This window comes from Cryptomeria japonica, chromosome 3, assembly GCF_030272615.1.
Source record: "Cryptomeria japonica chromosome 3, Sugi_1.0, whole genome shotgun sequence".
Classification (NCBI taxonomy): domain Eukaryota; kingdom Viridiplantae; phylum Streptophyta; class Pinopsida; order Cupressales; family Cupressaceae; genus Cryptomeria; species Cryptomeria japonica.
In genome coordinates, this window is record NC_081407.1 from 244,698,122 (window position 1) to 244,842,300 (window position 144,179).

Here is a 144,179-nt window from a genome sequence, read left to right on the forward strand (position 1 = left end):
GAGATATCTTAGCTAGAGTAGCATGAATGTTATCAAAAACATCATAGTCTTCTCCAATGTGTTAGGTAAGATGACCTACGAAAGGAAGAATGGATTGGGAAGCATAAACAAATTGGGAAGAATTAGGTTTTTTATTATTTCTCTTGTTATAAATGTGAGCAATTGTGTGATAACTAGGTTGTTGTGAAACTTGTTGATTCATCCCATTTATTTGAGTGTTTTTTTTTGTAAACTTTAAGATGTAATTAGGAGGTCTAGTTCAACTCTTACTACATTTAACAATAATTGTTGATTTGTTTTTGTTGGAAGCATGAGCTTGTATGGTTGTCATTGATGATAAACTGCGTTATCCAAATAGATGTTGGTCTAGATATGCTTTTGGTTGTTGCATTTGTGCTTTGTGTTGTAGATTGAGTTTAGTACTTTTGGTGTTGGTAATATTTTGTTTTGGATAGTTTAATTTGCTCTCTAGTAGGGATTGTGTTTGTCAGAATGGTCCAGAAGTTTTGGTGCCCTAGAGATATGTTGTAGATTGTGTTGTAGTTTAGTGGAATATTTTTCATGGCATGTATAGTATTCTCCATATGTTTCTTAGATGGTTGCTTTGTTCTGCAAGAGAGCTTTCTTGATTTATGTTCAGGATATTCAGTTATGTTGTGACTCAATATGTTTAATTAAGTTATCTTAATTGGTTCATATTCTTTTGGTCCAAATATGAGTTGGAAGCTATATTGAGATGTTATTATGGGCATCACCTTGGATTATGGAGATCTACATGGAGTATTTTGCATTAGAAGATGTTTATGTGGCTGACTAATTGCTATATCTACATGTTATCTTTGGTAATGACTTTGGAGAATGTATTAGCATGTGCAAATCATTAGTTTAATATTAGAAGGATCTATTGTAATATGTTTTGGTTCTCTCTTTCTCCTTTAGTGAACCATTTTGAGTATTTTTGGTCTGGGTGTCTTATTTTGTATAATATTAATTATTCTACTTTTGACCAACCCTTTATTAGGTTTTCGTTGATTTATCTCATATTTAAGGAGTGTGGATAGATGAGTTGTGTGGTGATGAAAAAGTGAAGTGTATGTGAAGTGTATATAAATGATATGAAAGCAGATTTGAGATTATTAATGTGCAAAAGTTAGATTGAGAAGAGCATTGAAGGTGATATGTTAAGTGAGATAGTGTATTGTGACAAAAAAATTTATCAAAATTTTCTATGATGTTGGTCTCTTGATCCAATTGTTCAAGGATAATTTCACATTCAAGAGAATCAATCTAAGTTTCAATTTAGTGATTTCCTTTGTTGCTAATTGATAGTGAGTCCTTCGGTAGTAGTTTATATCTTCTCCTGAAGAAGTTATCTTCAAATATGCGAATCCTTATTTTGTATCTTTCCTAAGGTTGTGCACCTTAGTCTGCAAGTCTAGAGTAATGAGCTCTTTCGTAGGAAGCCATATTCACTGTAAATAGTTGATATATATAGTGAGTTAGATTCTCACTCTGATTTTTCTATATTTGGGTTTTCCACGTAAATCTAGTGTTCATGTGTTAATGGTTGGTGTTAAAATGTTGATGATTGTTATGTTGTGGTTAAGTAATCTTATTTTATTTATAATTAATCTAATTTGAAGTTCTAGAGAGGTTCACCCCCCTTCTAAGTCCTATTGTATGTTCAACAATTGATATCAAAAAATTGGTTAATCTTTGGAAAGCTTAACCACTTGAGGTAGATCTAGAAATAGTGTACTAACTTCATTATAGAATGGAATAAATTTTCCTTATTGGAAGGAAACAATGGAATGTTACTTGGAGACATTATAGAATGGAATCTAGGATATTATTTAAATCGGTTACCAATGACCTCAGTGTGGACCTTCAACTCTAGATGAAATTAAGGCTTGGGAGATAAATGCAAAAGTTAGAACAATACTTATTAGTTGTCTAAGTGACGAAATATTTGGTAAGGTTAAAGGATTAGAAAAAGTTAAGGAATCTTGGAACAAGTTATGTTATGCATATGAAGGTGATAAAAAGACTCAATAGGATAGACTCTTGAATTTGAAGTAGAAATTTGAAGGTTTCAGAATGGCCAATGATGAAAGTGTTGAGAACTACATACAAAAAGTGGATGATACTACTGAGGGTATCCAAGCTATTAGTGAAATCTTAGAAGAATGTGATGTTATCCAATAGATCTTGTTTACATTCACCAAACCCTACAAATAAAAAAAGTATTTTATTCAAGAATTTCATTATCTGAATAACTATTTTGGTTGATTAGCTTATCAGATCGTTGTCTGCCTATTAAATTGGAGAGATGGAAGATATAAAATCCTACCAAAAAGAAGTTGTATTTAATGTTTCAAGGATATCAGGAGATGAAATAGAAACAATTAAGAACCTAGATGAGATTAGGGCAAACTTTGTAAGAAGACTAAAGAGAGGAATTGGAAAGTACAAAGGTAAGTTGCCCTTAAAATGCTTTAGTTATGGATGAATTGGACATTATGCTTCTAAATGTATATATAACTTTAGAAGACTGTAGAAAATCTAATGATGATGAAAAGAAAATTATATATAGAAGACAAGATTTTAATAAAAGGACATAAGATAGAGATAAAGAAAAAAAGAGTTTTAGTATTATAGAGACACATTCATTAGAAGAAGAAGATGGTGAGGACTTGAATGAAGTATCTTTATTTTTGTCTATAGAGGAGAAGAATCAAGATGGTTTTGGAAGACATAAAGAGAAGATTGCATTGTATGTTATGGTAGAACCAAGATCTTGCATCATTGACTTTGGATGTTCAAATCACATGATAGGAGATAAAGACAGTTCATTAATTTCAAGAAGTTTGATGGTGGATCAATAAAGTTTGCAAGAGAGGAATTTGCATCGGTTTATGAAATATGAAGTATCTCGATTGATGATAAGTATAAAATTGATGATGTTTATCATGTATAAGGCTTGAGACATAGTTTGTGAATTATTAGTCAGATGTGCAATAAAGGTTATTAGTTCGTGTTCACCAATATTGGATGTATAATCAGAAAATGAAAAACTTGAAAGATGTTAGTTGAAGGTATTATGACAAGTGGGGATATTTATTACATAATAGAAAGAAGCGAAAATAGATTTTTTCTGACTCAGAGAATGAATGTTTGCTATGAGATAAAAGGCTGGGACAAATTAAATTTGATAACATGATAAATATCAGTAATACCAAAGTAGTAAAAGATTTATTGAGGATTGTCAAGCCTACTGATACTATGTGTAGGGAATGTTAGTTAGGAAATAAAATATAGATAAGTTTCAAGAATAGGGAGCATTGTACTTCACATCTCAATGACCGATTGACGAAGCATTGTGTAGGGAATGCTAGTTAGGAAAGAAAATATAGATAAGTTTCAAGAATAGGGAGCATTGTACTTCACATCAAGACTAGTACATTTGGGGCTAATTTCCAATGGCTAATTGTTGGAATTGTAACTACTTTTCGTCGGACTACAGACAAAACTAGCTGTCGAAAACTCATCGTCAAAATTTTTGATGATGCCTCTGACCGTTAGAAGTACGATGACCCCATGGACTCTGTCGACGGTGGACATGATCACTCTTCCAGTCAAAAAAGTCATCGGACATACGACATCCTCGTCGAAAGTTTGAAACTTTGCACCAACAGGAATCTTGTTTGTCTGATAGTTTTGTCATCAGTCCATTAATATGCATCAACAACCATTCGACAAGGAAGTGTCGTCGAACATATAGCATGCTCGCCGGATGTTTGTGTAGTTTGAGTCAAAATTTTGATAGATTCTAGAAACTTTGCATTGACGTGAATGTTGTTGGTCCAATGATTCCATCATCGGTGGAAAGTTTAGTCTCCATTGTAATTCCAACAAAAATTTATTTTAAAAAAATAAAATTATTATCTAGACATAAAGCACACCTCATTGATATGTACAGCGAATGATATTTTATCCCCATCAACTACCAATAGGGGGCATAGGTTTGAAGCTAATATGAGGCACACTAGTTTCAAGCTAATATGATCAGGCACACCATGGTTGAGATGGTCCAACTCCTAAGAGGACTGTATGAACCACTGAGTACTAGTAAACCTATTAAAAATGGTGCTGATAGGGAATTAGCTAACCCAAATACAAGAGCCTTTAAATCCAATCAAGGAGATGAAATGACTTTATCTACTTTATCTAAGTTAGTTGTTCTTGGGAGCTACCAAAACTTATCTACTATATATATATACATGAAATGAATTTATCTATTATATAGACACATATTTCTTATAAGTATGTCCCAAATTAATAATCTCATATAAAGTGTCATCCTATGTCAATATATGACATATACCTATTGAATGACATGTATATATCTCATACTAAGTAGTCACTCATTATTATATATTCAACATATATTCAAAGATGATAATCATGAATTCCAGACTACATGAATATCCTCTTTAATAAAATAAATCACATGTACAAGGCTATTGGGTTGATCGAGTCCAATAGAAAAGTACAAAAGGTAAAGATAGTACTAAAAATAATGTCATTGGCATCTTAAAAGAAAACATAAATGCATTATGACCACCCACAAAAAGCTTGATATAAAATAGTTCCAACCTTTCTTTTGTTTAACTAACCAGGGTATTTGAATTTAAATTTTGGTATAAAAAAATAAAATTTTAAAGGTCATCTCTCCCCCTGTATAGTTCAACATACCCACATGTTCACTCCTAAAAAATTTCAACTCATTTAGATATCTTATTTTCTGTTATTAAATTGATCTTGGGACCTATGGGTTATGGGCCCATAATATACTTAAATGAAGTTAGCATAAACCATATCAATTATGTTCAATTACATCAATCTCCACTTGGAGTGTTTAATATAAATATCATCAATGATTACAACGCTTATTTCAATATACAATTGAATTGCAACTTGCAAGAATAGATGAAAGAGAAATAACATGTGTTGAGGGAGGTGGAAGTACTCTCTGAGGTGATCACGAATTGATTCCATCGGTCCCCAATAGTGGTTTGTAATGCCACCTGACCATGTGGAACCGTTAGGTCCACCCCATCATTCTTGTGGAGATAGTTCCAAATAGTCAATCAAAGTATACAAGGGGGATGATAGGCTCACACATGACATACACGATGCATACATGACACAAGTAATGGAGCAATACAGTGCAACATCAATATAGAAGGATGATACCAACTCATGAATCCACATAGGGTCACTACTATAAAACTACACAAGGCATTAGATTCTAGAGTGCAGTGGAGGAAGTTCCATCGTATGTGCTCATGGGGACGCACCATATGGAACCAAGCATTCTCTCATATGGACAAGAAGGACGGTCGTGCAATCCTTGTGCTACATGAGAAGGCATGTCTCTTCTGACAAGTCCCAATGCTCCATGTACAAGAAATCCTTTCATTGTATGTGCTCATGGGGATGCACCATATGGAACCAAGCATTCTCTCATATAGACAAGAACAATGATCACACAATCCATGTGGTACATGAGTGGGAATGTCTCTTCGCACAAGTCCCAATGCTCCATGTGCGGACTTGCCTTTCATTGTATGTGCTCATGGGGATGCACCATATGGAACCAAGCATTCTCTCATATGGATGAGAACAAAAAACATGCAATCCCTATGCTACATGAGAGGGTATGTCTCTTTGCACAAGTCCCAATGCTCCATGTGCAAGCATGTCTTTCATCGTATGTGCTACATGGGGATGGGCCATATGGAACCAAGTATTCTCTCATGTGAATGAGAACAATGATCAAATAATCCTTGTGTGAGTGGGCATGCCTCTTCACACAATTCCCAACGCTCCATGTGCGAGCATGCCTTCCCAAAACACCCTTGGTGTTGTGATAGCCCTCAAGGCGTGCTCAAGGAACCAATTTTCTTGTTATTTATTTTAATCCGGGTCTATAATTATGTTATCACTTGATTACAAAACTCCCCAAACACGAATGCCAAGCATACCACTTTCAGATGAGGGACATGAGTGGGAGCCACTCCCTAGTCTCACTCTAGGACTAAGCTCATGCCATATCTAAATGCAAGACATCTCAAATACATCAAATTGTTTCAATTGCAAAATGCCATTTTTATACATAGGCAAGACATACTCAATTAGGCATAACACCAAGAGAACGGATCCCAATTGACCCCTTATCAAAATTCACATATATGCTATCATGATTCCATAATAGAATATCATCTCAAAATCATCAAATACCACTTTTCAATAATTCCCATGTTTGGACCAAAAACTAGTCATGAGGCCAATTACCATTGCTAAATGAATAAATGAAATATTTTAATGACATCCACTAGACTAAATAGTCTATGGGACCAAGACAAACACCCTTAATTGATGGACCTCAAAAACCCTGAAATTTCAAAGTGCATAAAATAAAAATGCAAGATTAGCCTTTTAATTCTAATCAACTCAACAATACAATACTCCCTCGATTTGTCATTTCAACCTCCCAAATAGAATTGAACAACATAACCTCATATAAACTCGTAATTTCCAAATTTGGTTCATACAAATCATATAATCATCCAAATCGAGAGATTTAAATTGGAAGAATACTTTAATTCACTTAACAATTCATTTGCAACAAACTAAAATCAATTCAATTGAAAAACAAAGGAGGAATTTGAGTTCCTACCTCAAACTTGACCAAATCTTCAAATTGACAATGTAATTGAACATAATTGAGATGAGACATGAGTTTCTTAAGTGAAGTTACCCATGAACTATGTACAATTGTTTGAATTCTTTTAGCATAAATCACAATGAATCTACACCTATAGTCCAAAGTAATCTAGTGAGGCATGCTATGTAAAATCCAAAATCATGAGTATTGGATCCAAGAGTATAGCACAAAAATTCGATTATAGAAATTTGTTATACATAATATATCAAAGCAGTTTGCAACCATATCTATTTAAGAACGGTTCAACATATAGACTCTTATCTTTCTTTTTTTGGTAAGCATTATCAGCTATAATAAATATATAATATTGTAAACAAGTCTTTATTGTTCATTATATAAATGAGGATATGTATAATATGGTATCGTTATATATATTTAATTATAATAGATAAGATTTGAAAAATATGTTTTATGTTTATATGTATTTATTCAAATAACTAATCTTTTGTCATTGAAATATAAGGATATATACCACTTTATTACTATTCAAAATTACTCACTGAGAATTAAAACAAAATAAATCTATGATATGGAACAAAATTTTCTTAAGATTTGACAATGGATGTATCCCTCAAATCAATCACAAAATTAACTATATAGATCAATATCTTACTTGAAATCACATAGAGAAAGCTTATTGATTGACTATGAACATGTTACCTTAGGATGAGCTTAGATATGAATTTGGAGTTATCAAATCAATGTTAATAGAATGTATTGGACATCTAGGATAGCAACATAGAGAAAGTGGAATATAAGATAGGTGAGAATGAAGTGCCTTGGATGGAATGTTGGAAGAGATGTGTGGGACCCCTGCACACCCCATAGAAGCATTTAGAAGCTATAAAAAAGTGCCATAGACCAAATATTAATGACTGTCCTAAGGGTACCAATTGTGATAATCACAAGCTTACCAATGATACTGCCTACTCAAACAAGTTGTGTTTTGGAAACCTCACTAGGTGTGTATATGTAATGGTAATAAAATTTCCTAAGAGTATCCCTTACACCAGTATGCACAAACCTTGGTGTCACAACGGTGTTGGTGTAGCCTTGGGCCAATTGTGTTTGATTGTTACAATTAGAACAATGATCTCAAACACAATTTATGGTGTTTATAACTCTAATGTCCCAGTCTACTTGTATATATTTTCAAAAAACAATTAACAACCCAACCATAGCTATTAATAAGATTTCCCCATAAAATGCATGCAAAACATATCATCATTGATAGGATAACTAACTTGCATTTAGTAAGAGACCTCAATGAGTGGAGTTTCATGCTGAAAAGCGTACTTGCAATAAAGATATTGAAATCAATGAGATATTATGCATTCAAAAATCCACAAGGAAGATCTAATACTTATGAATGAAATTGTAAATCAATCTAAGTTACATGTTTGATATCTTACTTATATCATGGCAACATAATATGTATATAAGCACTGAAAATACCTCTTTGCTTTTTTATTTGAGAATGTTGCTAGGAATTAATAGGTGAATGATACATTGATCTACACATGAATCACTTGTACTTTCCCGATACTTGTTTCCACCCTCATTATTACTTGAAGTCCATGCTCAAATCACACTAAATGACAATAGTTAGTACAAAATAGTGACCATAGCCAAGGAAGTCCAAATTTACTCATACTCAGCATAATAAGAAATAACTAAATCATCTGGACCATTATTCATAACATAACCTCTTTTTCACATCATGGAAGGCCAAAATTACAAGGAAGGTCAAAATTACAAGGATCACTCTTCTTTGAAGGAGCTATTGTTCAAAGCCACAAAACTATCAACAAGAGTAGAAGCTATTAGGCTCATACAATTTTAGGACATATAAAGAGTTGAATCAGAACCGAGATCATGAAGCATACAATAGAGAGGTATTCATGCAATAGGCATATGAAAACATCTCATTCATGAAGTAATAAAATACTAAAGAAAATGACAAGTAATAAAAAAACTTACAAGGATGAGGCATATTCATAAGTTTTACAGTCCCACCATGGATATCAACACTAGAAGCAACTCATATTGTTAGTGTACATACAAGACAATATGGGAGTTCATTATACCCAGCAACTTGTGGTGTTGTTGTTCGTGTTGGCTCTGTTGGACCCTGCAATTAAGATTCAATATACATTATTCAATAAGATTAATTGTGCAACATAATAAAATATTGAAAAGTGTGTTATCTTGTTGAGCTTCACTTGGTTTCGAGTAGTTTAATATTCTCTACTTAACATGGCCAACCACATGAAGGTGGAATCTCATTTGGCCCCTCCCCCCCCTAACATCACTCTAAATTGCTTGTTAACATCTTATAACATTCATTCATTCTTTCTTTCTACAATTAATAAAATATAACATTCATTCATTAATATCACATAACGTTCATTAACACATAACATTGATTAACATTAATTAACACACAACATTCATCAATATTAGATAACACATATCATCCATAATCATTAATTAGCACATAATTACATTCAATAACACATAAAAATCAATCCTTATGAAATAAGGTAGATTACAATCATTTCTTTTTTTGTTTTTTCTTTGAAGCTATGAAAAGACTAAGTGGAACATTGGTTTCTTCATCATTTCCCCCCTCTACAGTTGTTCTGCCCTCTGCTCATGATCTCAATGTATGCCTAGTCCTATACTGAGGACGAGGACACTGAAGCGAAGGGGGGTCCTCTGCAATAACAAAGAAATGGGTTAAATTCAAAACATTTTTTTATTATTGTTACAAGTATTTCATTAATTTAGATAACATAACTGTTGCACTCTTTACCTGATGGGGCCACATCATTTTGTCTAGCCTCAACCTCAACATGTTGAACACCCTCTAGATCATCTAGAGTTGAAGTACTAAAGGTTACATTAATGTTGAACACCAATTGCAATTATATTTGTTTATAGGAATAACAATGGTCCTCTTTACCTGAGTGGGGAACATCACATTCCTGATGTTGTGTACCCAGATCATGCTCCACTTGGTCACCACTGACTACATGCTCTAAAATATTAACAAAAAAGGTCACATTAATTACTACTCTAATTACAGATTAAGATATTTAATTGTATTAATAACTACATAAATAAATTTGAATAGAAAATGAATACCTCCACTACTGGGATGCACATCCATACCTTCATGTACAGGTGGTGTTTCACGCTTAGCAGGCTACATTCCAATGTCATGCACATTGTTATCATTGCTTGCTTATTGAAAACAAATATAGTCACTTTATGTTGGAACTCAACATCAATTAGATTATTGGTAAAGTATTCAATATGAAACAATTTCCATTTAGCATATTTACCTGTGTGACGGATGCACTTGAATATTGTGTATGCTCACTCAATTCTCATAGCCGATCAGCCATGGCTGTATAGCCTTGCTAGTAGGAAATTCTCTTGTCATCTTCTATGGGCAGTCTATTGAATTCAAAGCCCTTCATTTTTGCTTGGTATCGTTAATTTTGCTTGCATTGTTTGATAAAAAAAAAATCATTTGCAATTTATTAATACTTTGATGTAATATTTTGTTTACATGAGATACTTACAATTCGTGCAGCAAGTTTCATATAACTACCAGAGCCGAGTTTGTGTTGCCCGTGCTTTTCTTGTCTTCCCTTGGTTACCTTTGACGTGTCACTCAGTCTATAAAAAGTTTTAAATATATTAGATTATATAAATATAAAGAGTAATTAATTATTACATAATTACATTCTTAATAGTATCTCATACCTTCTTCTGGCGTCTAGTGGTGTATTTCCTTTTTTCCTTTCAATTCTCTCCTTGGCATCCAAAATAAGGTCCTCACACTCCCTCTCTAGAATCATGGGGGGACGCTCGTACTTTAGGTTCCTCTCTAAATGGGTCCTATATTGGTCCCTCACATACTTTAGATATGTGCTAGCTTTTTCAAGGAGCTTGGTTTTGTCAAAGGTGTCATTTCCAAACCACTCAACCAATTGGTTTATCAATTCATCTTTTAACCTTTTTTCTTGGTCATTCCACTTTTTAAAGCAAAAACAAACCTATTAGATTCATAAATGAACTGAAGCTACATTTATTACAGTTCAAGAAATGGATCGAAGGAAAACTATTCTAGCAATGATATGAAATCAAAATAGTGGATTAGGGTTAGTTCACATATGATGAATCACCTTTTATGTATGGTGCGCCCAAATATCTGCAATGCAATGTCACTAAGATGTTTATATAAAATATCATTTCCTGCAAAAAATTCATGGGATCATTAGTCCAAAATGAGTGATCATAAAGTAATTTACAATTAAAATATATATAATAATAATTTTAAAGTACCTGGAACCTTTTGTATCTTTAAGGGAATCATTTCTTCATCGCTCACCACCAATGCGGCCTGCAACGTTCCCGTACTAGCAATACGAGAAGATCTAGGAAATGATGGTATGTTATCAATAGTAGTCGCCTCTAGTGCATCCTCATGTGCATCTCCTCCTACAGAAAATGAATCCACTATGAAATGTCCCCAAGAAAGAACGCTTGAAGGGAAATAAACACATAACAGATAATAGAGAAAAAGAGGGATCTACCAATAGTGGGTGGGCCAATATGACGTGCAGTAGAGGATGTCTGCATGCTACGTGTTGCCAACATTGTAGTCGACAATACAAGTGGGGCTAACCTCTACTGAGGCGGCGGCGGCATTTGCACAGGAACATTGACAACACCTAAAGAATAATACATTAAATATATGAAAAGTGCAAGAATTGTAAACAAAGATGAACCTTTATTTTGAAGATTGACAGTATCAAGTATGATGTTCTGGGTACTCAAAGTGATAAGTCAAGCAAGCGATAATCTAAGAAAATCGTTATCACCTGAAGTACCTGCAACACCCTGATCATAGCAACAACTTTCATGAGGGCACATAAATTGTTGTAAAAACAACACGTACATATTTTAGTTAATGACATAAAAGAGAATAAAATATAAACCATTATTGAACTTTTGTTATAATTAAAGTTTTCATTACTTCTTACTTGCAATTTTTCTGTTGTCCAAATCAATAGTTGCACCCTCTCTCGTATCTCATCAGTCATAGGATGCACGACTACCAAAGCAACAATCTCTTTAGTAATTTTTCTAAGAGGTTTTTTTATGAATTCCATAGGGTGTGTGGAATTTTTAGGGTCATCATCGCTTAATCCTATTGAGTCCACATCCCTAGAGAGCTACTCAAGTACTGCAACTCCCTTTACATTTCCCCGATCATCCGTGTGTGTCAAGAATATCATTAACAATTACAAAATTAGTCTAAATCACTAGAAAAAAGAACATAATAATGTAATAGTTTGCTTCTACCTAATTTGAACAATTACAATGATATTTACCTACTCGATAGAAGTGTCGCGACCTACATCCTTGTCTATGATATGTGATGGATCCATGTCGCCCTGTTACAAAGAAAAAATATAAAAAAACGTTAGCGAAATTAAACCAATAGACTTAGCAAAAAACTTCATAATAAAATGGTATATTGGATTCATCAATTGGAGGTTGGTTAATTTAAATGGTATATAGTAAGTACCACCCCCATGATATTAACTTTATTTGTATGTATACGATTCAAACTATAATCTATTAGAAGCTCTTCACCTGCACTTATTGATTTTATCGCACATACGAATACATGATTTCCCTCGCATGCCTCAAATATGCAATTGGGTTGTTTATTAGTTGACCCAGGTCGCGTACTATTTATAAAACCTACAATATTCCTAGTTTCTTTTGGCTGACCATCAATGTATACAGCCACTCATTTACTTTCATCATTATCATTCTGTTGTATATAATTTGCTAACAGTGCATACCTACTCATACTTTTTATATTCAACAATCTGCATCCAATTATTGTAATTGTAACAAGGTCCGACAAACTCCATCAATTCAACAACTTTTTTGTAACAAACCTTTATGTCGTCCAAGGAAAATAAGCCGAAACCATGTAACGACAAAGGTGCTATGCGATATATCCTATTGTTAACACAAAAATTGGTGTTTATTGGAGGAAATCCCTCGTGCACCCATTATTTGTGTAGATGTTTGTACCTCAATGGCACCTCAATGTCCCCTTTGGTCTCATCATCATAAGAACATGACCCCCCTTGAGCAAGGAAAACATTCATGCATTTATTGAATGTTCTTCTAATCTTTTGACCTCTTTTTGATCTCCCTATTGTAGACCTACTATGTGTCTCATTTTCATTTTCTATTCTTGCATTTCCCTCACTCGATGAGGATAGATCTGACAAATACCTATTTGGGGGTACCTGTACTCCATCAAATTAGAGAGTTAATTGGTAATGAGAGAGAAATTTTGCAAATGAGGGTAATTTTGATGAAGTTGGCCCTAAAGTTGATTTTGGGATTAAACTTTGAATAATTCCAACTGGGGCCTCAAGTGTTGATAACTGTATTAGATTTGTTGCTAATGTCAAGGTTTGGAAAACTAAGGAAGTTTGTTTTATAAGTAATTTTAAAAAAATAAACTGTTTCTATAGGGTGTATTGACTAGTTATACATGTTCATCCATGAGAATGTGCAGGATCCTCGTCAAAGGGGTTCAGGTTCCTACACATGTAATTAAATTATCTTATGTTAGCTAAAAATTACATAAATTTTTTAATTCCTTACCTTTACTTTATGTAGACTATGCAAGATCCTTAACTAAATGATTGACAATGTCTGTAGTCAACGACCTATTCCCACCAAGGGTGACAGCATCACATAGGGACTATACATGAAATCAACACCATCAATTGAGCATCATAAGCATTAATACATTTGTAAATTGATAAACAATAAATACATACGTATCATAAGAATCACATGATATATCATAATATATGTAATTGAGCATCATAATTAGCATCACATATGTGTCATCATAAACATGTAACCCATCACATATGTATCATAAATCACCATCCATCACATAGGTAATAAACAATCCACATTCTATAGATAAACACAAATTCAAAAATGTCACATGTATCATCATAAACATGTAATCCATCACATATGTATTTTAAATCAACATCCATCACATAGCTAATAAACAATCCAAATTCCATAAATAAACACAAAGTTTAAAAAATGTCACATAAATAGGCACTCTCCCTATCTCTATCTCCATATTAAAAGGTGCATCATGAATTAATTATGTATCAAGAAATCAATATTAAATAGATAATATACTAATCGCATACCTCATACTCTTCTTCTTCTTCTTCTTCTTCTTCTCCTCCTCCTCCTCCTCCTCCTCCTCCTCCTCCTCCATTGAGAAACTGTCGATCATGATCATCATCTACTTCATCTTCTACTTCTTCGGTATCTTCACTCTCCCTATCTCTATCTCCATATTAAAAGGTGCATCTTCTTCGGTATCTTCACTCTCCCTATCTCTATCTCCATATTAAAAGGTGCATCATGAATTAATTATGTATCAAAAAATCTACTTCATCTTCTACTTCTTCGGTATCTTCACTCTCTCTATCTCCATATTAAAAGGTGCTTCTTCTTCTTCTTCTTCTTCTTCTTCTTCTTCTTCTTCTTCTTCTTCTTCTTCTTCTTCTTCTTCCTTCTTCACTCGATGAGGATAGATCTAACAAATACCTATTTGGGGGTACCTGCACTCCATCAAATTAGAGAGTTAATTGGTAATGAGAGAGAAATTCTGCACTCCATCAAATTAGAGAGTTAATTGGTAATGAGAGAGAAATTTTGCAAATGAGGGTAATTTTGATGAAGTTGGCCCTAAAGTTGATTTTGGGATTAAACTTTGAATAATTCCAACTGGGGCCTCAAGTGTTGATAACTGTATTAGATTTGTTGCTAATGTCAAGGTTTGGAAAACTAAGGAAGTTTGTTTTATAAGTAATTTTAAAAAAATAAACTGTTTCTATAGGGTGTATTGACTAGTTATACATGTTCATCCATGAGACTGTGCAGGATCCTCGTCAAAGGGGTTCAGGTTCCTACACATGTAATTCAATTATCTTATGTTAGCTAAAAATTACATAAATTTTTTAATTCCTTACCTTTACTTTATGTAGACTATGCAGGATCCTTAACTAAATGATTGACAATGTCTGTAGTCAACAACCTCAATGGCACCTCAATGTTTGTACGTCAATGGCACCTCAATGTCCCCTTTGGTCTCATCATCATAAGAACATGAACCCCCTTGAGCAAGGAAAACATTCATGCATTTATTGAATGTTCTTCTAATCTTTTGACCTCTTTTTGATCTCCCTATTGTAGACCTACTACGTGTCTCACTTTCATTTTTTATTCTTGCATTTCCCTCACTCGATGAGGATAGATCTGACAAATACCTATTTGGGGGTACCTGCACTCCATCAAATTAGAGAGTTAATTGGTAATGAGAGAGAAATTTTGCAAATTAGGGTAATTTTGATGAAGTTGGCCCTAAAGTTGATTTTGGGATTAAACTTTGAATAATTCCAACTGGGGCCTCAAGTGTTGATAACTATATTAGATTTGTTGCTAATGTCAAGGTTTGGAAAACTAAGGAAGTTTGTTTTATAAGTAATTTTAAAAAAATAAACTGTTTCTATAGGGTGTATTGACTAGTTATACATGTTCATCCATGAGACTGTGCAGGATCCTCGTCAAAGGGGTTCAGGTTCCTACACATGTAATTCAATTATCTTATGTTAGCTAAAAATTATAAAATTATCTTTTCATTTTTTTCTAACATAATACAATGAAAAGTAAACGTATGCGCAGTACTTAAATACATAGTAAAAACACAAGAACGTGAATTACCATAATGAAGGTATGCCAATCATGCGTTTTCATCCCTGGCCCAAATTCACTTTTCTTTGATATGAGATTGTTTATGTTCGCAACAAATCCTATGGGAAATCGAATTTTTCGTATGACTTCTTTTATAGCACTGCTTTGTTGGTTTGTTAATAACGAAGGAAGCTCACTTATATTAATCTGGTCTCCATGGCTATTTCATTGAATGACATTTATCATTGCATGATTGGAATCCTGAATGTCACTACAGATTTTGATGATTTTTTCTTTGTCATGCCTTTCATCCAATATTCTCCATAATATCTTTGTTATATTCTTTTCAATATGCATAGTATCAAACAAATGCACAATTTGTAACTACTCGTAGTAGGGCAACCTACTAAATTGTTGGGGATAAACTTTTAGTCCCTTAGGAAGGTGGTCATTTATGCCTTCAGGACCTTCACGATCATCAATCACATCATCAGTAAACAAAACAAAATAGACAAGATGTTTTATGACATAAACCATTAGATGGAATGGCATTACCTTGACGATTAATTCTATTATATTCTAACTTCCATAGGTGAGGTGTCATTCTTCGTGGCTTTGATGTATTCTCTTCTTTCCCATTGAAAAGATGTTTTTCAGTATTTGGATACTTATGATTTTTGTGGAGAAAGTGCCTATACTCATCAAACACCAGCTTTCCTAAACTTTTTGAATGACGAGATTTCATCTTTGGACCACAAACTGGACATGCAATTTTTCCCTTTGTTTGAAGATCTACAAGATAATGTATAATTGGATTAAATATGATAATTTTTTGAATTATAATGTTCATGCACAACTTAAACACTATAACATACCACAAAAATGTGTTAGCCCTGGGCATCGTGTATTGTCCATAGACGCATCGCATGGAATTGAAATTGTCTTTGTCCTATTGGTCTAGAGATGTCATACATAGTGACACCATTCCATAACTTCAGAAAATCATTGATAAGAGGCTCGATATATACATTCATATCTTTAACTTGGTACTTACTTAATCGAATGAACAAAAACATTACATAATTATTATGACCATTTTACTGCAATATTTATAATTAAATGTAGATGACTATTTTTAAATGATAAAATACCTGGAACAATCATTGCCAACATTATGTTCTCCCTCTTTATTGACATCCATGGAGGAATTTTATTGTTGATAACAAAAATAGGCCACACTGAGTAAATAGATCTCATCTCTCCAAATGGATTGACACCGTCCGCTGCCAATAAAAGGCTGAGATTCTGAGGTTCTTCTTTAAAGTGTGGCCACTTTTCCTCTATGTCCATAAATGTTGAACCATACACAAGCATTCGAATAATGTCATCTCAACTTTTATTGTGCACATGGTAATCCATAAATTGTGCCAAGCTAGTGCACTTGAATAATCGTTGCATACATGGAATAATGGGAATATAGCAAAGAACCTTGCGAGGAACCCTTTTTTTTATTTGATCTATTCGATATCTACTGATATGACATTCAGGGCATTTAGTTCAAAATTCATGTTGTTTTTGATATATAATATGATCATTGGGAAAAGCATCTATTGCTTGATACTCCATTCCAATATCTTTCATAATGGCAAATAATTCTCGGTATGAGCGAGGTAGAATATTTGATGGTGGTAACAAAAAATCACCTATCAATCTACAACAAAAAATAATAATTTGTTAATATAAAGAATATTAATGGTACAACGTGATTCACCATTTATTATGACATATATAACATACCTTAACATACATGAGATTGTTATGTCTGATAAACCATTCATAACCTTCAATTTCACCAACAACAATACAGTGGAGAGAAGAGTTGTTTGTGACCCTTCGTAAAGGGCCTCAAATACCTTCTCAAGTAGAGGGACATCATTAAAAACATCAAGATCATCTTCATCATCATGATCAGCTGCGTGAGTACTAAATGTGCCATGGATCAATGTATTTGTACCATCATCTTCAATTGTGTATTGTGGCTCATGATCGTCATCTTCCATGGGATCATTATCTTTATCTTCGATATTCACACCTCCATGTTCGTCCACTTTGAAAACCATGTTCTTCGGGTTGTGTTGATTCATATCATGTGCTCCGGGGTGCTTGACCTATATAAAATAGATAAAAATAAATAAACCATGATCATGATCTCATCATCAAGTGATTTATTATGTAATAAATAAACCATGATCATGATCTCATCATCAAGTGATTTATTATGTAATAAATAAACCATGATCATGATCTCATCATCAAGTGATTTATTATGTATATAAATTGTTTAAATGATATAATGAAAAACTTACCAATGGATGATAATCATGTCCATCTTTAATGTGACCATGTAGCCTACAATGTTTCTTAGTTGTTTTAATTAGAAGTCTTCTAGTCTTTAACCCCTTACAAATTTTGTAGGGACAATAATATTTTCCATCACCTTTTCTTTTCAAGTAAGACCACAATCTAGCAATTGTCTCCTTATTTTGTTGTTCACTAATATTGTCTGACATGGTCTTTCTTCACACAGAAAATTGGGTTATATTACTAGTTATATAGAAGTTGAAATGTTAGTTATGAAATCATGTTTCAGTATAATATACCAAATTAAATTACTTGAACATATAAATTATCATCATTGAACCAAAAACATTTAACTCTTCTTTTTCATCTCAAAACATATCTAATGGCTTTGTGGTATTCAATCCTTGTATCATATATTAAGTTGACTAATGTCTAATTGGGGTAATCCATGAGTGTCTAATGTAAATTCATTATCAATGTTGTGAATTCATCGAGAGTATGGTGATAGTCATTCCTTATAGGATCCTCACAATACTGTCCAAATTAGTCTAAAAGGAAAGCAAGTATCCATTCCCATGCTCATGCATACTTGCATGACTAATGATGCCCTTGTGTATCCTAAACACTGGAGAGACCTTATCTAACTTGCCTAATCAATGTGGTTGCTGTCCTATTATGAAATACTGAGTTCTACCCTTGCCTTTGCATCAAACTTCTCACATCATGTTTCTTCAACAAAATACACTAATATGAATTGAGCCAACACCATGAGGATAGGGTCAAGTATCATGGCAAGTAATCATAATACGTGAAGACAGGGTTCACACATAAGTGTTGGCTCTCAACAATGCCACACTTCCAAAGTTGTCAGTCTCAAGACTTCTCCTATTGGGTCAACACTCATTCATGCCCACAAGGCCAAATAAATGTATCTAGGCTTGGAGGACCCTACACAAGGTCTATGAACACTCACTTGGTATTACAATAGAAAGAGCCTTCCTCTAGAACTTTGTTTGCAATGCACACATCATTGGTAATAGTTGTTATGATGGATGGTCTATTAGGACGGTAAATAAAATGCTTATTCTTTTTCCACCCTTTGAAACTACAACAAGGTATTGGACTTGGTAGGGTCCCCATACATCACTTTAACAATAAACATTAGGCAATTCAACCTTAATCCTTCTCAATGCATTTTTTTTTGTCTTTCACTAGTTTTCTCAGTCTGATACATAGGGATAGCAGACCTTTCATGGCATCATCACACGTGCCTTCCAATATGTAGTCCTTTCATATTTTAGGTGCCTACACACTATGTTGTTGTAAGTATTGATGTAGTCTTAATCTACATCTCATGACTCCATTACATGTCCACACTTGGGTTTACAAACACAACTCTATCAAAACAAAAATAATATCACTAGTAAAACTATGACTGTGACAATCAATACCCTTAGGACAGTCATAGAAATTTAATCTATTTCTTTTGGTTTTGATCCAAAAACCCTTCCAAAGGTTGCATAGGGTCGCCTCACCCCTCTCTCCATTATCAACCACTTCAAAATACCAATCACTTAGTCTTCCCACCAAATTATTCACTCTTACTATCTTTTACTGTTTGATACATAGAGATATCAGATTGTCTTCATGCCCAAACACATACCAAATCTAATTTGGAGCCCTACACACAACATAATATGATACATAGCACTAAAATATCCCTCCCACACATTTGGGTGAATTTATATGCATGGGAGACCAAACTATACATTATTTACTCCTCTCGATAAACACTAGGCAAGGTTTTGACATTTATTTGGAAAAACTATGATATCTTCTTTAAAACACTATGAAATTCAATGCCACAAAAAGACAAAATGAAGTTAACTCTATAAAATGTAATCTTGTATTTATTTTTAATCGATGCTTTCCTACATTATTTGATTTTCCATCTTATTAGAAATCTCATCTCTATTATGCTTTGATGGATGTCGCATCCTGTTACAAACCTCACATTTTGGCACTAGCAGAAATGATTTTAGCAAAGGTTGTGGAATATGGCTTTTAAATATACCAATTATCATTCCATCTTGTGCATATGGCTTTTACATGTAGAAGAAATAAATTTGATAAATAGGCCATATGGTGGATGATAAGTGAAGGATGTAAGTACTAAAGGTGTCGCACTAGTGGCTTTGGTACATGAAAGTGACTAGAGGTTGTAGAAGGAGAAATGGTGTAAGTTAGATCTATGGTAGTGGAGTAGATGTTATTTACACATAAAAATGTTAATCTAATACTCATAAAATAGCTAGGAATCCAACTTAAGGCATTCTATTTGTTAATAAATTTCTCTATCATTGAGCTATTGCCCCCTTTCTTACCATTCCATTGTTGGCTTGAGTGTAGATTATTTTCAACACCCATTATAAGACACATTATAGGTTCCTGGGACTCCTAACCTAACCTAGCTTTGATAACATTTTGAGCTACTACTCATGGACTAGTTAGGTTACCAAGATATGATGTTCTATTTGTTGTTAGAATGTGATCTATGACTAAGTATTAGAGGATCTTACTAACTTGGGTATCATGCTTTTATGTATCTCTATCATGACTCCTAGTAACTATATAAGGATCTTACTAGTCCTAGATCTATGCAAACATTTTAGTCATCTTGTGACAGTCAAAGAAGGCAATAGTAATAAGTCTTCATGATGGAAGTCCATTAAAGGTGGTAGTCAACATAGTGAAAAAGCCTAATCATGTTTAGAGAAATTGGCAACCCTAAGAACAAGAAAAAATAGTAATGTGATAATGCATAGAACCTTAATGCCCAAGTTTAGAGAGCATATACAAGATGAATAATGATACTCTACAAGCAGGGATAAAGACAGGGGTAAGTTCAATGTCAGGTACGTATAAGAATGAATTTCCTGAGTTAGCATTAGAGTATATATCAGCCAATATGATATACATATTTAAATTGAAATTTGTGCATCATTGAATATAAATTAAGATGTTCTTAATCAAGTCAATGACAGTTAATATCATATTAAGTTAAGAAGGTAAATTTTATCTATTTATTCAAACAACATTAAAATAACATAACGTTACTGCCAGACATAACATATATATATATATATATGCACATAATCTCATGAATACATAATATAATCATATTCAGGTTATGCAAATTATGGTAATACTACAAACTCTTATAAGGAGTAACAAATTGAATATAATGAAATGACAATAACTAGTTAATGTTGATACAAAGTAACACTAACAGGAAACTTTGATAACAATCTAATACACATCACTATTGAACTTACCCCTGCCTCATATAACCCTATGTTGGCTAGGCCCCACCATAATTAGAAGATCCTAATTACTATTGTCCTAAACCTTGCATTGACTGTCACAATTTGACAGTGAGTTGAGTTAGTCCATTAGCGAGATTGGGAAAGAGTTTGGTATTGAGTTTGGTGTTGGTGGAAGGTTTAAGGAGGTACACTATGGCATGAAATGACTCTTCTTGTCCCTCATGTGAATGTGCTCCTCTTGAAGCACTATGACATGGATGACCCTTCCTTCCATTTCCTACACCCTATTTTCTAACCCACACCTCATAACCTTTACCTCACTTCCTATCATTATTACCTTCCATCTACCTTTCATATCCCCTCTCTTAACCTCCTTCACTTTCCTACATCCTATCCTAAACCTTAACCTCATACACATTTACTTTTACTTCACCTACCTAACCCCATTACATCATTCACATCCTTTTATCTCCCCCTGTTCACTTTCCTACTTTCTAAACCCCTAACATATCCTAACTTACTCTTTCACCATTACATCCTTCACCACTTACCTCCCTATCTTATCCTAACCCACACCTCATAACCTTATACCTCTTAGATTCCATTTTATACCACCTTCCTATCACGATACGCTTATCCTCCCTTCCAAAACACGGACAAAAAATGGCACTTGATCACTACACAATGGTCTGACGGTCCTGCAGCAGGGAGTTTCTATCACAGCCAGATATACCAGCATCCATACCCAAGGTAAGCTCCTCAGCTAGAGCCTACGTTCAAGCCACTTCCAACGAATGTCGGATACAAGAGTGGCACAATCTGTGTTCTTCCCTATTTGATCACGTAGGTTAGGTAATCCCGCTCATTAATTAGGGTCTGCCCTAAGAGGTTATGCCTATAAAGAGGATAATTGATCATTTAATTTGATCAACCATCCAAATCAATCTTATTTATCTCTTTTTCTACCAGACTGAATATGAGCTAGGGAAAAAAAAATTATGAGCAAGAAAATTCATTATAATAAAAATAAAACTTGATCATCAAACAACACAAATGCAACCTCCTATGTAAAATTCAAATAATTTCATCACTACATAAAGAAAATTCGAAACATTGTCACAAACATAATGATTTTTTCTTCAAGAAAACATCTTGTGAATGAATTGGTTGATTACCCTACCTTTTTTCTTTAACTAGATCTTGGCAGCACCGCAATCCAGAACTGTTTCCCTCCTTGTAATGTCCAATTCTTTTGTGAATATGGCAGAGGTCGACAGGATGAAGAGGTAGGATTAATGTTTATCAAATGACTTGTTTTTTTTGTTTTTTTTTTAAGTAATGCCCGCAGTCATCGAAATTTCGACGAACGTGAGCACTTTTTGAAAAAAACACAAATTTCATTGCCAATTCCTTCTCTGTCAAAACAAAATGTTGAATTATCATCGGAATTCCGATGAATGCGTGCATTTTTTTAAAAAAAATTCAAATTTGGTCACAACATGCCTTCTCCATCGGAAACCTTCATCAGAATTTTAGGCCAAATGTATTAGTGGTCGATGATGAAAGTGTTGAGAACTACATACAAAAAGTGGATGATACTACTGAGGGTATCCAAGCTATTAGTGGAATCTTAGAAGAAAGTGATGTTATCTGATAGATCTTGTTTACATTCACCAAACCCTACAAATTAAAAAAGTGTTTTATTGAATAATTTCAATATCTGAATAACTATTTTGATTGATTAGTTTATCAGATCATTGTCTGTCTATTAAATTGGAGAGATGGAAGATATAAAATCCTACCAAAAAGAAGTTGTATTTAATGTTTCAAGGATGTCAGGAGATGAACTAGAAACAATTAATAACCTAGATGAGATTGAGGTAAACTTTGTAAGAAGACTAAAGAGAGGAATTCGAAAGTACAAAGGTAAGTTGCCCTTAAAATGCTTTAGTTATGGATGAATTGGCCATTATGCTTCTAAATGTATATATAACTTTAGACGACTGTAGAAAATATAATGATGATGAAAAGAAAATTATATATAGAAGACAAGATTTTAATAAAAGGACATAAGATAGAGATAAAGAAAAAAAAGAGTTTTAGTATTATGGAGACACATTCATCAGAAGAAGAAGATGGTGAGAACTTGAATGAAGAATCTTTATTTTTGTCTATACAGGAGAAGAATCAAGATAGTTTTGGAAGACATAAAGAGAATATTGCACTGCATGTTTAGGTAGAACCAAGATCTTGCATCATTGACTTTGGATATTCAAATCACATGATAGGAGATAAAGATAGTTCATTAATTTCAAGAAGTTTTATGGTGGATCAATAAAGTTTTTAGGAGAGGAAGTTGCATCTGTTTATGGAATATGAAGTATCTCGATTGATGATAAGTATAAAATTGATGATGTTTATCATGTATAAGGCTTGAGACATAGTTTGTGAAGTATTAGTCAGATGTGCAATAAAGGTTATTAAATCATGTTCACCAATATTGGATGTATAATCAGAAAACGAAAAACTAGAAAGATGTTAGCAGAAGGTATTAGGACAAGTGGAGATATTTATTACATAATGAAAGAAATGAAAATAGATATTTTCTGACTAAAAGCAATGAATGTTTTCTATGACATAAAAGGCTGGGACAAATTAAATTTGATAACATGATAAATATCAGTAATACCAAAGCAGTAAAAGATTTATTGAGGATTGTCAAGCCTACTGATACTATGTGTAGGGAATGTTAGTTAGGACAGAAAATATAGATAAGTTTCAAGAATAGGGAGCATTGTTCTTCACATCTCTTGGAGATGATTCATACATATTTGTGCAGCCCTATAAGGATAAGTGGACTTTATGGAGAAACTTATTTCACATTATTTATTGAGGATTACTCTAGGAGGACATTAGTTATATTTTTGAGAGAAAATTCCAAAGATTTTGAAAGGTTTAATATTTTAAAATCAATGGTACAAAATCAAATTGATGCTAAAATCAAGTGTTTGAGATTTGATAAAGGTGGAGATTTTACTTTGAATGGATTTGAGAAATTTTGTGAGAAATGTGGTATTAGAAGATAGTTTTCTACTCTAAAAACTCCTCAACAGAAAGGAAGAATATGATTATTTTTGAGATAGCTAGAATTGTGATGAAGGGTGCTAACATGGCTAACATGTGTATTGGAAACAAGTTGTGCATATTTCTCTTTATATTCTTAACAGGGTAAAAATAAGAGTAAATCATACTAAGACACCTTATGAGCTATGGAGTGGAAGACCTCCTAATATGAAGTATTTCTGAATATCTGGGAGCAAGTGTTGTATCAAAAGAGATGAAAATGATCTTGGAATGTTTGATACCAACTTGTATATGACGAAATATTCTTGGGATATGCTACAAATAAAAAAAACTAGCACGGTTAAAATAATATATTGAGTAGGATAGTGGAGGATACAATTGTGAAAGTATGTGAGACATGGGATCGGACAGCCCCTGAACCCATTCAAGAGATTGGATTTGAGATTATTCTAGTCACTATAGAATGAAAGACAGATCCAAAAGATAACAATGTGGAAGAGATAGATAAAGCTGAAGAAGATAAGAAAGAACCAATGAAAGCAATCAAGACCTCGAAATATGTGCAAAGGAATCATTTAAAAGATCATATAATTGGAGACAAAGAAAAGGAGTTTAGACAAGAAGTGTTGTAAAGGTAAATGAGAAAGCTTATTATTGTTTTCTTTCACTTATTGAACCTAAATCATATGAAGAGGCATGAGAAGAACCTAAATCATATGAAGAGGCATGAGAAGAAAAAAGTTGTTTAAAAGTAATCGAAAGAAGAATTGAATCAGATATAGAAGAATTAGCTTTGACAAGAATGTGATAGGAACTAATTGGGTGTTCCAGAATAAACTGAATGAACAAGAATAGGTCACAATAAACAAGGTGAGATTGGTATGTAAAGTCTATTTTTACGTAGAAGGTATTGAATTTGAGGAAGAAAATTCTCTAGTAGCTACGTGGAAGCTATTAAATGTTTCTTTCTTTTTTATCTCCAATAGTTTCAAGGCTTATCAAATGAATGTTAATTTAGTATTTATGAATGGATAACTATAAGAAGAAGTGTATATTCAGCAACCAGTAGGATTTATATTGCCAGAGGATTTGGATTTGGTTTGCAGGTTAAAGGGGGCATTGTGTCGACTCAAACAAGAACCTAGAGCATGGTATGCAAGATTGGATAGATATTTGTTACAAAAAAGATTTAGGAAAGGTACTATAGATAAAAATATTTATTTTAAGGTTGAAGGTATTAAACTATTGATTGTTGTTGTTTATGTTGATGATCTTTCTTTGGAGGAAGCGATGGTTTGCGTAAAGAATTTGGAGAAGAGATGCAGAAATAATTTATGATGTCTATGTTTGGAGAAATGTAATTATTTCTTGGTCTACAAGTTATTTGGTTGGATGATGGGATCTTTATTTCACAAGCTAAATATATCAAAGAAATGTAAAAGAAGTTTCATATGGATAATTGTAATCAGGTTACTAAGTTCCTTTAGCTATTGGTTGCAAACTAGGTCAAGATGATTCATCTCCAAATGTTGATTAGAAGAAGTAAAAAATATGATTGGAGGGTTATTATATCTTACTACCTCTAGACTAGATATTATGCAGATTGTATGTTTAGTGGTGAGATTTCAGGCTAGTCCATAGTAGACTCATGATTAAGTAGTGAAGAGAATTTTCAGGTATCTGAAAGGTACTCAAGATTTTTTTATGGTATAAGAAGGATGGATATTTCATGTTAAAAGCATATACATATGCTAATTGGGCTAGAAGAATTGATAACAAGAAAAGTACCAGTGTTGGTGCATTTATTTTGGTAGATAGATTGGTTTCATGGATAAGTAAGAAGCAAAAATCAATGTCATTATTTACTAGAGAAGCATAATACATTACACCATCTTGTTGTACTCAAGTTATATGGATGAAGCATACCCTTAAGGATATCAGAGTGATATATGATGAAGTTATTCTTATTATGTGTGATAATACCAATGCTATAAACATTTTGAAGAATTTAGTTATGTATTCAAGAACAAAAAATATCTCAATCTGTTATCTTCTTAAGAGAGAAGGTTGCAGAGAAAGAATTCGGATTGGAATAAATTCCTACAAAAGATCAACTAGCATACATTTTTACTAAAGCATTTGCAAAGGATACTTTTGAGTGTCTCAGCGCGAACCTAGGGGTTAGTGCTCCTCCCTTTTCTAAATAGATGCATTTCAATGGTGCATCTTTCTCAGGGGAGATTCAACAGTTATCCTTTATCTCTTGGATTGATGTTGTTGCTACTCACAAAGGGAATAGTGGACTGTGTTGGTCAATGTGTTATGCAATGCCCTTTGTAATTGTTGTGAAAGGGGGAGAGAGTTGTTGTAAGTTTATTGGAGAGAGTTGTGAGATTTTCTAGATTTATTCAAGTGGTGTCATCAATGACAAAGGAGGATATTGTTGGAAATAAAATATTTTATGGTTGTCATTGATGTTAAACCAAGTTATCTAGATGGATGTTGGTTCGAATATGATTTTGGTTATTGCATTTGTGCTTTGTGTTATAGATTAAGTTCAATATTTCTGGTGTTGGTTGTGCAATTTTATTTTGGATAGTTATCTTTGTTCTTTGGCAAGGAGTGTGTCTATCACAATTGTCTAGAAGATTTTGGTGTCCTCTAGATATGTTGTAGATTGCATTGTGATTTAGTGGAAGTTGTTTCATGTTGTTTATAGTATCCTGAGTATGCTTCTCAGATGGTTTCTTTGTTCCACAAGAAAGATTTGTTGATTTATGTTCAAGATATTCAGTTATGTTGTGACTTGACATGTCCAATTAATTTATCTTAGTTGGACCATATTATTTTATCTAGATATGAGTTGGAAGCTACATTGGGATGTTTTTATGGATCCTTTGTGTGTGGAGATCCACATGTAGTATCTTGCATCAAAAGATGTTCTATGGCTAATTGATTGCTATATCTACATGTTATATTTGGAAATGAATTTGGAGAATGCATTAGCATGTGCAAACCATTAGATTAATATTGGAAAGATGTAATTATATTATTTTTCGTTTCTCTCTTCCTCTTGGAGTGGACCGTTTGCAGTATTTTTGGTCTAGGAGGCTTATTTTGTATAATATTGCTTATTCTATTTTTGATCAGCCCTCAATTAGGTTTTCATTGATTTATCTCATATTTAAGGAGTATAGATGGATAAGTTGTGTGATGATGGAAAATTTAATTGTATGTGAATCTTATGTGAATGATATGCAATCATATATGAGATTGTGAATGTGTAAAAGTTAGATTGAGAGCTTTGAAGGTGACAGATTTAGTGAGATAATGTGTTATGATAGCAGAAGTTATCAAAGATATTTTCCATGATGTTGGTCAATTGATCTAGTAGTTTAAGGATAATTTCATGTTCAAGAGAATCCTTCTCAGTTTCAATCCAGTCGTTTCCTTCATTACAAATTGATAGCAAGTCCTTTGACAATAGTTTGTATCTTTCCTTGAAGAAGTGATCTTTTGTTATGCAAGTACTTATTTTATATATGTCCTAAGATTGTGCACCTTCATCAACAAGTCTAGAGCAGTGAGCTCTTTGGCAGGAAGCCATATTCATTATAAATAGTTGATATATTGAAAGTTAGATTCTCATCATGGTCTTTCCCTATTTAGTTTTTCCATGTAAATCTGGTGTTCATGTGTTGATGATTGTTGTGTTGTTATTAAGTAAGTTGATGTTGTTTATAATTAATTTATTTTGAACTTCTAGATTGATTCATCCCCCTTCTCAACCTTGCCATGTGTTCAACAATTTTGATGTTAAGGGACAATATGATGAAAGTTTATGCTTATAAATAGTAACATCTATCATGTTGATTAACTTTTTGACAAAAGGTTGGTTTAGGAGATGTTGAGGATGACTCATAAGAGATGAAGTCATCAAGGGCTTCAACTAATGTACCAAAATCATCACCATGGAATGGACCATCAAAGGCTTGCAAATGTTGTAAAAAAAGATCCAACATGATTGGATATCTTACTTTATTAAAGATATGGATTGTTTTTATTTTTAAGGTTTTAGTTTTCTAATTTAAGAGAAGAAAAATTATTTAAATTAATGACTTTAAATGATCTATTTGAATGGAAGAAAGCATTAAAAATATTTGAAACAACTAAAAGGACATAAATGTTGAAGTTGAGAAAATACAACACCACAGGAGCCCAAATGATCTCTGCAAGCTGAAAAACCTGTTACAAGGAGAAGCAAGGAAGCAAATCACAGAAGAAAGAAATACATAGAAAATATGCTCAAAAAGAGAGAGGTAAATATTCACAAAATGTGTAATGTAAAAAACCTTCTTCTTCTTACAATGAAAAGAATGAACTCAGCCTTTAATAGGTCAAGAAACCCTAAAAAGGAAAACCTAGGTTTGCACATAATAATTAATAAAAGAATTAATTATTATGCACCTAAAGTTAGCTTAAGTGTAAAAAAGATAAAGGGAACTTAAATAATTAAACAAATATTGTTTAATTAATCAAGTAAATACCCGAATACTCTAACACCCCCCCTTAAGCTAGACTTAGGGAGAAGCTAAAACCTAGAACTGCTACTAAAAGCAGGAAAGATGGGTCCCGACAACAAGGCCTAATTAGGTACCCAAATACAATGAAATCTCTATGAACTGGAGAAATAGAGAAAACCACGTAGAAAAAAACTCTACTCCAAAAACAGATGGAAAAGAACACCACTGAAGCATGAAGAACCTGCAAACTCTGTCAAAGAACAACTACTGATCTGAAAAACCTCCACTGAAATAGAACATGACCAAGTAGAGAAGACTATAATCTATATGATTGCCCTCAAATGACACTACTCGAATCAGAAGGCAAATAAGGAAAACAACTAAAATCGAAGATACAGATGGCATGAGAAACCAAAGCCTGAAGAGTTGATCAATCGAACCATGGAAGCACTAGAACCAACAGGACAAACCTCCCCATAATGCTGAAGAGGGAGGAGGAACATCAATAGTGAAAAGAACGGCCAAGAAGAACTACATAACGAAGAACCAGGAACATCAAAGGTGCTGAGAAAAGTACATGGTGTCATGGAAGGAACACTCATAGGACAAAGGAAGATGGCAAACAATAGGCAAACATCAACCCCCTCATGGCACTTTATAAGTAGTGCATGTACAACAAGACACAAGATGTGTAAGATCTCAAGTAAATAATGCATGATGGCACTTTATCTCAATGCATTTGCATAAATACAATGCTACAATGATAAGAAGATAGGAAACATAAAGAACAGAAAAAATCAAGACATCCTACTCAGAGAAGAGATCCCAGGACCTGAAACAACCAAGATATCCACTATAGTGCTGAAAAACAAAAAATTGAATAAAATATGCATGGATCAGAATCTGGAAATAAAACTCATATGGATGGAAATTACACAGCACACGCTTTCCAAAAATATAAATTTTTCGAAAAACGGAGTTCGGATGCTCATTCTATGTCTCCTAGAGTGCAAAAAAGAGACCCCACTTGGACTGGAAAAAAACACAGTCAAACAGAAAAATTGAAAACAATTACCAACATGATGAGGTCTGGCTCGGAATCAGCTTTCCGACACCTATTTGTTTTCGAAGAAAAGACTGTGTATGCCCAAGATATGACCAAAAAACCAAACCCCCCTTCAAAACAAGAGGAAGGGGTAGTCTGGTGGCTCTGACGGGCGGAGGTGGCCAGTGGGTGGCACTCCGGTGGTGGCCTGGTGGAGATCCGGTGGCTGGCGGCTATACCCAGTGGCCAGACAGTGGTTTCTGGGTGGCGGCTGAAATGGGCGGCAGTTTCCGACAGCGGTGGCAGCCTGGGCGGCCGGTTGTAGGAGTCGGCAGAGCTGGCAGGTGGTCAAAGCAGCGGCGAGGCCGGCGGGGCCGACAAGGTCCGGCGGGGAGCAATGGGGGCGACGGCCAAGGAGTGGGATGGAGCGGCAGGTTGAAGGGCCACATGCAGGCTAGGTCAGGGTGGCTGCTGGAGGCGCCACTATAGGCTACTAGAGGCAGCACTGGCCGGGGCGGCAAACGGTCAGCAGGGAGTGGGGAGTGGGGAGCAGGGTTGTCGGGGGCCAAGGACCGGCGGGGGTCGGAGACCAAGGACGCTAGGGGCTGGGGCTGGGGCTAGCAAGGGGCTAGAGTCTGGTGGCAATGGGCCTAATCTAATAGGGTTGTGAAAGTTGCAGGGGTCCCACAATACCCTGCATATCGGTGGAACCCCCAAAAAAATTATTTTTTATTTTTTTGAACAAAAAAAACCTTTGCCTTTTTTGATTTTTTTTTTTTTTTTACAAAAAATCAAATTTCGGCCTGCATGCCGTAAAAAGACAAAAAAAAAATTGAAATTGTTTTTCTTGAACTGCGTGCTAGGGTTGTACGGCCTAGATCTGGAGAAAAATACTCCCCAAGGCTTAGAAACCAAAATAGGTCAAATTTTATATGACCATAGGGGTTTTCGGGTCTTCTGAGCACAATGGTGAGGTCCGTTTAGGCCCAAAGTTCTCAGAAAAAAATCCAATCCCTAAGTACATAAAAAAATTTCTGAAACCCCAGATCTGCTTCCAATGCAAAAATTCTCAAAACAAGAACAAGTATTTGTAGATCTGAAGCTCTGATACCATGGTGGAGTTGAGAAAATACAACACCACAGGAGCCCAAATGATCTCTGCAAGCTGAAAAACCTGTTACAAGGAGAAGCAAGGAAGCAAATCATAGAAGAAAGAAATACATAGAAAATATGCTCAAAAAGAGAGAGCTCAATATTCACAAAATGTGTAATGTAAAAAACCTTCTTCTTCTTACAATGAAAAGAATGAACTCAACCTTTAATAGGTCAAGAAACCCTAAAAAGGAAAACCTAGGTTTTCACATAATAGTTAATAAAAGAATTAATTATTATGCACCTAAAGTTAGCTTAAGTGTAAAAGAGACAAAGGGAACTTAAATAATTAAAGAAATATTGTTTAATTAATCAAGTAAATACTTGAATACTCTAACAATAAATAATGCATGAAAAATATATTTTTTTATTTGTTTCTTAGAATGAAAAGGAATGCAAAAGTTGTTGAGTTCACCAAAATGTTAAATTATGGTGGGAAAGAGATAGTTACCCTAGCTAGTTATTTAACTAGAACCAAACTCTCATCCATAAAATATTGGAATATAAACCACAAGGGAGTGTTATTTTAGACTAACTCTAGTCAAAGAGAGTTAAACAACCTAGTTCCTATTCTTTTTTGCATAGAAGATTAATTGATTGATTTTGATGTGAGATAATTAGATTTAAAACATGCATAAATGACAACATAATCTACTAAAATTGATTGATTATCAAACATAAACCTATAGGTAAATATAAAAATAAAACTAGGATGCAGAGGTGCACCTATGATAAAAAGAAAATCTTACAAAATTTAGACTATGGTGGTAGGAACCCTTGTCCAAAGGATGTCTAACTATCAAAATGTGTGCCTAGATTCAGTATTAGTGCCCGAACAATAGGTAGTCCTCAAAGTTTCAACTCAAAAATGTTAGACTAGATTATTGGTTGTGATAGTCAATGCCTTTTCTCCATATTTTGTAGTGATAGTCTATGTCTTAGTCTACTTAGTCTTCTTCTACCTAACAACTAGATCTAAAACCTATAGTTGATGTTTTATAAGCACAAACGGAGGGAAAAAAAGTTGGGGTTACATACCTGTTTCTCCTTTTTTCAAACTCTCATTTTGGTGTTTCCACCAACATGGATAGACAAATTGAAACTAAAATAAATATGTGCATTATGAATCTTAACTGTGTCTAATATAGTGGTGAGAAAATAAGCATATAAACATAAACAAGAACCCAACTCAAGTGTATTAGAGTGAACCTTGAATGATACAATGTAAAAGTTAAATGCAAACCAAGTCAAGAGTGCCTAAATAATGCAAATAACAATTGGCAAGTGATAAATATCAAATATAAATCTAAATTATAGAAATACAAGAATGACGGAAAATCATACTAATCCTTTGGAGAGAGCTACATGTTAATCAACAAGTAGTAATTCCATATCATACTTCAATATTCCTTAAATATTTTATCATGTTGATTCATAATTGGTGAAGACTTGATGAATAATTGATTTTACTAATCACTCTTTAAATTTGTAGACTTGTGCACTCAATTTGGTGAAGTTTCCTAATCATAAATATTTCATATCCAAAGGAGGAAATTTGCTAACTTATATATGAGCCACAAGGATAATTATTGATGAAAACCAAACATAAAATGGTCATATTCAAAAATCAAGACTAGACTTTGAAATGTCAAGCCAACACCCAAAATATTCAAAACTTTAAGGCATTTTGGCTAAACATTGGTTTTGAGTACCATAGTCTTGCCAAATTAGGGTTCCCAAATGGAGAATGCAATATTACAGGCCTTCAAACATAGATCTGTAGATCTAATTGTTTACTTTGATGATAATTGGATTTAAAATGAAATATTTAAGTTTTGAAATAGGGTAAGACATATAGTCTTGAGTTGGAGGTTAAGTTCAAGGCTAGAAGTGTTCCTAAAATATCTAGGGGAGTGGACATTAAAGCAAGTGCTAAAAAGGTTGTGAAATAGGATTTCACAATTAAATAAAAAATAATTTACAATAGTTCACATACAACCTTTTTCTAGGTAGACTATGGATTCATGCTATGCAAGTAGTTGCTTCTACTCTTCATCATATAATAAAATTCATAAAAAATAAATAATTATCCTTAAGGTTTAGAACCCAAAAAGACACCTAATTATCCTTTTCACAAAAATACTATAATAAATGTTTTTAATATAGTTTACAAATTTGACCTAAAATTGATTAAAGGCTTCTAAAAAATTAATAAACGGCATGAAGGGACAAAAAAATGAATTCGTCTATGAGAAATGACTTAATTTTTATCCTTTAATTTTTATCCTTCTACACAATATTCTTGATAATGCAATTTATATTTATTGATAATGACAATTTTGTAAGAACTTTACTAGTTATAATAGTGGACCTTTCCCTTGTATAGGATGTTCCACATACTTATTATAGTTGTTTGGACATTAATATTTGAGCTATTACTAGGAGATTATAGCAATTAAGAATACGGAACAAAGAATGTGAAACTTGTTTCCACTCTATAAATAGAATTTTAATCTTTCAATAATATGCTACTAATTATACTCCTTATCTAATAGTTTAGTTGTGATGTTCAAGCCTAAATAATTTTACTATTTATATATTTTTTAAGAATCAATTTTCTAATTTTATTTGTTTGAAAACTATAACTAACTACAAAATAAATAAGAATTGTATATGAGGTTATTGAATTTAGAATTTTTAGAACACATGACAATTGTAGTATAAAAATTGATAAAGCTAAATAATTTAACAGTAATCAATAGCTAATTAATAATATAAGACCTACATACCTTCATTCTTTAAGATTGGTATAATTTTTTTTAGAATTTAATGCAATTGATGCACTTTGGATTTCCAGCGTACTAATATTAAATCTATATAGACAATCTAAGTGCCAAGAATAAACTTAGTTTGAAAGGATGTTCTCAAAATTTCCTAACTCCTTTTCTTATTCTTGAAAATGAAAAATAATCCTTACTAAAGTGTGCAGTTCATCTACTTTCTATTTTCTTTCCAAGATTTTGGCTAATAAAATGTTGAAACTATACTTATACCTCCCAACATCAAAATTGATTCTTTCCTTATCAATACATATTTAGATGATATAAGCTAATGAAAAGAACTTATACTTTTATTCAATAAAAAAAATTATTATAACTAATTTAAAGTTCTAATAAGAAACAAATTCCATGTAAAATTGTTTTCTTACAATTTTTAATTGCATTTTTTGAACTTTTATTTGGTTAAGTTTTCAACAATATTTTTTATACAAAGAAAACCCCTGAATCATTCATTTCTCAATATCATCAATTCCATGCAGAAATATTTTTTCCTTTACAATCGATTCATATACATTGCAACCATGTTTCCAAGTTCTTCCATAATCAACTAGCAGATTTAATCCATTTTTAACCTTGATGAACTCTAAAACTTGCAATACAAATAAGGTTATCATTGGAGAAGGTTGTAAAAGATTAGTTATGCATTTTCAAAATTGTTTGATTTCAACATTAAAATTTGTTATTCCTTCCCCATCTTTTATTACCCTCCTTTTATTTTCTATAACAATTTCTAACATTTTGATATCTCCTTGAGCCAAATCTATCCTTACAACCGAAAAAATCAAACAGGGAACATATATTTTTAACAATTATATTCCTTTCCTCATTTTTAATCAACAGCTTCTCTTTTTTATTTCTTTGCTTTATCATCTTTAAGCAAAGTGGACATAACACTCAGATTAAGAGTTTGTGTTATCATTTTGCTTATTTTCTTGATTAAAAATATATGAATCCACTTGAAAGTACTTGCATCAAGCCGTACAATGTCTCTCTCTTTGGTTGCTACATAGTAGGAACAAGATGTACGAGGACAAAACCTATAAATTTTACTTTGAAAACATGAAAATACTGAGTGAAGACCTTTATGTTCCTACTTCTCCAAGTAAATTTGTTATGTAATGAAGGTTAAATGGACGCTGACACAGTTAACTAATACTACTGACATTAACACAATGTCAGCTAGAAAGAGATTTTATGGATACAAACAGCTGGTGATGAAGAATTGGTACCTTTGAAACAAAGTTTTTGGCAATGTCAACACAAATAGGGATGCTCAAATTAAGCTGAACCTCTGTCATCCATTTAAGATTCATGTCATCAATACTTCAAGGAAGACAATCCTACTCCTCGCCTTGTAGGGACCATTAAAAAGAGAGGTAAAGGAATGGTAACCATTTCAAAGTTTAAAGGAAGAACGCTGTTGAGGCACCTGGCACAGACACCTATCAATAAACAGAGATCTGTATGAAACTTAAAAGACAAAAGTTTTAATCTCTTTCCTCTTAAAATTTATGTTGCCTAAATAAATGATAACGGTCATGTACAGATTCCTAACAATAAAACTTACTAAGACCAGGACAAGTGATTACCTTAATATTCTGCAAAATTTTGTCATGCTGTCAGTGATGCGCTAGCACGTCAGAAAGAACACTAGCAAAGCAGAATTTTGCTTAAAAATTGGACGAACCGAAAAATAATCTCCTTCCAGCTCCTGCTTCAATGTATTTATAAATCTAAAAGTACTGGATTGTTGAGCTGGAGACAAAATGTTTGCAGCATTTTAAAAAAATAATGGTTTTTGATTTGATTCAGAGATCAGACTTGATCTGATTTGAACGTGTTCGACAAAATATTTGACCTGAACAAATTTCAATTTTCCTGTAGTATAATTTTGTATGTATTCATTTTCCCAGCTTGAATGGGCTATATAAGGAAGATTTGATTTTAATTATACAATAATTACATTCATGTTTATCTAAAGTGCAATTCAATTCTATATTCAATTAAATTTAAGAAATTTTTAATTTTATAAAATATATAAATTAAGCAATAATTGTAAACAATTTTATATTCAATAATATCATTCAAAGTAGAAATAAAATTTCAAAATCTTCAAAATAATAAACAAAAAAATTATTTTCATGAAAGACATGTTTCATAAAATAACTAATATTATACAATCTATATGTATCTCATTAAAAGTTTTGCCACTATCATAAATCAAAATTAAATTTAATATAATTTAAATAGAAAGAAGCTTTTAACCATACAACAATATTCACCATCACTAAAATTCAGATTCAATTTATAAATTATATTACTTTTACAAATAAATTTATATCTAATATTAAATTAAAATATCATTTTAAAATTAAATAATTATCACAATATTTAGTTATGTTCTGTAAAACTAGTAAATACTTTTTTATATTTTTACAAGAAGTATCTCATAAGATTGACTTTAATATAACGTTAAATAGGGGAGAGCACCGAGTAGTTGTGCACTAACTTCGTGCTTCTCAAAATCCTACGTGGAAATTTCAAATCACTCAGAATTTTTTACAACAGCTTACTTGGCAAGTCCCCTGCCTATAACTAACGTTTTAGGCCACATCAACAAATATGATGCCACATCAGCAACATCCCAAAAAAAGTGAGACTAGGTGTGCAAAATGGCCCCAATACTTAATTGGTCACTTTTCACAACAAATGGTATATTTAATTTACAACAATTGAAATGAGCTCAACTACTCAATCTTTTCCCCTAGAAAAAATATTTAAGTTACAAATAACATGACCTTTACTAAAATTAAATTTAATAATTGTTATTATTAATATATATTGTTCTTGAATTGTTACAATAATAATAAAACTAAACTAAATTCAATAGACGTGTGTAAATAGTTACTTGCGGATTCATGGCTTTCATTTTATTCCAATAGTATCCGCCTTCCCGTAACATATCCCATAAGTGAACCATCCCCCAGTTCGGACCTCCCCACCCTTCAAAATTGAAATTCTTCAGTCTTTTCAACCGCTCCAATCCCTCTCCCAATTTCCTCAGTTTGTTACAACGTGATAGACTGAACTCCTCAAGGCATGCCATCGCTCCCTCCTCCAACCCTGGGAACTCTTCCAATTGCGTAAAGTAATTAATTTTGAGGAAGCGGAGGCGTGGAAACCCTCCAGACTTTACAAAAGCTTTTGGCAATTCTCTGCACCCGTCGTTCCCAGCCAAAATCAAGCTCACTAGATTGGGCATTCTTTGAAACTCCGGAAAATCACTATAATAACACTTATATAAGTTCAATTCCCTCAGATTTACCAAATCACATATCCAACCTGGCACTGCAAATCTTTCCAAACTGAGAATTTCCAAATGTTTCATTGCTCTCATTTTATCCAGAAACTGTTGAAACTTCGTTCCATCACCAATCCAAGCTTTTGTTTCGAAACGAGACATCTTAACCAGCTGGGCAAGGATGCCTTCTTCCATCCTCCTCAACTGCATCTCATGGATAACTGATAACCATAGTTCCTGAAGTCGAGTCATTTTGGCCAAATCCTCTAACCTCAAGAATTCATCCTCTTCCATGGAGAGCGGCCAACATATCTGATCGCAGTACTCTCAAAGAGGCTAGCTTTGATATTCCCCTTGGCATGCGATAAACAAGTTGACATTCTAAATACTGAAGACATTTAAGTTCACCTATCCATACTGGTAGTGATCTGCATCCATTAGACATAGCAAGAAACAAGAGACTTTTCAGATGTCTTACACACTCTGGTACTTCCACTATCGCTGTACCCCTTAAATTTAAGACCTTAAGAAGTACCATCTTTCCAATGGACGCAGGCAATGCATAGATGCGTGTAGAGCTCAAATCCAGAACACGCAGTCCTCTAATAGCACTAAAAAAGTTTTCCGGAATGCTGCTAATCTCATTATTCTGAGATAGAGAGAGCGTTCGGAGATAAGCAGGACGACTCTCTGAAATGTCGTTAGGATTTATATCTTTCTTGGCTAGTAAAATCCGACACCAGCCAGAGGCAGCACTTGTATATGTAGCGGCTTCTTCAACAGAAAAAGCACATTTTTTTTCTCTGGATATGTGTATGGCCAGGTCATGCAATAAATCATGAATTTTACAATGTTTGGTTAACCTTTTATTATAACCAATAGAAGTAAATTTACTGAACTCTAGGCCTTCTGATAGTTGAAGCAGACACAGCTGGACAAGTTGATCTAACCAATCCCACGCTGTATCGCACTGCCCCTCTCCTGTTGGGATGAATCCCTCCCCAATCCATAGATATACCAGGTATTCAGGGTCTATCTCCTCATCCTCGGGGAAAAATGAAAGATAAGCAAAACAGGGTTTAAGATGTTGTGGCAAGGAATCGTAACTCAATTTTAATATATCCATCACAGGGTCATGGCCACCGAAGGGAACAGCTGGCTTTTTTAGCTGATCGCGCTTGGACTCCCACTTGCTGAGGCGTGCGGTGTTGACGAGAGATGCTGCTGTTGTTTTGATAGCCAGTGGCAAATTTCCACATTGCTTTACAATCTCACGACCCACCTCTTCTAAGTCCGGTGGCGCACTATTTTCTTCACAATCAGGAAATGCGTAGAAACAAAACAGCTTCCAACTGTCTTCATCTGACAAAATTTTCATCTCATAAACATGAGCTTTTGAATTTTGAGCAACCTCCTTATTCCTTGTGGTCACCACAACTTTACAGTCTTTATGAGCTGGCAGACCAAGTTTATACAAGATATCATCTTCTGTGGACAGCGTCCACAGATCATCGAGCACTATAAGAGATCTTTTCCCTTTCAGATGCTCATGGATCAATTCAGCCGCTCTCTCTTCAGTTATGGCGCCTCCCACAATTTTACTTTCTAAACCTATGTGTGAGGCTATATCATGTTGCAAATTCTTGACAGAAAAAGATCTGGAAATAGAGAGCCAAATAGAATATTCAAACCTTGATTTCCCCGTGTTGTAGACATGTTGGAGAAGAAACGTCTTCCCAGAACCGCCCATACCAACGACGGCTATAACTGGAATTTTCTGGTCTTGTAGCAACCTGAGCATGTCTTCAACTTTGGAATCTATCCCCACTGGATGTGAATCTCTGGGCAGAAGACACGATTTCTTCACCTGTGCTGATCTACTTGTTGATGCTGACGAGTCTGCACAAAGACATATCTGATCTTTTGCAGCTTCCACATATCTTGGGAAGCCCTTAGATGTCTTTCCAACTGCTTGTTGCACAGCCAAGGCAATCTTTGTACACAGCATCTCCACATTACTGCCAATTTTAAGCGAATGAAAATTCAGAAGTGTTCGAAGTCGATATAGAGAGGCTAAGAAGAAACAAAAATAAAAACAGAGAATCAAAACGGATTGAAAGCAAACAACCGAAACAAAATAGTAAAAATTAAATGACAAAAATAAGCAATGTCTTACTCATTAGATGTGCTCAATTCGTAGGCAGAGATGACTGAGGAAGACCGGAGGGCTGCTTTCCATTGGCGAAGCTTCTTCTTGCCGAATCTCTTCTTTTCTTCATGTTGAGCGAATGCAGGTGCATAAACAGAGTGTTGACCTTCAGGATAGCGAAGATCAGAAGGCTTGACATCACAAAATACAGGAATAAACACAGCCTTGGTTTTCAACATGTCAACCAGCTCATTTAGACACCAAGGGGAGTGCGCATATCCTGGTGAGAATATGGCGATTTGCACTTTGGAAGAGTAAATGGCATTTTGTATAGCAGGCTCAATTGAATCTCCCAATTGTAATTCTTGATCGTCAAGAAATGTTCAAAATCCCATTTCTTCTAGTGATTCGTAAAGTGCTAAAGCCAGAGTTTGTTTCACGTCAGGGCCTCGGTGGTTGATGAATGCATCATATAACTTTTTAGATGCAGTGACCCTTTCCCGTTCATAATCACTGAAAGAATGTTTGTGGGATGAAGAGGAAGACGCCATGAACTCAAGGGCCAGAGAAGGATGGAAATAGAGTCTGGACTGGATTTGATAAAACTACAGACCATTTGAAAGCTTAAAAGCTGGAGTGATGTGATGTGTAACGTGACTTACGCTCTACATATACACACTAACACTCTTTAATAGATTGCAAAGTGACTCAAGACTCTTTAATAGATTGCAAAGTGACTCAAAATATTCTGACTAGGGAAACACCTTTTCTAAATGAAAATTTCAAATTACTAGGGAAACATCTTTTCTAAATGAAAATTTCAAATCATTTCAATTTTTTTACAGCAGTTTATTTGGCAAATCCCCTGCTTATAACTAAGGTTTCAGGACTACATCATCAAATATGATGCCACATCGGCATGCTTTTTGTCAAGGTGTCCAAAACAACCCAAAAAAACAAAGAGACCAATAGGTATGCAAAAGGGTCCTAATAGTTGTGCAGCTGATGTGGCATCACATGATTGGTTACTTTTCACAACGAAGATATATTTCATTCAATTATTGGTATTTATCATACAACTATTGGTGCAATGTTATACAAAAGTTGAACATTAAATCAACAAGTATGGGGTATTAAATCATCAACTTCTATCACAAAAATTGGAACATGCTCAACTACTAGATCCTTTCCCCTATATTTCCGAATAATTTGACACAATATTTTTCGCACTATCCACATAGCTGTAAGTGTGTCTGTGCTACAGACTTACACTAGATTTTAGTGGGAATGTTTGCCTTGTGGTATGGCTAGTGGCTTTTCTCAAATAGATATTTGCACGTACATATTTATTTTGTATATAAAAGAAAAGGGATAGGACAATTACAATATTCATATTAGATGTATTAGATGTAGCCTTATGGTTTTTGAGAGTCTTTTGTTTGTTTAGTTTGATGTAATTTCTTTGCATTGATTTTAAAATTAAAAGAAAGAAAAAATGTATTAAAATTCAAACTAGATGTGGTATTTTATTTAGGATAGAGTATTATATCTTATTTTCCTAATTTTAAGGTTAAACAAGAAAGTGGAAATTGTTTTGAAAAGATTATCATAATTAAAATATTTATTTATTTATTGGAAATATGCATTTATATTAATAAAGAGTAATTTACAAAAAGAGATGTCTATCAAGAAACCTTGACAGAGCAATAGAATTGACTACAACTGAAAGTGAGCTTTACAAGGAGGAGCATAATAGCAAGAAATCATTAAGTGCGTATAGTTCAAATATATCATAATAAATGAATGTTTGAGTGAAAATTATTTACCATTGAAGTTCAATTAATGTTATAGCTATGATGATTAGGGGAAATTAATAGTTAAACTTCATTAAGATTTTATTTGGCTCTAGGTAATTCATGATATATATTTTTGAGTCCATCACAATACACCTTGTTTTCTTGGTCATGGTAGTTTCTTTTTAAAGTTGTTTAGAATAATCAAGTTCATTTGTTTTTTTCAATTATTTATCTTTGTTGAATAGATATTATTTTTTCTTCAATGAAAAAATAGCACAATCAAGATCCAAAAATAGCACACAACAAGTTTAATTTTTTTTTCAAAACAATTTCGAAGGACCTTGAAAATTTGAAACCTAAATTATCAAAAATCTTAAATATTTTTAAATCTTAAATTTTGTATTTTAAGTAGAATATGATACAAAATATTGTCTTGAATTCTCATATATATGACAAAGTTTATTACAAAGGTGAAAAGAATGAACAACAACCAAGCTTATAAAGCAAATCACTAGGAACTAGTAATATAATTATTAACACCTTACAACAACAATTGTTTAAAGATAGTAACAATAGTTAATAGTCCCAAAAGAAAAATAATAACAAATATTTTATTTGTATTAGCACATCAAAATGACATTGAAAATCTATAACAATAAAAAATACAACTCTTCTGTTGAAGTTGAAATTGCAAGCTACCCTGTATTGAGAGAATGGGAGGATTAGCAATGGCTAATACAATAACAAAGACAAGCATTTCTTGTTTAAATAGAGATCCTAAACATAATTAGGAAAATGAGAAAATGCTAACATAATAACAAATATTTTAGTTGTATTAGCACATCAAAATGACATTGAAAATCTATAACAATAAAAAATACAACTCTTGTGTTGAAGTTGAAATTGCAAGCTACCCTGTATTGAGAGAATGGGAGGATTAGCAATGGCTAATACAATAACAAAGACAACCATTTCTTGTTTAAATAGAGATCCTAAACATAATTAGGAAAATGAGAAAATGCTAGCATGTTAGTTGGAAATATAGAGCCACACTAAAATACTCTACACACAAATAACCAAATCTATCACAATTTGAAACAAAATGCAAGTAGAAGTATACTATAAAAAGTTGATCCCTACATTGAGAATACCTTCCTACAATTTATCAACTCTCATAACATGAAAAACCTTTTTAAGAGGCATACACATATCATCCTATATGAGTAGAACTCTTTATGATATTGTTGAAAAATATTAGTCCACCTATAGATTCTTCTTTGACACACACTATAGCTAAAAGAATGAGAAGAAATCTAGAAAAATATATGAGACTAAAGCCGTAAGAGTTATAGTAACAATTATGATTGGAATAAATTAGTATACATTTGATTTCCATTTTCCTTAAAATGACATGTCTATTTTCTATCAAATTATTATGTAAATCCTTACAAAATAAGTCTTCTTTCCTTATCACGTAATGTTAAAAACTAGCACTTGCACTCTAATGAGGTGCAATGTTTATGTGGATACTCAAATATAGTTTGGGTAATTGATTTGGAGGATCAAAAAATCATAGAAAATGGAATGTAGTGTAAAGATGACTCAATTTGAATTACTAGAACTTATTTTGAACTACAAAATTGTGCAAAATGTTTTTCTAATATGAAACTTTTTTACACTATATTACAACAATTAACTTAAGAGCTTGTCTGCATACAATGCATTTGTTGTTCACCCCTATTAAGTATTTATAGCATTGCTAGATTTATTTTAATTAAATATAATTGTCACAATTATAATTGAAATGTGAAATATTGAAGGAAATAGGCTTCACATCTTATAGTACTAATATATATGACATGTGTTTCAAAATTTAAAAATAATAGCTTACATATATGTATTTATAGGTGGACATTGAACATGTGTTTGAAATTTTTCTTTTAGCAATTTACATATATATACTTATAAACAAATGTTTACATTTTGTCACTCAAACAAAGCCAACTATTGTTCTATTGTCATAACATACAATATACTAATCTTGCATATGTCTATTCCTATTGATGCACATTTCTTTGATCTTGGAAAGTAAGATGTTGCTTTGTGTGCATGATTTACTTTAGATTTATGAGTTTATATTGTAGTCATGTTGCCAACTAGTTTTAATTATTTATTGTATGCAGCTATTCACATAATTGTACAAAATGAAGAATGTGAAGTAATTATATTTGAGTCAACCTTTGTATGTAATATTGTCATGTTTTTCCTATAGTAATATCTTGATACAAAATTGTCCCCTTCAAATGATTAATAACAATGCTGGATAAATTAATAAATAATTTTTAATTTAAGTAATAAATATCAAAAAATTGTCCAATCACAACCATTTTGTGACCGGAGCGTACATGCCTAGCACTATAGTACTATTTTGGCACTAGAGTCCCAACTAAGAACTGCAGTCCTTCCTAGTAATCCAAATTCAAGTGATAATTTTTTTTATGTGATAAAAAACAATATTAGACATTTTATATATGAGACTCAATTGAATCTCCCATTGTAAGTCTTGATCATCAAGAAATGTCCAACATTCCTTTTCCTTTTGTAAACTGGAAAAGCCACTGTTTCCTTAACATAAGAACCTTTGTGGTTGATGAATACATCAAATAATCAATTTTATAAGGAGGAAGACTCCATGAACTCAACTCCCAAAATGTCTAGATAGAAAATCTTATTAATTAAAAAATACACATTTTTCCCTGTCCTTAAGATTGCTATTTATTTTCATTGTAATCATTCAATTTTGTTCAATTAAAAGAAAAAGAAAAACTCGGTGTGGAGTCATGAATGGATTTGATCAAAGTGGAGAAAATTTGAAAGGTTCAAAGCAGGAGTGATGCGATGTGTAGCGTGACTGACACGCTACATATTCATCCGTGACTGTGTCCTTTCCCTTTCATGCGACACAACGGCTTTCGCGTTATCTATCCTTTTCGCATGCGCTGTTATAATCACGGAAATCAACAGTTCAAAATGAGTAGTTGTTATCTTTTACCCTTTGGGCAATTCGGATGCGGTGTGGTCCCCAGTTAAGATATTGCTGTAGGTAATGCGTGTGTATTTTGCAGGGATTTCTGACATGGGTGATGTTCGATCATTTCAACGTTTACTCTGAGCGGGTCCCTTCGATGTCAGTGTCTCTAGTTTGAACGGATTCCTCACATGGATGACGTTGCAATTGATTCCCACTTTAACTGTCTTTTGCACGGATTCCTCACATGGGTGATGTTGATTCCCACGTTGATTCCCACTTTTGCAGGGAGTCCGTTTTCACATGGGTGATGTGGAATCTTAACATTTAACCCAAACTTGTGATGTGAGCTGTGAAACATTCAGCCCAATGTTTCATTGCAGAATACAGATCTAGCTAGAAAAGAGAAAACAAAATTTTTAGAAAAAAAAAGAAAGACTATTAATTCAATGTGCCAAATTACATTATGTTGAATGTATATTTATACAATAAGTAACCACCGCTTTGAAGAAAATATGGAGGAAACAAAGATAACCACTGTAAGAGCGGAAATTACGGTGAAGAGAAGAGGTTGTGAAAATAATGCATAGCATGCAATCTTGAGTTTTTTGTATTTAACGGAAGAGATTGTGTTACAACAAAAGCTAGATGCTTAGTTGGAATTAACACTAAAACTGACTGTGCACTGCACTCTCATCGTAAATCAGGAAGTTACAGTAACAACCCCCTTAATTCCAATTAAGGAGAAAAGGAAAAGGAAAAAAAAAAAGAGGAAAGAGGGAAAACCCAGTGAGAACAAAACCCCCCCTCAATTTTACAAGAGGTGCAACTATATATGGAGTGCAAAAGAACATCCTTTCAGATACAAAAAAAGTGTGAACAATTGTCGAATGGTAACCGCTGCCACAGTGCTGAATGAAGAACCTCCTCAGAAGACAAGATGATGATCATGATCAAGAATTTGCATGAGTGCCATTGATGACACTACTTGAACAATAATTAGATGGCAAACAAAAGAAAAACATCTGACATTCGAAGATGCAAGTAGCATATGAATCTGTACGAGTGACCCCAATGATAGTACTCAACCATGCAAGAAGAAGTTGCTAGTCGAAAATACAGGTGCCAATAGTGAACTAATCAAACTTGAAACAAAACCAAGAAGCATTAGCACTAATCGTATAAAATCTCCCTCATAATATGACAAAGGAGAAACAAGACAGGTCCACTGAAATGATGTGTCACAAAGGAGAAGATGAAGGCAAGGCCCATGAACGGAGGTTTACATCAGCTTTCATTCTTCAAAAATCTGTCTGCAAATAATGTGTCCTTCCTCCTAGCTCTCAAGCTCTTATACCATGTTAAATTTTTTACATTGTAGAATATAGATCTAGCTAGAAAAGAGAAAAAAAAAACTTGCAGAACAAAAAATAGAAGAAAAGAAACACTATTAATTCAATGTGTCAAATTACATTATGTTGAATGCATATTTATACAATAAGTAACCACCACTTTGAAGAAAATATGGAGAAAACAAAGATAACCACCATAAGAGCGAAAATTACGATGAAGAGAAGACGCTGTGAAAATAATGCATAGCATGCAATCTTGAGTTTTCCATGTTTAACGAAAGAGATTGTGTTACAACAAAAGTTAGATGCTTAGTTGGAATTAACACTAAAACTGACTATGCACTGCACTCTCATCGTAAATCATGAAGTTACACTAACAGAATAACGCTATAGGGTATGTGCAAGATCATTGGGGGCCAAAAAGTGGCAATGAAGAAAAAAATGCACTTTCAACCTTTCCAAACATGCCAAAATCTGCTTTGACTTTTTGTTTGGGGCGGGCAAAATTTGAATTTGGTTTGGTAATACCAAACCAAATCGGATATCCAATAATATCAGATATCTGATTTGTGATGTCACTATTGTGATATCATACTTTTCAAATCGGATATCCGTTTTCCTCAACATAAAAAATATAGTTTAGTAAAATGGGCCTAACTTTTGCGTTTCTTATCAAAATTTTGATTTTTTATAGGCATGGGAAAGGTAATTCAGAGACCTATCAAATGGATGAGGTATTTTGACGATATTATAGACAAAAAATTAATTATAATCATTTGAAGTTAGTCCTTCAATTTTAAAACTTTAAATACTCACAAATTTTGCATACAAAATATCATTTTTTCCTATCACCTCCTTTATCTATCACTTGTCTATCTATACTTATATAATATATTTTATATATCTCTTTCTTCTCTACTTATGTCACTTCTTTTCTCATTCCATGTAGATAAATAAATTCCCAAGTTACATGCATCTTTGCATATATTTCCATCTTTCTATTCATATCTCTCCCTCTCCCACTCCATCATTGTCACTCCTTATTTCTATAATTCTCTCTAATAATCTCTCTTCTCTCTATTTATCTCCCTCCTCTACCTTATCCTACCTATACTTATATATTACTTGTCTCTATCACCTCCTTTCTCTCCCTAGCTTTTCCCATCTCTCTCTATATCCATATAGATCTATCTTCATGTATATTTATATCTCATTATCTCTAAATCTCACTTATTCATTCCATCTCTCCCTCCATTTGTCTTACTCTCTCTATCACTTTCTATCCATATCTATATCTATCTCCATCTTCACATCTCCATCTCTTTCCCTATCAATCTCTCTTTTATATGTTCCTCTATCTTTATATATCTTCCTCTATACATGATTAATCTACTTCTCTGTCTCTTCCTCTATCGCCCTCTTGAAGTATCTTTCCCTTTCTCTACTTTTATCTCTTTATTTACTCCATCTTTATATATCTTTTTCTCTCTCCCCACATCCTTCTCTATAGTGTCTTTATATATCTTTATATCTTCCTCTTTCTCTCTCTCCCTCTCTATCTATCCCTACCTATAATCTCTATCTCTCTTTCTCACTCTCTTGCACTATCTATATATCTCTATCTATCGATATTTCTCTTCCTTTATATCTCTCTATCTCTTCCTTTTTCTCTCTCTCTCTCTCTCTTTACCTCTCTCTATCCATTTTTCTCCATCTCTTCATATATTTATCTTTGTCTTTACCTCTCTCTTGGGTAAGTGCACAAAGATGATGGTCAAAAAGGGGGGTATAAGTGGACACTTTTTTTTTCTGAAATCAAGTGAACCTGAACTTGGAGGCAAAATTTGAAAGTCATCCACTCAAGATATGAAGATAATCAAAGAACAAATATTGTAGTACTCTAAATCTAGTTTCCAAACTACTAAAATTTTTCAAAATTGGATAAAATTAAGGGGGTCAAATCCTTCACGCACGAAAAAATAACCCTATTTGTTTTCTGAAAAACATAACATAGTGTCTGACGTGCACATCAAAAAAGTCATAGTTAGATTTAGTATTTTGACAAATCCTTTTGCAGAAAGATAGTTAAGAGTGATCACTAGAAGATGTGTATTTTTTTATATTTTTTTGTTTAGTATTTTTTTTTTATGATTTTCCCAATCGAACACATCCTGAAAATTTGGTACCTGTTCGTGCACGAAGCATAAGTTACACTAAACAAATCGAAAATACATTTTTTTTAAAAAAAATTGTAAAGAATCAAGTGCACTACAACAATATATTTTATTTTTTAAAATCTGAATAATTATATCAAAATTTATTCAAAAAATGGTGCACCTATGTCTGTGAGAACTATGGAGACACTAGTAAAAGAAATTCAATAATAATATGTTATTGTTGTTCAAATTGAAAACAAATTATATGGTTAGAAAGCTCAGAAGATGGGTGAAAATATGGTGGCAATTTTAGAAATACCCACTTTATGAAGTGTAAACCTGATGATGACAAAGTCGATAAACCAAGTTGATAAAATAAAACACATCAAAAATGAGAGAAATTGAGAGAAATCAAACTTCCAATCTATAGCTTTGTCATCCAGGCCTATTTCCAAGCCTAAACAGTCAAAAGCGCGTATGGGGTACTTATAGTGTAAGCAGTGCATACGCGCTTGTTTCCCTATAAACAATACGTACGCACTATTGTATAATATGTGTAAATACATATAATATATGTAATATATAATATGTGTATAATATGACATTGTATATATAATATGTTTATATACATATAATATATGTATATATATAATATATTAAACATATATATACACCATTAAGTGTATCATCTCTCCCTCTCAAACACATACAAGGTGTCTCTCTCTCTCTCTCTCCCTCTTTCTCTTCTTCTCTCCCTCCATACCCCACTGCAACTGTGTCTGCACTTCTATAGAAGTAAGTGAATTTATTTTTTGTCTGCAACTTCCTCTTTGATGTATCCTCTCCTAAAAAAATTGATTGATGGATTTTTGTGTGTATATTGAATAGGAGGAATAGGGTTTGAAATTGAACCACAAGTGTATTACTGTGACAAACAAGGAAACCTGTAGCAATTATTTTCTCGAATGTGTTTTTAATGAGTAGAGCAGATGTGGAAAATAGTGTCAACAAAGCAACATGATGAGTCAGAGTACTTGTAATATGTTTTTCAAAAGAAAACAATAGGTAGGAAGAGAAAGAGGGAGAGTAACACAGATGATGTCCTGTAGAATGATAGTGGTGGGTATGTGAGAGTTCCCACGTTACATAATGCCTATCACCTAAAGAAATTAAAGTTTGTTTTATGCATGGCAGTGGTAGTATATGATGATCATCACTTGTCAAATAGCTTGAAACGGTACATACCCATGAAAGAAATCAAGTGTGTAATTCCTATAGTCACAATCGAGATCAAACTTATAACCTTGCAAATTTAATAGCCTCATATGTTTTAGAACTTAGGCAGTACTTTTAGGGTTAGGTCAAGCTCTTACACTTCCTTTTTAGCGAAGCCTCATTGTTTCTTCACTTGGAGTCTCGTTGTATGATGTTCTATTCATAACTTTAAATTTAATATATCATTTTATTAGCCCACCATATGACCCCTTAGGTGTCATTAGAGGTCGTATTGTTTCAAGTAAGAGGTCATATGGTATCATGTGACCCCTTAAGACCCCTCCTCTTTCCCTCCCCCCTACTCTCCCCCCTCTCCCTCTCTCTCTCTCCCTCTCCCTCCCTCTCCCTCTCTCTCTCTCTCTCTCTCTCTCTCTCTCTCTCTCCCTTCCTCCATACCCCTTCTTCTCTCTCTCTCTCTCTCTCTCTCTCTCTCTCTCTCTCTCTCTCTCTCTCTCTCTCTCTACCTTCCCTCCCCCCTCTTCTCTCCCTCTCTCCCTCCCTCTACCTCTCCCTCTCTCCCCCTCTCTCTCCCTCTCCTCTCCCTCCCTCTCCCTCCCTTCCCCCTTCTTCTCTCCTTCTCTCCCTCTCTCCCTCTCTCTCCTTCTCCCTCCTTCCCTCTCTCCCTCGCCCACCCCCCCTCTCTCTCTCTCTCTCTCTCTCTCTCTCTCTCTCTCCCTCTCCTCTCTCCCTTCCCTGCCTCTTCTCTCCCTCTCCCTTCCTCCATACCCCTTCTTCTCTCCCACCTCTCTCTCTCTCTCTCTCTCTCTCTCTCTCTCTCTCTCTCTCTCTCTCTCTCTCTCTCTCTACCTTCCCTCCCCCCTCTTCTCTCCCTCTCTCCCTCCCTCTACCTCTCCCTTCCCCCCATCTTCTCTCCCTCTCTCCCTCTCTCCCTCTCTCTCTCCCTCCCCCCCTCTTCTCTCCCTCTCTCCCTCTCCATTCCTCCATACCCCTTCTCTCTCTCTCTCTCTCTCTCTCTCTCTCTCTCTCTCTCTCTCTCTCTACCTTCCCTCCCCCCTCTTCTCTCCCTCTCTCCCTCCCTCTACCTCTCCCTTCCCCCATCTTCTCTCCCTATCTCCCTCTCTCTCCTTCTCCCCTCTCCTCTCCCTCTCCCTCCCTTCCCCCCTCTTCTCTCTCTCTCTCTCTCTCTCTCTCTCTCTCTCTCTCTCTCTCTCTCCTTCCCTCTCTCCCTCTCTCTCTCCCTCTCCTCTATATCCCTTCCCCCCCTCTTCTCTCCCTCTCTCCCTCTCCCTTCCTCCATACCCCTTTATCTCTCCCACCCCCTCTTCTCTCTCTCTCTCTCTCTCTCTCTCTCTCTCTCTCTCTCTCTCTACCTTCCCCCCCTCTTCTCTCTCTCTCTCTCTCTCTCTCTCTCTCTCTCTCTCTCTCTCTCTCTCCTCCCCCTCTACCTCTCCCTTCCCCCTTCTCTCTCACCCCCTCCTCTCTCTCTCTCTCTCTCTCTCTCTCTCTCTCTCTCTCTCTCTCTCTCTCTCTCTCTCTCCCCCTCGCTCCCTCCCTCTACCTCTCCCTTCCCCCCATCTTCTCTCCCTCTCTCCCTCTCTCTACTTTCCCTCTCCCTCTTCTCTCCCTCCCTCTACCTCTCCCTTCCCCCCATCTTCTCTCCCTCTCTCCCTCTCTCTCCTTCTCCCCTCTCCTCTCCCTCTCTCCCCTCTCCTCTCCCTCTCTCTCCCTCTCCCCTCTCCTCTCCCTCTCTCTCTCTCCCTCTCCCTCATTCCCTCTCTCCCTCTCTCTCTCCCTCTCCTCTCTCTCCTTCCCCCCTCTTCTCTCCCTCTCTCCCTCGCCCTTCCTCCATACCCCTTCTTCTCTCCCACCCCCCCCTCTCTCTCTCTCTCTCTCTCTCTCTCTCTCTCTCTCTCTCTCTCTCTCTCTCTCCCTCCCTCTACCTCTCTCAAGAGTGCGTACGAGGTACTGAAACTATTAGTTCCCAGCCCTACCATAACTTTTTTAAGGCTTAGTAGCATGTACATGGTACTTATTACTCATAAGCATGTACGGGGTACTATTCCCATTATTCGTTACCCTGTGATAAAATTTTTAGGCTTAGTAGCGCGTACATGCTACTTATCAACCCAGAATGGGAAAAAAGAATACTGTTGGGCTTGTCAACATTTTATGGTCTAACAGCGTGTACGCGATTATTAATGTAGCGCATACATGGTTTATAGATATATTTTTAGTTTCCCAAGAGCCTCAACGGCCTCAAAAGAAGTTTTTGAGGTCGTTAAAGGCCCCACTGGAACTATGTCTGCACTTCTATCATTGTTGTATACATAAAAGTAAGTGAAATTTTTGTTTTTGCATGATTTCAAATGATTGAATTGTTGTTTTTATTAGTTTTTTATTTTTGCATGGTTTCAAATGATTGAATTGTGATTTTTTAATAGTTTGATTCCAAAAAATAGTGATAAGATGCATATTTATGGTTATTTATTTATTTTTGAACTTTTCTTTACATATATATATAATATGATTCTATTTAGGTTAACCAATCTCAACCATGGGAAAGAACAAGTGAGGAACAATGGAACAATGAGAGGCTCAAAAGGAAAGACAAAGGCAGCGTATGAAGAAATTGTGTGACATAAGAACAATGGGAGAAGAAGGTATGTCTACCTCAACATCTCAATTCGATTTACTAAAGGAATATAATGCACCTAATGCAATTGAAGAAGATACTGCATTGAATAATCAATTAAATGGTGAACATATTACACCTTCTCTACTTGATGAATTGAATGTACATAATGCATCGATGTTAACACCTCCTAGAATCACTCATAGGAAACCAAAGTATCTAATTGACATTGATAAGAATATATTGAAGTCAATGCCCAATAAAATGAATGAACAAACTTGTAGGTGAATGGTTAAAAGAATATGGCAAAACTATTTTAAAAACTTAAATCAAACCGCAAGATGTCAATTAATTGTTCAAATGATTAAAAATTTGAATTTTAGAGAGACAATGAAAATTCTAGGCCCAAGATCATCTGAAAGTAACAGTGAAAGAACTATTGTCAGAAATCTATTAGATGCATATCAATCTATTGGTTCAAAATTACGTAGTAAAGATTCTAATGCTACTTGACATGTCATTACATCAACCATAATGAGCAAGAAATAAAAAAAAAAATCGTTTGATAAGCAAAACAAGTAAGTCATTAAATGTTAGTAGAACAACATTAAGTAAAGAATTAAAGAGGTGAGAACAAATAGAGGAACTTAACAATAATTCTCTTTGGGCATTCTCGGGTAGACTACCACGCAAAGACAAGGTTCTTGTAGATGCACTAAAAACATTAATTGAAATTTTTTGGCATGACAACACAAGAGTATCGCCCAACCAAAGAAATGTTGTTAGAAGGCAAATTGGGTCTAAAAATCGTGAGCCACATGTGAAACACTATTTGGATATGACTCAAACTAAATTTTATGAAAGATTCCTTTAAAAGTTTCCTTGGATAAAAATTTCTCAAAGATTTTTTGAAATGGCAAAACCTTTTTATATTAAGATTAATCATGTACGCACCATGTGTTGTTGTAGGATGCATATTGAATTTTCCATGCATTATGATATTTTTCATCATATTTGTTCTACTTTGCACACTAACGATGTTTTGCAGGAATGTAATATACAAGCACCTCCTAAGTTGGCAAGAGAATTTATTTCAAGTGTTCTATGTAATAGACATGATGGTTGCATTTATTATAAGATGCCTTATATGTAAGGTTCTTGTGCTATATATGGTGGTTTGCAACATTTACCAAGATGCATACATTTGGAGAGCACACATGAAATTGGTACGAAACTAGTTTCTTTCAGAAAATACAAGACAATCACATGTGGAGTTAAAGATGGAAAAGATTTGAAGAGATGTGAGCTAGTGAAAAATGATATATGTGTAGCTCAATTTATGAAAATGTTTCAAGAGAAACTAGTTTATGAGTACATAATGCATACACATAGAGCTCGATGGTTAGATGAGCAATTCAAGTTATGTAAGGACACATTTCCTCTTGGCACCATTGTCTCTATCATTGATTTTGCTGAAAATTATACACTACAACGTCAAAATGAAGTGCAATCCATGTATTATCACTCTACACAAGTTTCTATTTCTATACACATAGCATTCATGCATGCAGATGATAGCACAAAGAAGGATAGAAAGGTTGTAAGAGAGTATCACTTCTACATAAGTGATGATCGTACTCATTCATCAGAGTTTGTACAAGGATGATTTAAAGTTTTCTATGATAGTTTAAGGGAAAGGAACATATGATACAACTGTAAAGCGGAAAATCGCGATCGAACCCTAGTTGCTCTCCCCTCTTCCAACTCCAAGGAGAGAGAAGGGAGGTTCACTAGGGTTGATGGTTTTCACTTAGGGGAGAGACTTTACATTCAAAACAAGGGTTGAAACCCACAAGATCCAATCCCACACAATGCAAGATTGGATGCTAAATGTGTTTCAAGGGTTAAGAAAGCAAGGCTACCCTCTTTCGTAAAGAATGTTGATAGAAGAATTAAGCTAGGAATGCATAGAAAGTGACGAAGATTCGCTTATAAACTGAGATAGGGATATAGGATGAAGCTGCGGACCTGGAATTAGCAGTAAAATGTCGATACGGCACTGTCCTGCAAATTTGAGCAAAATTTGTTGGGATGATGGTGCCCGGCGTGCACACGGTCCTCCGAAAAATCCGCGAAACGAAGGGGGATCTGTTCGTCTCTGCACAAGGATTCCAGATCTTCAATTTCAGCCACGTACCTGCAACCTACACACAGAAAAGCGAAGACGATTGGGGGGTTAGGGATTAGGGGTTTGCCTTTAGGTCAAACCCCGGTTTTGGAATTAACCAAGAAATGAGAAATTGTTGTAAATGTAATGTAAAACAAGTACTAATACCTTGTTGTAAGGATGTTTGTATCCTTATGTGCGAAGGTATAGATGTTGTTGTTTGTTGTATTGTTGTATGTTGTATGTAGCATGTAGTATGTGATCTCCTCTTCAATGGTTGAATCCTTGTCTTAAATGCAACACTTAGCCTTGAATGGAGACTTAGAATGATCAATTGCTTGAAAGAATGCTTGAATGCTTGAATGCTTGAATATAGTTTCCACGCCTTTTCCCTCATGTATGTATATATCCAAATGAGAGAGGAAAATGTAGTTTATATACTTGTCATTTAGGGTTGATAGACTCATTTTCCCGACCTTAGGCCGACCAGGATCCAATTTGCAAACATAAAGACCTGAAGTCCAAAAGAGATCGGGCCCAAAATAGGACCCAGGGACCAGGGCACTGGGCGCCATGGTCCTGGAGGACCAGGGCGCTGGGCGCCCTGGTCCTGAAGGACCAGGGCGCTGGGCGCTCTGGTCCCACCTCCCGGGACAGCAGGGTGCAAAGGAGGTTCAGGCCAGGGTGCAAGAAAATGCAGTTTTTGGTGTCATAATCAGGTTTTGGGGTCTCCATTCAGGTTGTGTGTTGTGTCGCCATCGTGAAGACCGAAATGCAGTCGAAATTGCAAGTGTCGCAATTTTAGGACGCTACATTTAGCCCCCACTTTAGCGGGAGTATAGGCGTACGCTCATACTTCCGGTAAAGTACAAGGAAACAACATTGAAAGACTTTCACCACATCAAGGAGGCAAGATACACCAAGCCCCCAGTGGACTAAGGATCTTATGACTTCGATTGACAAAGTAAAAGGGAAGATCATGAGGGAGAACCATGACTGTCAGTAGTAAGGTTCCCTCACTATGAGTCATGCAAGAAAGATATCAAAAATTTTCAAGGCAAGGTTAAATTTGCCAAGAAATTTTCAAGTATCTTGAAAAGATATGGACGGGATGTATGCCCCCCTACGTTAAAGCGATCGCACACGCTTCACCGGGGGTGATTGCTTTAAGGTAGTGATACATATAAGAAATGAGAAAGGAGCATGTTATCGCAAGGATTTAGCCCCCAAGTGTGAGATAAGCCCAAGGATAATAGACACAAAACACAAAGCACAAGGTGACTTCACTTTCCTCGGGGTCAGTATGCTGTATGATAATTCATGTATATCATATGTATGTATGCATAATTGTTCTTCATTCCCCAATCAAGGAAGGTCACCTAGAAGAAGGGAACACATGTGTCTTTTGAGTCAACATGAGAGAGATCGAGAGATTTCAATGCTTTGCATTGTCCTCAAGTAGACAACACTAAGGACAACAAATAGAAGAATGAGAATAACACATAGAGGAAGTAACAAAAGAGAGGGGGAGAGAATCTGCTATGCTAATCAAACTAGTCTAGCACGTCATCTACCCCCCGATCTTGCTGATCAATGATTCAGGAAGGTAGGGAACACGCTAGAGGAGGAACATCCAACACAGCAGATGGAGCTATCACAAGATCCAAACAAGGGCCATGTTCATGTTCCGAGCCACGTTGTTCTTGTCTAGGAGCTAGGGTAAGTGCTTTAGAAAATTCGTTAGATAAATGGTTATCAATATCAACAAGTTCATATTCACTATTAGAAGCAAGAGAAATAACATTTGCATCATGAATAACATTTTCATCCATATCATCATCAAGATTTATAAAAATAGGGTCTTTAACTCGCACAGGATCAAGACCATCATGCATCTTATGTTTAGGAGATTTCGGCTCAATCGTCGGCTGAGGAGAAAATGGAATAATGCTTGTTGAAAATGTTTTTGGGGATTGCAAAGTTTGAGCTCTAAGATGACGCTTTCGTCGACGTTCACGTGCAGAACGATTTCGTCTAGTCTTAGTAGGAAGTTGAGAAGATTGAGGAGGAGGAATGTTCTCATCCTTATCACTTGGGTGTTTAGGTTGTGGTCTCTTAGGCTGGATAATAGGAGAAGAAGAAGGTCTCTTCTCTCTATAGAAGGAAGGAGGAGGAACTGCTCCATATAAAGGAGGAATTTTTGGTTTAGGAAGAAGACCAAGTCCACCATGACGAGGAGGTATAGGTCTACTTTTAGAAGGTTTATTAGGCATAGACATAGTCACATCCATAGGAATGGGTTGGGAATCTTCTTGAGGAAAGACATTAGTTTTATCTTTCAAAGGAAGAACCTCCTTCTCAAGAATGATAGGAATATCAAGTTTGGGTGTTCTAGGTTCACTTAGAGAAAGGATCATATCTTTTTTCCACTTTTGATAAGATTTGAAAAGATGATCACTTCGCGGAGGAAGAGATTGAAACTGTTTAGGCCAAAAGTAATCAATAGGAACGCTAGAAGTTCTTTCAGCTGGTTTAAAGAGACTATGATTGATAGTAACAACTTCACCATTATGGGGAAATTTCAAACACTTGTGAATAGGAGAAGCAATAGCTTTCATGGAAGACAGCCAAGGATATCCAAGCTTCACACGAAATTGTTCAGATGAAGGAATAATAGCAAAGTTCACATCAAGGGACCTGTTATGGACCTCAATAGGTAATGTAATAGAACCAATTGCAGGAGAAGAAAATGCATCAAATAATTTCACAACCACATCTGTTTTGTCATAGATAACTTGATTCAATTGCAAAGTAAAAAGAAATTCTTCAGTAATGACATTAACCATACAAGAAGGGTCAATAAGCACTCCACGGCAAGGTGTATTCTTGACTTTTGCAACTATATATAAAGGACCATCAGGTGCCCTGATAGTTTCACTAGAATCAAAGGTGATGGAAAGTTCTTTAGGGATTTTTTGCTGCTCTACAAAGTTAATCACATTCGGAGTCATAGACACGAGATCATCAGGTGAGACAGAGGAATCAGTAGTATTAATCGCATTAGAGGTATGAGAAGGTAATGGATCAGTAGAAATCTGAAGATTTTGGTTAGGAGGAGCTACAGATGTGTTGCCTTTATCATTCAGTCCAGAAACAAAGATAGTATTATTATCAATCAAATCTTGAATTTTACCCTTTAAAGAAAAACATTTTTCAGTATCATGCCCAGGTTGACAATGAAATTGACAAAAAGATTTGTTATCAAAATAAGGTGAATTAATCTTTGCAGGATCAATTTGCCTTATAGGAGGAAGAGTAAGCACATTTTGTTCCAATAACTTATTCATAATACTATGCAATGATTCATTCAAAGGAGTAAACTTTCTTTCTCTCTTGAAAAACTTAGAAATAGGAGACACACCTGATGCTGCATTCACATTGTTGTTGATGATTTTTTCATTGAATTTGATGGACTCTCTGTTCGGTTTAAACTTCCCAAATGGTTGTTGACTACTATCACCCTTATCACTCGGAGTCATAGGATGTGATTGTTCCATTTGACTCACAGTCAGTTGATAATTGTGAAGAGTTGCGCACAACTGTTGGAAAGAAGTAAACTCAGAAAACAGGAGTTTGTCTTGAATATCTTTTTGTAAATTAGAAATAAAGATTCTTTGAATATCATTGTCAGGCACTAGAAAGGAAATTTGAGCATACAAATGCTTATATCTACCAATGAAATCAGTCACTTTTTCTTTAACACCTTGTTTACAATGCATTAAATCAATCAAAGTAACTTTAGGACTTATATTGTTTTGAAATTGTTGAATGAAAGCATTTGCAAGTTGTTCAAAAGAAGTAATAGAATAGGAAGGCAACGAGCAATACCATTATAGGGCTTTGTCTCTTAATGTTCTAGTAAACAATTTTGCAAGCAACCTTTGGTCATAAGCAAAATCAGTACATATTGTTTGAAAGGTCTTAACATGTGTTAGAGGATCACCCTTACCATTATAAAGCTCCAAATGCGGAATTTCAACATGTTTAGGGGGAATAGCTCGAACAATGTCAAGAGAAAGTGGACTCGCAACATCAAATGTGGGCACACTAAACTTAGATTGATTCATAGAGGCAATTTGTTGCTGTAAAGAAGAGACAGTTTGTGCAAGATTGTTAATGGTCACTTCAGTCGAAGAGTTCATATTAGACGTGTTAGATTGTGATGGAGGTGTTATGTTATTGAAAGAAGGTAGAGAGTAAGGTGTTGGGACACTATGATAGTTAGTCATAGGAGATGATTGGAAAGGAGGCACACTACAAGGAGGAATGGAAGGGTTAAATGAATTGCCCCCTTGCGTCATGTTCATTTGTGGTGATATAATAGGAACACTCACTGCAGGAATGAATGAAGAAGTTGGATTGAATGAAGGAAAAGGGTTAATTGAAGAAGAGGGATTGCCCCCATGACTGGTGATCATAGGAGGAATGTCTTGTATAGAAGTAGTCATTATGTTTGATGTAAAAGTAGGTATACTAGCAATAGGAGTCATCAAAGGAATAGAATGATTAACTTGAGTAGGAGGTTGTGTATAACCCAAAGTTTTGGCACAACTTTTCATAGGCATCACATTTGAATCCACAATGTGTGCAATACCACGCAAAATATCAATTCCATTCTTATCACTTTGAAGTATACGTTTTAGACCCTCAATTAAAGGAAGAGCTTGACTATCAGGGTATTCTTGAGACATCCATTGTCGAAAATCGTCAAATTGGTTATCCAATTTTGAAAGTTGTTCTACAGAAACCTCATGGAGAGCTTCTTCATCATTAAGAGGATTAGAGGAATTACCCATGTCCTCGTTAAAAAGACCATTCAAATTAGGTTCCATCTCCTCAGTAATTAAACCTTGGAAAGACTTAATTCTAAGGCTTCACCTAACGGGAATAGTGTAAGTAGGACTTATTGTTGTAAAACTCATGCACTGAAGAAAGAGAGAAGATTTTGAATTTTAGAGGTAGCAAATTTCAATAAAACCAGCCAATCTTCCAGATTTAAGCTGTTAAATGCAATTAGGACAATCTCCCGAAATTTCAGAAAAAATGTCCGAGACCGTGGCGCTCGGAGTGCACACGGTCCTCGCAACTTTTTTCCAAATTTGCAGGGATGAAAGTTATGATGATTTTACAGCTAACCTGAAAAAATTAAGTGATTTTACGATCTGTAGATAGGCCAAATTAAAGTTGCAATTTCAAAATTGAACCCTACCAAGATTGTCGAAAAATGCAAAATTTGAATTTTGAAAAAAGAGAGGGAAACTGAGATTTTGAATTTTATGATTTTAGAGGGAATACCAAAAGCAATGTAAGTTTTGAAATTTGAAAGTTGACTCAATTTCACACAAAATTCAATTTTGAAAGCGGAAATCAAAGTTGTTGTAATTAAGCACTTAACTTCAAAAGTTACAAATTGCAAAAATTTGAATAAATTACTGAAATTTTGAATGAATGATAACACACTTTTCAGATTTAGGACTGTAAGAAACACAATTTTGACACAAATTTCAATTTCAACAATTTTTGAATGATTAGAAGCCTTAATCCAAGCAATCGCTAGACCAACTTTGACTGTAATTTTGAAGGTGTTAAAATTGATAAAATCAGCCAAAATTCTGGATTTTAGCAGAAAAATACAGTAAGATCTCACTCCCGAAATTTCAGAAAAAATGTCGGGGACGATGGCGCTCGGAGTGCACACAGTCCTCGCAACTTTTTTCCAAATTTTTAGGGATGAAAGATATTATGATTTTATTGCGGAATCCAAAGTTACAGCTGATTTGGAGATGTTTTGATCAGTGAAATTGTCGGACAAAGGTTGAATCAAGAGGGTTTCAAAAATTAGGGTTTTGACACTTAACCACTTAATTTTCAAAATTAAAGCACAAATATGAATTGATAATTTGTAATAGAAGGGCAGATCCGAAACAAGCATTAACAATTAAACATTTCACAAGTTTAATTACTAAAAAGAAAATTTAGGGTTTTTATGCAATTAACCTCTAAAATTTTGCAAAAGATCAAACATGGAAATGTAATCAAGGAATCCAATTTTCAGATCTAACTATGAATAATCAGAAAGGATGTTCACGTCGGGTTCACCAAAATGTAAAGCGGAAAATCGCGATCGAACCCTAGTTGCTCTCCCCTCTTGCAACTCCAAGGAGAGAGAAGGGAGGTTCATTAGGGTTGATGGTTTTCACTTAGGGGAGAGAATTTACATTCAAAAGAGGGGTTGAAACCCACAAGATCCAATCCCACACAATGCAAGATTGGATGCTAAATGTGTTTCAAGGGTTAAGAAAGCAAGGCTACCCTCTTTCGTAAAGAATGTTGATAGAAGAATTAAGCTAGGAATGCATAAAAAGTGACGAAGATTCGCTTATAAACTGAGATAGGGATATAGGATGAAGCTGCGGACCTGGAATTAGCAGTAAAATGTCGATACGGCGCTGTCCTGCAAATTTGAGCAAAAGTTGTCAGGACAATGGCGCCCGGCGTGCACACGGTCCTCCGAAAAATCCGCGAAACGAAGGGGGATCTGTTCGTCTCTGCACAAGGATTCCAGATCTTCAATTTCAGCCGCGAACCTGCAACCTACACACAGAAAAGCGAAGACGATTGGGGGGTTAGGGATTAGGGGTTTGCCTTTAGGTCAAACCCCGGTTTTGGAATTAACCAAGAAATGAGAAATTGCTGTAAATGTAATGTAAAACAAGTACTAATACCTTGTTGTAAGGATGTTTGTATCCTTATGTGTGAAGGTATAGATGTTGTTGTTTGTTGTATTGTTGTATGTTGTATGTAGCATGTAGTATGTGATCTCCTCTTCAATGGTTGAATCCTTGTCTTGAATGCAACACTTAGCCTTGAATGGAGACTTAGAATGATCAATTGCTTGAAAGAATGCTTGAATGCTTGAATGCTTGAATGCTTGAATATAGTTTCCACGCCTTTTCCCTCATGTATGTATCTATCCAAATGAGAGAGGAAAATGTAGTTTATATACTTGTCATTTAGGGCTGATAGACTGATTTTCCCGACCTTAGGCCGACCAGGAAAGATAATTTTCCAATTTGCAAACATAAAGACCCGAAGTCCAAAAGAGACCGGGCCCAAAATAGGACCAGGGCGCTGGGCGCCATGGTCCTAGAGGACCAGGGCCCTGGGTGCCCTGGTCCTGAAGGACCAGGGTGTTGGGCGCTCTGGTCCCACCTCCCGGGACAGCAGGGTGCAAAGGAGGTTCAGGCCAGGGTGCAAGAAAATGCAGTTTTTGGTGTCATAATCAGGTTTCGGGGTCTCCATTCAGGTTGCGTGTTGCGTCGCCATCGTGAAGACCGAAATGCAGTCGAAATTGCAAGTGTCACAATTTTAGGACGCTACAACAACCGACACTTAATATGGCCAGATAATTGCACTGCACAATTCAAGAATGCAAGGATATTTTATTGGTTGACAAGGATGCATGTGACAAGCAGTGTACAACATTTTTGGAATTTCACTAAGGCTGGACACGGTAAGGGAGGGCACGATGGTCCAGGAGCATGTGTGAAAAGAGCCCTAGCCAGGGAAGAATTGAAGAATGAAGGTGGTGCTGAGTTGGTAGATGCAGAAACAATTGTGCAATGGTGTAAGTCTATGATAGGTCCAGGTAATCCAGGTACACCATTGGTTCATAGATATTTTTGGTTGATTACTAAATCTAACATTGAAAACTATCTAGATTGTTGTACAGTTGCACGATCAAGTGACATGCACTCATTTATGAGTTCAAATTCAAGGTCACTAGTAATTTATATGAGACAAATGGTATGTTTTTTCTCTTCATGCATGTATTGTTTGTGGGAAGAATGTGAATCAGAAGAGTGGTTTGAAAAATGGTCTTGTAGACCATTGGTTCCCATTGATTCATATCAAATTTCCAAAGCATTACAATTGAGCCAGATGGAGACATCAGTGGATTTTGACCATGTATCTGACCTAGTGGATTCAAGTGATTTTTTGAGTTAATTTTTTTGCAAGTATTCTTTTTGGTTCATTTTGTTGTACATCATACTTTATTTTTGGTATTAATTAACACTTTATAAAATGCAGGTCATGTGTATGCAATTGTTGCAGAAGAGAACAATGAAGAAGGAACAGATTACTATTTGTGTCATTGTGTTGAGCCTAAAAGAAAATTGACAACCACAATCATTGACGGAGAGGGTATTGAGTACCCAATAGGGTCTATTGTCGTGACAAGAACATGGCTTCGGAGATACCCTATCAAGAATTATGATGTTTGGTTGTTCGAGGACTTTGAAACACACAGACATATTCTTCATTTCTCTAAACTTGTTGTTGCAACAAATATTCATTTGATGAAGTATCATGGTAGACCTCATAACAAGATTTTATGGAAAGTTCATGAATCTAACCATGAGGCAATACTTGACACAATACGGGTTAGAGTCGATCCTGAAGGCTCACTTGATTGATTCTACGGTTCAGAGTAGAATGATTATGAGAATTTTGTATAAATCATCGACAAATTGTTCTATATTCATTTTTTGTATATATAAATGCCCATGAGCTGATTTTTACATGTTTAGGGGCATAATTTTGTATACTTAAGTGGCAATGAGCTGATTTGTACATATGTACATGCCAAATTTTGTATATTAAAATGGCGATGAGCTAAATCGCACATATTGTAATGCCAAATTTTGTATAAAAGCCCATGAGATGATTTGTATATTAAAATGGCGATGAGCTGAATCACACATATTGTAATGCCGAATTTTGTAGAAAAGCCCATGAGATGATTTGTAAGACAATTTTTTGTATAATCAAATAGCCAAGAGCTAATTTGACCATATTTAGAGGCAAATTTTTGAATAATATGTGACAATGTTTTGTGACTATTTTGTGTGTCAATGTTTTGTGACTATGTTTTGAGTAAATGTGATGTGTCCCTGGTCAATCATGAGCATTCTTGATTCTTGTATAATCATGGATAATTATTTGAGTCATTATCAGGTCATAGGGGTCATAGATTGAGACTAGATACAATTTGAGCAAAAAATGTCATTGTTGTCAAAAAAGTTGTCAAGCAACTTCTACATTGCGTCGGTAGGGTATGACTCTTGATGTTCTGGTGCTTTGGGATGCACGATAGGGCCATGCCTAGCGTAAACCTACCCACTCAAATGCGCTCACGATGTCAGTTTGTGCATAAGATGAACCAAAGCACCGGTAGGGTATGACTCTCGACGTTCTGGTGCTTTGGAATGCACGACAGGGCCATGCCTAGTGTAAACCTTCCCACCCAGATGCGCTCGCGACATCGGTTTGTGTACACAACGAATCGAATCAATTCTAGCCAATCTTGCAACTTTTCCTTGCAAGCAACTGACGGTTTTTTGAGCAGGTGAAAAAAGGCTACTAATTGAAAATGGCTCCGAGTCATCGAAAACTAAGATAGGCCATTGTAGAGGAGCCTCACGCAACCCCACGGGATCAAACAGATATACTGTATGTGTCATGGATTGGGAAAAATAGTCCGTCAAATTTTGACGATTTTTTGGACTCAGGGCACTTAAGAGATCGCACCGGTAGGGTATGACTCTTGACATTTTGGTGCTTTGGGATGCACAACAGGGCCATGCCTAGCATAAACCTACCCACCCGGACACGCTCGTAATGTCCGTTTGTGTACACAATGAACAGAATCAATTCTAGCCAATCTTGCAACTTTTCCTTACAAACAACTGATGGTTTTTTGAGTAGGCGAAAAAATGCTACTAATTGAAAATGGCTCCGAGTTGTTGAAAACTAAGATAGTCTATTGTAGAGGAGCCTCACGTGACCCCACGGGATCAAACAGATCGACCGTATGTGTTGTGGATTGGAAGAAGCTGTCTGTCAAATTTTGACAGTTTTTTGGACTCAGGGCACTTGAGAGATCGCACCGGTAGGGTATGACTCTTGACGTTTTGGTGCTTTAGGATGCACGACAGGGCCATACCTAGCGTAAACCTGCCCACCCAGATGCTCTCGCGACGTCCGTTTGTGCATAAGACAAACTGAATCAATTCTAGCCAATCTTGTAACTTTTCCTTGCAAGCAACTGACGATTTTTAGAGCAAGCGAAAAAATGCTACTTATTGAAAATGGCTCCGAGTTGTCGAAAACCAAGATAGTTAATTGTAGATGAGCCTCACGCAACCCCACGGGATCAAACAGATTGATTGTATGTGTCGTGGATTGGAAAAAGTAGTCTATCAAATTTTGACAATTTTTTAGACTCAGGGCACTTGAGAGATCGCACCGGTAGGGTATGACTCTCGACGTTTTGGTGCTTTGGAATGCATGATAGGGCCATGCCTAGCATAAACATGCCCACCCGGATGCGCTCGAGATGTCGATTTATACACACGACAAACAAAATTTGACCATTGCGAGCGTGAGGGTGCTCTTGCACCAAACACATTGTTGTTTATATTCATATTGTCGATTTTTGTTGTTTATATTCATATTGTTAATTACATATGCAAATACTCATTTAAATTTATTAAAGGGCAGCCACCAAATACAGGGAATATACAATAATGAACTGAATACAAGGAATTTTGTAGGGTTAATTCAACATTTTAGAAATTTTATCAAATCATATTCCACGATTGCAATGCTTTATATCATATATTTTTGTTGTTTATATTCATATTGTTGATTACATATGCAAATATTCATTTAAATTTATAAAAGGATAACCACAAAATACAATGAATACAAAATAATGAACTCAGTACACATTTATTGGATCAAATATCGATATTTATATATATAAAAAAAGGCATGTCTGCCAAGTCAATACAAGTATTGCAAAAATGTGGCATATGCCATGTCCAAATCGAATATATCTACATGTATTGGTCATTCTATGGCCAAAACTAACACTATATGATCCTAAAATTGGGGTGGATCATCAAAATCAAGCCTCTTTGGTGCAGTACGCGGCTCTATAGATGGCTGCAAAACCACAATTCAAAAGCCAAGTTAGAATTCTTTTGTAGAAAATAGTTCACAATTAACAACATAACTATGCATTTAACTTTAATTCCTTTGCAATTGAAATGTAGATTACCTCATCGGTTGATCTAGGAGCTAATGTCTTCGCTCTCCTCTCCTTGTCACTCTTAGGAGTTTTCTTGAAGACATACTTAAATGGATCCACGTTATGGTCATACCGCGAAGGAGTCTATTGTAGATTAAATGTACAATTAATACAGTGTACTAACATAAATATATCAAAAACACTTAAAAGCTATAATATAGAGAACAATGATGTACCTATGCCTGAGATGCTTCTCCAATGGACTGAGGATGGCTCACCATCAATGTAGAAACTGACGCTGTTACCTATACAAAAAATGTACAAAGATTAAATACAATTAATATAATGATAAGTATTGAAGGTTGAAAATAATTAATTTTACATATCAAACAAAAGTGTATTGGATCCTGAGATGCTTCTCTAGTGCAAGGAGGAGGGTTTGCCATTGACGAAATAGGTATCGATATTTCCTGTATGAAAAAATTATAAGATTATAATATATCACAAGTTCACATGTACGCATGCAATTAATCATGAAATCAAGAGAATAAAGTAGAGATACATACCTCCACCCTGTCTTGATCCACGGGCGAATCAGGTGCATTCAACATATCCATAAAGCTCAATGGTTTTGATGATACACATATGCTCGATGGGCTCTCTATCGCCCTCTAATGGCTCATCATCCAATACAATAGGGTGTGCTAATGACGTCCCATGCTAGATGATGGCACCAGTCAATGATGTGACCGCCTAAAGAGTCTGCAGCTCCATTGACTCTTTCGGCTCTAAAGGGACAACCTAATGAACCTTGGGTTTGGGTGCTAGGGGGCAATGACTCTCCATGGCTAATCACCTATGGGCTCTAGTCTATGTTGGGCAGAGCCACCACCTCTACCATGAAACTCTCTCATGTCAAAAATAGTTTGGCCGCACATTGAGCACAAACTCACAATATATTTTTCTCAAAAAATATAATGGCACCTCATAATTATTACAAGGTGGGTCATCAAAGACCATCCACCACCTCTGCCAAAAATGATTCTTCATCTGCGCATTGGTATACAAATGTATGGGAAACCTCTTTGCATTAAGAGGTAATCACTGACCAGTTTTGGGATCAACAAAAATGGCACATATTTGTTGTTTAGAAATATTTTTGTTTTTTACTCCATCGTATGATAGCCCATTGGCATAGAATTGACGACACCTATCCCTAAAGCTTCCCCATTTGGTAATTTATGTGGAAACAACTATGGCACCACTAGCTAATGTTTCTAGGCTAGTGGCGAGGGATTGATGATGGTCAAGTTCAGAAGTTTTCAATTTTACAATCAGTCTATTGATTTTAGACGTATTTTGTCCTAACTGATTAATTAATTCTTCCTGTGTTTCAGCTGTGAGGTCAAAAGGAGGAATTGGGGGTTGTTCTTGTGTGTTTTCTGGACGTGCATTTGGTTGTTCTTGTGGGTTTTCAGGAGGTGCATTTGGTTGTTTTTGTTCTTGATTAGAAGAATCTAGTTTTTGAAACCAAAAATGAAAAAACCTAATCAAAATTAATGAAATTAAATTCAAAATGTAAAACAAATTGCATAAACTGGAAAGAAAGACAAAAAATAGCAAAAACTAACCTTGATCCATAGCCTGGAGGACAAATTTAGCACCTCGTTCATGGTTTAGGTGAGAAAATGGGGAAAAAACAAAGTTAAAAATGCGATTTACGGGTAAATGAGACCTAGTTTTTTTTTTAACTTTTTTTACCAGGCACCGCGTACGTGGTTTTATTTGGATTATTAACCCGTACGTGCTTATTTTCCTATGAGTAGCACATATGCACTCATTTTCCAAGGCATAGCGCGTATGCGCTCATTTTCCTAAAAGCAGCACGTATGTGCTACCTTTTCTAGGCTTGGGAAGAACAAACCTAAGCGCATACGCGAGAATTTTAAATTTTAAAACTGTGTACCCGTTGCTTGTTTTTCCAAGTTTTTTTTGGGTAGTGTCCACTTTTCTGACCACCATCTTTGTGCACACACCCTCTTTTTCTATATCTATTCACCTCCCTCTCCCTTCATTTTTTATCTCTATCTTCCTCTCTCCTTTTCAATATCTAGATATGTCTACCTCTTTCTATCCATCCCTGTCCTTTAGTTTTTCTCCCTCTCACTTCATACTCCTTAATATCTATATCTCTATTTATGTCCTTTTCCTTTAGTTATTTTCCTTCTTTAGTTCTTCATCTCTCTTCACCCTTATATCTCTCCTTATTTGAAACAGTATATATGGTCTCTTAAGGGGTTATATCATGTCCTAAGGGGTCATAGAACATCATATGACCCCTAACGATACCATATGGTCTTCTAAGGGGTCATATGGTGTCATAAGGGGTCATAAAACACCATATGACCCCTTAAGACACAATAAGACCCCTAATGACACCATATGATGTCCTAAGGGGTCATAAGACACCAAATGACCCCTTAGGACACCATACAACCTCTAATGACACAATGTGGCATCCTAAAGGGTCATATGGTGTCCTAAGGGGTCATAGGACACCATATGACCCCTTAGGACACCATATGACCCATAGCACCATATAGTGTCCCAAGCAATCATATGGTGTCTTAAGGGGTAAAAAAATGTCATATGACCCATTAGGACACAATACAACCCATGATGACACCTAAGGGGTCACTTAGTGTCCTAAAGGGTCATAGGACACCATATGACCCCTTAGAACACAATACGACACCTTACAACACCATATGGTGTCCTAAGGGTCATATGGTATCCTAAGGGGTGATATAACACCATATGACCCCTTATAACACAAGAAGACCCATAACGACATGATATGGTGTCCCAAGGGGTCATATGGTGTCAAGAGACACCATATGACCCCTTAGGACACAATATGACCCCTAATGATACCTAAGGGGTCATATGGTGTCCTAAGGGGTTATATGATGTCCTAGGAACCTTTAGGACACAATATGACCCCTTAGCACACCATACAACCCCTAACGACACCATATGGTGTCCTAAGGCGTTGTATGACACTATATGACCCATTAGGACACAATATGACCCCTAACAACACCTAAGGGGTTATAGGACACCATATGACCCCTAACGACACTATATGGTGTCTTAAGGGGTCATATTGTGTCCTAAGGGGTTATAGGACACCATATGACCCCTTAAGACACTATATGATGCATAATGACACTATATGGTGTCCTAAGGGGTCTTAAGACACCATATGACCCCTTAGAGGACTATACAACACATAACAACATAATATGGTGTCTTAGAGGGTCATAGAACACCATATGACTCCTTAGAACACCATACGACCCATAACGACACCATGTGGTGTCTTATGGGGTCATAAGACACAATATTACCCCTTAGGACATAATATGACCCCTAACAATGTCATATAGTGTCCTAAGGGGTCATAGGACACCATATGACCCCTTAGGACACCATACGACCCCTTGCGACACCATACCACTCTTTACGACACCATATGGATTCTTAAGGGGTCATATTGTATCCTAACAAGTCATATAACACCATATTACCCCTTATAATGCAAGAAGACCCATAACCACATGATATGGTGTCCTAAGGGGTCATATGGTGTCTCAATATGGTGTCGTAAGGCGTCATATGGTGTCATGAGACACCATATGACTCCTTATGACACAATATGACCCTTAATGATACTTAAGGGGTCCTATGGTGTCCTAAGGGGTTATATGATGTCCTAGGAACCTTTAGGACACAATATGACCCCTTAGCACACCATACAACCCCTAACGAGACCATATGGTGTCCTAAGGGGTTTTAGGATACCATATAACCTGTTAGGACACAATATGACCCCTAAGAACACCTAAGGGGTCATAGGACACCATATGACCCCTAAGGACACTATATGGTGTGCTAAGGGGTCATATTGTGTCCTAAGGGGTCATAGGACACCATATGACCCCTTAGCACTCCATACGACCCCTAAAGACACCATATGGTGTCCTAAGGGATCACATGGTGTCCTAAGGGGTCATATAACATCATATGACCCCCTAGGACACCATATGATGCATAATGACACCATATGGTGTCCTAAGGGGTCATAGGACACTGTATGACCCCATAGGAGACCATACAACCCATAACAACATAATATGATATCCTAGAGGGTCATAAAATAACGTATGACCCCTTAGAACACCATACAACCCATAACGACTCCATATGGTGTCCTAAGGGGTCATAAGACACAATATGACCCCTTAGGACATAATATAACCCCAAACGACATTAAATAGTGTCCTAAGGGGTCATACAAAACCATATGACCCCATAGAACACCATATGACCCCTTAGAACACCATACGACCCTTTACGACACCATATGGTGTCCTAAGGGGTCATATGGTATCCTAAGGGTTCATATAAAACCATATGACCCCTTAGAACACCATATGACCCCTTAGAACACAAGAAGACCCATAATGACATGATATGTTGTCCTAAGGGGTCACATGGTGTCATGAGACACCATATGACCCCTTACGACACAATATGATCGCTACCGATATCTAAGGGGTCATATGGTGTCTTGAGAGGTTATATGATATCCTAGGAATCTTTAGGACATAATATGACCCCTTAGCACACCATACAATCCCAAACGACACCATATGGTGTCCTAAGGGGTCGTAGGACACTATATGACTGGTTAGGACACAATATGACCCCTAACAACACCTAAGGGGTCATTGGACATCATATGACCCCTAACGACACAAAATGGTCCCTAAAAATACCTAAGGGGTCATATGGTGTTCTAAAGGGTCATAGGACACCATATGACCCCTTAGCACACCATATGACCCTTAATGACACCATATGGTGTCCTGAGGGGTCATAGAACACCATATGACCCCTTAGGAAACCATACGATACATAATGAAACCATATGGTCTCCTAAGGGGTCATAGGAAACCATATGACCCCTTACGAGACCATACGACCCATAACAACATAAAAATGGTGTCCTAAGGGGTCATAGAACACCATATGACCCCTTAGAACACCATACGACCCATAACGACACCATATGGTGTCCTAAGGGGTCATAAGACACAATATGACCCCTTAGGACATAATATGACCCCTAACGATGTCATATAGTGTCCTAAGGGGTCATATGACACAATACGACCCCTTAGGACATAAAATAAACCCTAATGACACCTAAGGGGTCATAGGACACCATACGACACATAACAACACCAAATGGTATCCTAAGGGGTCATATGGTATCCTAAGGTGTCATAGGACACCATACAACCCATAGCACCATATAGTCTCCCAAGCATTGTTAGGCCCAATATGGAAAGCTAATGTACTAAGAGGGGAGGGGTGAATCAGTACTTCAAATCTTTTCTTCAACAATAACTTTACTATTAAGCATAAACCAAAAAATGATGTAACATAATATAATGCTAAAACAAATAAATAATAATCATACATGATTCACTCCATAACACATATATTTTGGTTACACATAAACTCTTGGTTAGAGAGAAAAACTATGGTGGGGATGGCACCCACAACTTCACTACTGTAATAATAAAGGTTGCTCGGTTAGAGCTACATGTTTAGCTATTTCTGATAGCTTACCCTGTTAGGAGTATCAAGATCTTTAAATCTACCTTGCTAAAGGATTTTACAACACTTAAAATAAATTTTGCACCTGGTTAAAGGCTTTACAATTTATAGACTTTGTTAGAGTCTTTTACCCTGTTAAAGGTTTCTCTTACAACTCAAAATATTACAATAAAATCTTTACAAATATCTGCAACTTTACATCGGAAATTTTATAGCACATTCTATGTGCTCAAAATGAGATTACCTTGCTTATAGCCTACCTTGGTAATCCATAGATTAACTCGATAAACCCTTCTGTTTACTCTATTCCTTGACTGTTCTCTGAAATCCTTCTCAGTGACCTTTTGTGTCTCTAACAGTCACAATACTTAGTGCTTCCTTATCTATTACACATGTCTTGCTTCATACACCTCTATATCTAATCCTTAATTCATGATGTATAAATAGATCTCTTAGGACGGTGATCTTGTTCATGCATCGATCTTATAAACAAGATTCATCGAATGAATAACTATACAAAATATTTCATTGGATAGATGACCTCAAGATCATACAAAATCTTTAAGGTGCAATTTCCTATGTGATAATGATTCTGTGTTCCTCAATCTTGTAACACGTTTCCACACATGTGTCCAGGTTCAATGAATCTGGTAACACATTTTCACTCGGTGTGTGTTCACTCGGTATACCATTTTTGCTGCTCGGTAGACATAGAGTGTTACTCGGTAGATAGCTCGATGTATACTAGACTTTGTGACTTCTATCTTCTGTAACCGACTGCTTTAGTTCTTACCGACTGAATGTTCTGGTAGTATTAATTGATTAGAGTATATAGGATGACTTTGGATATAAAACTAAGGACAACTTAGTAAATAGTAACAATCTCCCCTTTTGACATTAGTTTTGAAATGTTTGACAAAACTCCTTTCAAAGTCATAACTCAAAATCTATATACTTACAAAATTTGATTAAACTGACAGTATATACAATAGTCAATAAATAGTATACTTAGATATACTCCCCTTATTAATATACTATACATAATTATGATTTTCCATGCTCGGTGAGCAATGTTTTGTGTTTACTACACTTGTTCTTTTCTCTTTGATCACTACTCGGTGTTTACTACTCCCCTGTCAAATTCAACTGTGCATTTGGATACTCTGTTCTGCTCAGTATACTCCCCCTTTTTGACAAACATCAAAACTAGTTACCATTCGGTGGAGGCTACTGGTCAAAAATGAATTTATACTTTGTCCTTGCATCGGTGAGAGCAGTAGAGAGGGCATCCTTGACACTATCCATGAGTGAATTCTGAGCTGTGATGTCAGCTAGGAGTGAGATCAGACCATCTAGTGTGCTTCTCTTTGGTTGAGTGGATAAATGAGTGGCTCGGTTGATCTGCTCTTGAACAAATGAAAGATGAGGAATGAATTATGTCTGAAGAGTCATTATATCCATCCTGATCTTGTGCTCTTCATTTTGAAGTTCCAACTGTTGAGCCATAAGAGTTTGTAATTTGGTGTAGAAAGTCTGAATAGAATTTGGCTTGGTAGTCAATGCATTGGAGAGATTGGTGATCTCTTGTTCAATGACTTTGGTTTTATTTTTGATAGCCTTAATGAATAAAGATAATGTACAGATCTTTTGAAACAAATAAAGAATATGCTTAAGTTGAGGGGACAACTCAGCTATGAATCCAACAAGTTTAACTTTACCTACAACAATCGCTTTCTGCACTTCTTCAATCATTTTTTCAGTTAGCTCTTTATCCTTCAGCTTGTTGAGGTATTTAGATGCGTCTACTCCTGATGCTTCTAATTGAGTGAGGAGTTCATCCAGTTGCATATGGATGGTAGCATCTTTATTCATGGTAGCTTCAAGTAGCATGTCTAACAATAGTTCCTTAACCTTTTGAAGTACACGGTTCTTTTTCTGAATAGCCATCTATCTTTCCTGTTCAGCTTTGGCTTTGCATAGCTCTCCAAATTCAATGAGTGCTTGCCCTTTCAGTTTAGAAATGTCAATATTTGGCAACATAATGGGCTTAGACAGATCTATCTTGAAACTATGTTTCTTCATTTTCTTGTCTCTAGATGATGAGGCTTTCATCGGTTGAACTAATACAATGGCTTTGGAGGCTTCATCATCCTTGGTAGGTTGCTCGGTAGAGGCAACACTTTTGTCGGTTCCTGTAGCCTTTGTTGTGTCCTTCAGTGCTTCAATGCTTGGGGTCTCGGTGGTAACAGTTTATGTGCTTGCAGGTGCTTGAGAAGTATGCTCCGTACTGGTCTGAGAAGTAGATTCTCCTTTGGTAGACTGTTTATCCCCTTTCCCTTGATCAATATCCTTAGGATGCTCAGTTGGGGCTTGTTGAGTGACTGGAGGATATGACTTGACTTGTTCCAAAACTGATTCACTGGATACTAGTTTGGCATAGGCATTACCTTCTATCATTTCTTGTTCTTGATCCTCAATAGCCATGACATCCTCATCTAATTGAATAGTTTCAACAGGATCTTGTTCAGTGATGTCAACTATTTCAACTTCACTTTGAGGTTCAGCATGAGGTTCATCATTCTTGAGTTGGAATATGTCTTACCATTTTTCCTTAGTTTCATTCTCGACTTCAAGATAAAGACTGTTCATCATTTTCAATGCTCTCTGGTTTACTTGAAAGTTTGTCTGTGAGGTCTTTAAATGTTCTTTAATGTCATCTATCAACATGTCTAGAAAGAGATGTACCAAAACTCTTTCTCTAACCTGTTTCTCTGAGTCCATAGCATATTGCCACCTGGTGTCACTATGTGAATACAATGTTTTAGGAAGGAAATTAGTCACTTCCAATGGGACTATGCAGAATTTAAGTAGTGTACATACTACTGCTTCTTATATTTGCCTCTTTTCATCTTCATTTCTGGAATCATATTTCACATATCTAAAAGCTCCAAATCCACCATATTGTTTCAGATTAGCACATAAATTATCAACACTATGTACGTCTTCCTTTTGACTCTTAACAATCTAAAATTTGCTTGCGTCTTCAAATTCGGTGTCACTGGACTCTTTAGTCAAAATGAGTCTCCGAGGCATTTTCTTATAAGTCCTTGTGACCTTAGGCATTGCAACATTTTTCTACTTCTTACTCGGTGACACTGCAAATGATCTAGTATTAGGTCGCTTTGCTAGAGGAGTCGGTGATACTTGTGATGAGTCCTGTTTCTTCCTTTTCAAAATTTTGCCTTTTGGCAACTCGGTGCTCAAAGTAACAACAACTTCATGAGCTTCAGATTCTTCCTCAATTGCAAGTAGTTCACTCTTGATAGGAGTGGAGGAAGAACCTTCTCCAAATTTCTCAATTAACAGTTTAATCATTTTAGTTGCTTTCCTTGTAGCCTTAGGTACTACAATGCTCATCTTAACTTTTTCTTTAACCTCTTCATAGGTTCCACACCTGATTTCTGTAGCATGCCTTGGAAGTACAAGAAAGGCATCTATCTGCTGTTGTGAAATGTCAAAATCAATTTCATAACCCATAGGTGGCAAAGATTTAGTTCTCAGTTCCACCACATTGACATAGCAGTAGTCGATGTCTACTTCAAAGCATATATCATTCTTGTATTTCTCCACTAACTTGGGTGGAATCCTATACCTGTTATGCATCTTTTCTTGAAACTTGCTAAAATAATCATCCATAATTTCATTGAAGTTATCACCTAGTTGTTTGATGAAGTCATTGATTTGATGGGTGATTGGTCGGTGTAGCTCCCAAACTACATTATTGACAGATGGAAAGAATTTCTGAAAATAGAAAAACACACATACCAAGAGTGATCAAAACTTCAGTGTGTTAGCCGGGTTGTTCTTCTTTGGCTTCCTTATGGTGTTTAGATTTTCAAACAGATTCTTCAACAACACTTCACAAAGATCAATCTTCATTCCCTTCTTCACAATTTTATATGCTAAATCAACAACTGCACATGGTACACTATTTTCCCTTGCCAATTGAAAGAAACAATAACCTATGACTCTAATAGAAAACTTCAGCTCTGCATCTATGACATTATTCAGTTTTAGACCTCTGCAATTGGATTCAACTCTAGTTAAAGTGATTGATTCCTTCTGTGAAATCATTTTCTAAGCTCGGGCATGGTCATAAATAGGGTATCCGGTTATCAAGTGGATGATTTCCTCGGTGATCTTGAATGGTTGCTCCTCTAACCACATGAAGTCATCATGAACTCTGCTTAGAACAAACTTGACCCATTAGGGTTTGAAGACATAGGGATAGGTTAGGGCTTTGGTCAATCCCTTGACTTTGATATGCTCGAATTTGCTTTCCAGGTTCCCATCGGTGCAAAGTTCATCATACATGTCCTTGATCTCAACATGGCTTAGTTCCTCAACATGACATTTGGTGAAAAATCTAATATCCTCAACTAGTAGAACCCTATCCGGAATGAGCGAAAATGTCATTTTATCATCCGGTTCAAATGCTACTTTGGGAGGTAGGGAATATTTCAATGAGGGCTTCTCAATGGTTTCAACAACAGTGGGTTTCTAAATCTTTGGAGCCATTAAAAACTCAGGATATCTACTAATGAAAAAGGCTTAGGGTTTGAAAATTAACCAAAAAATGCTTTCACTTAGTAAATATAAAATAGATAATCACACTGATATTTCCCGGTTAGCTAGCTCTTAGAAATGCTTGAGATCGATGTGTAAATACCTTGAAATTCGCTCAGGAGGTGTTGGATTGCCTTTGAATTGCTTAGCTCTACTCTCTGAAAACTTGGTAAGTGTGAAATGACTACGTAAAGTGATTTAAGTACACATTTTACCTTGTCGGGCTCCGTGCGGTTAGGTAAAAAAAAACATTAAATGCACTCGGTTCCACTAAACCGATTACCTTCCTTTTTGCCTTTTACCGACTAGACAAAATTCCTGCATTTACCGACTAGACAGGTCTCTTGCATTTACCGACTACTCTAGTGCTCCAAAAGAATAGATAGAATTTCAAACTTGCTAATGCATCTTAGCTATGCAGATTTTGGAATTAAGTACATGATAAAATAGGAACTGTTAAGATCTAACTTTAAGAGAATGCAGTCCCTTCATACCTATACCGATTAATTCGAGGTAGATGCACCTAACTCAGTAGGTAAGGTGCTTTCTTCATTAGTTGATCCATTTTCCTACTTTTTCCAAATCATCTGTAATTTGCTTATTATTACCTCAGTATCTCCTCTGGATTGATCTCTGCAATCTCCAGCCAAGTGTCCAACTTTGTGACAATGAAAACATGCCATACCAGGATTTCTCCATGATCTTCGATTGTTCAGTCCAAACCTTATAAAGCAGTTGGCACTTATATGTCCATATCTTCCACAACATTCACACCATATCCTTGTATTGTAATCCCATGGTATTGTAGCATATTGTCAATTAGGATCTGTGTGAGTTTGGTAGCTTCCAGTATTTGCTCAGTGTGCAGACCAGATATAGTTCTTCTGCTTAAACCAACACCTCTCAGTACTATGTCCATATCTATTGCAGTTTTTGCAAAACCCCTTGAATTTTCCCTTCTAATAATTGCTAACCGACTTTGTCCTACATTTATTAGATGTGTGACCATACTTATTGCAATTGTAACAATAAGCATCAGACCTAGTGACATTCGGTTGCTTACCTTTTCTGATTTGGCACATGTTGGCAGTATGACCTTGATTTCTACAGTAGTTGCAAATAAGTTTCTTTCCTTTGATGTTCTTCTTTTTTCCAGCTTGCTTTGATGATTTTCCTCTCTCGGTGATGAAGATTCCTTTCTTAGTAGAGTTCTTTCTATTGTAACCGAGTCCTACATCTTTGTTGGGTCTTCTTATATTCAATTTCTCATCCAACATCCTTGATGCTTCATAACTTTTCATCAGTGATTCTTTGTCTTTCTTCTCTACTTCAAGTTCATCAGTGAATCTTGATAATTCAAGTTTCAACGCTTGATTCTCATTATCCTTCAGATTTGCTTTATGATGTGCATAACCCAATTGATCAGACATATTGTGTTGAATTCCAGTCATCCTTGTGATTTCATCATTCTTTTCAGTCACTAATACTTCAAGTTGATGTTTTTCTCTTTCTATATCTCTTATCTTATCCTTGATTGTTCTCAATGCATCTAGATTTTTAGTCATCTATGTGCTAAAATGCTCATGTTCTCTTTTCATTGCTTTTAGCTGTTCAATCAGTGCTTTTTTCTTTTCTTTCAATTATCCAATCATCTCTTCAATCTCTTCAGATATACTATTCTCATATGATGTCTCATTTTGTTCCACTAGCTCTTGTGAGTCCTGTAGATCATTAGACAACCTTCTTCTGACTTTCAAAGATTTTTGCATTTGTCTTTGCATGTCTACAATCACTTGATTAGCATGATCCAACTCTTCTTGCAGATACACAATTCTCCAAGATTGTTTATAGCCTTCCATTGATAAGATCTTTTTCTTTAGGTTGTTAAACCCTTTTCCAAGATTGAAACTCTGATACCAATTGTTAGGCCCAATATGGAAAGCTAATGTACTGAGAGGGGAGGGGTGAATCAGTACTTCAAATCTTTTCTTCAACAATAACTTTACTATTAAGCATAAACCAAAAACTACTGTAACATAATATAATGCTAAAATAAATAAATAATAATCATACATGATTCACTCCATAACACATATATTTTGGTTACGCAGAAACTCTTGGTTAGAGAGAAAAATTGTGGTGGGGATGGCACCCACAACTTCACTACTACAATAATAAAGGTTGCTCGGTTAGAGCTACATGTTTAGCTATTTTTGATAGCTTACCCTATTAGGAGTATTAATATCTTTAGATCTACCTTGCTAAAGGATTTTACAACACTTAAACTAAATGTTGCACCTAGTTAAAGGATTTACAATTTATAGACTTTGTTAGAGTCTTTTACCCTGTTAAAGGTTTCTCTTACAACTCAAAATATTACAATAAAATCTTTACAAATATCTGCAACTTTACATATGAAATGTTATAGAAAATTCTATGTGCTCAAAATGAGATTGCCTTGCTTATAGCATACCTCGGGAATCCATAGATTAACTTGGTAAACCCTTTTTTTTACTCTGTTCCTTGACTGTTCTCTGAAATCCTTCTCGGTGACCTTCTGTGTCTCTAATAGTCACAATACTCAGTTCTTGCTTATCTATTACACATGTCTTGCTTCATACACCTCTATATCTGATCCTTAATTCATGTTCTATAAATAGATCTCTTAGGATGGTGATCTTGTTCATGCATCGATCTTATAAACAAGATTCATCGAATGAATAACTATACAAAATATTTCATTGGATAGATGACCTCAAGATCATACAAAATCTTTAAGGTGCAATTTCCTATGTGATAACGGTTCTTTGTTCCTCAATCTTGTAACATGTTTCCACACGTGTCTAGGTTCAATGAATTTGGTAACACATTTTCACTCGATGTGTGTTCACTTGGTATACCATTTTTGCTGCTCGGTAGACATAGAGTGTTACTCAGTAGACAGCTCGGTGTATACTAGACTCTGTGACTTCTATCTTTTGTAATCAACTGCTTTAGTGCTTACCGACTGAATGTTCTGGTAGTATTAACCGACTAGAATATATAGGATGACTTTGGATATAAAACTAATGACAACTTAGTAAATAGTAACAATCATATGGTGGTCTAAGGGGTCATACAACACCATATGACCCATTAGGACACAATAAGACCCCTGATGACACCTAATGGGTCATATAGTTTCCTAAGGGTTCATAGGACACCATATGACCCCTTAGGACACCATACGACTCCTTGCGACACCATATGGTGTCCCAAGGTATCGTATGGTATCCTAAGGGGTCATATAATGTCCTAAGGGGTCATATGGTCTTCTAAGGGGTTATAGAACACTATATGCCCACTTAGCATACCATAAGACCCATAATGACACCATATGATGTCTTAAGGGGTCATATTGTGTCGTAAAGTGTCATGGGACACCATAGGACCTCTTAGGACATAGTATGAGCCCTAACAAAACCTAATGGATCATATGGTGTCTAAGGGGTCATAATATGTCTTGTGACCCCTTAGGACACAATATGACCCCTTAGCACACCATACAACCCCCAAAAAACACCATATGACCCGTTCGGACATAATATGACCCCTAACAATACCTAAGGGGTCATATGGTGTCCTAAGGGGTCATAAGATACCATATGACCCCTTAACACATCATACAACCCCTAATGACACCATATGGTGTCTTAAAGGCTCATATAACACCATATGACCCCTTAGGACACCATAAGACTTATAACAACATCATATGGTGTTCTAAGGTGTCATATGGTGTCCTAAAGATTCATGAGACACCATATGACCCTTTATGACACCATATTCTCTCACATTATTTATTTCCCTCAATTACCCTCGATCACCTCTCTCCTCCTATGGGTTTATAGATACTTCCCTCTCCCTCTCTAACCACCCCCTAATTACTCTCTATGTCTCTCTTCATCTCTGTACCCATCTCTCTTCTCTCTTTGTTGATACTTTCCCCTCTCGCCCTCTCCTCCTACCCCTTAATAATCTCAAACTCTCCCTCTCATTCTCTCTTCACCCCAGTAACCCCCTCCCTCTCTCTCTTCGCCTTCCACCTAATTACGTATAACTCTCTCTCTCACACTCACTCTTCCCCCCAATTAATCTCTCCTTCTCAACTCTCTCCCCCTCTCCTTTTTTGATACTTCCCTATGCCTCTCCTTATCCCCTCAGAATTTTGTTGCTAGATATGAGAAGGAAATGTAGAGAGACTAGTCTAGATCTTAGGGAAGAGAGAGTGACATAGAGGAGGAAATTATGAAGAGGTAGAAATATAAGCTCCTTGTAGAGCTTGAGAGATTTATTGAGGTATTCATTGATAGTTAGAGATATAGGTCTAGAGAGATATGTATAAATATGGACAAAAGAGAGGGAGGAAGAAATAAATAGGTGAAGTGATAGGTTTAGGAGAGAGAGGTGGAGAAAGGAACAAACATAGATAAAATGGTTTATCAAAATTTATCGAACTCAATAAAATTCTTATTTTTTCTATTATTAATTAATTACTTATTTAGTTTATTTTGAGATAATTGTTACAAAAATTCATGCAATAGGGAAATCATATGAAAAAGCCATGAGTTTTTTATGTTTTAAAAATGAAGAATGAATTTAAATGAATTATAATTATTTAAAAAAATAATAATTGAAAATGTACCTATTCCATATCATAGAGCTCTTAATTACCTTTCCAACACTTGTAAAAAATCAAAATTTCGATATAAAACGCAAAAGTTATGCCCAATTTACTAAAATATATTTTTATATTTATTCAAAAATTGGATATCCGATTTTATTGGATATCTGATTCCCTCCATATTTTGGTTTGGGTTTTCTTTGAGATTTAGCTTGGAAGTGACAAGTCTGGAAAGTCAACTGAAAAAACATGTTTTTCAGTATTCCTTGATTTACTAGACTTTACGCTGGTGGCTGACGACCTTTTTTATAGCCAAAATTGATAAAATAGAAAGGGTTTTTTAAGGACATTCTCAGCTTTGCAACAATATAAGGCTTGTCTTATTTTGACTTTAATAAAAAATTATTATTTATTTTCTAATTGAATTCTGACAAAAGTCCTGATTGATAGATTGATTGAAAAATACTCATAACTTTCAAACCGCATAACATTTTTTGAATCTGAAACATGTGTCACATCCTATGCTTCGTCTACTATAGGGAAAAATTTTAAAAAATTGAATTTCATTAGGTTTTTACCAAGTTAAGGTGGTCATACGTAGGAGTTTCTGAATTTCTGAAAAGCTGTAGTAAAAAATTCATAAATAATTATTTACTTTATTAAAAATTATAAAAAAATATGTGTCACATCTGGACATGAGTCTAATACTTATATTATAAATCTTATAAAAGAATATTATGATTTGATTGTGATTAGGGTGGTCAGACATACACCTACTTCTTATCTTTTTCTTGAAATTTTTGTACCATTGCATTGAAATTTGAAATTTTCATCAAATAGGATTTTTTTTTTCAAAAAACAACTAGTAGCTTAGAAACTACATTCAATTTTCTATAGATTCTCTTCTTACATATTTTAAAAATAATGTTTATAACTTATTCAATTTTTCATGTCAAGTTGCATAACTCTGATTTTTTGAAATTTCATTGCCACTTAAGGGCCTATATTGGCACACCATGATCCTACACATACTCCATATCAATAAAAATCATAGTTGAATAGGATCTATAGATTGATTTGATCTTACATAATGTTTGCAATGTTAGTCTTGTGGTGTGTATAGCCGGCTAGTGGCTTTCAAAATAATTGTGGTAAGCATGGCTAGTGACTAATGGCTTACTATGGTATTTTTTGAATTTAGTAGGAATGTTTGCCTTGTGGCATGGCCAATGACTTTGGAAATAGATATTTGAGCTTACACATTTTTTATATATCTAATTAAAAGGAAAGGATAATATCAAAATTTATATTAGATATGGTATTTTATGTAGGATGGAGTGTTTAGTTGATAGATTCTTTATGGTGAACTTTGTGTATCGGATTTAAGTTCATTATGTCAAAAAAAAATTGCTATAAAGTTTTTGTGAACTTTTTATTAAATTTTTATGTTGTACAGGTTAAGAGTAATATCTTAAATTCCACTCTTTTGTAATAAAAGAGAAATAACACAAAATATGATTCATATTTTCATTTGATTGGAAAAGGGGACATTTGGTTGGCTACACCATTATAAATTTCAATCTATCCCCAACTAGTAATTCACAATGTAGAAACTTCCAAGAAAAACATTGTGCATGAGCATCAGTTTTATATTGCCATATCTAGGGGAAGAGCACCAATAGTTGTCATAGTTCCAATAACCATCATGTTATTGTCATAGTGACCCCCCAATAGTCATCATAATGAAAACACCATTAATAAAAAAAAATTGTATCAATAGACGATCATTTTTTGTTCATAATTGGTCCATTTGTGCACCACTATTGGAACATTTGTGCAAAACTATTGGGACATTTGTCCACAAGTACTGGCAATTTGAGTGGACGGTTATTGGAACATCTTTAGTTAGCTATCAAATGACACTTTGAAATGTGTACTTTTTGACCTTTATGCGCATAACTGATTCCACAACATGCATCATTACTACGCATAAGCCAGATCAATAGCTTTAAGCAGTCAAGTCGCATACAAAGAAAACCGAAAAAAAAATTCAAAATCCGATATAGTGTTTAGGATCTATGGGTCCGCGAAGTGAGCTATGACAACTACTAGTGCTCTTCCCCTACATATCCATTTTTCATTTAGGCGTGAATTTAGAAGCATACAAAAGAAGAGAAGTGGGCTGGAAAGAGGCTTTTGGTTCATGCCCTAATCTTATTGCAGATCATGTTAGACATGTTATTTTGCTACACATTTGGAGGCGAAGGTGTAAGGATATCTTCAATAGCAATAATGATCACCAAGGATTTTTTTTTAAAAAGGCTTTACTTTGGTATTTTCTATTGTCTTCCTTCTTTGTTTTCTCAATTACAGACCGAGGCTAAAAATATCTAAAGTTGCATTTTCAAATTCAAGTCATCAAAACACAAGTCATTCAACTGCTTGATGAAAAGAAGGTTGACATGGAGTGAGGTTTAATACTACTCTTACAAGATTGATTGTTGTTTGCTATGTTTTGTTGAGTACAGATTTTAGTTTTCTCGTGTCATCACATGTTGATGCTGGGTCATATGACCCTTATGGTTATTTTTATAGATGTCTCTTGTTGATCAACAATATTGTTGTTTGTTTCTTTTTTCGTTGGTGTATTCGAACATAGTTGTAATGCTAGTATAGAGTCGTAATGCTACTCTGGTTGCTCTATATGGACCAATTGTAGTTTATTTTGTTACTAGGCTCTATTCTTATAGTTTCTAAGTACAGTCTTTATGTAAGTTGCATTTGTGTGTGTGTGTGTGTGTGTGTGTGTGTGTGTGTGTGTGTGTGTGTGTGTGAGAGAGAGAGAGAGAGAGAGAGAGAGAGAGAGAGAATTTTCTTAATGGAATGTGAGGGAAGTGAAAAGAGACATAACTATCTTTAAAGAAATCACATGAAACAAGAGTACATGATTTCATAATAAGATTTGATGGTATTAAGGACTATGTCCAAATAAGAAACTATTCTATTGTTTTTGTTCAACATGCAATTGAACTTATTAATAAGATATGAGGGAGATTGATTGAAAATATTCAATCTTTTAATAAATAATAGTGTTAAGAAAATATGATATCATGAAGTTTTACATGGTATTGAATATGTACCCCAAGCTAACAAACCTAGCAAAAAAAAATGATAGATCAATTAAAATCATATAATTTTCATCATCATCATCATTATTATTATAACAATATTAATGTTATATAATTATTAATAGCATATTGTTTATAATATAATACAATTTTAATAATCCTAATTCATCTTTAAAATACTTAAACCTATAAAATTATTTTTCATCACTTGTAAGTTTTTTTATTTTTTATTTTTATTTTTGGTAATGTAAGGACTTTAACAAGCTTTACCTTTTATATTGAAATATTAAAAAATTAAAAAAATGTAGTGTAAAAATTATGGGCATGGTCCATGTAAACCCACTCATTAAGGGTATAGTGTAGAAATTAAGGGTGTGCTTGGCTTTTAAATTCATGAAAGCTTATTCATTTAGAGTTAAAAGTAGCATTCTAAAAAATTGAAAAAAAAAATGCATTTTCCCTCAAGGCTGGTATGCCTACTATAAAATGTTTTTTCACGGTTATTAAATTTTCTTGAGCTCATGTGAGAAGCAGCAAATTAAAAGGGAAAAACAAATTATTTTTCTTAATTTTTTTTTTTTTAAAGTTAACCATTCAAAGAAAAATTTTAAAATAGAATATTTAGTAATAATATTTAATTTTAATGTAATTATTATAAATATCTTTAACGTTGTTGAAATAAATATAAGGTTTTAAATTATAGAGATAGGAATAATAATAATAATAAATTTAAATCATATTTGATATTATTTGTTCTCCTAAAACAATAATTTAAAGAGAACTTTTAAAATAGAATAATTAATAATAAGTATTTTTTAATATAATTATAATAAATATTTCTAATTGAAATCAATATAAATTTTAAATTATACATATGGGATTTATATATTATTACAAAACTTTAATCAATGGTCAAAAAATTATTTTAAAATTTTAAGAAATATATTTAATGTTATTATCTTTCAAATAGCTAAATTGTTTTATAAACAAACTTATTTTTTATATTAATTAAAATTTTGTTGTTAATTTTCATTTTAATGTAGTATTATTGTATGTTTTAAAAGATTTCATGCCAAAGATATAATAAAATTAAAAATATATTAAATAATAAACAACATATAAATGATAATATTTTTTATTTATTTAGTTTTCTTCTTTCTAAATGACTAAAAATATTGATAAATTAATATAGGTATGCTGGGATTATATCATTTTCGAGTGCTAGACATTTTACAAGTATTTTAGATTTGATTTTGTGAATTTATTTTGTAGCATTTAAAATTTTAATAAATAAATTCTTAATATTATATAAACTTATGTAATCCTTATTAGTCTATACTCAATAATTTTTTTAAATATAATATTATTTAATTTTTTAAATATTTTATATTAATATTATAATAGATTTAAATTTATTTATGTTACATTATATTAATATTTATTATCTTATATTTTGTTTATATTATTTATTTTTATATTAACATTTATTATATGAAATGATTCCCCCTCTTAAAATAACATAAAAAATAATAAAAGACATATTATAATTTGTGTCATTTTTTATATGTTATTATAAAAATTAAAATTAATTATTATTACTTTGAATTTAATAATGATATTGTTAAAATCATATTATTATTATTTTTATTATTACACAAAATATGTCTGATATCTCTATTGGGAATTGAACTTGGGTCTCCACAATGAGAACCCAGTGTTTTAACCAGTTAAACTCAACCCCTTGAACTAAATATAGAAATATATTATTATATATTTTTACATTTAATTATATATTACTTTGAATTTAATTGTAATATTAATTAATTTATGTTTATTATTTTTTTTTTACTGTTGGAAAAATCTAGAGATTGACTTTTTAAAATCCTTAAAAATATGGTCAAGTTTGCTAACATGAAATATTGGAAACAATATATAAATATTTATTATTTTGATTGTTGGGAAAAATCTGGACCTGATTAATTAATTTATTTTTATATCATAATATTTTTAATATTATATTATTAATGTTAAAATTGTTATATTGCTACTTTGTACTATCCTAATTCATCGAACCTAAACGTACAACATACATTTTCGTTCGAACCTTATGTAGTAAAAATATATAAAAAATAAATATAAATATATACAAAACACGCAACAACAAAATATATTAATTAATGTCATTAAAAAAAGAATATTGTATCGGCAATGGAAAGGAAAATAATCAGTACACAAAACAAGATACAAATGGAAAGGAAAATAATGAAAAGCATCCATCGGCCATCGGAAATGTGTGATGTCAACTAAATAACATTTAAAATGTACTATGTAATTTCTAAAATCATCTTTGTAACTTCTAAAGACCTCTAAAATAGAGACATTTGTAATAGCTTTGAGCATTGAGAGTTTCAGTTGTTCCTTTATAGTGAATACAACAATATTCTTAGCTGATGTAATTGTCATATTCAATAATTAATGGAGAGTTGAACTACTATGATGAATTTGGCAAAATTTTATGTTTATATATTATTTTTTATGTGTTTATGTTTTTGATTCATGCCCCTCGACCATCATCAATGAGAAGATGACAATTTGCGGTCTAGAAGAGTATATGGCATTTTTTATGACAAGCTCAATTGAATCTTTGAATCATAATGCACGATCATCAAGAATTGTCCAACACTCAATTTCTTCCAATGATTTGTTAAGTGCAAATGACATGATTTCTTTCACATTAGGGTCTTGATGATTGTTGAATGTATCATATATCTTTGTTGACATAGTGAATGTTTGGACCTTTCATATTCATTTAAAAAACACATGTGAGATGGTCAACCTTAAAACACACACACACACACACACACACACACACTAAGCAACATATTAAGCCTAGAGAATGTCAAATAACTTTAACTATTTAACACTTTTAAGTCTAGAAGTCAAAGCCTAGTGTGTATGATTTAAGTCATTCCATGTGAGATGAGGAAGACACCATAAAATCAAGTGCTAAATATGGATGGAAAATCAAATTGAGAGTGTAGTTTGGATTAGATTTTATAAGACTGGAGAAAATTTGAAATCTTTAAAGTAGTAGTGATGTGATGTGTAGCATGACTGATATGAAACATATTTAGTTTAACATGTTACATACTCATAGATTGTAATGTGATTGAGTAAGGGAGAGGACCCAATACCTAAGCATGTTCCAATGATTGTGATAGTAGTTGTTTCTTTAATATCCATATTTGTTGATTTAATATCCACACTTGTTGATTTATTATCCAATTTTTTTAACAATATTCCACCAATAGTTGTTACTTAAAAGTTGTTATTTTTAATGATGACTACCCATGTGAGAACGAACTCCCTACAAAAGTGGGAATCAACATCACCCATGTGAAGAATCCCTGCAAAAGACACTTAAAGTGGGAATCAATGTTACCCATGTGAGGAATCCGTTCAAACTAGAGACACAGATATCAAAGGGACCTACTCAGAGTAAATGTTGAAATGATCGAAGATCACCCATGTTAGAAATCCCTGCAAAATACAGACGCATTACCTACAACAATATCTTAATTGGACCACACCACATCTGAATTGCCCAAAGGGTAAAAGATAACAACTACTCATTTTGAACTGTTGATTTCTATGATTGTAACAACGCATGCAACCCCATTTGCAAAACCTCCCAAGAAGTCCCAATGCTTCACCCATGTGAGAATCACCTAGATGCAATGAGTGCTAAGTGGACCATTCATTCTCATGAGAGATGGGTTCTTGTAAATCACTACTTGTGAAACATGGGTCAATGAGTTTGACTCAAAAACTACACAATTTAACTCTGATAGCAATATCATAGTTCAACTTGCTATGGAAAATACCTCCTACTTATCAATTGATGAGATACAGGGACTCTTTAATGAATGGTTCATAAGGCACAACACTTGCTGGAGGTTTTGCAAATGGGGTTGCAAGATAAGTGGGTTTAAATTTGGAGGGAACTCCGTGGGAAGTCCCAATGCTTCACCCCTATGAGCATCACCTAGATTCAATGAGTTCTAAGTGGACCATTCATTCTCATGAGAGATGGCTTCTTGTGAACAACTACTCATGAAACATCGGTCAATGAGTTTGACTAAAAAACTACATAGTTTAACCGTAAAAGCAATATCATAGTTCGACTTGCTGTGGAAAATACCTCCTACTTATCAATTGATGAGCTAAAGGGGCTCTTTAATGAATGGATCATAAGGAACAAGACTTGTTGAAGGTTTTACAAATAGGGTTGCAAGCTAAGCGGGTTTAACTTTGGAGGGAACTCCATGGTTAAGCGCACTTTAATTGGAGTCTAGTACTAGGATGAGTGACCTCCCAGGAACTCCCAGTGTTTCACCCCTGTGAGCATCACCTAGATGCAATGAGTGCTAAGCGGACCATTCATTCTCATGAGAGATGGGTTCTTGTGAACCACCACTCATGAAACAAGGGTCAATGAGTTTGACTCAAAAACTACACAGTTTAACCCTGATACCAATATCATAGTTCGACTTGCTATGAAAAATACCTCCCACTTATCAATTGATGAGCTAAAGGGGCTCTTTAATGAATGGTTCATAAGGCACAACACTTGCTAAAGGTTTTGCAAATGGGGTTGCAAGCTAAGTGGGTTTAACTTTGGAGGGAACTCTGTGGTTAAGTGCGCTTGAGTTAGAGTAGTACTAGAATGGGTGACCTCCCACAAAGTCCTAGTGTTTCACCCCTATGAGAATCACCTAGATGCAATGAGTGCTAATTGGACCATTCATTCTCATGAGAGATGGGTTCTTGTGAACCACTACTCATGAAACATGGGTCAATGAGTTTGACTCAAAAACTACACAGTTTAACCCTAATAGAAATATCATAGACCTTAGTTGTCAGGACTCATTCATGCATGCATTTTGAATTCATATTATCTCTTTCGCTTATCCCTAACTTAATCTTAAGGTGGGGTGTTGGAGTAATTTTAGGATAATTGTCTAACTATTTATTAATTATGTTGTTTAATTGCTTTTTCACTTATTCTAAACTTAGGTGCTTTATTTTATCTAGGTATTATGCTTTTTTACTCTGAGTTGACTTAGAGGCAATTCTAGTTAGCTTTCTTTGTTTGTGGTTGAGCTTAATTTGGCTCCTACCTTGCATTGTTTTAGTTCTTCTAATTTTAGGATTAGGACATCTCTTGCTTTGTATAAAGAAATTCATTCATTCATTGTAATTGTACCTTCAATATTGAATCTTCAATTTTTTTCTATAATAATACAAAATTTTGTGGTTGTTATAGAGAATACAATATTTGCTTGATCTCTTTTGTGTGATAGATTTTTTTCTTGTAGATTATTCTTGGCTCCTGTGGTTGATCATCAACTCCTACATGGTATCAAAAAATTTTCTATCAAGTTCTTGTTTACATGTTTGAGGGATTTAGGTTGAGGTGAATTTTTTTATGTAGGTTGGTTTCAAATGGAGGTCACCCATCGTGTTTGTAATGTTGAAAAACCCGAAGAATGCTTGTTAATTCATCAAAATATGAGCAATTAAAAAATTATCACAATTTGGCTGAGAGCACACAAATTGAGGCAAAATTTGTGGATAGCTAAAAAATCTGGGCACTTCGGTGCAAAACAAAGGTCACCATAACTCTTGGAAGGCCCAAAAACCCTTAAATCGCTTGTCAAATCATAAAAATTAGAGTGGCAAAATTTTTACAATTAGAGGAGGGCCCAAAACCATGAGAGAAAGAGTTAGAGGACACTGTTGGAATGCATGTAATTTCTCCCTACTGCAAACTTTAGTCTTCCACCTTCAGTTCTATCGTGCATTTCGAGTTGGTTCATTTACATCCAGCAAGTGGCCAGGCTAGGCCCTTGAAAACGACTAGCATCTAGCCTGCTTGTGAGTTTTACAAGGCTCCCACAACCTGAACCAGACATTGATAAAATAAACAAAAAAGAAACAACCAAGAGGGGGATTTTGAAAGGCTTCCTGAACCTTCACAGTGGGTTTTGAAGTGGCTCCCATAACCAGCAGGAGGGCACCTATCACCACCCAACATCTTATCAACACTTTCCTTCCAACACAACACCTCTCCACCTCAATAAGAAAGGAAACCACCTCAATAGGAGCTGGAAGGAAAGAGGCCAAGCATAGGGAAAACAAAGCAAATAACCCCAAAACAAAGACCAGCAACCAACAAATATTCACATGATGCTTAGCTGGAAAGAAGGGTTTTGATAAGGCTCCCAAAACCTTGAACATAAACAAAGGCCAGTACTAGAAGGACTCTATGCCAATAATTTTCACCAAAGTCTCCACCTCTAAAGGAGAAGAGGGAAAGAAACCCATAAGAAAATAGACAATCACAAGAGCACATCCAACCTTGAACAGAAAGGTATCCAATACCCCCATCAGGAGCCATCCCACCAAACTCTGCTCACAACTCTTCCCCTCTATAGAAGAGTGGTCCACCTCAATAAGACAGATAGAGACAAAAGGAAGAAAGACAGATAATGAAACACCAAAGAATCTCTTGAAAATAATAGATCCATAAAAGCACTCACAATCTGCAAGAGAAAATTCATAAATATCACACCAAAAAGATGCAGGGACCTCCCAAATAGAGTTCCCTGGCCACACCAGATCATTCCCAAAGGCCAAAACACAACTTGTGGGGAGAAAGGACTCCAAAAAAACAAAACCTCCACCCGGATCCTAAACATCCCCCTCACACCAAGGTACAACCAGGAGAGAACAGATTACGGACAAAGCCGCCCCATAGCCACCACCAAAAATTTCTTGTGAAGCAACACGACCAGCAAAAGGATCTCCACCTCATGGGCCGACCAGGTCCAGAAGAAAGCTCGACCCAGATCTAGATCCAAGCACCCGCAAATCCAATGACCTCCATTGCCAACACAGAAAGGGAGAGTAGCATCGAGGTAAGGGCAAAGAGCCCCAACACCATCCACACTCTCAGTCGTGCCCACAATGCCTACACCAGAAAGCATCGATGGGAAAAATATTCTGCCATCAGCCAAATAGGGCAATGGGGAGTAGAGTCGAGACACATCCCTCCCAATGACTAGAGAAGACACCAAAGCATCCACAACACTGGCAAAAAGGTTGACCTCCACCAAGACCCAAACCCCACCAGGATGGACCACCTCCCCATCTCCATCATCTCCTTCCTCCATCGCATCTTCTCCTCTATAGACTACCCCTGAAACCCTAGCTCCAGCGATGCTTCTCGCTTCCCACATCTTCTCCTAGTAGGTCTTTATCTATTATTGGGTTAGTGTAGGATCATGGGGGACCAAAAAGTGGCGATGTGAAGAAAATAGCCTTCTCCACTCGCCTAAAAATGCAAAAATACGTGTTGACTTTTTTTTTGGCTTGGGTGTCAGTACACCTTGGCATGGTAATTATCCGATTAAATCAGATATCCGATTTTTTATTTGTAATTTTAAATTAAAAAATATATTATATAATATATAATGTAATATTATATATTACATATTATATAATATATAATATATTATTATATTATATAATATATATAATGTAATAATATATTATATTATTATATAATATAATTAAATATTATATTATATATTATATAATATTATATTATATATTATATTATATTATATTATATATTATATAATATATAATATAATATAATATATTATATTATATAATACGTATTATATAATATATTATAATATATTATATTATATATTATATAATATATAATTATATTTTATAATATAATACAATACGTATTATATAATATAATAATATATTATTATATTATATATGTTATTTTAAAATAATTGAAGTATAAAAATCGGATATCCGATTTTATCAGATATCCAATTTTCTCAGACAAATATATTTCGATAGTGACAGCCCGTGAGTCATTTTTAACTCATGGGCTACGCGTAAAAATCCGATATTCGATTGTACCTGATATCCGGTGTTTTGGCTAAAAATTGCTAAAAAATAGATTGAAAGGTAAGAATTTTATTTTTTTCAATCATTTTCATTCATTTTTTATATTTTTTGTTAATGTTTATTTGATTTTTCATTGAAAATATGGTTTTTTTCATGAAAACTAGGTTTTTTTAAATCAAATACAAAATTATTTAAATTTGTTAACTAAATTCAATTGTTTACATTCAATTAGGTTAAAAATGGGGGAGAACAATGAAAACATTGATGAACCACAACTGCAACAACCAAACCCTCCTTTGCTAAACCCCCCCTCAATTCAGGATTTGATTGCACAAAATTTGAATGAATTGAGGGGGAATACAAATGTATATCGTAGGATCCCTTGTCTAAACCCAATGTTTGATCCTCTCACGTCGATCATAAAGAGTATGGAAACCATGACTAAGGAGCACAATGCCGCCCTTTTGTGGCGAGATTCTATGAGCGAAAAATATGCAGATGGCTTGTCGTATAAGGATATCAAGATCTCAAGATATCCAAAGCCGCTATCACCTCATTGTTTGTGAATCCCCGCACTAGTCAACTCGTAGACCCCCAAAAAATAAAAATTTCTATTAAATGGTACACAAATGATGGTATTGTGAAAAACTTTTGGGATCGTTGGTGGATGGTTTTCGACAAACCACCCAACAACAATCTTGATGTCCCCTTCTATTTCATAAAAAAATTGTATGCTGAGTTTGTTTTACACAAACATGTCAACTACTTTGACATCCAACCTTTCTAGGGTGTAGGTTTAGGTATGCCCCAAAATAGACCTGGGGCAGTCAGAGTAGTCCAAGGCCCATATGTCCCCCCTCCTCCTGTTGATCCCCCACCTCCAGTGCAGCATCCTGATATCATTTGTGAGGCGGCTTCACGGACCATATCGACTATTCACTCTTTGAGTAGCCTTTTGGTTTCTCAGGCTGGGTCAGTAGCTCAGCCTACTTTTGATGGTAGCGATGCATCTGGTGGTGCTGACACATCATCCTCGGCTCCACACATATGCGTGCCCCATAGTTGTGTCATGTGTGGGCACGTATGCTTGGGTCCAGTTGGACAACCCGTTGATCCTCCTGCGAACAGTGCAAATTATGAGGTGCATGAGATGCATGATGCACCAGATGTTATGACACAGACTGGAGTATACCCTGGGGAGTCCTCACATGCTAGAGGTGAGGAGGCACCATCATCATACATTGATGATGTAGTGGTAAGATTTGTATTTCCACAGTTCATGTTATATTTTAAATGAATATTTATAATCTAGATAATATTAAGTACCAATTTTTATTTACATGTTCTATTTAACAGTTGATGACCGAGGAGGAGTTGAGATAGATTCAGGAGGGCACCTTGTCAGCCATTTCATTTGGCCTTGATAGCTTGACGATACATATATTATTGCACCTAGTCGTTTGTATTTTATTGTACATGCATGGTCATCATTTATATTGGTATTAATTAGATTATGTAGTAACTTGCATGTACATCTTATTTTACTCTTGTAGGGTACAAGTGGCATGAGTGCGGGACAATGTGATTTAAGATCTGGTAGTGCAGTTGGAGACAAGGGAAAGGTAATTGAATGCAAATATGATTGAATGAATAGTTTAAATAAATTATAGTGATTATACACGTCTAGACATAGATTGATAGTTTCATATACTTGTTGTGTATATATACAGAGAATTCTTGGCTTCACATCCTTGATGACTACACCCAGTCTACCTGAAGATGAAGAAGAAGAAGAGATGCCTCGAGTAGATGTGTGTTTATTTTATTTTGTGCTTAGTAGATATAATTTGTTATTATCAGTGACAATTATATGCTAACTTGTATCAATGTCACGTTTCTGAACATATATAGGTTGTGTATGAAAATATTGAAAACATACCTCCTCTACCGAAGACATACATCAAGAAAATTGCAAAGCCGAAGAGAAAACGTGGAGATGAGGTAAACATGAATAGTTCAATTATAGTTCATTTTTATGTTAACTTTTTGAATGTGAATTATATAATATAACTAATATTAATCATGGTTTGTTTTTCTTGTGCAGGTTCCTTCAGAGCCGAGCAATGCAGTGAAGAGGATCGATTTTGATGATCCATCAGCAGCTTAGGATGTTATAGATAGTTTTGGGATTCTTACATGTCTAGTTGGCATGTATATTTTATATATGGACATACATTCACATATTTAGACATACATTTTGTTTCGGTTGGCGTTTATGTCATATTTATGTATGGACATACATTTGTAATCATTTGACATTTTTATATATACAGAAGTTGATATTCGATCATATATATTTTTGCTCATATATGCATGGTGTTATCATGGAAATCTTTAATCTTCATTCCAATAATTAACAATGCTTAATAATGGTTATTTAATGAACAATACAATTCATTTCATTTCATTGTAAGTCTTGTTTGTATAATGAAAAATATAATTCATTTAATGAACAATACAATACAATTCATTTAATGAACAATACAATTCATTTAATCAACAATACAATACAATTCATTTAATGAACAATACTTGATAAAATTCATTATTACCCTATACATGGTCCTATTTTTCCCCCCACCTCAGTCGAACGCTCGAGGTTTTATTAGGGCAGCAATTTTTCGATTGGCAAAAAAATCGTCAGTCTCATTCAATCGAATGTTGTCGCGTGGCCAATTTATCGTTCAACTCGTCGCGATGACGAACCGTCAGCTCTGACATGTCCAGTTAGGAATTATTACCCTATGCATGGTCCTATTTTTCCCCCCCACTCAGTCGAATGCTCGAGATCATACCCTACCGACGTCGTCCCTTGAGCGCCCTAAGTGCTCAAAATTGTCAAACTTTGACGGGCCCTAACTCAGAATCTGTGGCACCTGCAAATGATATGTTTAAACCTATGGGGCGAGAGGGGTCCCTACAAAGTCCTATCTCGGTTTTTCAAGTTTCCCTACGGTTTTATGAGGGCAGCAATTTTTCGATTAGCAAAAAAATCGCCAGCCTCATTCAATCGAATGTTGTGTGGCCAATTTATCGTTCAGCTCGTCGCAATGATGAACCGTCAGCTCTGACATGTCTAGTTAGGAATTATTACCCTATGCATGATCCTATTTTTCACCCCTACTCGGTCAAACGCTCGGGGTCATACCCTACCGACGTCATCCCTTGAGCGCCTTGAGTGCTAAAAATTGTCAAACTTTGATGGGCCCTAACTTGAAATCTGTGGAACCTACAAACAATCTGTTTGAACCTATGGGGCCACGAGAGGGGTCCCTACAAAAGCCTATCTCAGTTTTTAAGGTTGCCTTACGATTTTATTAGGGCAGCAATTTTACGGTTGGCAAAAAAATCGTCAGTCTCATTCAATCGAATGTTGTTGCGTGGCAAATTTCTCATTCAGCTCGTCACGATGACAAACCATCAGCTCTGACATGTCTAGTTAGGCATTATTACCCTATGCATGGTCCTATTGTGCCCCCCCACTCGGTCGAAGGCTCAGGGTCATACCCTACCGGCGCTGTCCCTTGAGCGCCCTAAGTGCTAAAAATTGTCAAACTTTGATGAGCTATAACTCAGAATCTGTGGAACCTATGAATGATCCGTTTGAACCTATAGGGCCATGAGAGGGGTCCCTACAAAATCCTATCTCGGTTTTTCAATTTTCCCTATGGTTTTATTAAGGCAGCATTTTTCGGTTGCCAAAAAAATCATCAGCCTCATTCAATCGAATGTTGTCGCGTGGCCAATTTCTCGTTCATCTCGTTGCGATGACAAACCATCAGCTCCGATATTTCCACTTAGGCATTATTACCCTATGCATGGTCTTATTTTTCCCACCCACTCGATCGAACGCTCTGGGGACATACCCTACCGACATCGTCCCTTAAGCGCCCTAAGTGCTAAAAGATTGTCAAACTTTGATGGGCTCTAACTCAGAATATGTGGCACCTGCGAATGGTCTGTCTGAACCTATGGGGCCATGAGAGGGGTCCCTACAAAATCCTATCTCGGTTTTTCAAGTTGCCCTATGGTTTTATTAGGGCAGAAATTTTTCGGTTGGCGAGAAAATCTTCAGTCTCATTCAATTGAATGTTGTCGCATGACCAATTTCTTGTTCACCTCATTGCAATGACGAACCGTCAACTTTGACATGTCCAGTTAGGAATTATTACCCTATGCATGGTCCTATTTTTCCCCCCCACTCGGTCGAACGCTCGGGGTCATACCCTACCGACATCATCCCTTGAGCGCCCTAAGTGCTAAAAATTGCCAAACTTTTACAGTCCCTAACTCGTAATCTGTGGCACCTATGAATGATCTGTTTGAACCTAAGGGGCCACAAGAGGGGTCCCTACAAAAGCCTATCTCAGTTTTTCAATTTTCCCTACGATTTTATTAGGGCAGCAATTTTTCAGTTGGCAAAAAAATCGTCAGTCTCATTCTATCGAATGTTGTCGCATGGCCAATTTCTCGTTCAGCTCATCGGGATGACAAACTATTAGCTCTGACATGTCCAGTTAGGCATTATTACCCTATGCATGCTCCTATTCCCCCCCCCCACTCGGTCAAATGCTCGGGGTCAAACCCTACCGACGTCGTCCTTTGAGCGTCCTAAGTACTAAAAATTGTCAAACTTTGGCGGGCCCTAATTTGGAATCCATGGCACCTACAAATGATCTGTTTGAACCTACGAGGTCATGAGAGAGGTCCCTACAAAATCCTATCTCATTTTTTCAAGTTGCCCTACGGTCTCATTCAATCAAATGTTGTTGCATGGCCAATTTCTTGTTCTGCTCGTCGCGATGACAAATCATCAGCTCCAACATGTCTAGTTAGGCATTATTACTCTATGCATGGTCCTATTTTCCCCCCCCACTTGATCAAATTCTCGGGGTCATACCCTACCGACGTCGTCCCTTGAGCGCCCTAAGTGCTAAAAATTGTCAAATTTTGACGGGCCCTAACTCACAATCCGTGGCACCTGTGAACGATCTGTTTGAACCTACGAGACCATGAGAGGTGTCCCTACAAAAGTCTATCTCGGTTTTTCTTGTTTCCCTAGAGTTTTATTAGGGCAGCAATTTTTTGATTGGCAAAAAAATCATCAGTATCATTCAATCGAATGTTGTCGCATGGCCAATTTCTCGTTCTTCTCGTCACGATGACAAATCATCAGCTCTGACATGTATAGTTAGGCATTATTACCTATGCATGCTCCTATTATGGCCCCCCACTCAGTCGAACGCTCGGTGTCATACCCTATCGACATTGTCCCATGAGCGCCCTAAGTGCTAAAAATTGTCAAACTTTGACGAGCCCTAGCACGAAATCTATGGCACTTGTGAATGAACTATTTGAACCTACGGGGCCATGAGAGGGGTCCCAACAAAATCCTATCTTGGTTTTTCAAGTTTCCCTACAATTTTATTGGGGCAGCAATTTTTCGGTTGGCAAAAAAATTGTCAATCTCATGCAATCGAATGTTATCGCGTGACAAATTTATTGTTCGGCTCATTGCGATGATGAACCATCATTTCTGACATGTCCAGTTAGGCATTATTACCCTATGCATGCTCCTATTTTTCCCCCCACTCGGTCGAACGCTCGGGGTCATACCCTACCGGCGTCGTCCCTTGAGCACCCTAAGTGCTAAAATTATAGATAAACAAGCATTACACTGTAGACACATAATGATCATCAATATTTCCATGTATTGTATACACATAATTACCATTACACTTGCATGTGACATCCATGAAGGGATATGCAAACATATTTTTTTTTCATTATCAATAAAACTACACCAATGTACTCATGTATAGATACATTGTATATAATCAATATAACTAAACCAATTTCCTCATGGACATTGTATATCATCATAACAATGTTACATCAATTCACATCCATATACAAATACAACATCCCACTTCATCTACATCAGGCATCCTCATGTCCTAAGAGAAAAGCTTACATACAACAATGTCTGCATATAAATGAAGACCAAAATAAGTAACCTTTTTATGTAGAATGAATGTGCTACAAGAAACAAATTATAACACTTAATACAATTAGTTTGGCAAATTATAAATAGATCATTTGAAACATTTTTAAGACGTACAAGATTCTATAATTACAAAACTTACCAGTTTCTCTGCAAAGTATACAAGCATAACTTTGAAGAAAGATGCATGTTGATTAAAGCCCTTCTCACTACATTTCTTTGCATGGTTGAAGACAATGATAGATATGGTCATTTTTAAATAGATATAAATTCACTTGACTTAATGTTTATGTACAAAATTTTATCTCATTAATGCACAAAGGAATATGCACCATCACCAAGAGAGGGTCTTGTCAACGGTGAATGATCTAGCATGAACCTGTATTTTTAAGAATTGTTAGTCTAAACATAAAATGCATGGATGAACATAAAGGCTTTATGATAATCACTTCAACTGAAATGCATGATAATAAATGAAAAGGTGGGATTATATACCACAAAAATATGTCCCTTCGAATTATATCAATAGAACCCACTATGTTGATGCAAAATCATAATGTGATACTATTGTATATCATGAAAAAAGACCTGCATGAGCATTAAGGTTTTTCAATAATTATATCATCAAAAATTGTCAAATAGTATTCTCTAATAACAAAAATTGTAAAGCTCATCAAATGCATGATAATAAGTCATGTTGCAAAAATACGTCCCTTCCGATTATATCGAGTGTACCTGCTATGTGTATGCAAAAACCGTGTTGCCAAAAAAAAACATTCATCAATAGACTTGCATTTTCAACACATCCTTAATATACATGTAACAAACTTGAACACTAAGGTTTAATGATCATTGTTTGAAATGAAATGCATGATAAAAAAATAAGGCACCATTAAAGACCTACTACTCAAGTGTTCCTGAAGGGTCATCTCTTTGCTTAAGAGTATCCAGTATTACTTCATGATCAGCAGTAGTCATTGTCCATAGCTCTTTGGTCTTCGGTTTAGCTTGATGCTTTAACAAATTGATATTTGTAGATATAATAAGGTGTGGATACATTATAATGGTTTTGTGTCTCTCATAGTCTTCAAATGCAGGTATGCCATTCTTTCTAATCATGTATGTTCGCAACTAAGTTCCCACAACAATAATTGAACCTGTAGGATATATGAACCCGTCATCATTTGTCACTGGTTGTGTTAGCTTTTGTTTTCCCTGTACACATCGTGCCAACAATTATTCTGATCTCTCTTCATTCCCTTGCAGTGCAACAACTACAAAAACATGTCCTGGCTATACAAGATCTGATAGACGGTCATACTCAAGTGAACTTTCCATGTCATCGTTTGTCAAGGATATTGTTTGAGATAAAAGATTTAGATAGTGGGGAACCCATGTATCAACCCACTCACTTGACTCACACTGATCCCAATCACACCGAACACAACTCTGATAAAAATAAGCTAACACTCATGTCCAAATGGTCCATGTACTTGCATCTGAGCTGAGAAATGAATGCATCTTTGAAGAATCTTTAATTGTTTGACAATCCAATCTATCTCCCACTATTCCCTCCTTAACCAACCAAAAGAATCTGGTCACTGTTGAATCAAGAGTACCTCCATGTGACAATGCTGAACTACAACAATCAACAATAGAGCGTGCATCACAAAAATTTGCACCTGAAATCCTCAATTTCTCCTTAACTAGAGCTCTCTTCAAACATGCACCTGCTCCATCATGCTCTCCCTTCCCATGCCCTGCCTAAAAAAAAACACCAAATATGAGGTATACACCTCTCTACATGCATTCTACTTAACCAATAAAATATACGGGCATTCTTGAATTGACCTGTACAGTTATTTGACCATATTATATGTTGGTCAATTGCAATATCTTTCTCATGCAATAACTGAAAAAAATTCTCGAAAGAATGTTGCACATACTCAGAGGAGTGTGATCTATCATCACTCATATAAAAATGATACTCCCTAATTATCTTCCTATCCTCTTCTACACTATCAAGAGCATGTCTATATGTAATGTGAACAAAAATAGCAATCTAGACTGAATTGTAGTATTGAGACTGTACCTCATTCTATGGGTGCAATGTATAGTTCTCTGCAAAATCAACCACCGATACAATAGTGCCAATTGGGAAAGAGTTCTTACACATCTTGAACTGTTCATCCAACCATTGAGACCTATGGGTGTACCTGGCATACTTGTAGAAAAGATTTTCCTTAAAATCCAAAATAAAATCAGCAATATTCACTTCTCTTGAGACTAATTCGCATCTAGAACCTTCACCTCCACTCTTTAAAGTATATTTCACTGTTCCATATCTTTTTTTCTCAACATAATTCTTTCCAAACTCGTGTTCGCTGCCCTCATGAAAACATGAAACAAAATTTCACAACCCACCACATTTTGAGCACTTCTCATTCAAACAATCATTTTTATAGAAATAGCAACCATTATCTCTAGGGCATAAAAATAGATCTTGCAAGTCTCTTGATGATCTTAGAAATAGCATTGCACCACACTCCTGCAACATTTCATTATTATGCATCGTAGAACGAATATGACATAAAAATTCATGGTACATTGAAAACTCCACATGGTACTTGCAACAACAAGTATTGTGAATCTTAAGAGGAACACAATAAAATGGTTTCAAAGATTCAAAGGCCCTTTGTGATATTTTCAAAGTTGGATGTACTTCACAAAAGTTTTTGTACAACATTGTTTGGCTTGATTCCAAGAAATGTTTGGGATGCGGTGTGCGGTCTCGGTTGCCGATTCTTAATTTCAAAATGTCCTTTACATTGGGTGACACTCTAGAATTAGAGTGCCAAAATTGTTGAATCTCCTCCTTCACATTGTCAGTCAACTTTCTATCAACACGTGGAAGCCTCCCACCAAAAGCCCATGTATCTTGTTGAAGTGGATCGTCAAGTCTTTGTCTTCGTGCAAGTGCTCTATCCAAAGTTTTACGGTTTATGTTAAAATCAACACAAGTTTGTCGCATTTGATGATCCTTCCTCAATTGATGGATTACTAAGGAGGTTGTAATCAATCTTCGAGCGGCTCTCTTATCTCTTTCTTTGGTATTCTTTCCAATAGAATTGAGAGTGTCAAATAGATTTTTTGCAATAATAGAATTTCTCTCCATCTTCTTGTTCATACGAATCTTCAATTTGTTTAGCAATGGTCTCATCTTTATCATCTTTAGCAGTTGAACAAAGAGTTGGCATTGCTCAGTCAATGTCTTATGGCTAAAATTTTGGTTGAAAATTTGTGTAGGCCGCAACCGAATGGTTCTTGTTGACCTCTTGCCTTCACGATTCGCAATAATATTCTCATCGATTTCAAATAACCATTTTGGGGTTCTTGAAGGTCTTGGATTTGGAATTTGTCTTTCATCCATGAGAGGGTCTTCATTTCTAAAGTAATTAGGTGTTACATATGGTTCACTTGGTTGAGCAATTCCACCTTCAATGTCAAAGTTTTCCATATTTTTACCTCGTATGTCAAAATTTTCCACATGTTGAGCATTTTCATTATCACTTTCAACATTTTCAAAATTTTTACTTTCAAAATCTACATTTTCATTTTCAATAACTTGTTGCACATTTTCAAATTCAATTTCCTCTTCACTTGAAGTAACATTAGCGATATTTAGCATACCTTGTCTTCTCCTCCTATGACATTCTCTATCTCTTTCTCTATACACTTCAATTTGGTGATTTGAAAGTTTTCTTTTGCATTTAGACTTCCGACGACTACTACTCCACATTTCCCTCCACACAGATGCTCGTACATGATTGACAATGTAATATTTAACTTTAAGAATCTCCCAAAAGCACAAATTTGTCTCAACCTGTCTGAAAACCTGTGATCATTGACATAAAACATAATATGCAGACTATGGGCCATTGGAATCCACAAAATGGCCCACAAGGCTCTTTTTTCTTTACAAAAATCGGATATATTAGATATCTAATTTTAATGTATAAATTTGTGGTCCCAAATTTTTATCCTATTGCTGCCGTTTTTTTTACTGTTGCCACATTAATGGCAATGGTAGAAATCAGATATCCGATTTTATTAGTCATATTTTAGAGAGAGAGAGAGAGAGAGAGAGAGAGGAGGAGAGGGAGAGAGAGAGATTAGGGGGGAGAGAGAGAAAGAGAGAGAGAGGAGAGGGAGAGAGATAGATTAGGAGAGAGAGATAGATTAGGGGGGAGAGAGAGACACACACACCATATGACCCATAAAAACACAATTCAGTGTCTTAAGGGGTCATATGGTGTCCTACGACCCCTTAGGACACCATATGACCCCTTAAGACACCATATTTGGCCATTATGGGTCATATTGTGTCATATGACCCCTTTAAGACATCATGTGACCCCTTAAGACACCATATGACCCCTAATGGCACCATATTGGGTCGCTTTGGTTCTTATAGTGTTTTAAGGGGTCATATTGTGTCCTATGACCCCTTAGGACACCATATGACCCATAACGACACAATCGGGTGTCTTAAGGGGTCATATGGTGTCCTAGGACACCATATGAACCTTATGGACACCATATGACCCCTAACGACACCATATGGTGTCATAAGGGGTCATATGTTGTCCTTAGGGGTCATATGGTGTCCCATGAACCCTTAGGACACCATACGACCCATTATGACACCATATTGGATCACTTTGGGTCCTATGGTTTGCTAAGGGGTCATATTATGTCCTACGACCCCTTAGGGAACCATATGACCCCTAACAACACCATATGGTGTCATAAGGGGTCCTATGGTATCCATAGCGGTCATATGGTGTCCTACTACCCCTTAGGATACCATATGACCCCTTAAGACACCATATTTGGTCGTTATGGGTCATATTGTTTCCTAATGCGTCATATTATGTCATATGACCCCTTTAAGACATCATATGACCCCTTAGCATACCATATGACCCCTAATGACACCATATTGGGTTGCTTTGGGTCATATGGTGTCCTAAGGAGCCATATTGTGTCCTACAACCCCTTAGAACACCATATGACCCATAATGACATAATTTGGTGTCTTAAGGGGTCATATGGTGTCCTCATATGGTGTCCTAGGACACCATATGACCCCTATGGACACCATATGAGCCCTAATGACACCATATGGTGTCATATGTTGTTCTTAGGGGTCATATGGTGTCCCATGAACCCTTATGACCCCTTAGGACACCATAGGACCCGTTATGACACCATATTGGGTCGCTTTGGGTCCTATGGTGTCCTACGGGTCATATTATGTCCTACGACCCCTTAGGACACCATATGACCCCTAACAATACCATATGGTGTCATAATGGGTCCTATGGTGTCCATAGGGGTCATATGGTGTCCTACGACCCCTTAGGACACCATATGACCCCTTAAGACACCATATTTGGTCGTTATGGGTCATATTATGTCCTAATGAGTCATATTATGTCATATGACCCTTTAAGACATCATATGACCCCTTAGGACACCATATGACCCCTAATGACACCATATTGGGTCGCTTTGCGTCATATGGTGTCCTAAGGGGTCAAATCATGTCCTACGACCCCTTAGGACACCATATGATCCATAACGCCACAATTTGGTGTCTTAAGGGGTCCTATGGTGCCCTAGGACACCATATGACCCTTATGGACATAATATGACCCCTAATGACACCATTTGGTGTCATAAGGGGTCGTATGTTGTCCTTAGGGGTCATATGGTGTCCCATGAACCCTTATGACCCCTTAGGACACCATATGACCCATTATGACACCACATTGGGTCGCTTTGGGTCCTATAGTATCCTAAGGGGTCATATTATGTCCTATGAACCCATAGGACACCATATAACCCCTAATGACACCATATGGTGTCATAAGGGGTCCTATGGTGTCCATAGGGGTCATATGGTGTCCTACGACCCCGTAGGATAGCATATGACCCCTTAAGACACCATATTTGGTTGTTATGGGTCATATTGTGTCCTAATGGGTCATATTGTGTCATATGACCCCTTAGGACACCATATAACCCATAACAACATAACTTGGTGTCATAAGGGGTCATATTGTGTCCTAGGACACCATATAGCCCCTAACAACACCATATGGTGTCATAAGGGGTCATATGGTGTCCTAGGACACCATATAGCCCCCTAACAACACCATATGGTGTCATAAGGGGTCATATGGTGTCCTAGGACACCATATAGCCCCTAACAACACCATATGGTGTCATAAGGGGTCTTATGTTGTCCTTAGGGGTCATATGGTGTCCCATGAACCCTTATGACCCCTTAGGACACCATACGACCCGTTATGACACCATATTGGGTCGCTTTGGGTCCTATGGTGTCTTAATCTCTCTCTCTCCCCCTCTCCCCTAATATCTCTCTCTCTCCCCTAATCTCTCTCTCCCTCTCCTTCTATTTGTCTTTCTTCCCTAATCTCTCTCTATCCCTCTCCCCTAATCTCTCAATCTATCTATCTCTCCCCTAATCTCTGTCTGTCTGTCTCTCTCTCCCTTCCCCCCCCTCTCTCTCTCTCTCTCCCCTAATCTCTCTCTATCCCTCTCCCCTAATCTCTCTCTCCCTTCCCCCTACCCATCTCTCTCTTCCCCCTCTCTCTCTCTCTGCTAATCTCTTTATCTCTCTCTCTCCCTTCCCTCCCCTCTCTCTCTCTCTCTCTCTCTCGCGCCCTCTCTCTCTCTCTCTCTCTCTCTCTCTCTCTCTCTCTCTCTCTCTCTCTCTCTCTCTCTCTCTCTCTCTCTCTCTCTCTCTCTCTCTCTCTCTCTCTCTCTCTCTCTCTCTCTCTCTCCCTCTCCCTAATATCATATACTAATTTATTTATAAATTAATATATTAATAAACTTTGGATTAATTATGTGCAAATTAATCTCTTTGGTATTTATCTTGGAAGTGACAAGCCTGGAAAGTCAACTGAAAAAACGTGTTTTTTAGTATTCCTTGATTTTTCAAACTTTACACTGGTGGCTAACGACATTTTTTGTAGCCAAAATTGATAAAAAAAAAAGGGTTTTTTAAGTATATTCCCAACTTTCCAACAATATAAGGCTTGTCTTATTTCGACTTTAATAAATAATTATTATTTATTTTTAATTGAATTCTGACAATAGTCCTGATTGATAGACTGATTGAAAAACACACATAACTTTCAAACGGTATAACATTTTTTGAATCTGAAACATGCATCACATCCTATGCTTCATTTTCTATAGGGAAAAATTTTAAAAAATTAAATTTCATAAGGTTTTGACGAAGTTAAGGTGGTCAGACGTAGGAGTTTCTGAATTTCTGAAAAGCTGTAGTAAAAAAATCATAAATAATTATTTACCTTATAAAAAATAAAATAAAAATATGTGTCACATCCGGACATGAGTCTAATACTTATATTATAAATATTATAAAAAAATATTATGATTTGATTGTGATTAGGGTGGTCAGACATACGTCTACTTCTTATTTTTTTCCTAAAATTTTAGTACCACTGCATTGAAATTTGAAATTTTCATCAAATAGGATTTTTTTTTCCAAAAAATAGCTAGTAGCTTAGAAACTACATTCAATTTTCTATATATTCCCTTCTTACGTATATTTAAAAATAATGTTCACAACTTATTCAAATTTTCATGTCAAGTTGCATAACTCTGATTTTCTGAAATTTCATTGCCACTTAAGGGCTTGTTTTGACACACCATGATCTTACACATACCCTATTGGTTTTGCAATATGCAATTCTTGCTCCCCCTTTAGATTAGGACGAGTGGTAAATTTCACCCACCCCCTTTGGAATAGGATTAGGATTAGGATGAGTTATCATATGAAAGTACCTGTTTTAATTTAATTAGATTTGACATTTGTTCAAAATTCTATATTTTTTGAAGATGAAAATTAAATTTTATACCCACACAAATTAATACAGACCAATCTTATGAAAAATAAATCATGTTTTAAATAATTTTTGTTAAAAATTTGACATGTTAGCTTTTGAAAGAGTAAAAATGCATTTTAATTCATTGGTTGGCAAGGACAATGAATAATAACTATTTAACCCATTTCAAAACATAATGAATTCATAAGTATCTTGCTATGGGAAGGAACTAAAAATTCAAATAGAATTAATCAAATTTTATGTATCCACTTGGCTCATGCCCTTTCACACATATTATGTAAAGATTGTCTTACTTTATTAAAATAGTACCAATTTATAATTTTTACACTTAATGGTGTTTAACTTCATTCCCATTAAAGTTCTTTCACAAAATTAAACATTATATGTAAGCTTTGAGAAGAGTTGAAGGAATATGGTTTGTGGGTTTTGAGAGATAAAAAAGGGATATGATTATTCCTTACAGTACACAGTGCTACAAGGAATAATATATCTTTTCAATGACTTCAAGTCCTTCAGCCACACATTAATATATTAATTTTCTTTTCAAAATCAATTTTATCTTTGATCCGACAACTTTCAATTGGTTTATTATTTTTTACCTACTCCAAATAAACATATTTTGTATATTCTATTTTTATTTTATATATTTTTTAATTGCTCTCAACATTGAATCCATGTCGCGTGTATGTCAGATTTTTGCATTTTATATTGGTTGTATTTTTTGCCAAAGGCATGTCTTATATGAGATGGATGATGTGATGTGCACAATCAACAATTGTAAATGTTTGTTAGCCCTTGCAAGATGATCAAACTCATCCCCAGTAAGTTTGGAGAGGGGGAGCTAGGGGGCCCGCGAACCTACGATAACCCCCTAACCCTTATTTAATATTTAACAAATAATTTTTTTTAAAAACAATGCGTTTTTAAAAAAACGTGAGCATGGGAAGTATAGGTATTTTCACTCTATAGGTATCACTGCAACCTAGCCTAGCGATCCAACTTGTCTTACCTTGGGCTTACTTTATTTCCAAGTTGGGGCAAGGAAGGGGTGAGTTGAGGCGAGACTAATCCCCTAGAGTGAAATGTCGGAGCCCGCAACTATTCCTCCCTCTGAAATCTAAGAGTAAATCGAACCCGAGACCGATGGGGAACAAACCCACCACCCAAGCCAAATCCCTATCCATTCAAGCTATTTTTGCCATATTTTTGTAGTAAGCAGGCATAGGTATTAAGTCTTAGGGGCTAGCAAAAGTAAGGACATACATAACCAGTAGCATAAATATGAATATTATAAGCACATATGAATGTACAACTTTTAGATCCTATACAACCACCGATCGTCTCCCCTAACATGTCATTATTCTGCACGTGGCATCACTCACTTTGTTTCATAGGTCATGTCACAAGTTTGGGCTAAATATTCAAATTCCACATCACCCATGTGAAAACTCCATACAAAACAAAGACTCTTAAAGTGGGAATCAACGTCACCCATGTGAGGAATTCCTGCAAACTAGAGACGTGGACATTGAAGGGACCCGCTCGCAGTAAATGTTGAAATTATGACATCACTCATGTCAGAAATCCATGCAAAGTAGAGACACATTTCCTACAGCCATATTATAACTAGACCACAGTGCATCCAAATGCCCAAAGGGTAAATATAAAAAGTCATTTTGAAATGTTTTGTTCTGTGACTGTAACAACAAATATGAAAAAGGTTGATACCGTGAAACTCATTGTGTCGCATGTCGCATCAGACGGAAAGTACATTGAGTTCTAGTCAGTCACGCTACAATCGATGACTATGTTGTGTGTCAGTCACGGTACGCATCGCATCACTTTTTCTTTAAGGTTTAAAATTCTCTCTAGCTTTATGAAAACTATTTTTTTTAATGGAGGTTCATATTTCCAAGCACACAACACAGCAAGGACATGAAGCCCATGAGCTACTAGTTTAGTGAGGACTTTCACAAAGTATTTTTTGCCATCCGATACAAGGGCACGAGCTAATAGGCTGAACTTCTTCGGCTAAAAGCCAAGGACTGAGGGTTATCCATTCCACTGGGGGCACAATCCCGGCCTCATCCCTTATGATGTTGAAGTTTAAAACTAGGGAAAGTGAGATTTGTTCGGTTATTTCTGGATACGACTTAATTGTTTATAGCTATTGTTTCGACTTCAGGATAGTAACAATGCACGTTGTGAGATCCGTTATATACACAAAAATGAAAAAGTGATCATTTCAAAGTGTCGCATGTCGCCTGATACATAACCTCTATACACCAATAACCATTCACTTTCTAACCCAATTTTTTTTTTTTTTTAAATTCTCCAATTACAAATAAAATGGCACCTAATTCAATAAACTAAGGGATGTAGGACCACAATAACCTTTAATATTTTGTGGGGGCAATTATATACGGAATTGTCCATTTTATTTGGTTTGGAATCAGTGAACGCACATTTTTTAGCCCTATTTTCATTATTCTCATTGCATTTTGGGGATTATTTTGCTTACCTTCCCGCCCTCCTCTCCAGGCCTCCATAGTCTCTGCTTATAATCGGCATGCTCTCCAAATTGAAGGTAACATTCACATATCCCTTCAACCTTGTAGTTTGCTTGTCTTTCCTCGCATTTTGGTGTTTTTCTTTCATTTTGGCATCAAGGATTTTGTTAAAATACCAAAATTGAGACATGGGTATTATGTAGAAGCACCAAAATAGCTCACCCATTACCACCTCTTCATAACTCAGGTGCTATAAAATTCAAATTGGAAACTTTCCTTGAATTTCCAACCCATTAAAATCCTTTCTATGATCTCTTAATAAGGCTTCTTCAGAGATAAAAGGGCTTCTGGAAAGACTTAGCATGGTGCCTAACTTTTTGAATTAGGTTGTAGAAGAAAAGAAAAGAGAAATATCCTCGCAATTCATATAGGTGTACATGGTTAGAGCTAGCTAAGAGTAAGGTGTATGTCCTTTATATTAAGAAACCTCAGCATAATTTTATTGCACTATTATGGTTTTCTGTTTGTAGTATAAGAATTGCCACTCCAAAATGCCTGATATGTGGATTTATTACACCATATTCCATATTCCCTCTATGTTTTTAAAATTGAACTATATACATACCATACTTGACTTGCTTACTTCTCCACATTCTCATAATTCCAAAATAACGTGGAAAGAAAGAAGTAAAAAGCATCTCAAAATCCCTTTATATATGTAAAAATATGGATTAGTAGGAGATAGGAGGGGAATGGCTCATTACTCCATTCCCTATGAATTAGAGAGAAGGAATAGAATACGAGCATTCATTAATTTGGCATAATAGGAGAAGGATCTTTATCAGTTGTGAATGTCATTTATTATGACAAAGATGCATATGCTAAATCTTTGGAAACTTTTGAGCAAATATAGTTAATAGGGCAGATGAAAAGTTGAATTCGATAATTGTATGTAGAAACACAGAGAAAAATGAAACTTATCAAATGTTGTTGTTGCAATTTCCTTCATAAAAATGTATACAAAATGTTGAAGCATAGATAGAGTATATGACTTGATGAATAAATACAACTTTGAAATAGAATGTGGATTAATGTGGAAATATGACGAACAATGTAAATTGAATGAGTTTTTAATGAATAACTTCTATGTAGTCTATATCTACCAGTTTTTCAAGCTTAATATGTATCTCAGTTAGTTGTTTGGATTAGTTGGATGTATATTTTCTTTTTATCGTAGCCATGAGTTATAAACTTTGTATGATTGACTCTTTGTACTATAAGCTGGTTGGTTCAACTGTTTGCATATGTTATGTATGTGTCTTGTTGTGTCTGAGCTTATTTTTTTCTATGTATCAATTATAAAAATTCGATTAAGCTATTTTTCTATGATATTGATGATAATGGTGATGCTATTTTTAATGTAATTTAGATCAAGTTAATCTAACCTATTGAGGCAAGAGATCCCAAACATGTTCCAAAACTCACATGGGTTACGTTTCAAGAATATATCATTACATATATATATGTATACATACACACACACACACACACACACACACACACACACACATATATATACATATACATATACATATACACATACATATATATACAATGTATATATTTGTATGTGTATATGTATATGTTTATGTATGTATGTGTGTGTGTGTGTGTGTGTGTGTGTGTGTGTGTGTGTGCATATACATCTGTATACACATGTATATGTAAATGTGTATGTGTGTATATACATATGTAAATATTTATTTGTCATCTTCTTTTTATAGTAAACGTGATCTTATGTTCATGCTTTGATGCATAGCTTAAGACTTGTGCCTAGTTAAGAATTCTAATACGAAACTAATATTGTCATTTTTATATAAAATTATTTTCGTACAAGTTTTTGATTATTTTTTTGAACCTCTATTTGATTAAGTTTTCCAACAATATTTCCATAATAAGATCAGACATGCATCATGAATTTCTCAATATCATCAATTTCAATTAGAAATAATGAAACCCTTACAATCAATTCACACAGATATTTAAGTATCTAATCATAAAAAACATATACTTCCAACCATTTTTCCATGTTCTTTCATAATCAACTAGCAGATTTAATTGGTTAACTCTAAAACTTGCCATTCAAATAAGATTATCATTAGAGAAGGTTGTAAGAGACTATTTATGCATTCAAAATTGTTCGATTTTAGCATTAAAATTGCTTTTCCTTCCCCTTTTTCTTATTTTCACTTTTTGTTGACACCTATCAATAATCAGAGATCTGTATGAAACATCTAAAGTCAATTTCTAAATGACAAGACAAAAGTTTTGATCTCTTTCCTCTTGAAATTTATGTTGCCTAAAAACAAATGATAAGGATTGTGTACTGACTCCAAATAATAGAACTCACCAAGACCACGACAAGTGATCATTACCTCAATATTCTGCACAAATTTTGCAAAGCAGAATTTTGTTTAAAAATGGGACAAACCACTTCAATCTATTTGTAAATCTGAAGTATTGAGCTCGAGACACGGTGTTTGCAGCATTAAAAACAAAAATATTGGTTCCAGATTTGATCAGAATTTGAATGTGTTTGACAGATATTTTGTCAAAGAATAAAAATTGAGTTTCCTGTAGTATAATTTTGTATGCATTCAATTTGCCAACTTGTATGTTTACTAAGAAGGGGATTGGTTTTGCGGTGTGTTGCTATATAAAGAAGATTTGAATTATACAATAACATTATCTTTACTGAAGTGCAATTCAGTTTTAAATTAGAATAAATTTAAGAATTTTTTAAATGTTATAAAATACATAAATTAGGTAACATTTGTTTGTATTCAATAATATCATTTAAAATTTTAAAAATAATGAAGATAAAAATTATTTTCATGATTTAAAATTAATTATAACCTATGTTTGATAAAACTGATATAAATCTATCTGTATTTTATTAAAAAATTTAGTATTTTAATAAAGAAAAATTAACTTTAATATAATTTAAATATAGAAGAATTTAATGATACAACAACATTCAGCATCACTAAAATTCAAATTCAATTTTAAATTAAATTGAAAAAATTCTTTCGCAAATTTACAAATTATATAACTTTTATAAATAAATTTATATTTAATATAAAATTAAAATACTATTTTAAAAATAAATAATTATCATAATTTTTAATTATATTCTATAAAACTAGTAAATGTCCTTTTAAGAGAACTATCTCATAAGATTGAAGAAATATTTTAGTTACAAATAACATGAACTTACTAAATTAAATTCAATAACTGCTGTTATTTTTCTTAAATTGTTACAATAACAAACTAAATTCAATAGAAATTTGTGTAAATAGTTACCTGCGGATTCATGGCTTTCATTTTATCCCAATAGTATCCGCCTTCCTGTAACGAATCCCATAAATGAACCATTCCCCACGTTGGACCTCCCAACCCTGCAAAACTGAAATTCTTCAGTCGTTTCAACCGCTCCCATCCCTCTCCCAATTCCTTCAGTTTGTTACAAGTTGATAGTCTGAACTCCTCAAGGCATGCCATTGCTCCCTCCTCCAATTGCGGGAACACTTCCAATTGCGTAAAGTAATTAATTTCGAGGAAGCGGAGGCGTGGAAACCCTCCAGACTTTACAAATGCTTTTGGCAATTCTCTGCACCTGTGATTCCCATACAAAATCAAGCTCACTAGATTGGGCATTCTTTGAAACTCCGGAAAGTCACTATATTCACAGTCAAATAAGTTCAGCTCCCTCAGATTTACCAAATCAGATATCCAACCTGGCACTGCAAAGCTCTCTAATCTGAGACTTTCCACATGTTTCATTGCTCTCATTTTTTCCAGAAACTGCGGAAGCTTTGTTCCATCAGCAATATAAGATTTGATTTCGAAGCGATACAACTTAACCAGCTGGGCAAGGATACCAGCTTCCATCCTCGTCAACTCCATCTCATGGTTAACTGATAACCATAGTTCCTGAAGCTGAGTAATTTTGGCCAAATCCTCTAACCTCAAGAATTCATCCTCTTCCATGGAGAGCGCCAACATATCTGATCGCAGTATTCTTAAAGAGGCTAGCTTTGATATTCCCCTTGGCATGTGATAAACATCCTGACATTCTATATACTGAAGACATTTGAGTTCACCTATCCATACTGGTAATGATCTGCATCCATTAGGCATAGCAAGAAACAAGAGACTTTTCAGATGTCTTACACACTCTGGTACTTCCCTTATCCCTGTACCCCTTAAATTTAAGACCTTCAGAAGTACTATCTTTCCAATGGACTCAGGCAATGCATAGATGCCTGTAGAGCTCAAATCCAGAACACGTAGTCCTCTAATAACACTAAAAAAGCTTTCCGAAATGCTGCTAATCTCATTATTCTGAGATAGAGAGAGCGTTCGGAGATAAGCAGAACGACTCTCTGAAATGTCGTTAGGATTTATATCTTTCTTGGCTAGTAAAATCCGACACCAGGCAGAGGCAGCACTTGGATGTGTAGCGGCTTCTTCAATAGAAAAAGCACATTTTTTTTCTCTGGATATGTGTATGGCCAGGTCATGCAATAAATCATGAATTTTACAATGTTTGGTTAACCTTTTAGTATGACCAATATAAGTAAATTTACTGAACTCTAGGCCTTCTGATAGTTGAACCAGACACAGCTGGACAAGTTGATCTAACCAATCCCACGCCGTATCGCACTGCCCCTCTCCTTTTGGGATGAATCCCTCCCCAATCCATAGATATACCAGGTATTCAGGGTCTATCTCCTCATCCTAAGGGAAGAATGAAAGATAAGCAAAACAGGGTTTAAGATGTTGTGGCAAGGAATCGTAACTCAATTTTAATATATCCATCACAGGGTCATGGCCACCAAAGGGAACAGCTGGCGTTTTTAGCTGATCGCGCTTGAACTCCCACTTGCTGAGGCGTGTGGTGTTGGCGAGAGACGCTGCTGTTGTTTTGATAGCAAGTGGCAAATTTCCACATTGCTTTACAATCTCACGACCCACCTCTTCCAAGTCCGATGGCGCACTATTTTCTTCACAATCGGGAAATGCGTAGAAACAAAACAGCTTCCAACTGTCTTCATCTGACAAAATTCTCATCTCATAAACATGAGCTTTTGAATTTTGAGCAACCTCCTTATTCCTTGTGGTCACTACAACTTTACAATCTCTATCAGCTGGCAGACCAAGTTTATACAAGAGATCATCTTCTGTGGACAGCGTCCACAGATCATCGAGCACTATAAGAGATCTTTTCCCTTTCAGATGCTCATGGATCAATTCAGCTGCTCTCTCCTCAGTTATGGCGCCTCCCACAATTTTACTTTCTAAACCAATGTTGGAGGCTATATCATGTTGCAAATTCTTGACAGAATAAGATCTGGAAATAGAGAGCCAAATAGAATTTTCAAACCTGGATTTCGCCTTGTTGTAGACATGTTGGAGAAGAAATGTCTTCCCCGAGCCGCCCATACCAACGACGGCTACAACTAGAACCTGTGGGTCTTGTAGCAACATGAGGATGTCTTCAACTTTGGAATCTATCCCCACTGGATGTGAATCTCTGGGCGGAAGACTCGATTTCTTGAACTGTGCTGATGTACTTGTTGACGCTGCTGAGTCTGCACGAAGACATAGCTGATTTTTTGCAGATTCCACATATCTTGGGAAGCGCTTAGATGTGTTTCCAACTACTTGTTGCACAGCCGAGGCAATTTTTATACACAGCTTCTCCACATTACTGCCAATTTTACGCGAATGAGAATTCAAAAGTGTTCAAAATCAATATGGAGATTGTAAGAAGAAGGAAAAATAAAAACACAGATTCATAACGGATTCAAAGGAAACAACGGAAACAAAATACTAAAAACAAAATGACAAAAATAAGCTATGGCTTACTCATTAGATGTGCTGAATTCGTAACCAGAGATGACTGAAGAAGACCGGAGGGCTGCTTTCCAATCGTTAAGCGTCTCGTTGCTGAATCTGCCCTTTTCCTCATGCTCAGCGAATGCATCCTTATAAACTCCCTTGTGAGGGTAGCGAAGGTCATAAGGCTTGACATCACAAAATACAGGAATAAACAGAGCCTTGGTTTTCAACATGTCAACCAGCTCATTTAGACACCACGAGGACTCCGCATATCGTGGTGAGAAGATGGCGATTTGCACTTTAGAAGAGTATATGGCATTTTGTATAGCAGAGGGAATTGAATCTCCCAATTGTAATTCTTCTTCATCAAGAAATGTCCAAAATCCATTTTCCTCGAGTGAATCGTAAAGTGCAAAAGCTATAGTTTGTTTCACGTCAGGGCCTCTGTGGTTGATGAATGCATCATATAGCTTTTTTGATGAGGAGGAAGACTCCATGAGTGCATCTTGTAATTTTTCAGATGAGGAGGAAGACGCCATGAAATCAAGTGCCAAAGATGGATGGAAAATATGACTAATAATGTAGTCTCTACTGGATTTGAGAGAACTAAAGAAAATTTGAAAGCTTTAAAGACGGAGTGATGACTGTGTTCCGAGTGATTCGACACAATGGCTTTCGCGTTTTTTTTAGGTTGAAATAAATAATCTTATTGCTGAAAAGAAAATTACCAATAAGAACAGTTCCAGCAAGTTGCTGTATACAAAACTGTAATGATTCAATAGGCCACCTCAGAATACTTTTTTCCAGAATTTGACTTGACTTTGCTACAGCCAAAGCATTCAACATGAACAGGTTTCTGCCCTTCCACACTGCTTCCACTTTAAAAAAGAAACTTTCATATTCGACACAATGGCTTTCGCGTTAATAATTCATGTTTATCTTAAGACTTCAAGGACCACCGAAATATTATATGGAATAATTTGATGGCCTCTTTCACAATCATAGAAGAATAAAGTTCAAAGATGAGAAGTAGAAAATATGAAGTGGTCTCGTTTACACTTTCGGCAAATTAGATGCGTTGTTGTCCACTCAAAATATTGATGTGATGCATCTCCCACTATTTTTCAACATTTACTCCCTTCAATTCAATGTCCACGTTCACTTCAAATATATTTCTCTCCCTCTCTTTTGCACGGAATTTAATTAATTTTTCGTGAGAATGTTTACCTAGTGGCTTTGGAATTTTAGTGAGAATTTTCGAAGGCATAATTTGTCTCCGTGATAGATCCTTGTTTTTGGTTTTGGGGTCTTGTTGTTTTATGGTTGTGCTTGATTTTGTTGATGTTCTTTTTGTTCTCATTTCTTCTTTGTGAGCTAGTGTTGCTCTACCCTTGTTTCTTCTTCATGTGATTTTTATGGATGAGGAGTCTTCTCTTTTAGAGGTGGGGATATTTGTTGTGTCCTTGGATTGGGTTTGTCTCCTTCTACTATTTTCTTCCTCTTTTGTAGGTCCTATTGAGGTGGTGGTATTCCCTATGGAGGTGGTAACATATCATGGGAAGAGGTTAGAAGTTGTGCTTGGTAGGATGATCTTATCTTTGGTCACTTGGATGTTGTGAAGGTTCGAGTGTGGTTTCTTTGTTTGGTGGTTTCTTCCTCCTTTGCCCCTTTTTTTGTTAGTTCCTCTTCTATTGAGGTGGAAAGGACCTTTTTTGGTGGGCTGGAGTACTTCTATTTGGTGGTTGGTTGCTTGGGCTTTTGGGAGGTTCACTTTTGGGTTCTTCCCCTGCACTCTCTTTTGTGGTGGGGGTTTCTTGTTTGGGTGAGGTGCTTTTCTTTATTGGTGAGGTGTGGTCATATTGTTTGGGGGCCTCTATTGCTCTCTTTTTGATGGTTATGGGAGTCATTTCAAAACCCTCAGTGTTGGTTTAGGGAGCCTACTTAATCCCCTTGTTATTGCCCTTCATCTTGGCTCTTGTCTTTTGGGAGGTTCTAGTGCTTTTTATTTCTTGGAAGGTTATGGGAGTCTTTTCAAAACCCATTACTCCAAGGAATTTTTATGTAATATCATTATGTTACTGGCAATGAAAATTATTGGAGCCTTGTCAAAACCCATGTATTAGATTATGGGGGCCTTCCAAAATACATTGTTGATGTGTATTTAACATCTCTTGTTTGTTGTCTTAGCCCATTTGGGTGTTCTGGCCAAATCTTTGATGCCTGGTTTATGATGTGTGACTACTGGTTGGCTACTAATAGTCTTCGATACATCTTTTAATACCATTTTGTTCTTGGGTTCTAGATTTCCACTAAGTCTAGAGGGTTTTAGGTCCCTTCAAAACTTATTGTACAATATTTTGGTTCCCCTCAAAACCCGTTTGACCACTAATCAAAAACTCTCATAACATAACATAAATTATAAAAAGACATAAACATATCACTTTATGTCAGTAGTCTAAGTCTTTATGGCACTTTTAAACAACATTACATTCTTTCTTTGTAGCTACTAGATTTGCAATTTGATTTGTCAAATTTTCTAGTCCACCTTTAAAATTCTTCTTTGACACACACCATAGTTATCAAAGTGAGAAGAAATCTAGAGAAATATATAAGATTAAAGTCCTATAAGTATAGTTTCCTAGTAAAAGTTATGATTGGAATAAATTACTATACATTTGATTTTCTATATTCCTTAAAACAACATGTCTAATAACATTTTAGATATCAAATTATTATCTAAATCCATAAAAAAATAACACTTTATTCCACACCAAATGTTAATTAAAAAAATTATTTATAAATATTTAAACTAAAATTCCACTATTTCTTAATAGAATCTAGCAATAATAAAACATATATCGCATATTTTCATTTTATTAGAAAAGGGAAATTTGATTGTTCACACAATTATATATTTCAACCTATCCCCAATAATATTCAATGTAGAAGCTTCTAAGAAAAATGTTGTGCATGCAAATCAACTTTATTTCTCTCTAAGTTTGCATTTCTATTTTTTATTTAGGCACGGATTTAGAGGCATAAAAGAGAGGAGACATAGATAAATTTTCTTTAATGAAATGTGAGGGATGTGATACAAATATAGTCATAGTTGTCTTTGAGGAAATTACATGAAACAAAAGTACAAAATTTCATAGTAAGATTTAATGGCACTAACGATTATACCCAGATAAGAAACTATTCTAACTTTTTGTTTAACCAAAATGTTCACTAATGACTTATGGAGGATAATTATTGAAAATGTTAATGTTTAAAAAAATAATAGTCCAAGAAAATATGTGGTTGTACATAATATTCAATGTGTACCACAAATTGTCATAACAAGAAAAAGATTGTTAGAACAACCTTTTTTTAAAACAAAACAACATTTCACACTTGCACAACAACATGCACACAAATTTTGTGTCAAATAAATAACACAAGGGAAAAAACAAACATGAATGACATCATTATTTTTACAAGCAATATGGCACTAAAAATATATTTACCAATCGCAAGAGTAAACTTCCATGATACATCTATGATAGGGGAATGAAACCTAAATGATGATCAAGTACTAACCCATGCACACATTCTCTCATAAACACAATAATACAGTAGGATGAGGGAAGCATTTGTGTTAAATCCACACCAAGGAACACTTGCAAATTATACACCAGCATGGAAATGATGGAAATAATAGAAAAAATAGGAGATGACACTAGAGCATACTTTAGTGACGAATATTTGCCAATGGCCAATATTTCATGTCGATGACCTGGAAAATGGAAAATATATTGTATTGATCAGAGGTGGCCATGTAACCCGGACTTTATAAATATATGTTAAATGCACAACCCAATCACCCATTGTTTTATATAATTAATTCTATCTCTATCAAGATTTTTTCAATAGAGTCTACATTTTCCACACGCTAAATTCAATATTTTCGCCTACACTTTCCAAGGTTGTCATAATAGATGCTCATAATTCACCAATAGCCATATAAAGATTTATTGGCCAGGAGGACCCGATTCGCCTGGCATTGTGCGGAAGCGTGTCTCAATTCACCCCAATTTTTGCCAACTCTAATATAATTTCCAATTAATTAGACAACCCATAATCACCTCAAAAATTACATAAGACATGTTATAATTAAGCGTGATTCACCAAATATTTATATAAAATTCGCACTGAAATGACCAAATAAGGATTGGTATAAATACAATCAAAGATCATATTTATCTCTACACAATTTGGTTGGCTCAAATCTCTCAATTCAGATCACTAACGAAGTTTTAGACTAGGAAAAACCATTTCTGCTGACTGCATTGGCGAGTGCTAGTGACTTAAAGGTAACTGATCATATTTTTGAAGTGTTATAATATTATTCTGAATTCATCTCTATCTGTTTGCATTATTGAGTTTATTTTGTAATCAAAATAGGGGTCTAGCTTTAGTTATCAATTTTAACTAAACATGCTCTTTTCTAGAGCCGATTCTTCCCTGTCCTCATTCTTCTCCTCCTCACTCCCTCTCACACTTAGGCTTCAAGAGACGAGGGGGCAAATGTAGGCAGCCAGGGAAAGACCATTTGTAGCTGTAGATTGCTTTTGAAAATCCCTTTAGTTACCTCCTCCAATTTGAAAGTCCCTTTAGCTACAAAGCAATATATTGTGCTGCTATAAAGACAAACTTCTTGAAATATTTTTCACCTGGTGTCATTAAACCTATATCTTATGGACACACATGGAACATCTACATATGGGAATTCCATTTCTGATACTGTTCTTGAACAAGTGTAGAGGGAAATATTTATAATGCTCCTTGATCAACTCAACTATTTCCAATTTATGAAAAACCTCAATGCTCTAAATTTAGAAGTTCTAAATATTCCTTTTCACCTTTTTCCCTTTCCAAAGAATCAGAACTCTCTATGTTGGTATGCAACTCTTCGTGCCACCTAATGAAAGGATCAAAACTCATCAATTTGCTATAATCATTTAATTAGCAATTCGATATTTTCTTCAAGAACAAGCTAACATCTATACCCATGAAACTCTTCATTAAAATGACAAGCATAAAGTCCTCTAATAGGAGGAGTGTTTTCTATGTGAAAAGAGTGCTTAGAATCTAAGATGAAGATTTCATATGTGCTAAAAAGTATGTTTCTAATTCTAATGGATATGCACTACACTTTCTATATGGGTTATTTTCCAAAAAAATCTGAAAGATGTGCCTTAATTATTCTACATTCAATTGGACTTTGATTTTGATGTATTTCTTAAACAAAATAAATTGAACTTTGATTTTGATGTATTTCTGAAACAGATCTCAGAGTCGAATATGAGATCAAGAATGCAAACCCAAGCAGCAGATAATTTCATAATAGTGAGTCACTTGAGCATTAATGCCTAGCATTAACACAACTTCATGTGTAGTTGCACAAATTATTCTTATAGATCCATTACATTATTCCAAACTTATAGTTACTTGCAAACAGAATGTAATTCATTCCTTGAAGGAAATCCACATTCACACTACATAGTCAAACATTGACAATGAAATTTCCAAGACAAATCAAAATATCCTTAATATTATGATTCACCATTCATGTAATATCTAAAAGTAAAAATGAAGACAATGTTAGCAAAAACAATAAATATAGTAGTCTATTCATGAACTAATTAAAAAACTACTAAAAGAAAGTGTACATTCTTTCACTATGAAACCATCCTACACACTAGACAGGACAAAGGCCTGTTTCTAGTTCTACTCTCCCCGGAGGAGAGAAAATTAGAGAATCCTTCTATACGACCTTGATATTCCTTTTACAATCGTATGGAATGCAACAAGCTACCTGCCTTTTACATGATTGTGTAACATGTATTGCAATGTCGTAAAACCTCCAGTCTAATCTTCATGAAATTTTTGGTTTAGAGACACATAAATCTTCCAAGAATGTGAACTACCTTACGAGTCATGCCACTATTGAACATTTGTGGTTATTGATGCAAATAATACTAGGATACAATATTCTCATTGCATTTCTTGTTAGGGGAAAACTTTGAGAGTTTTGATCAAGCAGGGATGCTTGACTCCAAAACCGCATCTCCTGTGTCTTCACCCAACTTTTGCTTTGCATTCTACCCATTATAAGGGGGACATGGCAGTTGCTAAAGAGATCACAATTATTTGAAACTACAACCAAAGCCTGCAATTGCACTCGAGCCTTTTAATATCCCTCTAGTTATCTTTGGCTATTTTAATAACCCTCTAGATACAAGGTAAGTCAGCAATTTTCTTTACTTCATGGCATTTGTAAACCTTCAGCCATATATCCTTATGCTAGAATTCAGCTGCACCTTCTATGCACTTAATTTTAAAATCTCTGCAAGCAAAACAACACTTCCTAAAAACTTATCTCTAGAAAATTTCTATCTTCTACATTCTAAAATGCAACATGTGAATGATATAACTTCTATCTTCTACATTCTGAAATGCAAAATGCAAATAATGACCCTATTTCTCGATTTGTGAAGTGGCGATAATTGACTTTCAGGTCTATACTTTGGATTATTTCATATACTATATTAATCTGTGTGAGATGTACTTTTCTCTCATTTCACAAGAAAGCTTTCATTCCAATAGCCCTGACACCTGTACATGACTCACAAACCTCAACACAGATTAATACTGGTAGATTCTCATTGAATATTAAATATGTCTTATCCTCTGTATTTTTCTTCTTCTAACACACGTAGTGTTTTGAGTTTTCTATGCAAAATAATAGCAAAGAATCCTCGATAAAGATTTCATGTGTGCCAAAAAGCGGTTTTCAAAAAGATCTCATACGGATATGTAGGACACTTATAGCTAAGATGTGATGTCTTTGCTATATTAGTTTTTTTCTCCAATTAGTAATGGAAGATTAACCTTAATTATTCTATAATTTTTATGTGATTGAAAAACATTCGTCAATATAATTATTATTTTCCCCCAAAAATAATGAATGATTCGCCTTAATTTTTCTACATTTTTCATGCAATATGAACAAAATCGCCAATGTAATTATTTATTTTTCCCCAAAATAATGAAATATCCGCCTTAATTTTTCAAAAAATTTCATGCAAAAGCAAAATATTTGCCAATAAAATTAATATTTTTTCCCAAAAAGAATGAAAAATTCGTCTTAATTTTTGTACAATTCTTATGCAAGTGAGAAAAATTTTCCAACGAAATTTAATATTTTGCCCCTATTAAAAAAAATTCGCCAAAAAAATTAGATTTTCTCCCAAAATATTGAAAGATTTGCCAGGATTTTACACCTTTACCTGAGGGGGGGAGTTTCTTAAAGTTATCCCTGGATGACACCCTTTGACTAGATGACCCAATCATTAATTTTTAAAATAAAGAGTAGGAAAATGTTAACAAGCACCTCTAATCCAATTAAGAACATCTTTAACAACATATTAAAACTAGGAAAAGCGTAAATAGAAGGCTTCCCTAGTAGGAAGTACAAGCTCTCCACCAATTGGAAAGTTGGTAGGTCACTTCCAAGCAATAACATGCTTGCTAACATGAATGAGTACCATAAATATTAAGATATGACACATGTCAAAAAAATGATAGCATGGGAAGACTCTCAAGTTCAAGAGGGATAACTTTTGTATATAATGTTTTCCTAAAAATAGTTAGAAGAACAAATAATGAAATGATTGAGATTGGAACTAGATAACACTAGCACTTGGGAATAAAAATAACACATGTTCATAGGCTTGCATGTCTAGCACTAGAGTATTATTTTGTCATTGGAGTCCCAACCAAGCATTGTAATCCTTCCAATGTTGTAGTCCAAATTATAGTGCTAATTTTTTGACAAGCTAGAAAAAAAAATAGATTTGATCCCTTTGATAATCAAAACACACAAAAAATACAAGAAATAGAACATGAAAAAATGATAGACCCCAAAGTAGCAAAGATATTACAGAACTAAGAAGGTCCTAAACGCATGATCTTTCCTCAAAATAGCCCCTAAGCAAATAAATTTCAAGGGTTGGAAATACCACAACAGGCTCCTATATGAGGTAAATGACAAAAGTGGTGAAGGCCACCATAAGTACTTGAAGAACATTAAACAACCCCTCAATGAGGCAATTATCATTAACACAATAAGAACACAAAATAAAAACTTAAAACTTCCAACGAATGAATAAAAATCTTTTCTAACTCAATGTTTAAAAATGAGAAGTTGTCGAGAAAAAGAAGTGGCCTCGTTTACAGTTTGGGCAATTTGGATGCTGTGGTCCACTCTAAATATCGCTTTAGTACGCCTTTAGCTTTTCACATTTATTCCCTTCAATGTCTGCATAGCTTCAAGTGGCAGTTGTCTATGCAGCAAATCAAAAAGCACTGACAGGAATTTCTTTACATTTACTAAATATTTAAAATCAGAATACATTATAATTTGATTTTTAATATGATATAGTATTATACGATTTTTTTAAGAATTTTAAAGTTAAACATGAAAGTGGGAATTGCTTTAGAAACACTGTGATGGTTCAAATAATTGATAAAAAATAGCGTTTGAATTGAATAGTATTTATCATGGAAGCTTAATTCAATGTTATACGTGTGATTAAGAAAAAATATTAATTAGACTTTATTAAGAGTTTATTTCGTTCTAGATAATTCATGATATATCTTTTTCAGTCCATCACAATTCACTTTTTTTTCTGGGTCATGGTGTTTAATATTAATCAATTCATTTTTTTTTTCAATTATTTGTCTTTGCTCAATAAATACTATTTTTTTTTGTTAAAACAAAGTTTTAAAGGGCCTTCAAAATTTAAAATCTACATTATCTAAATTATTAATATTTTCAATGGTAAATTTTGTATCTTAAGTAGAATCATGATGCAAAAATATTGTTTTTACTTCTTATATATATGAAAAATTTGATTATAAAGGTAAAAAGGAATGAGAAACAACTAATTGAATAAGGCAAATAGCTAGGAACTAGTAATATAATTATTAATAAGGATAACACCTATACTTTAAAGGTAGTAACACTAGTAACAATGGTTCCAAAAGAAGAACAATAACAAATATTTAAATGTATTAGCACATCAAAATGGCATAGAACATACATATAAAAACAAAAAATATAACTCTAATGTTGAAATAATCTTACCCTAAATTGAGAGAATACGAGAAGTAGCAATTATCGATACTATAATAAAGACAAAAATTTCTTGTTTAAGGAAAGATCCTAAAAATAATCAAGAAAATGAGCAAATGAAAGGATTATATTTGGAAAAATAGACTTGGCTACACTAAAATACTCTAAACATAAATAACCAAATTTGTCACACATTGAAAAAGTGGAACTAGTACACCATAAAAAGTTGATCCCTACATTAAAGAACATCTTCTTACATAATTTATCAACTCTCATTTAATATGATAAACCTTGTAAAGAGACATAAACATGTTATCCTATCTAAGTAAAACAAAATTATGATATTGTTTAAAAATATTGAACTCTTACTTTGTAGCTACTAGATTTGCAATTTGATTTGTCAAATTTGATAGTCCACCTTTAAATTCTTCTTTGACACACACTATAGTTATACAAATGAGAAGCAATCTAGAAAAATACATAAGAGTAAAGCCCTAGAGTAATTTTTTCCTAGTAAAATTTATGATTGGAGAAAACTACTATACATTTGATTTTTCATATTTCTTAAAATGAAATTTCTAATAAAATTTTATATCAAATTATAATGGAAATCCATACAAAATAAGGCTTATTTCCACATCAAGTATTATTAAAAAAAATAGTAGATAAATATTTAAAATAACATTCCACAATTTCTTAAGAGAAGAACAATATCAAAATGTATGTTTCATATTTCCATTTGATTGGAAAGGGGGACATTTGGTTGTTTGCACCAATATATATTTCATCCTATTCCCAACAAGTAATTTACAATATAGAATCTTCCAAGAAAAAAAGTTGTGAATGAGCATCAACTTTATATCTCCAAATTTGCATTTCTATTTTTATTTATGCATGGGTTTGGAGGCATAAAATAAATGAAACATAGATTAATTTTCTCTAATGGAATGTGGGGAATTGATACTAAAATGGTCATGGTTTGTCTTTGAAGAAATTACATGAAACAAGAATTCACAATTTCATATTAATATTTAATGGCTTATGCTATAAACATTAAAACCTGATCCATTATCAACTAGTGTATGTCCTATCCTAGTATCAATGATGAGCACAATGATAGTGAGACTTGCTCTGTATTGATTTTGAACTTCCAAAAGGGCAACTCATGTTGTTAAAACATAATATCCAACTTAATCACATTCATACACTATAACAAGGCTACTACATTATTGAATTTTATAGAAGGTTGAACAACCATCTTTTGCAAATCCTATTGGAGCACCCTATGGCATGCAAGAAAAGTTTGAATCAACTCCAAGAGAGATATCTTAGCTAGAGTAGCATGAAGTTTCTTAATAAGATCATACTCTTTTCCAATGTGTCAAGTGAGAGAAGGTGCGGAAGGAAGAATGGGTTGCATTCAAAAGGAACAAATTGGATAGGATTATGTTTTTTATTACTTGAAGAGTTATAAATGTGAGAAATTATGTGATAACTAGGTTATTCTGACACATGTTGATTCATTCTATTCTTTTAAATGATTTGTTTTGCAAATTTTAATAAATAATTATGCTAATTCTAGTTTGATTCTTACCACCTTTAATAAAAATCACTATTTTATTTTGAGGTTGAGGGGCATTGAGTCAAAGGTGAACAAAAATATTAGGCTTTCAAGTTCATGCTTATAACTAGTAACATTTATTGTGTTGATTAAATTTTGGCAAAAGGTTGGTTTAGGAGATGTAGAGGATGACTCAATAAAGATGAAGTCATTAAGGGCTTCATCTAATATATAAAAATAAGCACTACTAAATGGCTCATAAAAGACATGAAGTCTTCTAAAAAGAGATCCAACATGATCAAATGTCTTAGTTTTTTAAAGATAGGATTTGTTTTTGTTTTTTAAGGTTTTGGTTTTCTAATCTAAGAAAAGAAAAATTGTTCAAAATAATGCCTTTGAATGATCTAATCTAATGAAACAAAGAACTTAAATCACCTTAAACAACTAAAAAGACACATACGGCTCTAACATGACAATTATGATAATTAGTTGACAAGGAGAAGTAGAGAGTGGAGGAAGAGGAAACAATAGAGCTATGGTTTCTAGTGAGGATGAAGATGAAGATGAGGATGAGGTAGATGTGGGTATCTTATAGTAAGATGACTTCATTGGCTATAGAATGCTCTTTGTCGATAGGATCTAAATCTTTTGTAGGCATCTAGCCCTTTTTGTTGTCTCCAGTGAGAATTTTTATATCCCCTACCCTCTGTGCATAGGGGTGGATGGCCTAGGTGGGTATTATGTTTATTTCCACTTGGTGATTGTTCCCCTAGTTAGTGCTAAGGATGGAATTTGTGGGGCATCTAGCTAGTGTGCAAGGGGTGTTGGGGGTTTTTTATTACAATGCACCTGCATTCCTTTCTACCTACCTTTGTCGCTTTTGCGGGTCCGCTAGAGTTTTTAGGCACTATTTATGGGTGGGGTTATTTTCTATGCTTCATTCAAGCAAAGTTTTATCTGCGTCCCCTTATCATGACTATATTTTTTTGTGGGGGTAGTGCGTTGGGGTTTTGTCTCTGGCTTAGAATTGGGCGACCTCTAGTGTGATGTTGTATTTTCTACCTCCTCTTGTTTGAGGCAGTTGGTGGATGTTAGTTAGCCCCTCTATGGGGTACTGAGGAAGAAGATATGTTTAAGCACAAGTATATTAGGTAAGGATAACATTAGGTAACCCAAGTGTATCACATAACGTAAACACATTTTTAAATTTTTTTCTCTTCATAATCATATCCCTTTCTCCCTCTCCCTATCTCTCCCACTATCTATCGTAATCTCTCCATTTTTACCTAATACTACATCTCCCCCTCTATTTCTATCTCTATCTTTTATATCTATCTATGTCTCAATTTCATTCTCTATCTCTCCTTCTCTCTTTCTTTGTAGGTTTCTCTCTACATCCCTCTCTACGTATCACTCTCGTTGTATTTACCTATATCTCCCTCTTTCTCTATCTCTTTATATGTGGGTTTCTGTCCCTCTTCCTCTATGTTTATATTATATATATCTCCCTCTATATTTTTATATATCTCTTTGACTAACTACTTATGTCTTTCCCCCTCTCCTTCCTCACTCTATCCCTTCCACCTTCCCTTCCATCTCCAGTTATATCTCTTTCTATCTCTCTCACTATTTCTTTATGTTCTTCTTACTTTCATTCTTTATGTTCTTTACCTTTCTCTCTCCCTCTCTCTCCTCTTCCTCTCCCTCTAACTCTCTTTCTCTCCCTATCCCTCACTCTCACACATTTTCTTTGTATTTATTTTACTCCTCTCCCTCTCTTAGTTACTCTCCCCTACTATATCTATTTCTCCAACTTTTGTCATCCTTACCATGAAAATTATTTCAGATATTCCTATACATGAAAAATCATTATATTTCTTCATATATTCCTATTTCCCACCCCATTACATCCTCTATCTCTTAAACCAATCATAATCATAGAAGTGCAATCATTCTATTAGCCCCTAACCATCTTTTTTCACTTTTATTTACACCACCTTATATTTTCAATAATGAAAACCATGGACCAAGGTTAGAAAAGAATGGGGGAAAATGGCTAAAAGACAAGACAATGATGGATTTAATGATGTTGAGGATACAACAAAAAATGATCTTGATATATATTATGTCATAATTATCAAACATATTAGGAATTATTTTTAATCATTTTCGCCTTTCATGATCTCATCCTCATTATAGGACTCAAAATTTAAACCAAAAAGATCAACAAAGTTTAAAAATTATGGACATTTCCCAACTTGGCTAGATATTTATAGAGCTTAACTTGGTTCTTTAAAATGGTGTGAAGGTGTTCAACCACAAAATCTATATGCACATTGGTGATATCTTAAAGATTGTTAATATCTTCATGAAGCATGTATCAATAAGATACCATTAAGAGCATGGAAATTACCTAATGTTGAAGACATTTGTCTACCTATGATTAACTAGGATAAAAAAATCTTTCCTGATAGTTTTAAAAGACTTAAAATCCCAGTTTAGTTTATTTTGTATTTCTTGTAATCAAAACATCTAAATCTATAACCTAAGTTTCAAAAGCTCATGAGAAATGTTATCAAAGAATCATGTAATTGCTAATCTCATGCTCAACATCCCTATGCCATTGATATTTTGTGTTTTGTCTTCTACCACTACTACCAAGTTACTCTTTCCTTTGTTTGTATTGCTTCCATCATTCTTACTAGATTATAATGCACTTAGTATACTGAACAAATTCTCCACTTCAAGAAATATGGATTCCATTACGAATATTGATTACTTATCTTATGTAAGGGTAGAAAAATTAATGATCACATTCCCTCAAAATTTTATCCAACTCATCATAATAATTACTAAGGAAGGTAACATATCCTCAGTTTTTTGGCACACAATCAATTAATAACATTGAATAGTGTTAAAAATATTGGTCTATCATTCTCTTTGTAATAGGTATGTTTCTAGGACATCCAAATTTTAAAATGTATTAAAATATATTAATTTAAATTGGAAAATCTCTACACTAAAGTTTCAAGTTATAAATATGAAAATTAAATCAAAGGAAAAAATGCAATATAAAATCGATGTCCTATTTAATCTCATTTATCAAAATTTTATTAGAAACTACATTATAGTATCAAATTTTATAATAAATTTACATGTTTGAAAAATTATTAATATTTCTGAAAAATAAAAAATACACTAAAATATTAATATTTCTTAATGTTAAATTATTTAAAAATTTAAACATATATGTCATTTTCTAGTTATTCAAGTTATTAAATTAGATAAATATTGGTCTTTTCATTCATAATGTGTGACGTAAATATGAATTGTCACCCACATTTGCACATCATTGTCATCCTTTCCATATGAGCTCATTATCAAGAAATACGCTCAAGATTGCATGTTCTTAGTTTTAAAATTGGAAATGAATTCACCTAGAAAATGGCTACACTAATTCTGACTTGTCCACATCACTCCTTTCTTAAAATATATTATCAAACTTTCAATCCAATCCATCACGATGTTCCTAATTTTCTTGATCTGACTAAAATAGATACTTTCAAAACTTCCTATCAATTCCAATCCATACAAAATAAAATTCTCTATCATCTAGGCCTTATATATTCTACCTTTTGTATAATTTAAAATAACAACAAATTCCCCTACAACCCAAATGATATTCCATCCATGTTACAAGGCCAAGTTGAGGCCTAGTAACATGACCCTAGCCTCAATGATAGTATTTGATTAATATCGAATATCTAAATCCATTACACAAATTGGTTGGCATTTGGACATTTAAAAACATATCTTCCCCTATTTAAGAAGGATTTCCTTCTAGTGATGTCATCAATATTTATTTATTCGAGCTAGTCATTGGAGCCTTAGAAAATAAAATCAATGTTCACACATAAATTAGAGAAAGTGATAGAAGTTATTAAATTTTTAATATAAATGATTAATTAGAAATAAAATAAAATTACACACCTTGTTGGCTAGAAGAATCCATGCCTTCTATTATAAATTGGTCTATATCTTTTTTCTTTTTATAAGTCCACTTGTTCTTCTTGCAATAATAATTTGAGAATGATATTAATATTTGAGGTATTTTGACATCAAGGTCTCTTCAACTACGTGACTTGGATCCTTTTGTTTTATTCAAGTATTTTTTCATGATGAATTATGTAACACCTTTTAAATGACAAGAGTATACCTTTGGATTGATAATAGTATGTTTTCTTCAAGTATGTTTTCAAGACTATTCCTTTGAAATGACAAGATTATGTAATCCTCTTTCAATAAGTCCTCTAATTTTTGATGCAATAACATGATAAATCATTAAAAAAAATCATCATGAAAACATACTTGAAGAAACCATTATCAATCCAAATGTACAATCTTGTCAACTCAACATTTCATTTTAGATTTAGCATCTACCCTACTAGGGGTAAGCTATGCTTTCTAATCAATCATAGCTATAGTGGAGCTTAATACCTAACTAAGGTTTGACTTGGGCAAGCCCTTATAAAACAAAACTCATTTTTCATTTTTTTGTATGTACATAATGTATCCAAATGCAAATAGTTGTAAATTTCTAGAGACCAAATTAAGGCAAAATGTTCTAGATTTTGAATAGGGAAAAAACCCTAGTATATGGAGCATCACTCCAATGATCGACACTTTTTGCTGAGATTTTAGGACAATAATCTACAGAGCATCCTTGTTTGGAATCCAAACAGTAGAGATGACAAAGACATGCCCAAGCCTAGGAAACTTTACTGCATAGATGGGTACTTTTAGGTCCAAAATTTAGTAGTAGATTCCTTTTTGCATCCCATTTTCATATATTAGCATACATTTTGATTTCTAGTTATGTATATTTATATTTATGTTGATTCTTATCAATTTCCTATCACTCTACCTAATTATTGTATCATTTCTCACTCTAATCATATCCAATAAATATTCAAAAAGACAAAACTCGGTCATAGTGCTCAACTCTTCTATACGATTGAAGTTAAGTTGGATTGGTTGTTCCCTAATGAAGAAGTTTGGAAATGGTTCCTATTTTTCATTCTAAGGATATAATCCATTTTCCTACATTTCAATTCATCTTCCTAACTCTTATTAGTTTAGTTTAAACTTTATAAAAAAAATAATTTATGTGTGCTTTTAAATTTAATTTAACTTTACATGTATAATAGAAAATGTAGTATCTCCTAATATTAATACACATGAACCTTATTCATAATGTATCTTTCAACCTACAAAATAATAGCCAAATAAGGGTATGACACTGGGTGAAACACTAAATGCATAAAGATCAATCAAATTAAGAAAAAAAAATCTAACACTAAGGGATATGCATTGAAGTTATATTTTGACAAATATGAATGGAAAATAAATTGACCATTTATATGTGTTAATAAATTAGTGCATATATCCCTCAAGTAATATAAAAATCTAGATATAGAATTGGGTTTGATAACACAATGAAATAAAACTAATAAATATTATATTTATACATAAAGTGAATAGAAAGTGGACAAATTAGGGCTATGTAGACATTAAAACCAAGTAAAAGTGCACATTACTTGATGTCATCCTATAATAGAGACATGTGCGAAGAATTTGATATGAAATTATGGATTAGAGAACAAACATGAATGAAATCAAATAAGCTCAGTGTATGGGATACAATCATTCCCATGACCCACACTAGGAATGTCACTTTTTGATTTATTTATTTTTCATTTGTTTAAATAACTTGGTCCTATATCTACAATAACGATTGGCATATTGATAATTTGGATAAATAAAATAGTGGTAATGGCAATGGGAATTGTGAAACTTGTTATTCAATGGTTTGAGTTGTTGACTTCCTTGTGCCTTAGTCAAGCCCCAATATAGAGCTAACTCTAAAGTAAATGAGAAATATTGGAGGTGGTGATGTTGATTCTTTAAAATTTGGTAAAGCTCAAAATTAGTCAAAGCATGTCTATGTTAGAAAATATGCTCGGAATGTTTCTATTAATTGATTTCAATTATTGATGTCCAAATATGATGTTTGGTTACTTTGAGATGATAAATATATCCTGATTTATTTTCTCATTAGTACTTGTAATTAGGCTAGTTCTATTGCAATCACTTCACCTCTAACCAGTTTAGTCTTAGTCCTTCCTTTACTTGTTGTAGGGTCCTTACACTATTGGTATGGCTAACCTTTGCATCAAAATGGTTAGCCTTCCTTTCAATCCTTTTCTAATGTAAAATATTATGTATATTTTATTTCTTGTATTGTCCTCATAGTAAATAGGGTATCTTTTCTATTAATATTTTTGTTTGGGTAGTTTTTTTAATAATAGAAATCTTAAAATAAAATTGGTGTTCATTTGTAAAGGAAATAAAATAATTTCATGTGGACTCTAAAAAATAATCATTAGTCACTTAGGTAACCTTAAGGTCTTTCAAGCAACCCTCTTATTGTTTATTTGTACATAATTTTAAAACACGCGAAATGACTTGGAGCTCACTTTGAAGGTTGGACAAGATGGTCAAGAGGCTAGAAATGATGGAGCATGTGCTATCAATTGTGAAACTATTGAGAGAGTATAGTTTAAGTCCTCAAGGGTCATGAGATGGGATCACCAAGTCATTAATGGATTCCCATGTTGAATAATATATTTTTAGCACTTATAGAGAAACAACATAGTGTGAGCCATTGATAGAGTTTGATATGATATCTCTAGAGAAATAAAACACATATGTTTATTTTAGACTATAAAATATTGATATATGATTTATAGTGGCCCCAATAGTCTCAACTCAATATTTAGTAGCCAATGGTGAGACTTTTCACCTTATCTTCAAAATAAAAAAATTATAAATACTAGATGCTAATGGGTTAATCTTTAATGCCCACTTTAATCCCTTCATAGAAGTTAAAAAATGAAAAACCTCTCCTAATCAACCTTAATTACATGTGGAGGTGTTGGATTTGGAAGAAGAGGAAGCTTAGGAGGAATCTGGTTCCTCCTCAGACTCAAAATCAGACAGATCACCTATGGTTTTCGAGGAGGTTTCCCCCTCTTCCCAAGACCAATATATTCTCAATCCCAATCTTGGCCTTCTTACTTTGGACTAAGGTGTTGAAGCTCGAGGAAAGTATGGACCAGTAGGACTTGGTCATTAAATTACTCTTCTCACAATTTGATGTGGATATTAAAAAGACTAATAGACTTTATGTTTTAGCTAAGGTGGGAGTGAGGGAAGATAAATGAGCTATAGAGGTAAAGGATGAACAGATATGTAAACCACTAGTAATATGGATGGAAAATTGGAGAAATGAGGCAAAATTGAGGGGATTTTGAATGAACTTAGTGAAAAGGTTTCTTAAAGGAATGAGATTAAGGTTGTGAAGGAGCTAAAGGAAAGCCAAAAGATCCTAAAGTAAAAATTTGAAGATATGTCCAAGTTGAGCCAGGAGATGGCCCTAAATAATTTGGCTATTCACAATGAAATTGATCATAGAAAATTGATGTGAAAGGAACATGAGATTTGTCCTCCTCTGCTACAATGGAGCCCCCTATCTCTATGGTCAAAGATACTCTAGATTTCAGTACAAGACTCTATCAAGAAAACTTATTTCATAGATAAATTAATAGGGTTGTATAAATATTAGCAAGTGGGTAATAGCTCAACCTAGTAGACAATCCCTCTGCATCTTTGTTGGTTGGCTAGCTATTCGTTATTTTTTTGTTGTTCATTCTATCTCGAGTCTTTGTCTAGTATTTTGGTGGTTCCTTTTTATTTTTGGTTTTTTTTGTCTTTAGCTACGTCTGCATTCCTCATGCATCCTAGGTGGCACTTTTCAATAGTTATGTAATAGTTCAAGCCTATCCCACTTTTAATCAATCAGAATGGGTTAACCTTTACATATTTATTTAACACATTTATAGGTGCTAATAAATATTATTTTTGGTCTTAAAAGGTAAGAAACTAAAACATGCACTATTTACACCTATAGTCGATCCTTGAGAAAAATTTCACTTGATTTTAGCCACGTACATATTAAAATATGTTTGTTTACTTTAAATTCAAGAACCCTACTACCTTACATGAAATACATGTGACATAAAATTATTTTATTCATTTACACTAAGAGAATGCTAGTGTTATTCCCTACAATAAACATATAACATTTTCTATTCAATGTCCCTACCTCATATTTTGACCATTATGATAACTCTTTCACTTGAAGCCCCAACACCCAATAAGCCATTTGTATTGTTTGATCTAATGGTATGGGATAAATAAAAATTTGGGCTATATTTTAGTGCTACATGTTCTTCATAAATAATTTGAAGTGGTCCCCAATGATGCCAATGTAGTATTTGGAATTCAATAACCAATGCCAAACATTTTCACTTTAGGTTCAAAATCAATAATTATAAATATTGGAAGTTGTTGAATTAAACTTATCAATGATTGTTGTGCATTCATGTTTGAGTCTCATAATGCATGGTCTTCCTTCCCAAATAATTGAAATTAAAATAATAATATTGATGGTAGGAAAGAAGATAGGAATATTGATTGAATACTATTGATGGAATAGTTAGAGATTATAATCTTTGATAAGAAAAGTAAGACACAAAATTTTGTGTAATTATAAATATAATAATGTGTGATGGAATACACAAACTTGATTAAATGGAGGTGCTTTGCTAGGGAACGTTGATTTTTTTAGTGGCTAATATTCACCAAGTAGATATTTTTTGAAATTTAGGAATGAAAATCTGGCTAATAAGTTCAACTTTTAAGGTGAATCGAATTGCCACATTTTTAGAAATTTTTATTTTAGTGTTATTTAAATCACTAGAGAATTTATTTTATTAATTTTTTTAACTCAAAGATTCACCACAATATTTGATACATAATTTGATCATATTAGCCAACATTTTATAACTTATTGTAGAAATCTAAATTAATTCACCAATAATATATCATAATTATTAGTTACTTTAGGGTTATATCAACAATATTTAGTAACCATTGAAATTGCTTTTGAATTGTTGACGTCAATGAAAATCAATGATCAAACAATTTTTGGCTCCATGAGTATTACAAATTATTGGTATATTTTATCTCACACACAACAAAGAGGGCTATTAGATTTTTTTAAAATAATGGTAGAAACTAAATAAAGTAGAGTCTAACCCTTAAACTCATAATGATTTCCACCTTCAAGCCTCTACTTTTCTATAAAAAAATATTTTTTAGAATGAAAGGATTTGCAATAGTAATTAATGCATACACTTATTATTTTCCAAGATTCACCAATATTTTCTACCAAAAAAAAATTGCTATAAAATAATCATCAATAAAATTAATATTTTCTTTTAAAAAAGGAAAGATTCCAAATAAAAATTATTTTAAAAAATAAATAAATTATATATTCACTAATATTTTATGAAGTTTTTTAAACGGAGTTTCTTAAAATTATCACTACTAGAAAATGAGAACTCCAATAAAAAATGAACGAATGCAAATACAACAATTAGTCTCCCTTAAAATAATAGAAGGGGTATTTATAACCTAAAAATCAACATTAGAATTGAAGTTTATTGGAGAGAACTACAAAATTCATTAAAAGATAATAGAAATACGATGAGGAGAAAATAGGAGAATGATTGAGATATTACTAAAGAATGATCTATAGTGAAACAAAGATTGATTGTGATTGAGAAATCACTTCGGAATAATTTGGAATGAACCATATATTGGAAGAGGAAATATAGTCAAGATTGGTGATTTAGTCACGTAAGAAAGAGCTTAAATAAAAGAAAATATTAAGATAATACTCAAATAAAAATGGTAAAATAGTAACCTTGGACCCTGAGAGATATCATAGAATTTGGAGTGCACTTAGGGCACATGCCTAAGGAAAATATTGTCATTAAAAATAAGTGTTTGTATGTCATCTAGACTAGAAAGGGTGGAACTATAGAGATTGCATGATCAAATATTATTTTCATAACACCATTCATGCATTAAAAAAATGTCTTTTATAATATAGTAGAATTTTAAATTTAACTTTCGTGATAGTTTACATGGGATTAACATCCCCACTTTAGTGATGTTCATTTTTTTTTTACAAGTTTGATAATTGGTGGTGCTCGTATTTTTATGTAGATTTGGTTTTCCCATTTGAAGTTAGGATATTAGATTTATTATTGAATTTGTTGATAAAAATAAGTCAACAAATTCAAAGATAAAATCTAACATCAAAGGGCAAAGTCAAACATGTCTCAGAAAAATGAGCAATTTGTCTATTAACTTAAATTATTTAAATTCTCATATGAAAATGAAGTTCAATAAAAAAAAAAATATCAAATGTATTTCATTAGTTCTTTTTTCTCATTGATTATAGTTAATTTATTAATATTATGATTATAAAAACAAAATTATTAATAAATTTTACTTCAAAACAACAAAAAAGTGTACCTCTATTAGGCCTAAGCTCACAGACTTTGGACCTTTGTTGGGTCTCCCTAGATCCAAACCAATCCAAAAAGTCAAATTTCTCTAAATGAAAAATGAATTTTATCTTCAAAATATATTTCTATTTATTAAACACACTAACAATTTGTTCTTATGAATGATATTAATATTACTAATTATGTCATTTTCATAATCCTGCTCTGCTATTTGGCGAAATGCGAAATCATTTCTCTGCGAACTTGGCAAGGTTTTCGGCGGGGGGTTGCAGACAAGTCTTCGCCACGCGCCTGAGGAGCATTACGGTCTTCAGTCCGCCATGTAAGGGATATTCAGAAACAAACGAAAGGCGTTCGGTTTACAGAACGGGCGCATTTGGCAAAAACGATGAAATTAGGGCAAAAAAAACCGAAGCCTTGTCACTTCCCTCCGACGGAAATTGGCAAGTCGCTCGATCGAAAATTGCAAAGAAGAAGATGGGCGAAAATAGAAAGTTGTCTTTAAACTTCGAAAGGCATAAAACCACAGCCTCGAACCAATATCCGGCAATTGGGGCAAACATGGTGCCGCTCGGAAAAGTAAGATATTTTGTGTCAAAACCCAGAATAAGGTCGAGGCGAGTTTGTAATATCCCGGAAGATTTAATGGAACCCCAATTCAAATTATATAGCGAATGTGGGGTTTTTGCAAAATGGGCTAGAATAGGAGAAGATTCAGGAAAAATTATCGATTGGTGGATGCCCCAATACCCAGGACAGGTAAGTATCTCTATCTTGGAAAATAATTTTCTTGCAATCTTGTGTGATAATCAAAACATAAAAAATGATATTCTCAATGGTAAGGTAAAACTGTACAAAGGCTATAGATTTTTTAGATGTGAATGGAAACCGAATTTTGACCCACACTCACAAAATGTAAATAAATGCCCTAGATGGATTAACCTGGGTCCTTTACCAGTCGAATATTTGGATTTTAAATCTTAGAATATATAGGGGAACAGTTTGGCTCTTTTCTGGGCTGTGAAGGACTAGGAAAAGAAGTTTTAAACAAGAATATCAAAATCTTAGTTGAAACTGACATTAAATATACGGTCTTAGAACCCACCATGCTAGTTTCGAGCAGGGGGGAGTGGAGCATTCAGCCCACCTTCTATGATGGGGTTATAAATGAATCTGATATAAGACTGAAAACATGCCCAGTTCTGATTAATAGTATCGAGCATATGGAAAACCCTCTTCCAGATCAGAATAAAAATATCACATCAAATGCGTCCCCCACACATGATAATTGCCCTCCTGTGGCTATCAATGAGGAAAATAATAACAATAATTCCAGTAATATTAGTGATCTGGATAAAATTATAGATGAGGCAAATTCTATAAAAGATGATGCCCTAATGGAGATGACAAAAAGAATCTCCGATTCAGTGGATTCATTGAAATTTCCATCTGAATCAAAGTCAGTCGAAAATCTGGGACAAGATAATGAGGCAGAGCAAGATGAATTGACCTCTAGAATGGCTGTTGTTCTTGAGGCATTCGACAATAACGTAGTTGAAAATCTTTCCCCAGAAGAGGAAGTTGAGAAGAAGTTCCTAATTCAGGAACTCTTGTCTTCTATGGTAGAGGAAGAAAATATTGAGAATAGGGTAGGAGACATTATAACTATTCCTGTCAATGACTTCACAGTAGCTCAGGCCCAAATGGGAGAGGATGATGGAGATGGAGTGATAGTTTCCCAGCAAACCTTAGGGATAAAGAACATATATGACGGGAAAAACTTTCCTGACTGTGCTAGAGAAGCTAAAAGTAGAGGCAGAAAATCTTTGAGCGAATTAAGACTACAGGATGGAAATGCAAAAGACCAAGGCAAATTAACAGCCTTCTTTGATGTTGGGAAGGGGAAGGGCCTTCCCATGGCCCCATGAAAATCTCTTCATGGAATGTTAGGGGCATGAATGCCCCTAACAAATAGCGTCTAATTAGACGCAACATTACAAAATGGAAACATGACATCATTCTCATACAAGAAACTAAATTAGCCCAGGTTGAAGCTGAGGCTTTTAAAAGGAAATTAGGTCTTCTTTGCTGTGAATTTGTGGAAGCCAGGGGAGCTTCTGGTGGTATTGGAATAATTTGGAATCCGAGGAGTATTATTTTTCATCCTTTAGCAGGTAATAGAAATTGGCTATTAGGGAAGGTAACTAGCAAACATAGAAATCTCACATTCACCCTAATAAACATTTATGGCCCAATCCCGGATGTCGGAAAGCGTAGGGTTTGGTCAGAAATCTCGTTTATGATGGGGCTAGATATCTCCTCCCCTGTTATTCTAGGAGGGGACTTCAATGCCATCCTGAATTTATCAGAAAAAAAGGGTGGTATTCGTAGGGAACCGCAGTCCTTAAAAGACTTTAGAGAGTGGGTTGCTCATAACAACCTGATAGATATAGAAACAAGTAACGGTGTGTATACCTGGTACAATAGAAGATCAGGATTTACACAAATCGCTGAGAGATTAGATAGATTCCTTTTTAGAGGGAACTTGAGAGATCTAGCGGTTAACCTCTCAGCTTCGCTTCTCCCATCTTCAGGATCTGACCATTATCCTGTTATTCTTAATATTGAGGGAGAGGCTACACCGCGATGTTGCCCTTTTAAGTTTGAAAAAATGTGGATGCAAAATCCAGAGTTCTATGATCTCGTCTCCAAGTGGTGGTCTGAGGTAAGCTTCCAGGGATCAAAGATGTTTTGCCTGGTAAATAAATTGAAACATCTCAAGAGCATGTTACTAAAATGGAATAGTGAAGTTTTCAGAAACATTTTTGAAACCAAAATATCATTAGAAAAAGATATCGCAGAGCTTAATGAAAGAGTGTTTAGACTTGGAATGGATCAGGATAGCTTCCTCAAAGAAAAGGAGCTTCTCGGGAAATATGAGGATACGTTAACAAAAGAAGAAGTATTTTGGAAACAGAAGTCTAGAGAGAATTGGCTTCAAAATGGGGATAGGAACACTAAGTTCTTCCACAACAGTACAAAAATTAGGAGGAATACTAATAGTATCCTCAAGATCATGAGTAATAATGGTACACTTCTGGAAGATCAAAAGGATATAACTACTGAAGCGGTAAATCATTTTAAAACCCTGTTCAGCTCGGAATCTTCCCCTAAAGATGCCAATTTAACTTTGCTTAGGAATATTCCTAAGTTTATAAATGAAAACCAAAACAAAGCACTTAACAACAAATTTACTGAATCAAAAGTTAAATTAGCATTGGGGCAGCTAAATCCTGATAAAGCTCCCGGCCCAGATGGCTTTCCAGCTTGCTTTTTTCAAAAATGCTGGCACATTATTGGCAAGGAGGTTGTGGAAGCATTGGAAGCGGTTAGAAACTCTGGGAGTATTCTAAGGGAGATCAACAACACTTTCATTACCTTGATTCCAAAGAAGGAGGAATCAAGTAATTTTGAAGACTTTCGACCTATCTCCTTATGCAACACTATTTACAAACTTTTTACTAAAATTTTAGCGAATAGACTGAAAGGCATCCTTCCGTGCATAATTTCTGAGGAACAGACAGGTTTCGTACCAGGGAGATCTATCTTTGATGGCATTATTATTGCTCAAGAAGTCATGCACTCGTTACAACAGAATCGATCAGCTGCTATGATGATCAAACTAGACATTAAGAAGGCATACGATAGAGTCGATTGGAGATTTCTGTGTAAATGTTTAGAATCCTTTGGTTTTTCTAAACAATGGATCAATTTAATTTTCGAATGCATCTCATCTCCCAAGGTATCGCTACTTATAAATGGATCCCCTGCTGGCTTCTTCCAGATATCTAGAGGGATAAGACAAGGAGATCCTTTATCCCCTTTCTTATTTATCATAATGGCTGAGGGCCTTGGGAGAATCATTACTATTGCTCGGTTGAATCAGATTATCAAGGGCATTAAAATTACTAATGGAATTGAGGCCATAACCCACCAGCAGTTTGCTGATGACACAATGCTGATGGGACGTGCGAATAGGTCTGAAGCCATGGCTTTCAAAAGGATTCTTGACATTTATGCTTTAGCTTCTGGTCAGGAAGTGAACAAGAATAAATCGGAAATCTTCTTCTTTAACACCTCGCAAAACATAGAGACAGATATTTGTAATATATTAGGGTTTGATAAAGGGAAACTTCCTTGTAAATATCTTGGGATTCCGATGGATAAGGGAAACAATATAAATTCATTATGGAAAGGAATCCTTGAAAAGATGGATCTTAGGATGCACTCTTGGAAGAACAAATGTCTATCTTCGGCTGGGAGGATTACATTACTAAAAGCTGTTATGGCGGCTATCCCGATATTCCAAATGTCATGTCAACAACTACCCAAAGGTGCTCGTCTAGAAATGGTTAGAAAAATGAGGAAGTTCTTTTGGAATATGAACTCAGACAAAAAGAAATTTGCGTTAATCTCTTGGGATAAAATTAGCCAGCCTATCAATAGAGGGGGAGCTGGCATCAAAGATTTGAGGGTTCAAAACATGGCTCTGGGGGCGAAGTTAGTCTGGAAAATGTTCTCGGAACCGGATCTTAAATGGGTAAGGATCCTCAAAGCTAAATATCTCACTAATTCCAATCCTGATAGTATACTAAGGATGAAAATATTGCCAAAGGGATCCAAAGTTTGGAATTTTATGCTAGAATGTAGAGAGGTGATCAGAGATTATCTAACTTGGGATATTGCGGAAGGATCTGAGGCATTGTTCTAGGAAGACTCGTGGGGGGGTTATTCAGCCCTAGACAAGTCAGGAATAAGCAAAGAAGGTATAGAACTTTGCAAATCGATCAGGGGCAGGTTTGTTAAGGATTATATCAAGCTTATTTCCAATGACCCTGCTTTGGGTTGGGAGTGGAAACCCCTTGATGAGATGAACTTAACAAATGCTGACAAGGAAATCCTCTGGAATAATTTGAGGCATAGGCATTTTTCATTACATAGAGGGAAAGACAGGACAATTTGGGCAGGTAGTTCATCGGGCATTTATAAAGTCAAAGATGGTTACTCACTTTTGAAATGCAGAAGAGCTGCAACCGATCCTATTATTCCGATTAGCCTTTGCTGGAATAACATGGGTCTCCCCAAAGTTGGTATCTTCTCATGGGCAGCTTCCCAAAAGAGGATTCTTACTGCAGATTGGTTCTTAAAATTTGGATTCATGGGTCCATCGAGATGCCCTCTTTACGAATCTGAGGAAGAAAATGTGGATCACTTGCTTCTAAATTGTAGTTTCAGTCAGAAATGTTGGGATTGGCTTTTCTCATGCCTTGAATGGCTGACTCCGAGACCTAGGGACATTTCAGAATGGCTGATTAGTTGGCAACCTCCCCACACAAAGGATATTTATCACTTAGTGTGGAAAATAGCGCCGGCAATTCTCTTATGGGAAATTTGGAAGGAGAGAAACAGGCGGATCTTTAAAGAATCAAAATTGAGGGTGGAATCCCTTCTAAATAAGATCAAGGCAACAATTGTGGAAAAAATCAATAATAGACTTAGACATGTACAGGAAAAGTCTATTAATTTAACCAGATGGGATGAGGTTCTTCGATGTAAGTGGAGGGGTCTGATAATCCCCCCGTTTATTGGGAGAGGAGGTAAGCAGGCTGAGATAGATAGGAAGCTAAAAAAATGGGTTCCCCCCCAAAAGGGCTGGGCAAAGCTTAACTTTGATAGTGCCTCTCGTGGGAATCCTGGTTTAGCTGGTATAGGATGCGCTATTCATCAAGATAACGGTGTACTGATTGCTAGCTTAAATAAGCCTATTGGCTTGGCTTCGAATAACTTGGCTGAGTTTTCTGCACTTCGGGAGGGTTTGATTATAGCCAAATCACTCAAGATTAAATATTTAGAAATAGAGGGGGACTCGTCGTTAACCATAAATGCAGTCAGGACTAGGGAAGTGTCAAACTGGAAATTGAAGGCGGAATTAAAAAGCATTCTGGATTTGATCAAATACTTTGAGGAAACTTCGGTTAAACATATTTATAGGGAAGGCAATTCTATAGCTGACAAGTTAGCCAATTTAGGGGCAGATGGTAATTCGTATGTTTTTAGGAAGGATAGCCTCACGAATTAAGTTTTGGCCGTGCCACCCCTTCATATCTCTCCTCTCCTAGTCCTCTCCTATTTTCGCATTTATATGCTCTAGGATGGAAGGCCACAGCCGCCTTTTATCAGGATTTTGGCATTTTAAGGCTCAGATATATATATAGATACATATATATATATGTACTCACATATATAGATATGTATATATTTATAGTCAATCCCATATTCATCGGATTGATTCATGTTATATGAAGTATTCACATATATAAATATATACATATAAATATATTCATATATATAGATATGTGTATATATATACAATCATATATACATACAGATATCCATATTCTCATATATATATGTATATGTGTGGGTATGTATGGGTGAATCTTACACAATTGCATACACGCATATATACATATATATATACAGAATCTATATATATATGAGTATATATATATATATATATATATAAATATATATATATTTAGATATATACATATCTGAACCTTCATATATGATTTTCTTTTTCCTGACCGTTTCCTTGACTACCAAGTCTGTGAGTGAGTGCCAGGGGTGTTTCAGTCGTGTAGAGGGGTGATTGGTAGTTGTCTGGTTTCTATGTTTTGGTTCGTGCAGGTCATCCCTCCAATGAATGAAATATGAATTTGGATGGTTCTGGGCTGTGAAGGTATAGTCTTTATTAAGGAGTAAATCATATATTTCAATGGCAATCTGGGTCTGCCAGGCTTTGTGTCTTTGAGCTATGGATTCTGGTTTTTAGATATTCGGTCTTCAAGATTATGCATATCGGTTATAGTTGCTAATAATCCTATATTTGGATTCAAGCCTTGTGGTTAAACTGGGACAGTTATTTTTGGTTTCTGTATCATGGTTTGTTGGACAGTAGAGGATCTTACAGAACAACCTAACATTCGATTTATCTCGATTTGAGATACCCTGTCTATATAGTGTTGGGTTCAGTCGGTTTCTTTCAATCGATTGATGAATGGATGGCAGGTTTTCCGTTGAAGTTTTGTGGTGGGTGGTAGTGGTTATCTCTGAATTTTCATGGTTTCAGTTAATTAGTAATCTATATTGATGTAAACATCTGGAAAGACCCTCTGTCCTTATGTTGTTTCACTCCTTTCTCATGGCATATTGATTTCTGGGTACATCTGCATATTCTAATGATTCTAGCAGACTCATTGATAGTTTTTTTGCATATTGGCATTTAAATACACATACATATGCATATGAAAATACTTACATTTGGGAGAATCTGATATCTGCAGAGTTAAAAGTAATTATGAATCTGAAAGAAATTGATCCTTTCCATTAGTAGGTAGAATTGTAGCCTGGATAATCTCTTAAATTGAAACCCAAAAGGTTAAGATGGTTTCAAGCTAAGGGATATCCAGGCTATAATCCTCTTACTTAAATAGAAAGATGTAACTATTCATTGTATGATTGCAGCAAATTATTATGTTTACTATGCTTCTAACAGTCTGGCAAAGTAAGTTGCAATAAGGTTTTGCAGATTCGGGAATCAGGTCAGAAGTATATACTCGATGCTTTTGTGGATTTGCCAAAGAGTGGAAGATGGATTCAACCGAAAAGTGCTGAAAGATTTAATGTACAGAAAGATTCTAAAATGTCTTAATATGTCAGCCTCCTACCTCTGATGAGGATTTGTTAAAATGTACAGTTGGTTAAAATTCTGATCCCAGAAGGGATTTGGGCTAGACCGGAGGTTTTCTTATCTCCATTCTTTCCTACCGGTGCCCACACTGAATGGAGATGTAAATTTTTTATAAAAATAATAATAAAATTTTGGCTTCGGCCTTTTATCGATCAAAAAAAAAAATATTACTAATTATGTCAAACGCATTCCCTATATGAAATGGACCACCTACATTTTGAAATCAATAGTTCAAAATTGATGGGAAGGATGCATGATTATAGAAATAATCTCAACTGTATGCTTACAATTATATTAATTTAAAAAACAAAAGAAATATTTAATTTATAAAAATTAAAATATATATTTAAGTACTATTATTTAAAAAAGAATCTATTAAAAAAATATATCTTTTATGCTTATCTTCTTTTGAGAAAAAAATCTTTTTCTCTATCTTGTTTTCTAAGTCTCTAAAAAGAGAAGGAAAAAAAAAAGAATTAGTTTTGTTGTTCTTATTCTTGGATTAATTTTTATTAAATTTAAAAAAAAATTTAATTATGTATGTTTTGTATGAAATTACAAATAATAATTAAAAAATAATTTAGTACATAGTTATGTCTATTTAATTTTATTTTATTTTTTTGATAAAAGTGGTTAAACCATTGAATATTTTATTAATAATATAAAAAGTTACAGAAAGTGGTTTAATAGACCACACCGGTAGGAAAGAACTAGGAAGAAAATCTCCGATTGTAGCTCAAATAAAAAACTAGAATGAAAGTGGCATGCTACCAAATATAAGTCCCCAACTAGTTGACATAGGCCCACCCAAATATGAATACTAATAAAAATCCAGGAAGAGAGAATCCCACCAAAAATTAGATGACCTAATGAAAACAATGGACTACCACCCTTCCCCAGATTGTAAGCAACCTGATAGAAGTTGATATTACAAAAAACCAACCCAAGATCAAAATGATCAAAATGATAGAAAGCCTATAGAACATCATTACCTAAAAAACCAATGACTTATACCTTCCTCAGGAGGATCATCAAAATCCTCAGCCAAAACAGAATGAATCATCTACAAAGGCTCCACCACATGGGGAGAGCACGAAATAACAACCATGCATTCTAAAAGAGAGTGAATCCCTATAAATACATCTAGTGCCATGGCCAAGAAATCCAATGAAACATAATCAATAAGTGCCTCAAACTTCAACAGGGTGTCCTCATAGCTACCACCAGTAAGGCTACATCTAGCTACAAATAACAATTCGCCACACAATCCATTAGCAAGTAACTTAGAAAGAGGCAAGAAATCACCATAAGGAAACAAAGAATAATCAAACTTATAATGAGACAAAGAAAAATCCACATCATTATAAGTATAGAGGAAGGAAAGAACAAATGTATCTTAGAGACCCTAAAACAGAGGAGCATCCAAAATCATATCCATACAAATTGTAATAAAACGAGATGCCACCTCAAATAGAGAAGAAATTGTATTTTCCACCAACCAATTCTTACCAAGCACCTTACGGATTGCATAAAGAACATCCAGAGAAAACAAATTAAATAGCTTGCCAAGTTTCTCATTATCAAAAGCATGAGTATCTTGAAAATAAAATAATTGTACAAACAATGAAATCCTATACTTTCCAGCATACACA

The 144,179-nt window shown here is 34.7% G+C and overlaps 1 protein-coding gene across 2 annotated transcripts; it reads right to left on the bottom strand.

Annotated features, from left to right (window-relative positions):
- Positions 1–36,768: 36,768 nt before the first annotated feature.
- LOC131074370 (disease resistance RPP13-like protein 4) lies at positions 36,769–114,417 on the bottom strand. 2 transcript variants are annotated; one of them, XM_059218206.1, is made up of 2 exons: positions 113,504–114,417; positions 36,769–39,278 (listed from the first exon to the last, which is right to left on the bottom strand). In XM_059218206.1, the coding sequence occupies exons 1-2, from the start codon at positions 114,013–114,015 to the stop codon at positions 37,541–37,543; spliced, it is 2,250 nt and encodes a 749-aa protein (XP_059074189.1). In that variant the 5' UTR covers positions 114,016–114,417; the 3' UTR covers positions 36,769–37,540. The 2 variants fall into 2 exon arrangements, with proteins under 2 accessions (XP_059074189.1, XP_059074190.1); XM_059218207.1 differs by lacking the exon at positions 113,504–114,417 and adding an exon at positions 39,437–40,075.
- Positions 114,418–144,179: the final 29,762 nt, after the last annotated feature.

Coding starts and splice junctions, on each gene's coding strand:
- LOC131074370 (XM_059218206.1), bottom strand. CDS start 114,015: ATGGCGTCTTCCTCCTCATCTGAAAAATTACAAGATGCACTCATGGAG. Junction 39,279..113,503: donor GAATTCAGCACATCTAATGA/GTAAGCCATAGC, acceptor TAAAATTGGCAG/TAATGTGGAGATGCTGTGTA.